Raw genomic sequence first — 144,179 nt, forward strand, 5'->3', positions numbered from 1 at the left:
TGGTACGTTTAAGGTTTAAGAAGATATTTTATATTTATATATTTTCAAAACATTCAACATTTCATATGAATCTGAGGCCAATACCAATAGTCTAAAATTTATCCAATTATGAGAATAATAATAATAATTTTAAATTTTTTATTATTATCATTAAAATCCTCAACTCCAACAAAAAAAAATTATTAGAGTTATTTTAAAATCTTCTTAAATATATTTACTTATGTTAAAAGTATATTTTAAAAATTTATTAGTCATTGATCCCCAATAACTCTAGAGAACCTCCACATTGTATACTTTTATTATAAGTCGTGACATTCTAACTCAAAAATTTTCACTTTGTCTGTACTTGGTTGATGTGGCAAGTACACAGTACCATAGATCTTTTTCTTTGGGATACATAAGGAAAATGATCTATGATTTTGTGCATTTGCCACGTTGACCAACTAAGTCTTTTTGGGTCAGATTATTATTAGTCTATTTTTATATGAATTTTTTTCATGAGTACAAGAATCCCAACCTAACAGATGAGAAAAGACATATAATTTCTTAAGTCATAACTATGTGGAATCATAAATTTTTTTTTGGACGTCAAAGGGGAGTTTGTAGATATCATACCAAACTTGGTAAGATAAAAGAGTGACTCATTTTTTTTATCATGATTTGACATACTACATAATACTTGATTTATCATGCTCAGTTTAGATAATCTGTTAGAAAACTTTCTTCATTACTGAAGAGTCTTTGATCCATAGGATTTTTTTTATTTTAAGTCTTGACTCTTGAGTTATAATTGTTGAATTGTAAATTAACTTAAAGTATCAGAGTAGAATATGTCGAAGGATCCTCATTTTTGTGTCCAGAATATCAAGATATGAAATGAAATTAATTACCCTCACATGTAAAGAGATTAACATGCACACCATTTCTAACTTATGTGTCACATTGAGCTCCTTAATCAACGTCTCTTTGAGTCAATTTTTAACACAAATACTCGAAAGAACTTCTTCTAACTTGGAGATACCTCAAGCATAGAAAAATGCACTTGTCGTTTGGGCATATTGAATCTTTGGCGAGGGCATACCCTAGATCTCAATAAAATGGGATCATATAGAATCTTTTGAATTCCCAATAACTATGACAAATGGTCAAATCAAATGAACTCATGGTCTGACACCCAAACACAACCCTTGAGAATTGATGACAACAAACAATCAAGAATAGGGAAGGCGAATGAAGGAATGATGATGAAACTTTTCTGTAATGTTGAACGATAATTGTGTTGTATTAATTTTCAATTTTAAATTTAGTCTTTAGTAACACTATATTATCTCCAAATAACAAACACTAAAAGATCATCTATATATATACTATCATGAACTTAAATCATATAAGGAGGAACATTCAAATTTCTATATACCCTTCCACTGAAAAGGTGTCTATTTAATGTTGTACACGTGCCAGGTGTAATGGCATATATATATTTATAAAAAAAGGAGGAACATTGCTACAAAGGGTTATGGCTAGCAATTCCCTCGTGGAGGGTAAATGAATGAAACGCTTTTGAGGTGCATGAATTGGAAACCATTTTACATTCATTTTGACTGCTTTTTCTTATTTCTTTCTACACTTCTCACTTTTCTTTCTATGCACCAATACCTTACGTTAGAGGGGATTGTGGCAGACAGTATGAAACCCATAATAAAAAGAAAAAAAAAAAAGTCAGTATATATGAAATCAAGAGATGACTAAGGAGACATCCGTAGTAAAGTCAATAGCTTCTGCGTTGTAGATTTTCGCACCAACGTGTCTCTAGCTTTTTCAGTCAACATTTCGAAAATTGGAAGAAAAAAAAAAGATTAAAAGATTTTTTTTTTTAAATGTAAGAAATGAAAAACTGATGTCATTGCTCATGTTATAATGTGATGCCAAACATAGGGCTAATGACATCATATAGTTTTATTTACAGAAGTAAACTTTATTATCTCTAAAACAAGTTATTGATTTCTACATTGTTTAATATTTCACTTTTTAATATATTTTTGTAAGTAAATAGTAGAGAAATTTTATGGAGATTCAGGGAAAAGACACCCTTAAAAGATCAAATTTGAAACCTAAAGAAATACAAACTCACAAATTCCAAGCAGGACGTCTAGGGATCTGGATAAATACAAAAAAAAAAAATTACTCTTAACATATGTTCATGATGGGCAATTGTATTTTTAAGTATTCTATTTCAAGAAAAAGAGCATATTATTGATAGAATTATATATACTTTAATATCATCGTCAAGCAAAAGGACTTGTCGCTGAAGAACGAACTCTAGTGCCAACGAAGGCCGTTAATTTCCAAAAGTACGAGGTTGATACGAAGAAGAAATGTTAAATATGCCCTTATCTTCAACCATTCTATAAAAAAATAAAATAAAAAGACAAAACAAAAACCTTCGATCCCTGGTAAAGGTGCCATATTGGCCCATATAATTGAATCCACTAGCAAGTTCATCTAATGTGACACCTATAAAAAAATAGTTTAATACATGAGATATATATGGTAACATTGAGATTTCCGCAAATGACTAGGAATCAATCATGAAAAATCATCAATCGAATTGTATTTTGTATATAGGTTCGACAAAATATCCGACTATAAGGTTAGTCGGCCTAAAAGTTATTCTAAGGACACTAATTTGATGTTCTTATGTCGTGTCTATCTGCCCTCCGTTTTGGGTAGCTTGTTACGTGAGGAGCTAGCATAAACTGCCCCTATAATGGCATTATAGCGAATTATTTAAGCCGTGCCATAAGCCGCTGCACTGCTTATTTCAAGTGATAAAATTATGAGTAAGCATTTCGTCAATTATCTGATTTTTATTGTAGAAGATGTGATATAAACCACAAGGGCAATAAAAATAAAATATCACACAGCAGGATGAGAGTAATTTACTTAACTATAATCTACTCATGAAATGAAACACCTGTTGTGGTTTGTGGAGCCTGATAGTACTGGTTAATAAGGAGATAGTGTAAATCAAGCCACGTGTTCACGATGGTCTATTTTTCCAAGGGTATTTTCATAATTTCACTAATATTTATGTAAAACCCTATTTAGATTTTCTGGGGTATTTATGTTTCTTGTTTTTTTGGTGGAAGGGTATAATATGGAACTGTGAGTTATCTCTTCGGAGTGGAATCGATGTAATCCGTGAACATACCTAAACCTTGAGAGAACCATGTAAAATCTTTGTATTTCTTTGTATGATTGCATCTTTTGTGTGTATTTGTTTTGATTCGTTTGCTTGGTTTGCTTGTACATGTTTTTATAAAAGCATCTCTCTTCATTCTTTAGTCTAAGCTAAGGCTGACAATGATCTGAAATATACCCAATGTCTGAATAGATCCAATCTGAAAAAATATGAAAAATTGGACTTTTGGATTGAAATCTTAGATCCGATAGAATTTCCAATCGGATTTTGATGTACTCTAATCTACTTCGAAAAAAATCCAATCCAAACATATTTTAATTATTAATTTCATATAAATAAAATGTTTTAGTTTTTTTGGTTTCCCTTTATATTTATAGTTGAAAAATATAATTTTTATTTATATATTATTTTATATTTTTAAATTTTTTTGAACATTGTCAATTAGAAAATAAGGCTTGTGTTCGGATCAATTTCTGATTAAGAATGAAATGAAACGGATCGGATTTGGTTGGCTAGTTCATTAATCCAATCGGATCGGTACATTTTAAAAAAAAACGGATCAATATTGGAGTGGTACTGATCTGGTACTAAACCGATCCATTGCCAGCCCTCGCTGAAACAGCTCCCATGACGTTGTGGGAAGGGATGTGAAGTAGGCAACACTTAAAGATAAGGCACCAAATGAGCTCGATCTTTCAGCTATTTCATTTGGTTTGCATAGACTGTTGAATCATGATCTATCTAACGAATCTTTAAAATATAAGGTAAGATCATTGAGCCAAAGCATATGAAATTAAGATCAACCACTTTGCAAGTTTCTAAACCCACTACCAAGATGGCACAACTTGAAATCAACTAAATTGAGGACTGTTACATCACAACCCAAATTATGATTACATGTAGATCAAATGAACTAGAACAAATATTCCATTAATATCATTTTTATTTGTTTTCTAAATTGAATAATGTGGGATGATAGACATATACAGTCTGGCCTTCTTCCTGAAGCTTTTGATTCACTCCACAGCCATATATGTACGCTTGTCATCAAGCTCCGGGAAACACTGTAATCTGTCCTAAGACAGTGATAAAGAAGTCCATTAGACGTAAAAGAAATAAAAGAATGAAAATAAAATACTTGAGAAAAGATAAAAATTTTATAAGAATATTAAGGTGAAATTCTGAAATGTACCAAGAGAAATTGATTAAATAATTTTTTTTTTTCTTTCGAATGTTGGGCTGTACCTATCTTTTGATTTTAATGTCAATTAGGCACTCAAAAAGAGGTGGGGATAGTTACTGACCTTGCATTGTACATTTTAAGGACTTGGATGACCTCAAGTACGAAAGTATGGTTATCTTGGGCATATGAAGCACATTACTGAAGACAATTCCTAAAGAATCGAATTCCCTGGAGCCAAAAGAAAGATAACAATTAAAATGCAAAAGTTAGAGATGGATTAAACAGAAAATATGGCATGTTAAATTCAATTTCTTGTGCACACACCTGCAAGGCGAAGATAATATCTGCTTCATCTACTTTTAATGTTACTCTCTTTAATCTATCATCTCGAGATTGACCAATTTTGAGTAGCCCCTGCACTATGGAATAGTTGGATTAGTAAGCTATAAAAGATACAACTCACTTGCTAGTATGTAAGACAGAACCATGTAATTATTTTATGAGCATTCGACCACAATTGATCTTTAGCAAAGATGATCATGTTAAAAGAAAATGAACTCAGGTAGAGGTTCGAGTATTGTTCCCAGGACCTGGTCACTGAGCACTCTACACATATTAGAAAATTCCAGGATTCCGGCTGGGGGAATTATTGCTGATTTGCAAATGTCGGAGTAAGATCTATTCAACTGCACCAAGATTACAGGTTTAAGTATCATATTTTAGTATTTTTTTAAGGCTTGTTCTCAAAGTCTAATAATGAATCTTTGAGAGACGAATACCTCTCCAACAGTGCTGTCCTTCTTTCCTTTACGGAAAAGCTTCACTGCAGAACAAAGAATTATCTGCAAGAACAAGAGGTTATATGAAATACATTCCCCGATACCCATTCAAAGTTCATGATGTGGAAGTGGAGGACAAAATGAAGGATAAAAATCGAGGCCTTTCAGACCCTAATGAAATTGTATTTGATAACAGCAATCCATAGAAGGATCAGAATATAAAGAGCATATTGCAGCTACAACATGAGTAAGAAATATATCTGAATAACAAATTATTTATCCTTCAAAATAAGAAGAAACTTGATGATTTATTTTTTCAGGAAATCAATTGTAAATCAACATTTTTTTAGGGAGGAATCTTGCAAGGTGCAATTACACGAGGCTTGGATTTCTATTCTGTTTCTACTGAATACTTGCCAGATTCCCACCAAAATCAGAGTTTGGAAACCAACAGAAATGAAGAAGTCACAACTTTAAGATTTACGTGAAAATGGACTAGCCAACATGATAAGAATCATGAGAAAATCAAGTATTTGAATAACTAAAGAAAGAAAAAAAGCAAGACTAATATAAAACCTTTTAGTTGGAATTTGGAGACCAAGTTAGGTTTTTCAAGAGAAAAAAAAAAGATCTCTGAACTAAGGCTAATGAATCTAAGAATTGAACTCGAATCAGAAAGACCTACTTGCTAGGAGGTAGAAAGAACCTACCTGTTGATGTTGTGGAAGAAATTGTATAGTGTCCACTACTGCCGACTTAAATGTCCTTGACAAAGCAATAGCCATATGATCAACTCTTACCTACAAAGGGTTTCAAACCACTAAGATAAAACAGGAGAAAGTATGTTGGGAAAAAACCAATGTGTCAAAATTGGACTACACAAAGGTGACAACAATGACGACTTACAATGTTAAGTTCTTGGTTCAGGAAGCATTCACTTTCCAAAGCAATCGACTGATCAGGTGATGAGTTCTCTACCTGTAATAAGTTCATCTTGCTACTAGATTCTCTGAGCTCTGCCTCTAGTATTTCAATTGCACTCCTAAAAAAAGCAGAAAAGGAAACAGTTCGGTAAAAAATAAGAGAAATGCATCAGGATTACATCTACGACAAAAGATACGTTTTTTTTTTACCACAATGAAATGGATTATTTTGGAAATAATTTTTAGGTGCCTTTTGAGGTTAAATGCAACCATGTAACCCTGTGACAATGGGCTACCAGTTCAGCAATTCGTGGCTAAATCATTCCATGTTGTATGATTTAGGAAAATTGAAGAATGAAGATACCAATAATAAGTCTTAGTTTACACTTGAGGGAAAGATAATCAGAGTTGTATACAAGCATGATTTGAAATAAAAATTCAAAGGCATTCTTAGACATGGAGAAGAAAAACAACATGGATGTGCTCATTCCAAAGTGCAATCAAAGAAAAAGAAAAAAAAAAAAACTAAAATAAGCGCCACACAAAATGTAACAGCAGGCTTTGGTAACCTATCTTATGCATCCATAGCCATAAAATACTGACCTGCAAACACATAGAGCCTTCCTCATATCACCAGATGCAGCTGCAACTTTCTGTAAATTTGTAAAATTATTAGAGTTTGTTCGATAAGTGCAATAATGCTAAAATGATGGGGTTTGAAGTGTGTAACTTAAAAACATAGATTTAAAGTATTGGGATGCTAAAAAAATGAGTTTCTTCCCTAGACATTGGTCAAATCTTATTTTGCCCACAAGTTAGCTCTACGTACCGAAATTACCAAGTATATTTTCAGAAATGCTAATGTAATATTGACTGGCATCAAATCAAGTTATAATATGATCTCTCGTATACAGAACAATCAGCTTTATTACACGAGGGGAAAATCAAATTACTGTCGAGCCTCTTTACTAAAACTATTTAAGAGTGTTTTGACAAAATGGGGTCCACATGCCATATTATGTAAAGATCCATATGCATCTAGCAATCAAGTAGTCAGGTATCATTTGTTAAAAAATCAATGGCATGTAAACAAAGATAAAAGGAAAAGATGAAGCAAATAACCATAAGAAAAAAGATGAAATTGGACTCACTCTGGCGCAAAGTTCCAGTGCTTGAGGATGAATGACATCGTATGGAAGACCCTGAAACACCAAAAAATTCAATTATAATAAACTTGGGAAATTTCTTTATGCTTAGAATTTAACAATTAAAAAGGACAACTCTTTGCTTGCATCCCACCCTTTCCCCCTCCCAACTGATGAACAATCCTCAGCCAAGAAATTTCAAATTCATAACAATCTAAAGGGTATCAAGAAAAAATGAGAGCTTTTTTAGGGAAACAAATCTCACCCATTCCAAAACATATGAAGACCTAATGTCAAAAGCACTCTAATTTGAGACATACATAAACTCCCAAGTTTTTCTTTTACAATGAAAATATACAAGAAAAACCTATTTCCTTAGAAATTAAGGTGCAAAGGTAAAACATGTGATCAACATGTCAACCAGCAATACACAGCTAGTATTTTGGTTTAGCGAAACTACTTGTTAACACAGTTTCATAATCTTATCTCTATAAAATTTTATAATTCCCTGAACTCAGACATTGCAATAAAATCTCTCTTTTAAAGGTCTTCATATCCCTAGATGACAGCCGATCTACCAAGCGCAAACCAATCATCATAACACCCTTGTATTTCCTCTATGTAAAGAGAGCTCACTTTTGATTTCAGTTGTAGCACTGAATGCATCAAAAAGAGAATATTACTCTTCCTTGTATCTGGGGGATATGGAAAATATTCATTTGCACCAGCTGGATGACTGTTTTTTAAGAAACATAGCACTCAGTTTGTCTTTGACCAGTTTTAGTCAACTTTTTGAAGAATTTTAGATCTATTGCAATCAATTAATGATGAATTAAGATATTTGAGTGCTGAAATAGCCATGCTTGATCTACTATGCTTAGTTTGTACTCTCTAAACTATTACTTTCCGCACCTTGGGCTTGCCTCCAAGTGTTGGAGGTAAGAGTTTTGAGATGATACCAATGCTGTTGAAGGTGTTTAGAAGCATCCGCAGTTTTTTTAGGTTAGGCAGTAACTCACTTGGGAAGATAGGTGAGATGGAAGCATTTTTACAAATGGAAGATGAGGTGGAAAGCCCAGAGGTCCCCGTGTGTTTTGATAATGCACCCTCTATCATATGGACGGTTTGGCTTGGTCACGTCATGACACCCCACCAAAAGAGGCATGGTTTCACCCACCAAGATCAAAAGCCTGAGTTGACCTAGGTGTTTTACTGTTTTTACAACACTAGTTGATGTAGTTACTTGATGAAAACAATTATCCTATAACAGTCACTGATTTGCTGTTGAAAGTGGTAAAAGCTTACAAATCATGAAATACAAATAAAAATTTATAGCTCAAATTAAAGAGGAATACAAAAATAGCTGAAAGACAAAAAAGATAAGGCACTAGGACCTACCATAAGCCTTTGTTGAAGAATCCTAAGGATCTGATCTTTAGAGTAAGCTCGAAAAGTTACAACCATAGGCTTGCCTACCACCATAATGAAGAGAGCAGAAGAACAACTCAGAATCATTCTGAGAGTGCAAAGCAATATATCTATAAATTGAAAGAATGCACAATGCAAATGTGTTATCCTATTAAAGCTCATTAATTGTCTTAAAAAACACCTGCATCAGCAGGCTTCCTGAACACCCAAAGGATGGGGGATGAAACAAAGGCAAAAAACAATTCCATTTTCAATGATCAAAGCACAAATTGCAAGAAACAGATTGTAGAATGCATTGTACCAGATTGTCAATAAATGCAATTTCATCCCAAATTGATCCAACTAGAGGATGGTGAACTCACAATTCAAAGCCTGAAGTTTTGGCAAGAACCGATCGGCTAGGTCTATTGCATTTGCTATCCCTGCAATAGGGAAAAAAACAGTCAACTTTAAATTTAGATTGGGGAGTTCAATCCTAGACATCTAAATCTAAATTATGTAAAACAAAATGCTAAATTGACGAGCGATAGATATAGATTTAGATTTTTTTTTTTTTAGACGCCATACCTATTAATATACATCTGGAGAATGGGAACGTTGTAAGCATGAAAAGATCATGAAGCACAGATCTATCTTTTGTAATTAAATAATCCAACTCATCAGCAATTATTAACCTGTCACAAGAAAAGGATAATTGAATCGATCAACCTATTAACTACTATTCAAGGTGGAAAATAAGCATTAACATAGTTCATAACTGCAAAGGAATGTTGCTAGTGTTGCTCAAATAAAACTAAATGAACAAAGAGAATACAGACACAAACGGTTTGGGTATGCTTCTTACACCATATTCTCACTAGATTTTTTCTTCTGTGAAAACAACTTTTGTAGATGCTGAACAGCTGATGAAGGGCCATTGGTCTTCTTCTGAGGTTGGTACATTTCAAGTATCTGCCAGGGAAAGCAACAGGACATCAGAACATATGATGTTTGGATATTCATAGTTCATATTGAATAACCCATTGAGTTCAATACCTTGCTGAAAATTTCAGAAGTGTTTGAAAGGGAAGTACAATTCACAGCTAATACATTTGGTTGCTGAAGTCCTACCTGCTTATGAGATCAAAGTATCAGCAATCAAATTTGACACAAACGGGAGAAGAATAATATATTGCAAGAATAAAAAAACATGTATGCAAACTCATCATGCCCAAAATTTAATGTGCCTCACTTCGGAGATGTCCAATGTTTTTAACTTGGTCCAATTGTGGTGATCCTACATGTCTTGTATGTTATTTATGGTCCTAATCTCAAGTTACTTCTGTGGAGGTATGCAGACTTGGGAAAACCTTAGGATGCTATATATATTTGTTCTCTAGAATTTTTTGTATTTTTTTGTGACTTAACTAATAAGAATCTTTCATCATCGCCCATGGATGTAGGCAATTTTTCCCAACCATGTAAATCTTGTCTCTCAAGTGATCTATCATTCTTTCATTCTCTTTTGTGTACTTGTTCGTGTGGTTAGGGTATTTGGGTGCTTCAGCACTACACCATCAATAACATTATTTTAGATTGTTGGAAAATATGGGGGGAAATCCAAAAATTTTAAATGTACTGCTACTCATATGGGTAGGATTCATTGAATGGTTGTCCCTGACTACATTGCACATTTGTAGATAGGACGAAGAATCCAACCATTGGAAAGAGAAAATAACATACAAGTAGAGATCGAAACCGAATTGAGCTCTACCACAATTTATTTCAAACAAGATCTATTAGATGAACAAAATCAAACTGTAATTCGTGTACCTCTTTTATCCATTCAAGCAAGAGCTGTATCATTTTCTCCATGGAGAGTGTTTTACCAGTCCCCGGACACCCACATAAGTATAGACTCCCAGGTATCTCTTGCTCTACGCGGGCCTTGCAGAACTCCAACACCCTTCCTTGCTCCTCCTCACGACAAACAATAGAAGACGGAGCCGTAGATACATGTAATACTTCCTTCACAGCTCTCATCTGCTCAGAATCTGGACATGGATCGAAAACTAAATCTCTATCAAGATGGATTGAACACTTACAGTAAATTAGCATGAAAACAAACAATCAAAGCATCACTCCACTCTGATAGATGGATAGGCGAACCAGTAACAAGGACAGATCAAGATCAATTACATAATTAACCTATAATGAGCATTGATTAAGATCGCAAACTTTTCCATCAAAGATAATAAAGCTTGCCTTTGAGATTCCATTTGGATTTTAGTGGAAGACTATGAGACAATCGTTTTCTTGGTGATTTTCCAAGCTGAGTGCCAGATTCATTGCGAATTTCCTGCAATTAAATTATAAAGATCCAATTTTTACGAAACTGAATTAAGAAGAGATGGATCAGCAATCAAACAGTTGGATTCTCAGATTAAACTCACATTCACACCACCATTTGGACTGCCATTGATGCATCTACGAGGCGATTTCCATTTCACTGGTGAACACTGCTTTAATGGACTAGAGATTAGACCTTGTTGCATCGTTTCGGATCTCGTTCTCCTTTTTTGAGGCTTCGATTCCTCTTTGGATCTAATCTCGACGGATTTCTCCATTTTTGTGGATTTCTTGCCCTTGTCTTCAATTTCATCGTGGATTGCAGATGAAGCGTTTCCAAGTATACTCGGCATCGAGGAGATGTAACTATCGGACAACAATGGCTACATCTAGGGTTTATAAAATGCAGATTGAGAGAGAGGAGCGGGGAGTTACAGCTGTTTTGAGCGGGAAAATAACAGAATATCTACAATTCCCGCCAATCGTCCAACGTTTTAAAAACGGGACTGTCAATAGGATCCAAAATTTTGCTCGATTGGTCCGACCGGTTTTTAACTCGACCGAACCGATTTTTGTTTATTAAATCATTTTATTTTTTAAAAAAATCTGATATTACCGCACCAACTTTTGCTAACATCCACCCCAATTGTGTGCAATTCTTTGATGATTTACATAGGAATTGGTGTGGCAGTAGCAACTCTCAAGAATAATAACATCATCAAAAAAAAAAAAAAAAAAGAGTTAATCATTCATTAACTACCAAAAATTAATAATTAAATACAAATTAACATGCTCGTCTCGACTATGTAACTTTTTTTCTTTTTTTTTTTTAAATTGTTGGACTATCCAACATTTTATGCTTGGAGGAACAAAAAACAACATTTGATAGATATAATGGAATAGATGTTAATCATAATGATCTTTGATTCTCCAATCAAATTTACAATCATCCTTTAAAACACGTCTTAAACGTAAATTTGAATGGTGAAGTAGGATTCATGTTAACAATCCCAATCTTTGGGATAGGTTGCAAAGTGATATTAACCCCATGGGTAACGAGATGACCAAGACCACACTTCAAGAAACGGAGGTCTTGAGTTCGATGTCACACTCTGATGTACAAAAAACCATAGACATTTTTCCTCGAGATACATATAGTATGCATTTGAGGACCACTAATGATTCTTTTTTATAGTATCAAATCACTGTAGCAAGGCCCTTTTTTATAATTTTTTAAAAATTACTAGCTTTTTGGTAATTAATAAAAAATGTTTTTTTAAATAATTTACGTTCTTATTAATCTTCCACAATAGACCAAGATCAAGGGGGTAACCACACTATGACACGTTGAGTCACTCCGTAAACCCTTATTTATACAACCCAATTGACCTTATTAATACACAGCCCAAGTGACGAGCACATAGCCCAGGGACACAGCCCATGAATGTTTTGGGCCACCATTTACCAGACCTAAACATCAAAAGTTTAGCCCACATAATCGATAATCTCTTCTTTTTTATCATTGTCCGGAGCCCATGCAGTCCACACCCCTACAAAAGCAAAAAATTTGAAGTTCATACATAGAAATCGCTAATCGAGCTAATTTTAGGAATCACCTGGGGTAGTGTTTCTTCCAACGGAACTTTTATGTACGGTGATTTTCTTTTTTTCTTCCTTTTATAACGGGGGGTGTCCGGCCCTACATCCAATTAGGGGGACTGAATGAGCCAAGGATGGAACCAAGGCATATGGGACCCTCCCCCGGGCACACGCAAAGCCCACACATCACATGCACCAGGTAAGTGAGGGAAAGACCTTGCAGGTGGCCCCGAGTAAATATTGCTCGTACTAGTATCGAACACACAACCTATAGACTCTCATTGCTTATTGGATTTGAAATTGCCATTGAGCCACTCCCTCGAGGGTTATTGGACGTTTGGTGATAGTAAATAGGAGTTCCTTTTACGGATCTAGAAGTTGTTGCCTGTTTGGCAAAAAAATATACCTGCATATTTAGATTATGTCTGGATGATCATATATTTCCCTTTGACTTGCAAGTGAGACATTTTTATGTTTTAGTTTTGGTCTCATAAGCTAAATGATTTGTGCTATTAGTTTTTTATTCATTCTTATTAATTGAAAAACACAAATGAAATAATTTATTATAAATTTTTACAAATAAAACAACGAAGGGATTTTTTTAATCAATATAGATAATGATGGTATCACTTGACATATACAAGCAAGAAAATGGTTATAGTAAAACCTTTCATTAATATGTTGGATTGTCCTAATCTCACTCGAGCAAGCTTACTAGGTGCCATTGCAATGATGGTGCCAGCAAGCTTACTAGGTTAAGTCTATGGATAATGATATGACAGACTTGAAAATAATAACTCCCGCCATCACCAAGTTATTGGTCTCATAAAAAATAAGTTTACTAGTAAAAACAAGGATGAATTAGGGTTGAAAACCCTAATGGGTTTGACACATTTTTCATTAGGATGAGAAATTTTGTGGTTTCTTGCTATCATGGAAAATCGAAAGATAAATTTTACAAAATTATTGTTTTGCTTCCTAAAGCCCGTTTAAGACTCTAGGAATGAGAATCTCGTCTATAGGCTATACTTATGTGAAACACTATTTTTTTCACATGGTCTAAGGTATTTGGGTCTCTTAGAGCATCCGACTAATCCCTGGGACACGTGTACTCCCCCCCCCCCCCCCCCCATACACACACACACAAGAAATTGATAATTTCTAGGATAAATCCCTAAGGGTAACTTTGAGTGAGGATACAAGGAATGGTTCATACATTCCTATTCAACTCTTTAATCAATACTTTAAATTACAAGAAAACCCTTTTGATACATGTGTATTTGCATATGTCAATTTTATTTTATTTTTTTATAATCGACTATCCCTGTAGACAACGATTTGAGCCTATTTCTAGGCTTTGCCCAATCATAGGCCATGATCTTGTCCAAAGACTAATCCGAGGACACATGTAACAGCACATGTAACGTCCGCATGTCATACACTAGATAAGTGAGAGTGCGCCAACATGAGTGGCCCTTGATGAATCAATGCTCATATTGGGTATTGAACTTACCACCTAGATCCGAAAATTGCCATCAAGACCATCCCTTGGTGTTCACATGCCACCTTCTAGTGAGATTCAATGAGATTTTAGGTAAATGTCATAAGATAATAAAACTTATGCCTTTTCAATAATTAAGGAGGATAAAATCGGGACAATACATTTAGTGTGGTTGGGCTGCCCACTCCTATGGCTTTCGCACAACATGAATTTATCATTTATTAAATGGTGGAAATAATCTGATAATTTTACATGTTGGAATAAAAGCACCCTTAGGTGGTGGGCCCATCATGTTGTACGGTCTAAGACTAAATGCTTCCTTCGATCACCTAACATGGACAGTTGGCTCAAAACTACGCATGGAATCTCACACAAACATTGAAGAGTTCGGTAATTAAAGGCCAATTCCAACAAAATCGCTTTCATTAGATAAAAAACAAATCACGCAATAGATCCGACGGTCGTTATCAACAGTTCAACTACATCTTTATCTCTATCCATTAGTGTATGAACTTAAGAAAAACATCGCCCATAGCGCATGTTAGTAGGAGGCAATGACCAGGTCGGTTGCTTCCTTGCTGGGAAACCAGGCAGCTCAATTGACTAGCTTCGAAGTCAAACCAGTTAGGCGAAGTCCAAACAGATAACCTAAATTATTCAAATCTCAGCTACTTATCCACGGAAAACCTGACACATGTCCCAACGAAGCGAGTAAGCGAACTAACCGACACGATCCAACCACCAACATAACGTGGCAGAATCCTAGCTCTTCTTCGAGAACCACCAATCGACCCAGATTCCTGTACTTAAGCCTTGATAAGTGATGCAGTTTTTCTTTCGCATTATTAGGTTGGAACACGCCACGTGTCGAAATAAAACGTTTTTTTTTTTAATGTTGGCAGGTAACATGGTGCAGTGCGTAATCAGCTGGCAAAAGCCACGCTGAATTGGATGCCACCGAGTCAAATTTCTTATGGGCGTATAGCTAAGCGAGAAGAAATGATGCTGTGCAGCAAATCGCACAATAACTAATTAACTTCATAGCACAAGGACCAAATGCCTCTTTTTTCTTTTTCTTTTAAAAACTATTAGGCCCAAATGCCTCTTTCTAAGTTTTATTGCATCTACCTCACTTTGACTAAGAATCGTGCTACTCGCTCTTTTTTATGTTTCCTTCACGTAACCATAAATTCTTTATTTTGAGATGCATAAGGACAAAGATTCATAATTCTATGAATTTTCAGGTCAAGGAACGTCAGATTATCTCGATTCCTCTGATTAATTGACACTTAACAATAATTGAAGGAGATGATAAGTCAAAGTAAATTTTTATAGGAAAAATTACATACCTTTGCCTAGATCCTTTTACAACATTTTTTCCTTTCATGCACGACCCTTCCATTCAATAGTTAAGGGAGCTAATTCGGATTTATTCTCCCATAATCTCCTTCAATTGTAGGGTGATTTGGCAATTATCCCGGTCAAAATTATTTTTATGGGCAACTAATTCTTGTTGTCATGACTATTATTCCTTTGAATACATGCTCTATTTATTATTTGTCCTAATCCAATTAACATGTCTGACTTGTATGGAAACGGTTAGGGAAGTAGTAGTTGCAGCATTTTGGCTTTAGTTTATCTTGTCTACTAACCAATTTTGTTTGTTCAAGCCATCTATGCTTTGCCACTTTTTCTTTTCATTTATTATTACATTAATTAGGTCTTCGTGATATCTATTTCTTCTTTATTTATTAGTCATACTTACATTTTTTATGTGGTGGAATTTTATAACCCCTTACATAGGTCAAGAAATTTTTTGAGTCATAATAATTTAACTCTCCCACGTTGCATATTCAATCAACTCCCCTAGTGTTGGATGTGTTAAAATTATAAATTTTCTTTCAATGGGATACACAACCACACATCCCCATAAATATGTGTAGAATGTATTTTGATGAAAGAAAATCTATGATTCTGACACACCCCATGTCAATGGAGTCGATTGAGTATGCCACGTGCGAGAGTTAATATTATCATCACTCAATTTTTGTAGAGTCTTGATAAATTGAAGTACTAAAATCAGATGTTTTTTGTACGATCCTTGATGTGATAGTACATAGATCATAAATCTTTTTTTCGAGATACACAAAGAAAAGGATCTCTGATTCTAGTAAGACATTCTTAATTCACACAAATATTTAATTAATCCTCTTAATAAAATATATATAAAATTACTCCAAATGATAATCTTTTAATCACTTTTTTCTCCCCCACATTTTAGATCCGCCCACGAAGCAAAACTGTTGTGGGGTTGGGTTCAATGAACCAAAGTGAGATTGAGTAAATCCCCCTAAAGTGATTGGTCTACGTCTCTCCGCACTTAACCTAATTTGTTGTTTTAACGGTCTTATAAATAACGTCAGCTTAGCATGGGAGTTGGCGTCATAACAGAATTTCTTTTACTTTGAAAAATAGCCGTTGTTGTTTATTTTTTAAAATTTGAGTAATGAGGATAAGTATAGAATTCTTTGGGATCAGTAATGACTCATGTCGCCGAATCCACACTTACAAAACTATAGTGGACATTTTCACTAGATCTTTCTCTTTTTCCCATTTTAACTTTAAGTCGGCTGTAGTCGTTCTCCATATAATGGAGATTCTTTTCGAGTAATCCCATGTACTACATGTTTAATAATTGAGAATGGCAAGATTGTAATTCCATTAAAAACTAAGCGTAATTTTATTTATTTGGGAGTTTTAAAGATTCAAATTTGGATAAACAAGCGTGAAATGTGGAGGAAGCACCACTAAGATCACCAACCAAGGTTTTTTGGTAAAAGTCTTCCAACAAAGACTATAGTCCATTATTGACTGATCGCTCGTCTGTAGTGAGCCTAATCTATACGAACGAAGTTGAAGGGTAGTTTCGTCCATAAAAATAATCCATTAAAACGGCATGTTCTGGGTTAGGTCAATGGATAAGCTCTCTTTTTATTTTTTGCCTTTTATTTTAAAATTCAAGTTAGTTTAATTTAATTTAATTTCCCCCACCGCCACGCCTTTGAAAATCCTCGTTCGTCTCCACACGCTTCTCTTATTCAAAATTCAGACCTCAAAACCCTTATAAATACGTCTGTCTCTCTATACTACCAATACACAAAAATCTCAACAATTGAAAATGCTCGATTTGGATTGGAAAGCAAAGATGGTATCGTCCGATATGTCCAATACTTCTCCTAAACCCAATAATAAATTGCACGTTTCGGTCCCACCTCCGTTTCGTATCGGCGATTTATCTCCTTCATCCTCCTCTGCGTGCTCCGCTTACGAGCAATACCTTCGCCTTCCAGAACTCTCGAAACTGTGGAGCTCGAAAGATTTCCCAAACTGGAAAAACGAATCGATCCTCAAACCAGCTTTACAAGCTTTGGAAATCACGTTTCGGTTTGTATCGTTTGTTCTATCTGATCCAAGACCGTACGCAAATCGTAGCGAGTGGAAACGTCGACTAGAATCATTGGCGACTCAGCAGATCGAACTCATCGCAATTCTCTGCGAGGATGATGACAAAGATGGTGAAACACGTGGAACTGCTCCTATTGTAGATCTTCGTACCTCGAATGGCGTACTAGTGAGAAATGGTAGCTCCGCGGAGGTATGGAAACTTCCGGGAGAGACACATGTCGTGAGCAGGGCAAGCGATGCGAGTTTGCTTCCACGGCTTGGCACGTGGAAGAAATCAGAAGATGTTGCATCAAAGATTATGTTCTCGATCGAGTGCGAGATGCGGAGGTGTTCTTATACGTTAGGTTTGGGTGAACCGAACCTCGCTGGAAAACCTAATCTCGATTACGATCTAGTTTGTAGACCGTCCGATCTACATTCTTTGAAGAAAAGCCACAAGCATCTCGATAATTATGAGAATCGGACTCTCTTCACCACTCATCAGATCTTGGAATCATGGATCTACGCATCTCGAGAGTTGCTTCGAAGGATCGAAGAGAGGATCGATTGTCAGGATTTCGAGAAAGCAGCGAGCGATTGCTGGTTACTTGAGAGAATCTGGAAATTATTATCCCAAATCGAAGATCTCCATCTTCTAATGGATCCAGACGATTTTCTACGCTTGAAGAACCAACTCGCAATAAAGGTTTCTTCGGAATCTGAAGTGTTCTGTTTCAGATCGAAAGGTTTGATGGAGATCACGAAATTATCGAAAGATCTGAAACACAAGGTTCCAGCGATCTTAGCCGTTGAAGTTGATCCCAAAGGAGGACCTAGGATTCAAGAAGCAGCGATGAAGCTCTATCATGGTCATCAAGAAGGAGATTTTGGGAAAATTCATCTACTTCAAGCGTTTCAAGCCATCGAATCGGCTTTGAAGAGGTTTTTCTTTTCGTATCAGCAGTTGATCATGAACGTTATGGGTAGCTTGGAAGCGAATAGGAATCGGGCTGTGGTATCTGCTGAATCGTCCGATTCTCTGTCTCAAATCTTCTCTGAACACACTTATTTTCCGAGTTTGGATGCTGCAAAGACATTTTTGGGGGATTTCTGGCATAAGGAGAGCATGAGAAAACGAATTCGAATGGATCTAACAAAAGAAGTAAAATGAAGAACCAAGAAACGTTAGGTGACTCGAACTTGACTCGGAACTCAACTGAGTTGTAGACTTTTATTCGAAAGGAATATCCAGAAAGAAATTAAGTCCCAAGAAGGTTTCAGGAAAGTATACAAAAATATTTTTTTTAATTAAGCAAGCATTTGAAAAGTAAGAGAGACAAAATTAAATTTGTATTACCCCCTCATGTAAATATCATAATTATTATTATCCACTTGAATGAAAAAAATTGTGCTTCTTTCCTTTATTTTTTGATAAAACACATTATTTGAATAGTCTAAACTCAATTTCAAATAATTCGGACAGGTCATTAATGGTGGAGGAAGAAGAATGAAAGGATGGCGAGGGAAAACAAATAAATCAGGATTGAAAAACAAAGGAGATATATGGGCAGAGGGTGATGATGCTAAAAGCCCAAAAATAATGCAATTATCCATCAATTCTTGGCCCTCTATTTTTTGTTGTATCAAGGATTAATGATTTTAGAAAAGCCCGTGAACTTGATACCCAGGCCCAATAAAAGCCTGGCCCGAATCCCCAACCCATTTTTTTGTATGGGTAAGCAGTAAGCTTGACTTGAACCCACGACCCCAAAAAGTTGTTTTTGCAAAATGGGTCTAACAAGCCCACCCCCAACCATTTTAAGGCTCACTGGCTCAAATAATAACAAAAATAAAAATAGAAAAGCATCAACGTGATTTATAACCGTTTATTTTACATCATATATATTTTTTTTAATCCATGGGCCACTGATGAGAAGTCATTAAATCCAAAGACTAGCATCACCTAGCCTTATTTCATTATTTTGACCAGTTGTTTGATTTTATTTAGACCAATAAACAACTTAAAACGATCATAATAAACTTTTGCCTTAAAAGATCTCTTATTGTGATCGTGTTTGGTGTATTCTTTATTGGGTTGGCCTAAAGCTCGACTTGATAGTGCTTCGGCCTGATCAGAACAATCCTAATTGGAAAAAAGCCCAAATACTCTAACGTGAGTCAGCCCAAAAAAAAGCCTCTAATGAACAAATCTCAAATCCAATTTCTCTACTAATCAAGCCACTATTTAGTATTTAAAACCATGAGATGGTAAGCCATATACTTGTTGTATATGAGTGGACCCAAAAAAGTGCTACACGATCATGTCGAGTAAAACTTGCATCCTGTTACCACTTGATGTTCACATCTTACATGTTCTATGACATGAGAAACAACATGAAATGAAACATCAGCCATCATACATGCAGTTTTTTTTTCGGCAAAATGTTCATTACAATTGTCTTCAAACATTCTTTTTACAAGATAATTTTCTTTTACATATAGTTTTCCCATACTTTAGTTTGTTGCTTGTGTGAAGTATGTAATTTTTCTAGCCTCTATTTAGCACATCATTAATAGTATGAAAATCTCTAAATAAAACATGAGATATTAGAGAATACCAAATAAATTGAACTCGTAGATGTTTCGTTACAATCCTCAGTTCTCAAAATCCAAACAAATGATTATACATCAATTAATGACAGTGTGAAGATACCAGTGTAAGAGGTTAGCATATCCATTATAATACAAATTTAGTATTGTTCAAGACTGCATGTAGTTAACTCTTTAAGATTACAATATGTAAATATTTTCCTTTTTGCCGATTGTCTTGCAGGGAATAGAAAACACAGGGAGAAAAAGCTAATGATGCGATGTTAACTATTTGCAACGAAGAGGTATTTCGAAGTTTGTGGTCCTGATCCAATGTGTACAATGTGTAACGAATGTTATTATACAACCAAAACACAATGGATTCCATGGTGGATTTTACGAGCCTGATTTTTATGGACTGATTTTGATGGTATATTAAGATTATCGAGAAAATTATATGTTTTGATAGTATCATTCAATATACAGACATATACACGACTCAATTTCAAAACAGAAAAAAAGACTTGCAAATGACCAAAATGAATGATATTTGTGGCATAAAAATTATTTTATCATATGGAAATGTGTCACCTTAAGCCAAAAAATTTAAATGATATATCAATGAAGAAACTGGAATTTATTGTTTTAGATAGAAAAGTTTCAGGAGATCTCATCTTCTATTCTTCTATGTTAAACATGATTTTGATTTTGAGGGTGAGTAGACAAAGACATAGGATTCTACCAATCTCTTATTTATTTTTTATGAAAAGAGTTTCTGAACCTAATTCTGATTAGCAGGAGCACACACTAAATAAACTGGAATAAATCCTAGCGGCCAACAACGGGATAGAACCTCGCCTCTATGATAACCCTGGTTGCTTAAATTCTACCAATCTTCCTTGAATTCGATCAAGTTTCATTTGTCCATTTATGTTACCTCATATTTTTATTTATCACTTCTTAGATATATGAGATAAGAAGTTGTTTTACCTTCCATAAAACATGTCTCACGTCGAGAAGGACAAAAAATCTTCTAAAATAGGAGGTTAGTACATCTCCCATTAGGGGCGGCAATGGGTCAGTCAGATTGTATTGAGGTATGGGTATTATAAAAATTTATCGAAACCAACCTATTTAATAATTGTGTCAAAAACTTAAACTCAAACCAAACCCATTTATAAATAGGTATACCTGATCCAACCCATATATAACTTACTCAATAAAATGCTAATCTCTATTGAAAATATAATTTCCATTTCCACCACCAAAAATAAAATATTATTACTAAAAATAAGGTCGTAAAATCGTAAATTAAGTTCAATGGTGAAAAACAACCTTCTCTTGAAAAAAAAAAATTCAAAATTCGGAGAATTTTGTCCTTTACTATTATATGGCATCAAATCATATTTTTTTGGATGTCATAAGGTGATGTGATCAGAAAATTTCCTTACTAACTTAATAAGGAAAGTGTTTTTCAATCTTATTATTATTATTATATCTTCAAAAAAAAAATTTATTATTGGGCAAGTAAAGTGTACTTCATTATCATATGAGACAAGATAGACTTACTTGGTAAGATCTCAAATCTTGAGGGTTATTTTGCCAATATTAAGAATCAAGCACTACATACCTCTAGATTTTAATGAAAAACAATATAAATATAAATAAATAATTTATTAAGAAAAATATTTTTTATTTGCCAAACTAAAACTTAATCATTTATTAATTTAAAATATCTTAAAATACCTTTTATATTTTATAGAATTTGATATAAAAAAATGACTTATGAATTTTTTTTAAAGAATTTCAAAATAAAAAATAGTAGTTTAAAAAATTATTAAATAATCATTAATATATTTAATAATCGTGTTAGATGGGTTGACACTGTTATATGATCCAAACCCAATTAGGCTGACCCAAACTAATTAACTTCATGTTGTTTTCAAGTCGTGTTCGGGTCGCATTGAGATTGCCACCCCTATCTCCAATGTATATTAACCTGACCATGAGAACAAATCATGATTAAATCAAATTTCGATAATTATGAAAACCTTAAGATTAAGAAAAACTAAATAAGGGTTTGAATTCTGAAATGTGATTGATGTGGATGATCTGTTGAAAGATCCATTAACGGAAAGATGCTAAGAGTAATAGAAAGGTCCTTGAAAGTCCGTGTCAACAGTCAAATGCGACTGCTCGTGGGCCCAATTATTTAAAGCTACTTAAAGAATTGTCTCAATCTCTTATGTATTGAGTCAAAATATATTCTTTTTTGTGGCATGTTTGTCCACATTTCAAGTTACTGGACACCAGAGTAGCAGTAGTTATTGGGCCTACCAAGTTTGAAAGCTCTAAGACCTGGACCTTGATCCATCCAAATTTATGGAAGCTAATACTCTGTAGAGCCCAAAATGAAATTATCCATTAATTTCCAAGAATCAAACAAGGTCGAGACTTCATCCGTTTTGAGACATATTTGATGAGTTGTGATAATCTTCTTCTTTTTTTTTTTTTTTAACCGAGGGAGTATCCCATCAACACTCTCAAGTAAGCGTGACAGACTAATCTCCCTTGGGGGCCCCACATGATCAACCCATAAGAGATTTAAGGGGACTAACCCAAACCCATTTAAGTGCCACACAAGGTGGTGGGAAGGGGATTCGAAGACAAGACCTGAGAGCACACCCAGTCTTACCATCAAGCCCAACCCATTGGCACACTCAATCAATTCTCCTGAAGTGACAAGTTTGGAAATCATCGATCTGAATGCGTCGGGATACACATTTTTATGGGAAAACGTAATTTTGTATCTCCAGACATATAGATCTATGGTTCAAGAACTTGTCACGTCGAGAGAGTCAATTGAGTTTGCCATGTGGGGTAGTCAGATTATCATGATTCTTTACTCGATATATTATATCTACTAAGCCGGGGAAGTCATAGGTTTGTGTGTCGATAAATCAATGTGCTAGATTTCAAGCTTTACATCCAACCATCAGGAACTAACACAAATATCAGCCATGGAGGACCCCTAAAATAAAACTCTCATTAAAAAGTGTACACCACACTTTTTATTAGCAAAATTATTTGACACGTAAATTCTTTTCTTTTTGATAGCTCTGGACCAATATTTTGAAAAATATGTATTGTTCATCCATGATTGAAAATCAAGCTCTTAGACAAGATTGAAAGCAAAATAAGTTTCGTATTGTTGACACCAAATAGATGCGATAGAGTACAAGACGACGATTGCAGGTGCATGATCCTGCAAATATATCTTGATACATTAAGCAAGAAACACATGCTGGAATTGACTGCAATGGCTTGGATGCCATTAACGGTGGTGTCCACCACTTGAAGGTTCAACCATTTTTCGTCCCCACATACAACAAAGACACCAAAATTGGTCTTGTCCAAATTGACCACCAACTTAGATATTTTAACTATATTTACCAAATTACCTAACTAGCTTAATTGAGAAAGCCTGTGGGTGATGATACTATAAATCGAACAGAGAGTTGTTGTTTCGAAAGTTATGTGCTAAAATTATGAACCAATGGCATGATGTTGTGCCATTGGTTCATTAGCTTAGCACATAACTTTCAAAACAACAAATCTATTTTCCTATAAATCTGGTTCAATTCCCGCTAATTTTAAGTTATTGGTTTCATTAAAAATAGGCCTATTGATTTAAAAAAAAATACTATTCAGTGATGTAGATACTTCAATTTGCACGAATCCATTAGAAAATGTTCAAAATTTTAAATCTCAAGTTTATTTTAATTAAGGTCTAAAGCACTTCAACAATCCCACGTTGCATAATAATTGCCATTTGACACATTTTTTTCATACATACATTCACACATGCATCATTCATATTAATTGGCATGCCCAAACCTTGTCCCTAGTGCAATTCCATAACCCATTTTTTTACCTAATTTCATACTCATTTCTCAATTCTATATCCATTATCCATATCCTAATTCAATACCAAACTCATTTTCAAATTTAGTTCAAATACCCAAACCTAAACCATCATAATCTTATAATCCATGTCTAAAAATCAAATCCAATCCAAACTCATTATAAGACCATAGTTTTACACCTTCCCCAAAAAAAGACACATGTTGGTATCTCATAAACCCCAGTACCCAAGTGATAGATAATTTTTTTTGCAAACATCCTCATTATGTAGTTTTATTTATTTATTTATTAATAAGTTTGTTTTTAAGGATTCAATAACTCGAGATTAGTGGTGCAATTTGGCTTGGTTTGGTTTGAGGTCAAATAGGAACCGAACCAATCTAGGTTGATTCCACTAAACAAGAATCAGAACCGAACCAAATTCCATAGAAACCAAACCTCTATTAATTATGAGTAATATTTTTTAATGAAAAAATAAATATATAATACATATAAAATTTCATACAATAATTACTAATCTATCCATAAAAAGTCATTAGTTTATCTATAAAAATCACTAATATATGTCTTAACTCTTAAAATAATTCATAATAATTATTATATATATAGCTACAACGTGTTTTGTCTTATATGGGCAAAAAGGTTTGGAATGGGCTGATTTTTTGTGAGGGTGATGTCTATGGTGAGGGAATCATTCTTGCAAAAAATCAGCCCATTCCAAAACTTCTAACCTTATCAAAAATGATTTTATAAAAATCGACGGTTCACAATCTTCAACTTGTAAACTTGAGTTAGAAGTTTCGAAATGAGCTGATTTTTTATAAGGATGATCTCTTCACCATATATATCATCCTCACAAAAAATCAACCCATTCTGAACATTTTTGCTCGTATAAGACAATCTAAAACTTCCCTTAAAAAAATCAGTTCAATCTAAAATTTCTAACCCCATCAAAAGTGATTTAGAATGTGGATTGTCGATTTTTTACTAATAATTTGTAAATCACTTTTAATAGACTTACAAGTTTCAGATTGAGTTGATTTTTTGTGAGGATGATCTTCTCATCATAGAGAACATCCTCATAAAAAATCAGTTCAATCAAGTTTGCCATTGAACGCTACCCTATATATATATTGCATAAGGGTTTGATTCTCAGTTTGGTTTGATTCCATAAAAGTTGGATCCAAGAACTGAACCAGATTGATCGATACTCCATTTTTATAACTCGAAATCGAACCACAACTAATGCCAAATCAATCCGAACCACCCTAAAGTTATCGGTTTGGTTTAGTTCTCGATTTGAACTAGACCAAGTTGCACTCGTACTTGATACTCGAGTGATTTGAATCCAAGTATATGGTATCATCGTCCAAAAACTTTACCAACTAGTTAGCTAGCACCTACAAAGAAGATAATTTTTTCACCAACATATATTTTGAACTCCATTTTTTTTTAATGCTAAGAAAGGAAGGGATTTTATAAAAGATAAATGTACAATATAAAAGGGGCATACCCACCTTGATCACATGATTCTTCAAGGAGGAATGGTTAAGGGATCAATATAATTAGTAGACTGATAGGCATATTTGACTTAAATATACATATGGGCATTCTGGCCATTCTTTGGATAAGAAGACAAAGATTGTAAAGGTTTTGGAGGGAGAGAGAAAGAGAGAGAAGACATCTGATTAAGAGTGGAAGGAATCTCTAATTCGCCACCCCCACGTGAAGCACACCCCCACCCCCATCCCCACCCGCACACTCTCCCCCTCCCCCACGCCTTCTTTGTTGGCTATTCTCTTAACACTAGCAATGGAGACACTCTCACTATTTCTCACATGAGTCCGACTGGTTTTACTATGATAGTGAGGAAAAACAGTGTTATTGTGAAAAAAATTAAAATAGCAAATATAATATAATCACACAAAACATAAGGATTTATAAGATTTAACAGTTTGTCTACATCCAAAAAACATAATAAGAATAATTACTATTTTCTCATTAATTTTATAACCTAAAAATCTCTATTAATATAACTGAGAAACCTTTAAGAAAATATTACATTATTACCTTTTTAGTACCCCTTAAAAAATTCGGCCCAGGGCATTGTTCTTTTTACCTGCACCCACTACCCCCGCAACTCTACGTAGCACAATATAATACAAGACATTTACACAACAATTTCATATCTCGATGACTTGTTTTATGCATCTTAAGGTCTTTTGATGATAAATGAGATTTAGTAACCCCTTTTTCCTTATTATCATAGTAAGGAAAGGGCTTTTGTTTCTTATATTCTTTTCACAAGATAGCAGATTTTTTTCCGTCATATCTTCCTCATTTTTTTCTTAATTATAATTCTCTGATAATTGCTATTACATTAAAAAATAAGAAGATATTTAAATGGGAAAAAAAAATTAAAATTATCAAATTCTCTATCCATGTAAGAAAAGTGATTAATGGGTCAGATAAACGTATGCCACACATCTGTAAAGGGAAAATTCCAATTTATGTATTATGGTTCGATTACCTATGAAGATAACTCTTAACTTCTCTTATTAGAAATAGGCTTATGAAACAAAAAAGAAAGATACCCCATCATATTAGAGATTGGTGGTTCAATCAAAGGAAGAATAATACAATACTGAATGTTATGTAGAGGAAAAATTAGTGGGATGAAAAAAATGCCCTATGCTTTATGAAACTAAATTCTCATAATAAAAATAACATTAATGATAATCTGATGCTCTTTCTTTAAAATGCCCCCCCCCCCCCCCCCTATGCTTTATGAAACTAAATTCTCATAATAAAAATAACATTAATGATAATCTGATGCTCTTTCTTTAAAATGCCCCCCCCCCCATTCCTTGACCTAGCAATTACAAAATCATAAATCTTTTTCTTGTGTATCCTGAAGTAAAGGATCTACAGTTCTGTGACGTGAGCATCTTAAAAAAGAGCGTCAAATTATCACGACTCCAAAAATAAAAAATATCATATTTGATGAATGAGCACAACATAGATAATAATGATGAAATTGATAGTTGAAAGCCTATAGAAAACATTACAAAGGTATATAAGCTAAGTTGGGTCCTTGCGAAGAACGCTTTAAAGTTTAAATGTTGTGTAGAAACGCAATAGGAGGAAGAATTAATTTTTCCATATTTTAGAAATAAATATATACACATAGAATACAAGGATTTACGTGGTTTAACAAGTTGCCTACCTCCACAGAAAAGAGGGAGATCAATCAACTATCAATGACAAAGATCAATTATAAGCTCTCAAACCTCTACAACTCTATCAATTGCCATAAACCTCACAGAGCATAAATAAATAATTAATTAAAAAAAAAATTACATTAAACCCTAATCCGAAAAATACATATAAATATTCAGGAATCTTCCGTCTTCGTCTCGGCGGCGTTGTCCGCAAACCCTCACATGAGCCAGTCAAATTAGGGGTGTCAATGGATAGCCGAAATCCGAATTCGAATTCGAATTCGAATTCGAAAAATCGGATATTATTCGAAAATTTCGGATATCGGATTCGGATTCGGATGTCATTTTAACATTCGAATGAATTTCGGATACGAATTCGGATATTGCGATATCCGATTCGATAATATCCGCTCCGATAACAATACATATATCATGTATTTATGTTTTATAACAAAACTTTTATATATGTATATATATGTCTTATGTATTCGTTACATACAACGAAATTTTATTTTTAAAACTTCATCTTCTCAAACCCACCTAAAGCCGTAAAGAACCAGACGCAACAGCGGGTTTCGATCGAACTTCGACCACAATCTTCTCCGGCCGGCGATCATCAGGTAAGTATTCTCTCTCTCTCTCTCTCTCTCTCTCTCTCTCTCTCCGATCTGAACCGGTCGGAGTGATTTTTTGGATAAATCTGTGGGTTTCGTCGTTTCAACTATGCGAACCCCGACAAGTCTTCTCCGGCCGGCGAGCATGCAGGTACATACTCTCTCCCTCCCTCTCTCTCTCTCTCTCTCTCTGATCCGATCTGAACTGGTCGGAGTGATTTTTCGGACAAATCTGTGGGTTTCGTCGAATTTTTTATCGAATCGGATATTATCGGATATCCGATATATTTTTCGGATTCGAATTCGAATGTATGTTAGGGATATCCGATCGGATTCGAATTCGAATTCGGATAGTAGTATTTATTTTCGGATTCGAATTCGGATATAACACTATCCGATCGGATAGCTATCCGTTGACAGCCCTAAGTCAAATAGCGTGATTTGACGTTTTCCTTCATCTATGGGCCGAGCCCCTACTACTATGGAAAAGCCCATTATATTGATCTACCCTCTTAAAAGCCTAATGTAGAATATCTTGATAGGTATTGTTATATATTTTGTTCTCAATCACAATCTTAACCTTCCTTTTATTATAAGATATGTTGACAATGATACAATGCATCTCATGTATCATAATACGATGCATCCTATTCTCTTACAGATCCCACAACCTAGGTACGAAACTCCTTGAACCACTTTCACGTGACCACTAACGTTCTTGCTGCCCTAACAAATAAATAATAAAAATTATAAAGATTAGAAGAGAAAACAATTGCGAGTCTTATTAGTTATCTTTTTCTATCTTCCTATCTATGAATCTTGCCTCATATTTATAGATTTTATAGGTGTAAATCTCAAAACAAGTTTTCACTAATTTTGCCAAAAAATTTGGGAATTTTTTTCTCCTTAGACTTCCCTATCGTCAATCTTTGCAGAGAAAACAAATGATTCTCAAGGTCGGAGTTTATCTTATATTTTTAACATATAATTTTGTCTTAATTAAATTAGAGAGGAATTCATTATTTGTTCATCACTTCGTGTGTAATGCGCATCTCAATGTGATACATGTTTATTGTGGATAAAAATAAAAATAAAAAAATTTCTTACAGATATCATAACAAGAGCTTTCAAATGATATTATCTCAATAGATATGAAAAGATTTATATATAGTATTTCAACATCATTTCAAAATTGAAGTTGATGCATCATATGTAGTTGGTGGTTCTCTGAATTTTGGATGTAGCCCATGCAATGCAGAATATATACGTACATATCGATTATTTTGAAGCATTATATCCTAAGTTATCACTCCTAGATAGTATGTGGTGAATAGAGAGTCAATTATTTGGGACCATGAACATAACATGTTACATGTGTACACGCCAAGTGAATTTCAAGAACAAAAACAAATTACATAAAAAAAATCTTATTAAACAATATCCAAGTTTTCTTACATAATTTTTTTTTTATTATCAAAAGAAGATGAAAAAATTGTTTGGTCAACTAAGCAAATAGGAATTTTTACAAAAACATGATCAACGTTTGATGAATTGATGATTTTGGCTCAATGTTCATTTTAATTACTGAAACATGAACGGTAACGAATTCGAAGGTTTTAAAGTAACTATTTCACATCATGTTCTGGTAATTAAAATGAACAATGAGACTAAATCCTAAATTCATCAAATTTAGCTCACGAAATAATTATTCACCCTAGCAAATAAATAGTATGATTGAATCCAATGGTTAGAAATCCTTTATTTTGGGCTGATTTTGTCTCTAAGTACAAAAAGAAATGAAACAAACCATGGTGACTTGATGGGTCTAGAAAGTATATTCACATGCGAAAGAGAGGGAGTTCGATGAACAAGATCGACTTAAGTGGCAGTTTTACTGGTGATGCTATTGTTTAAAGTTCTTTAAAATAAAATTATAATTTTTTTATTGAAAATGTAAGTAAATAATTTAAAAAAATTATTATTAATCTTTAATTTATTCATAATTTTAATAATTTAGATTTATGAATGTATTATAAGAATTCGTTAATCAAAGTAAATATCCATTTAAAATTAAAATATCATACTTGAAATAAGGTTTTAACTCAAAAATATTTTCTTCTATTTTTGTATTTTTCTCACTCACAAGTCAAACTTTTCTTGATCATCAAGTTGACGTGATTGGTTAAACAACCGAGTGGATTGTAGGCTTTAGAATTTTAGGCATATATTTTCTCGAATATCCCTGGGATCTAGTTAGGCTGCATGCACTTTCCCCATGGACCAAACGGCATAAAAGATTATTTTAACAAATTTTAATAATTTAACTAAAAAGTAGACCTTTTTGAGCAAATTCTATATATCTTTCTCCAAAGAAAGCCAGGATCCGTGTAATGCTCAGGTCTATGCTTTTTCATATGGAAGAGAAAATATTTTCCCCATAACCTTCTGAAAAAAATAAAAAAAAATCCATCTCCAGATGTTATTTATTTTTTGAATAATATTGAACTGATCTCAAGATTAATTGTATCTCACATCGCACATCCTGACACGAAAGTGTATGGGAACCATAGATTCTTTTCATCGAGATATAAATGAAAAAGCATATATGGTTCCTATCTTCTCTCACGTCAAGATGTGCGATATGAGATACAAGTTTGAGGTCACTCCAACACAACTCTTTTTTTTTTTTCCCCTCTGTGTATGATAAATTTAGGGGTCTAACTTAAAATTAATTGACAATGAGTGGAGAGAACTAGGAGCTTATAAGGAGAGAGATAAAACAATGAGTGTCTAATGTGGGACTAAACTTAACATGCCCCAAACATGTGTGGGCCGGATTGGACTAAAGTACGAGGAGATATGAACTAGATGATGTGGAGAAGAGAAAGGCCTGCTCGGAAAAGAGAAATACCTACTCTGATACCATAATAAATTTGAGGGTTCAATACAAAATCAATTGACAATGAGTGGAGAGTCCCAAGAACTTATAAGGAGAGAAACAAGGCAATGAGTGTCCGATGTGAGACTAAACTTAACAATGTCTTCATCTTTTTTTTTTTCCTATTTGTAAATTAAAAATCTCTCTATAATCTTATATTAGGGTATTGTTAACATTTGCCCAAAGAGGGTAAAAGTTAAAATGCATTAAATACACCTTAAAAAAATTTTACTTTCTAAAATGTCCATAAAAAAATTTCTATAAAAAATAGAGTAATGCTGAAATAATAACCTCAAGATTATATCTTATATCGCACTTTCTTGAAGTAGAAGTGTGTAGGAATCATAGATACTTTTTCATTGAGATATGATGAAAAACATCTATGACTCCTACACACTTCCACGTCAATAAAGTGCGATATGAGATAATCTTGCAATCACTCCAACACGACTCTTAAAAATATTATCAGATGCATATTTTCAAGGTGTATTTAATGCATCTTAACATATGTCAAGCTAACAAAATAGTTTGTGTTGGAGCGACCTCAATTCACAATTTCCTACCACCTCCACGTCAGCTTAGTATGAATTGAGATCACTCCATGAGCAGGAGAAAAAAAAATAGAGTTCCAATTGGTCTTACTGGTTCCTTCAGTGTTTCATTCAGCATTCTCTTTTCTACCAATCACCATCTCATGGTGGGCCAATGAAAAGAATCATGACCAAGTTGGCTTTGAGCTTCCCTCCATGCATTTATTCTGGGCCGTCAATTCTTCAGCCCATTTACACACTCACATTCTTATTATATTATATTTCGTCCGCACTCCAACTAAAAACAATTAGGCATCCAATAACACGAAAGTGACTTTTATTTGTATTTCCAACCAAACTTCCTCTCTGTTAAAATTTGCTGGAAATGAAGCGGTTCCAACGCAAAGCTAGCAAAATCAATTAACAATAGAAGCTTTAACAGAAATAAAGCACATGTCTTATATAAGTCAATTTACTAAAATGCCTCTCCTTATTGCTGTAAGTATTAGCTTGTCCTATGTTTTAACCGACTTGGACAAGCTTTGAGATTCATACGTTCCGTATGACATACCACTACGATTACATACGGTCATTAACAATCCGTAATACTCAAATACTTCTTTTTGGGGTTATTTTATACGATTAAGAAAGTTTACGTGTCTACGTCGGGCAAAGATGAAGAAGGTTAATTATGTCATTTTATGGAAAATTAATAACTGGCCTTTCGACTTCTCATGGAGGACACGACAAGGATACTCTTGGACATTTATTGATAGAATCCAAATTTCTTTTTTTCTTCAAAAGAAAAAAAAAAAATCAGGAAATATGCATGACATGGAATGCTCAAATTCATCATAAATATTGTTTTAAATTTGGATGGAGAGGAGTCGTCTTAGTATCGTGCATGAACGAGACAAATAGACATGACGTCTCACACGTGAAAAATCTCAAGAGACAAATGAGATGACTCGGACAATATTTCAAAATTTTCAGTCGAGTCAGTAAAATTGTACGATACAATCAAAATTTTGTATATTTTAATTAAAATAATTATATAAATAAAATCTGATTTTATTACTAAACATCTTATGATATTTTTGAATAAATAATTGTATACCGAATTGAATGAATTATCTCATACGAGATGAGTTGAATCATATGAGACAACTTGGTTTCGTCTATGAACGAGACGAGACGTCAAACCTAGTTTTCTGAGTGTTAAAATCATACTAATAATTTATATATATAATTTTTTTTATTACAAGAATTACAGACCTATAGGCATAACTAGTAAAGACAAGGCGATTGACCTCTTAGAGTGCTATATCGTCCAAATCCCCAAGTACATGAAATACCCCACAAACTACATAAAATAGGTAAATTGGGATAAATCTATGTGGGCGACCAACAAGGGGGCTTGAACCCAATACCTCTTTTTTTTTTTTAGGGATACATTGGTCACTGCACCCAATGCTTGTTGGTTCATGTTCATTGATATATTAATTTATGCATTAAAAGAAAAAAAAAATATTCTAGAAAAATAATAATTTCAACACTCCATTAAACAAACGTGGTAATGCATGGGATTCTCAAGAAAAAAATGAATCCCTGAAAGTATTTTACTGAATCCTAAAAGATAAAATTGATCTCTTAAGGAAGTTTCTTTTCTTCTAATCTCAATTATTTGTTTGATGAAAATCCTCAGCTATTGCTTGAGATTAAAAAAGTCTTTTTCATTCTAATTAATATGATATTTGTACAAATATAAATTAAGATCTCACGATGATTCAATCCTATTGAATTATGTCATCATGAGCATAATTATCGGGAGTTCAAGAAGTGGTCTAAAACATCAAAAGATGAAGTACATAACCCTAAAATCACAATAAAAATCAAGAGATTTAACTGTGATTGATCATGTGGTATAAATAAAATAAATTTATTAATTTAAAGATAGATTGATTTTGATAAAAATAACTATGTGAATTAGATTTTGGCTTCAGAGTTTCATTAGTAACTTCCACAATTATACTTAAAACAAGATGGTGCACGTTCAAATTTAAAGCACTGTTAACCTAAGAAGAAGATATAAGTTTTTTACGATGAGATTTTTAGTATCAGAGTCGAGATTCAACCTTCTTCATGAGTGTATAGATTTTAATTCATTAAAAAAATATTCGTAATGACTCATCAAAATTTTATTTCTATAATTTGTATAGTAGACAAACATAAGATGATCAAAATCTATAATTATCGTGAAATTTGTATATTTACAAGCGTGTTAGAGAGTCCATATATTGGCACCACAATTTTTTACTTATTACACTCCAATTTGTTAAATTATTTATCACGCCACAATAAAAGATCAAAACACACTCTTCAAACATTACCAAGGTTTGACTCAAATTATAATCTTAGCATTACAACGCTCTTTCAAATAATTTTACCAATTGTTTACAATTATGATTAGGTTCATGTAGAATCTTAATCCAAGAAATATAAATCTACCAAGAGAGAGATTCTATTTGCACCCCAATTTTTACTTGTTCTTAACCATTCTTTTATGGGTGTCACGCATTTTAATTCTTAAAATATGTATGCGGTTAGGGGTGGATTTAAAGTCTATGAATTAGTGAGTTATTGCGACAGAATTTAGTGATAGATAAACAAATTAATTACTATAGTCCTCACAAAAAAATTTACTCTTATTTATCGCTCACATGGACAAAATCCTGGCTCAGACCTTACATTTGGTGTGCTGTTCACTTTTTATCCAACTGCAAATTTATAACGAAGTCACTTTTAAATTTATGAGCTCATAAATGCACAAAATTGAAGAGTGTACTGCGTGCAGTTTTTATAAATAAAATGAACAGTGTATCAAAATCGGAATTAGAATAATGGTGGTGCATGATTTCGTAAATATCTCTTCATTTATTATTTATTTTTACTTGGAGTGTAATAAGTAAAAGTTGGGATGCCAATAGCAGCTGTCTTTTTTTCCGTAATGAATTTTAAGTTTCAATTTGATATCAATACCTTAAATATGCAACACGTATCTAGTGTAGACTGTCACGTGGTCTTGATAGTTGACACATGTGAAGGTTGAATTTCTCTTCTACACCCAAAGTACAATTTAGATTTTTTTTTCTCTTTGACGGTGCTCCTAACGACACGTGGCAAACAAAAATTGCCCCTTAAGGTCCATTTGTCCGTGACCTCAGCCGCATGGACTAAATATCTTGACCAGAGTCTAGCTGTATCACAGAAAAAATCGCGCTGGAAAATGACTTGATGCCAAAACCCTATTCCCGATGCAAGTATTCCGTATCTCAAACCGTATAAAAATAATTAAAAATACAAAAACAGTATATACGTTTTGATACTTCTACTCTTCTCTCGTTCCAAGATTTTTTCTCGGAAACCACCTCATCTCTTATTATGTATAAGAGCAGACTCTCTCACCTTAAAACTTTGAGAGATTATCAAATCCCTCAGAAGCTTATGGCCTTCTATTTTTCTTAGGTTGGTGGAGGAAATCTTTACCGGAATCAAGAGGGAATTGTTGGAATCCGGTAAAAATTTCCAGTAAGTTTGATTAATCTTCAATCTCTCTATTATTGTTCTTCGAATTTCGTTCTTTGTTTTTGAATTTCGATACTGGATTTCATCGATTTCGGTTTCCGAAACGTGGAGGTTTTTTGGTTTGCGGTTCTGGATCCGAAATTTTTGGTTGAATGATGGAAAGTTTTTTTTTTTTGGTTTGTTTTTTTAGATTTCGTCTGTTTTGAGTTTCAGTAACGAAATTAAGAAATTTAAGACGAAAATATTGGATTTTACTAACGTTTGTGGTTTACGTTGCAGGTGTGGTTGAATTGGGAGAAATTGAACTTGAGATTTGATTCGAATCAGGAGAAAAAGAGAGCAAAAACAATCTTTTTAGGGAAAAGCTTCTCTTTTTCGTCCTCATCTGGATTTCCCCTCTTTTCCATTCTTTCACTTTTCCAAGTTTTTAGAGTAATGGAAGTAAAGGTTGCTGCAACATGTTTGAATTGGTCACAGTCCCTTACTTCTCAAACTCCATGTTCTTCTCACACACTAATCCCTGTAATTTCATCTCCCTCATTGAAGAGACGAAGGCGAAACGGTCGACCTCTTGTTTGCCGCTTTGTTAATCGGTTGGATCGAACGGATTTGTTTGGAAAAACATCAACAAAGTTCTTGAGATCTCCATCTTTTGAAATTCCTAAATTAGGAAGCCAAACTCTAAGGAGAGCTATCAGCGACAGCTTCAATGGCTTCTCCGATGAAGAATTTGCAGAAACGATTCAAGAATTAGCCCAAAAGTTCCATCTTTCAGAATATGAGAACAACTTAGAATTCGATTCCATAGATAAAGAAGGCGGAAGCATCAATGAGGATATACAAATTTCTCGTCCATTTCCGCCTTCGAATTTCGATTCTGTCGAGCCTCGATGGCTAGGAATTCGACCAGAGCCACCGGACTGGCCAGAATTAGATGAAGTTCAGTCTAGTATTGAGCGAAAAGCGAATAGTGTCGATCTTCCTCTCTCACTAAGAATCATAAAGAGAAAGAAACAATGGCAAGAAGGTTTCAGAGAAGCAGGGGAATCAACCTATTGCTCAATGAAGAAGGCCTTCTCGTCAATGGTTTTTATCATTCGCGAGCTTCAAAGCTACGTGTTACAGATGAGGGAAATTCTATTCTTCGAGGATTTACAAGAGATTCTTGTTCGAGTTCAGAAAGAGATGCAAGCTTCGTTTGTTTGGCTCTTTCAACAGATCTTCTCACACACTCCAACTCTCATGGTTTATGTGATGATCCTGCTAGCCAATTTCACCGTTTATTCGATTACGAACAACACAACAATGGCAATGGCGGTCCCTCCTTCAACGACCGCTACTGTATTGGTAACCGAAAATCAGAATCAGAATCAGAATCACAAGTTTGATTCTTCGACAATTAAGACGTTTTTAGTTTCGTCTTTCGATGGAAAGACGAACTCAATTGGGGAAAACAATGGTGGTGGTGGTGGGAAGGCTAGAGCGGCGCCTAGTGGGACCGATGGTGGGGATGGACTGTCGTCTTTCAATCACCACCGTATACCGTCGTTTGGGAAACCATCAGTAATCACAGAGTCCAATTCTGGACTTGATTCCGAAGAAATGAAGCTGTGGAATTCAATTGTGGAGGAAGCTTCTAGAATGGACTACGATGCGCTTGATCATGAAACGATGCAACGGTTTGTGTCACCAATAACTGTTTTGATTGAACCAGAAGATTATTCAGATCACTTTAAGACGGAGCTTCTCTACAGGGACGCCGTGTCTCAAGAGCCCAATAACTCTCTCTTCCTCTCCAACTACGCTCAGTACCTCTATCTGGTTGCTCAGGATCATGACAGGTAAAATTGTGCTTTTTTTTTTTTCCATGGAATCTCTGATTGACCAATTATGCATATTTTTTCTTGATTTTCACATAATCTTGGATTTTGACCGAATAGTAGGATGCATAATTTTTCCTGATTTTCACATAATCGTGGACTTACCCCTCTTGTATCGAAGCTTCCTTAATGTCTCTAATTTTGTAAGGTAGAGATGTGGTCAATCTTGATTATGTGAAATCCCATATTTTTTTTTTTTCGTGGGTAAAAAATAATTAAGGTTGAAGTGACCTCAAGATTGTACCCCACATCGCACATCCTAACGGCAAAGTGCATAGGAACTGTAGATGCAAAAATCTTGAGATCTATGATGATACCTTGCGGTCTCCTCTCCTTGTGTCTTTGGATATGCCGGTAACAACACATCTCCGATGTCTAAGTTAGAATTTTAGTACAAAAATAATGTAAAATTTATAGGGGGGAGAACTCCTATATTTTAGTACATCTAATAATTTTTTTTATAGAGATGAAATTTTAAGATCTTTTAGATCTTATTATTGATTTTACGCTTATCCAATTTAAGATGAGACCTTAATTGATGATTTTGGATTGTTTCTAGTCAATATCTCATCTTCATACATTTTTTCATCTTTGAGATTTTTCCTTATTAAGATTTTAATCATTTTTGATATAATCTCTGATTTTTAAGGATTTTGACTGGTTGAACAGTTTTATCATGTGTCATTGACCCAATATTTTTTCGACCAATTGAGATCTGAATCCATGGTTGATATTTGACTGAGCCACCGAGCTTAACTTCAGGCGAGTTTGCTCAAATCTTCATGTCTAATTCGAATCCTTAGGTGTCACGTGTCATCTCTTGGTATCTAACAAAAAACATCTTCTACAGAAATCATAGATTATTTTCATGCACAACTCGTAAATAATTTCTATAGAACCATAGATGCCTTCACATTCGCAGGTGTTCTGGACACTAAGCAATCCTTCAATTTTCTACATTGTTTGGGAGTTGTTGGTTATTTGTCGTCTTGCATAAAATGGGCTTACTTTCCTTTTAAAGCAGGTGAAATGTATAATAATGGAAAGTATCTCGTTAGCTTCTTAATAATTGGTAGGATTAGTAAGCTGAATCTGAATGGTATTATTGGATTTTTTTTTTTTTAATTTTTATCATTCTTTCTTCAAAGAAAGAAGATTCCTTTTCATAGGCTGACCATGTTTTTATGTTTTGTTTTTGACATATCTGGGTACCAGAGCGGAGGTTTACTTCAAGCGCTCAATTGAGGTCAAACCAGTTGACGCAGAGGCTCTAAGCCGATATGCGAACTTCTTGTGGTTGGCACGAAAGGATTTGAATGCAGCCGAGGAGACATTTTTAGAGGCCATTGAAGCTGACCCAAGCAACACGTTCCACGCTGGAAACTACGCTAATTTCCTATGGAACACAGGAGGCGAAGACACGTGCTATCCGCTTGGTTCTTCTAACGATGAGAATTGCGAGTCACTGTAGACAAAGTAGCACACTCTCCTCCACTCCAGTTCTTTCCTCCTCTCTTCCCTTCGTCTTCGTCTTCATCTTCATCTTCATCCTTCTTTTTTTTTCACTTGAAAATTGGAATATAAATTTAAAGAAAAATAATAAGATAAGAAATTGACGAAGCTTTAATTTGCTGTGTGAGATGACTGAGTCGTTTCATTTTCTCTCTTAAACGGTTCACAATAAAAAAATCTATGGTTATGTGCATTTCCCAATGTCAACCGAGTTCTGATCGTGTGAAATTTTTTGAATTAGAATATCTTTCAAATTATATATTTCCCATTTTACTTTTTTGTAAGCACCTAGAGATAGGTTAATCTTTTATATAATAAATATTAGGGAAAATTATAAAAAAAAATCAAATATAATAATTATTTAACAAAAAAGTACAAATTTTATGAAAATTATGAAAAAGGTAACAAACCGGCCATGTAAGGGCCAGTTTTTTTCTCTTTCCATTTTTTTCTCTTTTTTTATTTTTTTAATTTAAAAAAATCAAATTTTTTACACTCTAACCGGTCATTCAATGTCCTCTACATTTCTCTCTCCTCTTTCTCTTTCTCTTGTTTTTTTAATTAAACAAATCAAAAAAATTTCATTCCAACCGGCCATTCAATATTCTCTAAATTTCTCTCTCCTCTTTCTCACTCTCTTTTTATTTTTTTAATTCAAAAAATCAAATATTTACATTGCCATTCAATGTCCTCTACATTTCTCTCTCTTCTTTCTCTCTTTTTTTGTTTTTTTAATTTAAAAAAATCAAAAAATTTTCATTCCAACCGGTCATTCAATGTCCTCTAAATTTCTCTCTCCTCTTTCTCACTCTTTTTGTTTTTTAATTAAAAAAATCAAATGTTTACATTGCCATTTAATGTCCTCTAAATTTCTCTCCTATTTTTTTTAAAAAAATTAAAAAACCATAATTTTACATTCTAACCGATTTTTTTATTTAAAAAAGTGAAGAGAAAAATTCATCGGACATTGAATAATGGTCGTTTCATTTTAAAAAAATTCCGAGAAAAATTCAATGGACATTGAATAACTGTTTAGAATGTAAAAATTCCTTTTTTTTTAATTTAAAAAATAGAGAGAAAAAGAGAAAGAGGAGAGAGAAATTCAACGGACATTGATTGGTCGTTTAAAATGTAAAAATTTGTTTTTTTAATTTAAAAAATAAAGAGAGAAATTTAGCTAGCATTGAATGCCGTTTAAAATATAAAAATTCGTTTTTTTTTTTTAAATTTAAGAGAGAGAGAGAGAGAGGACATGGAATGGCAATGAAAACATTTGAATTTTTTAATTAAAAAAACAAAAAGAGAGAGAGAAAGAGGAGATAGAAATTTAGAGGATATTGAATGACCGGTTAGAATGAATTTTTTTTATTTTTTTAATTAAAAAAACAAAAAGGAGAGAGAAAGAGGAGAGAGAAATGTAGAGGACATTGAATGAGCGGTTAGAGTATAAAAAATTCGATTTTTTTAAATTAAAAAAATAAAAAAGAAGAAAAAAATGGAGAGAGAAAAAAACCGGCCCTTACATGGCCGGTTTGTTACCTTTTTCATAATTTTCATAAAATTTGTATTTTTTTTTAAAATAATTATTATATTTGGTTTTTTTTTTATAATTTTCCCTAAATATTAAAAGTATTTTAATCTTTGAATTAAAATTTTTTTTTTAGAAAATAAATATTTTAACAATCGATGATTAACAAATATTTATCATGTAAAAGATGAAGATATTTTGTATTTTGAGTAGTATTGAAAAGTAAATATAACGGAAAGCATTGGCGTACTTATGAGATCTTGATAAAGCAAAATCAAAACCTTGGTCTGAGTACATTAGAATCAATGATCTTGGATTTGTCCAACAGTTTGTTGGGGGATTTAGGACGAGTGTAAGTTACATCAGGGCTCATCATAGCATGACTTGAATCTACATTTCACCTCTTCAATGACTTTCCTCAACTATTTTAATCACATTAACAGTCATCACTCCCAATATAAGTAATTATATAAAATTTGACTTAAACTGATCGGTGATTAAAATCTTTCATCCTAAAAAAAAAAAACCTCAATTCAATTACGAACATCGAATGTTCTGATTAAATTTTTTTTTCAAAAATGGGAGATGCATAGGATAAGAAGATGTCAGTTAGTTTAGTTGGTAAAGTCTTTGTGACGATACCAAAAACTTTGTGATCAACTCCTATCTTTGGTACATTACATCCTTCTTAAGTGTACTTCTACATGATTGCAAGTTTTATTATGGGAGAAGTAATATTTAAGCTAATCTTAACTAGACATGTATGAGTTTAAAATTGTTAATAGTCTATAAAATTCTAGGTCCGATACAATTTAAATTAAAAGAACTTTTCCACTTGAAGGTATAAATGAACCAGTGAAGACCCAAAGGAATTTGAACGGAGATAGTGAAAATAGATACGAAACTCATTTTCTATTACAAAAGATTTCGCTTCAGACAAAATAGAATGGAAGAATATGATTTATTTAGTCGATCCCAAATCTTTGGGATAATGCTTTGTAGTGGGAAAATCTAACTACGACAAACTTCTTATAGTGTTGGCTTGTTTCATGTGGATCCAAAGAGTGACGTAAGAATTAAAATTAAATTGCTAAATAATGTATAACAAGTAAATTATTTGAAGTTTGTGGTTGTTTTCTATTGGTAAAAGGAAATTTAAATTGTCGTGGTAGTTGTTGAAAAAGGGAGATTCACGATAAATTATTTGTTGACTAATTGAATAATTGGGACATTAATTCAAATCTAAACATAGGATCTACTCAATAACTCTTTTTTAGTTTATTATTAGATACCCAATAAACTTGATTTGCCAACTTTACCAGAACAACCCATGAAGTGACTCGCACTGAGAAAAGGAAATTGGAGTACTCATTTTTCCTTAAATCATTCAAAAAGTTCATCATATTAAATCATTTTGCAGAATATTATTTGTAGTAAAAGGCATTAAAAGTTGTGTAATGATTTTCTCATGCGCCTCATACAGACGCCACTCTATGCCCTCATCACAAAATCATAGATCATTCGCCCCGAGCACGTTATCATAAATTTTTTTCATGTGTATCCCGAGACAAATAATCTACGATTCTGTGATGAGGGCATACATCAGAGATAGCATCATATTATAACAACCCTTCAAAGTTCCGTGCCAACTTTAGAAGTAGACAAAAGGTCTTGCAATATCCTAAAGTTGGCATGAAACTTAACATTTGGTTAGGAAAGTAAGTTCTGAGTTGGGAGCAAATCCTTTATAGTGCGATTCTCCTATAACCCATATCAACATTTGAGGGGGTGTGATGTCATCAAGATGATGGCATCCAATCATTTAAATATGGGAGCTCAGTGACCATCCTTTTTCAAACACTTGATTAAGGCCAAAAAAGAGATTTTTTGATAATTTTTTTTGTTTTCAAATCTTAATCTAAACCATGAATCTAAGAGGGTTGTATTTAAATTTTTCTTCAAGACAAATGGGCTAGAGAGGATCCGCTCCCCTATGAATTTTTTACCACCACGTAGTCCCTAGCATTAGAACCTACACGTCTTCTACTTTTTATATAAAATGGCGATACCACTGAAATAGTACCCATCATGTGCAAAAGAATCTATACGAAGTCTATAAAAAAAGTCTTGTAACTTTATTTTAATTGATGTAACTAAGTCAAAATATGATATAATTAAAGATATTAATTTTTTTTAATTATAAAAATAAAAGTGTTTATAGGTAATAATGTCTGACTTTCATTTATAAAAATCCGACTATTTTACAAAAATTTCTATTGACTTAATTATCAAAATATAATCATAATATTCATAAAATTAAAATTTGATAAATCAAATTTGTCGTTTAATTGAGAAGATAAAGAAAAAAAATTCTTTTTTTTTTTCTTTTTGCGTGGGTGGGAGAGAGAGAGGAGGGGAGGGTGGTTTGTGAATGGGTGGGTGCTCTCTCTCTCTCTCTCTCTCTCTCTCTCTCTCTGTGATGGTCTCCTTGACTTACTTACAGATGTTATATTGTTTCTTCAACCTTTGAACTTATCTCACATTAGCTAATTACATGCTTTGACTTAAGGTTGTGCCCTCAATAATCTAAGGGCAGAAAATGCCGCCCTAGACACGTGAAGAGATGGTCATTTGATCCCTCTCCCATGCCTCAGGCCACTTCACTTTCTATTATAACAACAGCAGGATTCAATAATGTTTCACTGCTACTATTTCTACGTTATTATTTAAATATTAAATATAATTGAACAAATATGATTCCTTTAATATTGATATTAAAAAAATATCAAAACTCTTTTCTTACTAACTTAATAAGATTTTAAACCTTATTAAGAGCTTTTGCTCAAATGGATTACAACATTATAGAAATTCAACACCACACCGCTTTAAATTTCATCGAAAAATTTAAAGAAAAAAAAATTCAAAAACAAATTTATTTTGAGTTTCATCCAAGGTTTTGAAATTGATCGGCTACTCAATTTCCACCTATCTCTCAAATTTAAAATAAAAATTCAATAGTTTCTGAATTTTTTTCTTTAAAGTTCTTACACCTTTGTTTTTTACAATCCTAAAGCGTAACATCATGTTTTTGGATGTCATAAGGTGAGTCCAAAGACCTTTAATAAGGGAGAAATCCTTACTACTTAGTAAGACTAGTCAGTCTTAAAAAATAATACATTTCCAATCTACTGAATGAGGTACCTGTACCCACATCCTTATCCTAGGTTCAGAAAATGCAGAAATGTACCCCATTCCTTGTACTCATTTATCATGTCAGATGGAGAAATAAAAGAAATTTAATTTAAGGATCTTCTTGTCTTTTATAGAAATTCTTAATAAAAACAAGATCCATGTTGGGTGGTGGGTGGTGTTTCTATTGTCACTTGTCAGCATTATTAAATTATATTTGGCTAGTGATAGGAGCAGTGTATTATAACTTAAGAGAGTTGGTGGTGAAACAATCATTCATTTTATTTATTTAATAGTACTTGCAACTAGAAGAGTTCGATTAGACTTACTAAGATAGTGAGTAACAAAGACCTTATTAAGTCTCATCCACCTCAAGATTCATAAAAGAGTCCTTGAGATTCATTATAAACCTCAAGGTTTTTTTTAACGGTAGATGAGGCTTTGTAAGGCCTTTTTATAGTTATGTTAGTAAGGAAGGGGTTTCTCCACATAGAATGGGAAATTATATAGTACGACATTTGGCATAAATGTTATTGTAGTAGGGGGTGATGGGAAACCCATGATAAGAGATTAGGATCTTTAGTAATGTAAGACACCACTTGAATGGTGGTGATGTAAGTCAATTGTAACTTTAGTGAATTGGTATCAGTCTTTCAGTTAAATTAAGTTAATAGTCGTTCGAACATCATCGTAGATAAAAGAAAATAAAGTGAATTTTTTTTTTAAAGAATAAAAAAAAGAGAATGATGGAGGTAATCGAAGCATCCGATTTAAAAGGACAAGGGTGTCCTTCCCCACAAAATCTTTTGAGACATGATATAAGCCTGCAATGATCATCAAGGTTTGCTCTAATTAGTACTATCAGACAATAAATTCTTCATGGAATATACTTAAGGGAACGTATTCTCTGTCACAAACACATTTTATAGGAATACATATGATAATTTTTTTTTCTTTTACATCCTCACCATAAATTAGTGAATTGGCTTTCACTTCAACACCATCAGATTCAGAAATGATACAATTGAGCTACATATGTTCACGTTAGTTTCCCATTCAGATGACAATCTCGCATCAGTATTGTGCCAATTATTGTATGGTGCTTAGAGCTTTAGTACCAGGTGTGGCCCGATATTATTTTCATAAAGTGATTCATATGATCTACAAGCTTTTGGTGAAAGTTTTACCATGAATTCCTCTTTTAAACTTCAAATTAATATCAAATGGTTAGAGTCGTGATAAATCTTGAGGCATCAATGGCTTCCCATGTTTTTTCCTCGACAAATTAGCATCTTCCTTAAGAATCATGAAAAAGAAAAAACATGGTCTTATACCAATGTGAACTCTCCATGTTTTCCAATACAAATTTTGAGAGTTAAATAATAAAAATTCATAACTACCCATTACAACTTAATCTCCTACTAAATGAGGATTAGTTTCCCAAACGAACAATCTACCCGCATTGGACGTACTAGATACCCTTCTCTCACTTTTCACTCTTAAACTAAAACACTCAAAAAAGATCCCATACTAAATAAAATTACATCATTCTACAGGAACATGTCAAAAGAAAAATGAGAAGAGAAGAGTTGTGTTGGAGTAACATTAAAATTGATGTCAATTCACACATCATTGACGTAGAGATGAGCATAGAACCATAGATGATTTTCACTCGCATTTTGTTGAAAAGCATCTATGTCTCCATACACACATCCACATCAACAATGTGTGAATCAACGTCATTTCAATATCACTTCAGCATTTTTCAAAGAAGAAATAAGAGAGAGAGAGAGAGAGAGAGAGAGTTATGGAAAAATTGCACATTTTATCTTTAACACAAAACTACAAAACTACTATAGTGAATTGACTTTGCTTGTCTAGAGACGTAATTTGAACGATGAACCCAATAAAAATTCTTGTGTATTTTCTCTATTGTGATGTATATCTTGATGTTCATCTGATCATGTACTATTTAATCGTGATCAACAAATTATATCTTGAGATACAAAGAATTATTCAGATTTTTACCTCGGCAGATGGTTCTTGTGTATTTTCTCTATTGTGATATATTTCTTGATGTTCGTTTGATTGTGTACTATTTCATCATGATCAACAAATTATGTCTTGAGGTATAAAGAATTAATCAGATTTTTACCTCGACAGATGGTTTTTTCTGATTGATACAATTGATCAATCATTCCACCACCCTACATGTTCCCCCATAATAAGTCTATCTTCTTAAACTCCTCGTGTTATGATGGGAGGTATTTCTTTGTAGTGGGTGGTTAGTGCCAGTGGTCTCTTCCAAATAAATATCTAAGATAAACAAGCAAGTAAATCACATAGCCGCAAACGTCTGCATCAGAAATTAAAATATATTATATTAACGGATACTTTTCGTCGAATAAGATGGCTTTTGTTAATTAAATTGTTGAAATTATAAAGAAACAAACAAGGTGGTTTGATTATATCTCAGCTTATCATAATCTTAGTATTTGTAATTATTATATGTTAACTCTTCCGATTTATGATATCTATCCCTCAGGTTTTAATTATTATTATTTTTTGCCAAAAGTGCCGTCAAATTGTATTTAATAAATCTTTGTGTCTCTATCTCTCTTATCTCTTAAATAAATAAATAATTTTTCACATAAGAAACCTGTGGTCCTTGTTAAAGTAGACAAGCAAGGCTGCTGTCGACAAACCCAAAAGCGCTGTACGGCAATGGAGTCACTATCGAATGCATCTAAGGCTGAGAGTAATCTGCTTTTTACCCGATTTTAATTCTATTTTAATTTGAGAAATAGTTTTCTACCTAGTTTACTAAAGATTTGAGTCTTAGTGAGTCGTTTTGCTCAAATGGATTATCACCTCAGCAATCCAACACTATAGCACTTTCATTTGTTTCGAAAAATTTAGATAAATTGTTTTTTGAAAAAACAATATATATATATTTGATCTAAGATATTGAAATTAGATAGTTACTGAAGTAAAATATAACTCTCAAATTTAACTTTGAAATTGAAGGGTAAATTTTTTTTTTTTTTCAAAATTGATAGAATTTTATCCTTTATAACCTTGAAGCATTGGGTCATGTTTTTTAATGCCACTAATTGAGCTCCAAGACACTTAATGAGGGTGAAATTCTTACTAATCTAGTAAGGCTAGTGGAACTCTTTTAATTTCACATTTTCTTTTCGTTTTCAATTGCTAAGTGCATGTACACACATCTTAGTAAATAGTAATGGAAAATGCTGAAGTGACATTAAAGTTTATGTCGTTTTGTTCACGTTGTCTCACACATTGCTAACGTGGTGGTATGCACAGAACCATAAATACTTTTCATCGAGAAACGAGTGAGAAGCATATATGGTTTAGTGCACACCTCCATATCAATAATGTGTGAAACGCTGTCAATTTTAATGACACTCCAGCAAACTCAATAGTAATGCATGTGCATCAACACGAATAGATTCAATCATGTTGGAGTGAAAAAAATAATAACTAATAACACCAAATTAGATCAAATAGTGGGTATAAGCCTTGGTAAATAATTAATTTATTTATTTTACTAAAATAAATAATTGTAAAAAAAATAAAAAATACAAATAATTACAGGGCTGGCCAGTGATGGAATAAGCTTTGGCCTCATATGATGGCCATGATCAACCTTGATGACCCTTGTTAATTATTTTTAGCTACTCATAGGCCACTTGCATTAGGCCAAATTAGATCAAATTGTGGATATAAGCCTTCCAATCGAAGGAAGATATAATGTTCGCAAGTAGTGAGGTATTAGTGGGTCGAGATGGGCTTAAAATGCCTGGCCCGTTTAAGTTCAACCCAAACCAGCCCATTTAATTATCGGGCCAGAACAAACCTAATAAAAGGAAGTGAAGGTCCAAGGGTGACCCAAACACGGCCCACATGTATTCTAGGCTATTTGGGGTCTAACCCACATATATATCTGTTAGTAAAAGATACTTACAAAAAACTTAAACTCGTGACCTCTTTATAGACTATTGAAAAATATAAATATATCGAGTTGGGCCACTCAATAAGCCTAGTCCCAGTCCAAGCCCAGTATTAAATATAAATCAGGCCCATCATAATAACTAAATGGGCCTAGTCATCATAAATACAAGATTAATCCTGAATCTTCAAAGGAGAAGAAACTTCAAGAGTCCAACTTTGAAGTTCAAATTTTTGGAGGTACCCTCCTCGTAACATGACACGTCCCTGCTTTTTATTTAATATTTGGGATACATCCATGGAGATACCACGAGTAATCCAAAGGAAGAGGGTTCTAAATAAATTTTGAAGCAAGACGCGAGCTTCAAAGTTTTTTCCAAGCTTCAATCATGAAAACATATATCGATTAGTTAGTTAATATTAAACAATAATATTGATTATGAACTAGTTTATTACAATTAATTCGAGGTAGCAAAAAAAAATTAAATTGGAGGTAGTAAGCAGCATATTGACATTAGTGATACTAGTCAATATAAATATAATGAAAAATGCGACCAATGCAAGCCATGGAGAAATATTTCAAGGTGTGGAACTCATCAACAACCTTGTCTGTTGAGTTATATTAAAATATTGTATCGATTGAATGTTTTGGTTAATAAAAAAATGATATAATATTGACCAATACATTCTATACAAACCAATACATTTCCGAAACATTCAATATTTTGGAGTCGATGTTCTGTATAGGTTTTGGCTGATACCAATATGTATCGACCAATACATACTACAATTTTAAACCATGGTTATATGTAATATACTCAAATATCAATTTATTGTAGTCTGTTTCTTTTAGTTTTTACTTATTCTATCGCCATTTACTATCTCTCGGAAAATAACCTACACATATCCCCAAAATTCATCAACATTGTAGGTCCCCTATTGATGTGGAACCAATGGAGGCAGAGACGTCTAGTATTCTTATTGGGCTTGGGCTTCAAGAGGCAAAATAATATCATAGGGACCTTTTTTCAAGTGGAGTGGGTTAAGTCCCAGTCAGTCAAACTATATGTTTACATGTATTTTTGGGATTAGGGTTATGATGTTTTTTTTTTCTTCTCGCTTTGTGATGTTTCTTGTGACTAGTAAGTTTCATCTTTATTGTTGATGGTGAAATTATCTTCCTCTCTTCCGTTGACGTGGGTAATTTGCTGAACCACATAAATTTTGTGTCATTTGTATGATTGTCTTCCTTTGTATTTGTTGTTTGCTCTTGTTACCATGGTTTTAAAACTCGTTTGACGTAATTTTTCGATACCACATAAATCTTGTGTCATTTGTGTGATTGTCTTCGTCTGTATTTATTGTTTGCTCTTGTTACCATGGTTTTAAAACTCGTTTGACGTAATGTTTCGATACGTTTGAGTTGTCTCGTTCAACAATGAGACAAATGAGCCATGATATTAAATCTCATCTCATACGTTTGCCTTGTCCATCCATCTCATTGGTGGAGATGTATCGTATGAGTTGTCTTGGTCTAGGAAGAAATTTAAAATCATGCTTATTATGTTTTCATATAACAACTAGAAAATTAGAACAAATAGAGGATCTTGAACATCTTATGGACTTTTAAAGTTGATAAGAAGATTAAGAAGTTAGAGAGAGAGAGAGATCACAACTCACAACAGATTCATTGAAAGAAAGTTACATGGAAGTACTACAGTACGCATAACAACACTACCACCACACAACTTTGTCACTGAGAAACAAAGCATAACTTATGGAACCAAACTGTTACATTCCATGGCTAACATAATTCTCTTTTTTTTTTTTTTTTTTTTAATATTCTCTTTTATCAAATTAAAATTATATACAAAAATAACAAAAAGAAATAAAGATTTTGCCAAAAATCGCGCTCACACTCACACTCACACTCACACTCAGCCGCCGACGCTGTACACAATCACGAAACAAGGAAGCACAGCCCTCGGATTAAAGACCAAGAGCTCATCTTCTTCCAATTTGTTGTGGGTCCCACCACCATCTCTACCGATGACTGAGTCAAACATGGCGTCGTCCTTATCAACAACCCCATGATCACTACCGATCCGACCCGCTACGACCCGACAAACAAGCATCGCACGCTTCACGTTCATGAAAGCGAATTCCTCCTCCAGTTCATCAGGTAGCGCCACGTGTGCTCTCCAGCTGCTTGAGAGTGTCGATATTCCATCCATTTTTGCTGAAAACCCGCAGCGTATGATCCCACATACGCTGCAGTACTGCTGAGAACAAATACTAGAATTCCCATTCTGTCCCAAATTACAAATCAAAGTTGAACAATGGAACCTCAGAATTTCGTTACCGTCTGCGATGCACCTCTCGTCTCTTCTTCGAACACCGATTTTCGCTGCTTTCGACTTCACAGACTCTCTGTACTCTTCGAATCTCGCAAGTATTTTTGGGCTATTATGGATTTTAAGGATTCGATGTATTTTAGGGTTCTTCTTCTCTCTATCGTTCCAACCAGTTTTAAAGATGATTCGAACGATATTTTTACCTGAATCTCCATCGAAGAGCTCTGAAACTGCGTGTTTGATCGATTGATGTTGTTCAAGATGAGGAATTTTGTGGAAAATCTCTCCACATGTAGGACAAGGGAAGATATCGTTTCGGAGAGGAAACGAAGGTTGTTCGAGAGAGAAATCTAGATCTGAGATAGATCCAGGTCGTCTTTTGCGAGATGGAGTCGATTCAATTGTATCGGGTGGCGTTACGACTGATATAATCGATTGTTGGGACGATCTAGCTGAGGCCGCTAGGGTAGTTGTGATTGTGGTTGGGTTATTGTCTTTGTTTTGATTCTTCTTGTAGGAGAAGATCCGTTTGAGGTAGGAGGAGAAGGGTTTGTGGGGTTTTAGATGAGATGGAGAAGTGAGAGTAGAGAGAGGGTTTACCTTTCGTTTCTTTGTTGATGAAGGAGAATTGTTGTTGCTTGTGAAGTAAAAGCAACCAAGATGGAAGAGAAGGACAACAAAGTAAGTGAAAGTGTTGAAGAAGGATCTTAAAGTCGCCATTGTTAAGGGAATTTGAGTTGTTCTGATAAATCCATGAAAGAAAGAAAGAAAGAAAGAAGAGTTTGAGAGTAGAGTGGGAAGAGTGTTGAATAAATGATGAGAGAAGAATGTAAAAGACACGTAGGTGGGGACATGGAAGATTAAAGACTTATAAAGTTTGGGAGTCGGTGGAACGCGAGTAACTTTAGAACTTCTCCTTCGATTAATTTCTCCTTAGCTGAGATCTAAAAAATGGTAGAAAATAAAATAAAATTCTCCCATACAAAAGAGTCTGACTACCCTTACTAACTAAGTTAGTAAAAATTTCACCCTCACTATGGTCCTTTAAAAAAAAAACAAAACAAAACAAAACAAAACAAAAAAGATATATTTTTCACGGTAAAATTTTAATTTTAAGTTTGGGAGTTACGTGGAAGTTCAACAACCGTCCATTTTCAAAACCTTGCATCAAGTTAAAAAATAAAATTGTTTTTTGAAATTTTTTGTGGATCTTGAGTTTTTCGAAGCAACTTAGAGGGCCGTGGTGTTTAATTGCTGAGGTGGTAATCCATTTGAGCAAAATGACCGTTCGTAAGGTTTTAACACTTACTAAGTTAGATAGGAAAATATTTCTCTATACAAAATCTATGTTCATTATGTGATGTGATTTACCATTTTCATCGTGCCTTGAAATCAAGCTTGTTAATAAAGCCCATCATAATAATAGTTAAAATAATAAAAAAGTTGATAGTAGCCTAATGGAATTTCAAAAATTTTGGTTAAAATTAAATCAAAATTGCGTCGACTAGGATGATCAAGTTATATTTGAACCAAGTATCTCTCTTTTGATGACGGGGTTCTCGATCATAGGCCCCAACTAGCAGGGACGAGGCAATTGGCCTCTTACAGCACTATATCTCACCCAAATCCCTCCATACATGCAAATTGCAATACCCCACAAACAACACATATCATGATCAATGAGGGGGGTTTTAAAAAAAACAGATGTTTCTTTTAATTTGTAATTTCAGTGTCAATAGATGGTGGTGGTGGTTAGGGCTGTCAATGGATTGGATCAGACCCAAAATTCAATTAGGATCCAATCCAATATCTTATCGGATCAGTTTTGGATCATCGATATTATGATCTAGTCGGGATCTAATTCGCAAATTGTGTGAAAGTATATAATTTATATAATATATATTTTGTTTTGAATATATGGAATTTATTTTGATCTTATATATCACATCAGTTTTGGCTCAATCTAGACTTGATTTGATTGTTATTGGATCCCAATATTGAATTCCGGTAAAACCTGATTCAATCGGATCAGATTTTGAGTCCAATCTGATCCATATTGGATTGGTAGCAAATCGACTCTGCAATTTCAATTTGACCTAGATGCAATTAATTGACAACCCTAGCCGTGGTCGGTAGCTGCACAAGTAGACATATTAGAATTAATATTTACTAAATATTTTGGATTTAATATTTTAAATTACCTTTTAAATATAAATTGAACTCCAATCCAATAAGGAAATATAGTGCCTTTATCATCTTCTGATTTTTCAATATTGATTGCATATAGACCTAATTGTTTGTCTTTTGTTATTTCTTTTTATTTTTCCATGTTCATCAAGTGGTCACAATGTGAAAAAAGTCTATATTTGATGAATCAAGGCGTCAAAATTTTCATTGTTAAATTTTTTTTTTCGATGGATCGAAACCGTTAAATTAATGGAGGATGAGAGACATTTGATGACTCTAAGCTGTCGAATTAGAGATCATAAAAAATTTCAACACCCATATACTGTCAAAATTCACTTTTTAAAATTTGTGAGCTTTGGCCCGTCGAATTTTCTTGTCAAAATTTTTAATTTTTACATAGTGGGTTGAAGTGGTTAGAAACATATCGTGAGAAGTTTTGGCAAATTAATAATTGCAGTGTTTGTAATTTATCTAATTATTAAACTATATGTAACTTGATTATCTCAACATTTAGAACAACTCCAACGCACTCATGCTCAAGTTCTACAGCCCCTCCAAACTGCAATTTTGAAGAACCAGAGGGTTTTGAAGGAACTCTAATGCACTATGCATTTGGTTCTTCATTTTAAAATATTTTGGAAAGAAGTTTTTTTGTTAGACAAAATAAGAGAGTGAGACTCTCTCTCTCTCTCTCTTTATCTTTGGACGACAAATGAAGATGACCGTTGACTGTAAGTTTATGGAGTCATTTTGAAAATCATGATTGGAGTGCATACATCTTGAATATCAAAAATGACTTTTTATAATGAAATATCCGGTGATTATGAAGAGTCCCGTTGGAGTTACTCTTATTCATTATGCGGAGTGAGCACGATTGTTATTCAAAATTTTGGATTCTAACATTATTTATTAAAACAATCCTAAGGATTACATGTTGGAAGTCTTGAATTTCCTTTTTCTTTTCTTTTTTAATTATGGAAGGCCGGATATTGAATTTTCCTAACTAAATTTCTTGAACTTGAAAACGTTTTTGCTTCATACACCATTGATGGACTTGCATGAAGCTCTACTACTAATTGTTAGATTGAAGTATTTTAAAGAGAATTATTTAGTTATATCTTTTGAATAATTTTTAATGTAATTACATTATTGTCTAAATATCACCAATCAATATGATTTTTATTCTATAAAGTAGAAGAGTTCAGTTAACTGTGAGATCATGTCTTGCAGCATTATCGATGTCTTTGTTTGTTTGTCGAAGTTCAACTCTAAAAAAGAATAATTATTACTTCAAATTTGCACGATATATTGAAGCCAAGATTTTCCGTTCATATCGTGAGATAAATGCTTTCTTTCTGTGCGGGGCCATGCAATCTTCTATTGGCCCAAATATAATTCTATGTTTTTCTCTGCCTCTTCTTTCCTTAACTTCTTTTACTAAAACAAATTATTAAGTAAAATCCCTAATATGCCCTCCACATTCCTAAGAGTGATTGGAGGTGAAAAGATGAACAAACCATGTAAAGTAGACTCAATCACAACTACTTGTTTGACATTATGGCAAAAGCAATGACTTGTAATATATAACTCTAACTATGGTTGATAATGTTGTCCATAAAGTAATTCTCATGTCGAGTGCCCAATATAGGTACTTATATGTTTGCAAATGAATGATTCGACACCCATGTTAGCGATAATGATTATGGATGTCTGGTGTGAATGTGTTTTATTGTTGGATAATGCTCAAGTAACCTTAAGATTTTATCTCACATCGTACTTTTCTGACGTGGAAGTGTGTAGGAATCATACAATATGATTTCACCTCATATTGTTCTTACATACTTCCCCATCATGAAAGTACGATACAAGGTAAAATCTTGAGGTCACTCCAGCATGACTTTTTATTATTTCATCTTTTACATTCTCTCGTTGTCTTTGTCCTCATACCATTGCCCAACTTTTTTTCTTTTTCCAGTAATTTTTGCTATTACATACATTTTGAGATTCAAGTTAGTGAATTATCAGAAAATTGTTACACATCCCAATTTTGTAGTTTTGGGGTTGTTTAAAATCACTTTCTTCTCATGCTATTGGTGCCCACTTAAGTGGAATCTTTAAAAAAAGAAAAAAGATAAATGAAATTGCACTTATACCCCTATTGAATTACTCTATACACCTACCATCTTCTCCATCTATCTACCGAATGAGAACCCTAACCATGTCATGCCATCTTCTTTGTTTTGTTCTTCTTCTTCACATCTCTCTCTCTCTCTCTCTTTTGCATTTAGAAAGGTTGAATAGGGGTTTTAAGTTTCAACGATGGTCTTCTTCTTTTTTAATGTTACATTTTTTTTAATATCTTAACACTTCAAAAATCAATCGAGTCGAAGTCATTCATAGGAGAAAATTTGTGTCTGAAATCTTCATTTCAGTATGCTAGTACCAAATCATAATTGTAAGGTTCGGTAAGTACCTACCAAACCTATACGTAGAGATTCGATATGTACTTATCGAATTAGTTTTGTAATATTCAGTAGGTACCCACTAAACACAATTTTCTTGTGTAAATCTTTGAGTTTAGTATGTCGGTAAATATTGAATTGATTTTATAATTTTTGGTAGGTACCTATCAAATTAACTAAAACAAACTCAATTTTGAACCTATCAAAGTTTGTACGGTGACTTTTGAAAATTTTAGTAAGTAGGTGTAAAGATTAGTATGCAAAATTAGGTCACGAGTAAGTGAGCATCGAGAGCATATATGGTGGGTGCCAGTAGTACGACCCCATAGTCAATAATACTGATGAATTGTAACTATTTTCACATAAGCTCATTTTTTGCAAGTCACAAGAGGGCATTGTTTCTTGTTATGATTCGTGACATTGTGCACTGTGCACAATGTATCAAGCGAATAACTGGCTCGAGGTGTATGATTGACATGGTGGTTTGTTTCTTGTAATTTCAAATCTTATATCTAATAAAATTTTGGTAATAAAATTAGAGAAAAAAAATTGAAGGATTGCAAAATTGTGATTATTTGTTGGGAAAAAAGAGAGTTGCAACAAATTTTACTTATAACACACCATTCCATGGGTAAACTACTATTTAAATTCAAAAGAATTGGTGTTTCATACATAAAAGTTGGTGTGACCTTAATAGAATTTATTTGTGATTATTTGTGGGATCCATCAAATGATGTATCCCAACCTTCCACATGATCACTTAAGAATAATCTTTAACTAAAGTAGGATGAATGACTAATAGATTTACTTTTAAGAAAGATGGAAAGAGAAAGTATGCTTTCAACTTACTTCTAAGAACAACCTTTCTAGACAACATGGATGAGCCGTACTAGAGTGACCTCAAGATTGATATCTCGATGAAAAGCATCTATGGTTTGGTACACAATTCCTCGTCAACAAAGTGTGAATCGATGTCAATTTTGAGATCATTCCAACATTATTAGTTTTTTTTTCTTTAAAAATAAAATAAATTTTGTGAATGTGAGGGAGAAAGGGGTAATTGGGCAAACTTGACTTTGACTAAAGTTGTTGACATCTAGATTTTTACCTTTTTCTTTTGAAAAAGTTGTGTTTCATTTCTTTTACTTCATCAATCAATTCCAATGTTTGAAACATTCCCCGCTTTGATGAAAATCTCATGTCACTTGGAGTGCAATAAATTAGTTTCCCCATTTAGATTTCCTCTGGATTCGTGACATCCCAATGACTTAATTAAAAGTGAAAATTTCATCCAATCAAAACGTTAGAACTTGAAATCTGAAGACCTTGGGCTCGTGATTCGTGAAGGTATAACGATAAGATGGGAGAATAAAAAAGCTTTCCTCTTATTCATAAAGGCTACCGACACTGTTGAGCTAAAAAGAAAAAAAATAAAACAAAGACTGCCGACATTGTTTGCACTTGCAATCACTAGAGGTGATGGTGGGCTCTTCATTTTGTGCAGTGGTCTTCATAACGTATGTCTTTTCTGGGTCCAACTATGTTGGACACAAAAGTTTTTAATGAACATCTAAGGCTCTCGGCGAAATGCAAGTTTTTTTTGGGATCAATTTAGATATTTTTTATTTTTTGCTCTTTTTTTTTCTTTTACTTTGTCGGGCCACACATACCAACCACCTAGCACGTGCTCAGTAGTTAATATACCCACTTTTAAGTGAAAGGGATTATAGAGATTTGAAGTTGTGACTTGGGGAGTTAAGTAAATCCAGCTGTTCTTACCATCTTAGGATTTTTTAATCTATTAAGTAGATAAATGATAGGTACATGTAGTTAATAACATAGATATCCTATTTACATGATCTAATAATTATTAATATAAAAAATATGATTTAATGTATTTACATACACCTTAATATGATGGGTTATATCCTCCCACTATTTCTTTAACTAAGAAACGTTCCGTTGGTTATTTATAAAGAATAATGATTTTCAGACACCCCCCCACTGACATACGCCTGCATCATAGAACCGAAATCATTTGCCTCGAAAATACACAGAATCATAAATCTTTTTCTTGTGTATCCTGAGACAAATGATCTACGGTTCTGTGACGGGGGTGTATGTCAGAGAGGGCATCAGATTATCATGACTCATTTTTAAAATTAACGACACTTGATATTAGACAATTGATAAATTGACGCTCATTATAGGCTCTTTGATGTGGCATGTGAACAAAACCTTAGATCTTTTTCCTTGTGTATCCTGAAGGATAAGATCTATGGTTCTATGCCCTACCACGTCAAAGAGGGTAAACAAAACGTCATTTTATCATGATTTTTGATATTAATAAGTAAATTGTTGATTGAGAGGTTAAAATTGCCCTACCATACTTTCAAGAAGTTACCATCTGGTGAAAAATCTAATTGCCTAATTGTGTTGTTGATGAAAAGTTACAACTTTGATTGTTTGCCTCAAAGAGAAGAGGTGATATTCTCACCTCACTTTAAGAGAATGAGGAGCAACACCTTCATTTCAGATAGGCCTCAACTGGATAATCATCGGTTTTGGCTAGCTGGAAACCTGTTTTAAATTAATAAAAATGAGATCAAATATGGTCTTCAATGGATCAATTAAATAACACACTCTTTGTTGGTTCTATTGTAATTTGAATATTGGCCTTGGTTTCTATTGGACCTTTGTGGTTCGGGTTGATCATGATCATGAAATATCCTGACACTCAAATAGAGATATAGGTCAAGTAAGTCTCATTCAATTAGGAAAATGGAACCTCTTTTAGCCCACAAAAGAAACGCTTTGCGTATTTTGAGACTAATAAGTTACTAAAGATTTTCCTTCTTTTATGAAAACAAAGGTAAGGACTAGTCAGACATTTCTTTTGAGATGAGACTAGTCCATGCAATTGCACGTCTTGACCCTAAGGAAGTTTTCAAAGGTGTAACAAGATAAATCCATAGGTCACTCAATTTTGAACACATGTATAGAGGAAGCAAATCCCTGTCACTATTGCAAGGCCAATACTAGACATAACCAAATCTTTGGTTTTTAAAATAAGTTAAATTCTACGATGAATCCTCATTCATTTCTAAATTTATGAAATAGATTGAAGTTGGAGATGATGGGTTATTGATATAAAAAAAATCGAAGGGTTTTTAGCAAAAACTGAGGGTAAGGGTATTTTAATCATTTCATATTCAAAACGGCAATGGAAACCTTCGGAAAAAATGAAAAAAAAAAATGAGAAAAAAACAAGGAAAAAGATAAATATAAAAAATAAAAAATAAAAAATATATGCGAGATATTAAAAAGAAAATGTAATACAAAAATACATTAGACATTTATTCTAAGCTTTCAATATATTTTTGAGAATAAAAACACTATTGAATATCTATGCATGATAACATGTTTCTATACATAATTAGACATTCTATGATACTAAAAAAACGTTTAACCATCAACCAATCTTTTAAGCAGAATAAGACAATATTGAAAAATTAAAAAAATCATAACACCAAAAACACCATCATCAAATCTCATATTTAACAACATTTATGAATCAAATCACAAACAACCATAAGACTATACAAATAAATTACTGACGCACAAAAAATAAGATTTTATTATTTTATTATTAAGAAATGTGTTTAAAACATGAAAAAACATGTTTAAATGTTAAAAAATGAGTTTAAAACGTAAGAATGTACTCCTTTTTTTGTAAGATAAATTTTTATTATTTTAATCGTTGAAGTTTCTAAATACGTACTTTTAAAAAAAATGTAGTTATTTGTTATTATGGTACATGTTAAAGTGCAATAAACACACTTGGGAGATTGAATTTTGTATTGAAAATGCTTTAAAAATCTTTTTTTTTTTTTTATATACCAAAAATACGCCCAATGCTTACTCCCTAGGTGTATTTATTGCCCTTCAAATTATTAACAAGACCCAAAAACAATAGGGTGACTTAGGTTTTTTCCCATTATTCCTGGGCTGTCAATTGACCAGGTTTGAGCCGGGCTTTAAATGGTCTGGGCCTTTTAAGGTTAAAAAACTTGGCCCGAATCCAACCCATCTAAATATTGGATCGGGCTGGGTTGGGCTTAACAAATAAAATCTTAGTCCAAGCCCTATGCATCTATAGCCCGTCTACCTATATTCAGGCCATTTGTGGGTTGGGCCAAATCCCTTTTTAACCACTTTTTATTGTATCAAAAGCATACAATATAATAATAAATTGATCAGAATAATATTTTATTATTAGATTTGATAAAATAAATTTCATTCTATACAATAATATTTTATGACCACCATTATTAATTTATAAAAAAAATTATTATGTAATATATTTTAATATAGTATAGCAGGTCGGGCTATTAAACGGGCCTGTAATAAAAAACCCAAACCCGACCCTATAATAAAACAGAGTTGGCCCTGCCCGAAAAATAAATGGACTAAGAAATAAATCCAAACCCGATCCATCAACGGGCCTGATCGGGCCAAACTCCGGCCCATTGATAGCCCTAATTATTCTTATAAGAAAACTGAGGCCAATGGACGAATCTCATCAGCTTCAAAATACAGGGGTATCTCTAATATTTACTAAAATGTGAGGGTATATCTAAATTAAAAATAAAAAAATAAAAAAATCGTAAACAATGTAACGGTTTCCGATATTTCGTTACTGGCATATTATCCAATATCCGAATCTGTTTTCTCCTCATTACCTCCACGGTCCAACCTTTCGGATAAAATTCTGTTGCCACAACAGACACGTGTCGACGCGAAAACCAGTACTCACTAATATCTCTCCCCTCCCCCTCCATTAACGTTCTCGAAGCTTTCGAAAATTTCCTCCAAAACACTCCCACGTAACGAACCATGGACGCAGGAGTCTTTTTTCTGCCTTTCACGCCTAATATCACTTCTCTGCACAAACGCAACAACTCCAACTCCAACTCCAACTCCAACTATTCCAGATTTTCAAAGAAGATTTTCTCTGCAGATTTTAGACACCAAAAGCGAATTCGATTCCTAACTCCGAAACTTCAAAGTGAATTTCGTCTTCTTTCAAAAAATTTAGGTTTATGGGAAGGTTTTTCGCACTTACAGGAAGTTGGGAGAGTTCGAGCTGATGTGAAGTCGGAACCTTACGATATTGCGGACTCTGCACCAGATTCTCTTAAGTTTCCAGATGGTTTGCGTGAGGTTTCCATTGATGAGGATGGTTTTAAAGCTGAAGTTCCATGGTGGGAGCAGTTTCCGAAACGTTGGGTGATCGTAATTCTCTGTTTTTCGGCTTTTCTGCTTTGCAATATGGATAGAGTAAGTTTCCTTTATTCTCGAATTCTCTGTTTTATGGATTAGAGATGCTTATCATCATGTACAAATGTAGTCACAGTGATGTACTTAAGCTGAAATTGATTTTCTCCGTTAGGACTTTTACTTAATTTCAATTTCAATAGTTGAAAGGTTGAAACTAGGTTTGGAGTTTCATTCTGTTGTGCGGAAGTGTAACAGGAGCAAAAATAAAAGCGAAAACAATCACACAAAGAACACATGATTTATGTGGTTTGGCAGGGAAGGCTGAGAATACATATAGAAAAACAAGGGTCATCGAGCTCAAATGGATTACTAAATTGGCAATCCAACCCCACAGCCCTCTAGATGTCATGGAAAAACTCAGATAAAATAATAATAATAATTAAAAAAAAAAGTTTTCTGGGCTTGATCCAAGGTTTTGAAGATGGCCGGCTACTGAACCGCCACCAAACTCCCAAATTTAAAATTAAAATTTAACAGTGAAAATAACCTCTTTAAAGTTTTTTTTTAGAGTTTATGGAATTTTGTTCTCTACGTACCTGTGGCATCAGATCATGTTTTTGGTTGCCACAACGTGAGTTTGACGATCAATCTTACCAAGTAAGGCTAGCATTACTGATACACATATATACCCTACGTTTGAAAAAGGACCCTTTACTTCTCATTTGCCTCTTGAAGCCCAAGCCCAACAAGAATACTAGACATATCACAACACATTCTGTCTCGGGTTATGATTTCTGGAGGAGATTCTGGCTGTGTTTTGATGTTAGTATTTCTCTATTTGATGTTCATGGAGCCATGTTGTTTGATGATTATGTGCTTCTACTTAGGCCCTTCTTGGTGTGGAACCAAATTGTCAAAAAGGCAAATTTGCGAATGAAAATATTAATGAATAATAATGGGCTTGAGTGCTCCAAACTGGAAAAAAATACAAGAAAAGCTATTTGGAAATTGATTTAGCACCGCTCATTTGGTGCTGGAGAGATGGTGATGGTGGGCTTGAGAGACTCTACTGTCACAGAGTGATTTTTAAAAATGTTGGCTTTACTGATATGTATGATTCCCATTAGAGATGTTGTCACCAAGCAAACATAGATGCTTGATTCTCCACAAATATTTTCAGTTTACAGTGCAAGAATCCCTACAAATATATTCATTTGCATGGATTTGTGGCAATTTATGGGCATACCAAGAAGAGCCCAAATAGATGGAACATCTCTGCCAAAGAGGTCTTGTTAAAAAACAATCAAAACTTGTGGAGACACTTTAGTATGTTTTTTAATGAAGGATGCTATAAGGGTTGATTGCATAAGGTCTACAGATCCTGTGTAGCTGCAGATGGCACGTTAACAAAAGGTTGAGTGGCTTTGGCAGTTCAGATATTGTCTCAGAAACATTTATGCTATTAAGGAAAAGTTTGAGTGATTATCGATTCATTACACTTTCTGGGAGACAAACAGGGCTGCTGATTTTTGGTCTCAATTTTGTTAAAATATAAATGAAAATTTCTTTTTTTTCTTTTGTTTTTCCCATCGTGCTCTCTCAAATTATTTTAGATGATGTCAGCGGGTGCAAATATACTTCTTTGCCATTTTTTTTTCTAGGAAGTTAGCAGGGGAGGCTGGTCTGCCTAACCCCAATCTTTACTTCCAAAAAGAAAACAACAACCGTCATCATTCATGCTTTAAAAACAACAAAAACAAATAAATACTGTTATTCCTTATCAGTCTTTTCATATCAAGGTTGTAATTAGGTGGTTCTTTGGAATTCTAGATAAAAATACAGCTAAATGACAAGTATTTGCTTGTTCACGTAAAAGTTCTCGTCTTCTGGTTGTGGTTATAATGTTTATGCTTTGTTATTATTGTTTTGTAGTCTTTATTCAAATTTTATCTAGCCTAATTTTTTCGTAAGCTTAGGAGAGCATTGATATTATCGAAAACTCCATTTATATATTTGAAAGACTGTTGTGTTGACAGGTTAATATGAGCATTGCCATTCTTCCCATGTCGGCGGAGTACAATTGGTCTCCAACAACTGTTGGTTTGATCCAATCTTCTTTTTTCTGGGGTTACCTTCTCACCCAGGTGGGTTACTATTTACATTTATTAATTTCCGTCTTATTTTGCTTTGAAAGCTCTATATTCCCCTTCCTTTAACTCTGAATTCTAAAGTGATATTCATTTCCTCGCCATATTCTGATGCATTGCTGTCCAGCATGTTTTGAATGAATAAGGTCTTTTAATATTAAGTCTAGCTTTTGCAAAAAAAACAACAATTCTGCATATTCTTTTATTAATTATTATTATTTTTTCCTGAACTAAGTAATTTACTCATCAAACTCAAGAATTAGAAAATTTTAACTAAATTAAATATTAGAAAATATGTTCTAGTAAGACTTTTCTGAAACTATAGAAATAGAATGTTAATTAACCGTTATAAATAGCTTGTTATTCTAATTGCTGGTTTTTTTGGCCATTATAATGTATAAGCTGTTAGGCACCATGCCTCCAACATTGAGCATGTGAAGATGAATTCTAGGAAAATCTTTAATTGGGATTGCTTCTGACTATTTAAGATTGGGGAGTCTCTATAATTCCCTACACGATCTTGAATAGTAGCCTATTAGTAAGAGCTACTATGGCCTTGCATGGTTGCTTCTCAGTGGTAGATTTACTTGTGTATCTGACAGTAATATTAAATGGGGCATATTTGAAAGTAATTATTGGCTTCATGCAACATTTGTTTTCTTGAGTTCCAGTTGATATTCGTGCATTTTTATCTACATTAAACTATAACAAAGTATTGAGAACTAAACATGTTTCTTGTTTTCCAGTAAGCAAGCAATAGTCTTCTAGGTTTCAAATATTAAAAAAAAAATTGTTGTCTGCTTTTCAGATAAACCGGTACGGAAGTACCTTAACATCTGACTCACACTTTTCTTCAGTGATAAATCATAAATCTAAGCCAACAGCAGACCTATATTTCTGTTATTACCATGTTGGAATCACGCTTCTACTGCTTGATGTGTATGAGCCAGTTTCTTTCTGATTTACGCTAAGTTTAGAACACTTTCATATAGTATTTCTTCTAATTGTTAATTCTAAATTGTAGATTGCTGGAGGTATATGGGCAGACACAGTTGGTGGGAAAGCTGTCTTGGGATTTGGGGTTATTTGGTGGTCTATTGCCACAGTTCTCACACCTATTGCTGCTAAGCTTGGCTTGCCTTTCTTACTTGTTGTGCGAGCGTTCATGGGTATTGGTGAGGTTAGTTCCTTAATTCTCTTTTTCTTTACTAGAGATAATAAATATAATTTACATTTGGGAGAATATTGGTTACATTACTTCATGGAACTTCTGTCAGGTTGTCTTTTTTATGTTCCATGAGTCGACTATTCGTTGTTTGTTCTGTTTGACTATAAGTTAAGGTTGATTCATCTTTCAGGGTGTTGCCATGCCAGCCATGAATAATATTCTGTCCAAGTGGGTTCCTGTAGCAGAAAGAAGTAGATCTTTGGCACTGGTGTACAGTGGCATGTACCTTGGTTCGGTAACTGGTCTAGCATTCTCACCATTTTTGATACATAAATTTGGTTGGCCATCAGTCTTCTACTCCTTTGGCTCACTAGGAACTGTTTGGTTTGCAATGTGGCTGACTAAGGTAAATTCTCACCACGCTTAATTCTTGTCATTTTTATTTTTTCTTTCATCAACATGTTTCTTTGTTAAGGCCTCTAGGGAAATTAATGGACATTCCTAGTTCCTACCATATGGAAACCCACTGATTTGATATATTGATAGCTAAGAAGTTACATATGCTTCTGCTTCCTATAATTTATTTCTACTCTATATATTGGATGGATCAATGGTTATAAGTTTTTCATTGAATTCTGAAATCACTTAAATGAAAAGATGTATTGTTCTATACCAGACAAGTATGAGGTAGTTCATATTAATTTTGTAAAAGGAGGGTATATGGTAAGTTGAGTGTCCTAATATTTAAATAATTAGTGACTTGAAAATTTGTTTTTACTCTCTTAAGATTTTAAGAAAGCTGCACGTAACATATGGATCTTTTGCATTTTCTTGTTTATTGACAGCATAGTTATTTCACGTGTTGGAATATTACGATTTACATAATGCGTATTTCAAAGCATGGTGTAGGACTATATACTTCATGTTATCTTATTTCATTTATTGTTCCTATCTGAATTCGGATATGTGCCCCAGTTCTTTGGGTTCAATATATATTCAGTATCTATCAAAAAGAAAAGAAAAGGAAGAAAGCAAGTGCATTTTAGGTTCTTTTATTCATGAATAAAGAAGTTACTAATTTATTTGCATGCTTGAGGTTTGGGCATGAACAATAGATAAATATCAGCAGGTGAGGAGTGTAACTTCTTGTGTGTAAGATATATTTTGGAAGGTGTCTCCTATTGGGCTTTCCTACTACTTGACATAAGAACAATGAAGTTGCCTATTTAATTGCCACTGAATATCACGAAGACATTTTTTGTCAACATGGTGGCTCTGCCTCCTTTGAATATTTTTATGCTTAGTTTCCTGATATCACTTCTTATTTTGGTAATTGATTCTATAGGCTTACAGCTCACCTTATGACGACCCTGACCTTCGTCCCGAAGAAAAGAAGCTTATTGCTAGTAACAGTGTTTCCAGGGAACCTGTTAAGGCAATACCATGGAGATTAATCTTATCAAAGCCACCTGTTTGGGCTCTAATAGTCTCTCACTTCTGCCACAACTGGGGGACTTTCATTCTTCTCACATGGATGCCAACATACTACAACCAGGTAACACTTACCATTTAACACTGGTTTTGCGCTTGTGAAAACAATTTCGACTTTACAGTTTCTGTCATCCTGTTAGGATGGTAACAACTGTAAATATTTAGTTGTGACCTATCAGATGTTGCAAGTGGTGGTGGTAGATATTCATCAATTGAAAAAAAAAAAAATGAGGCCTCAACAACAAGAATCAATAGATTCCACCTGTTTGCAGTTCAGAAGAACGACCTAAAAGCCAGCCATTTTAGTACCACACCAATGGAAAGTTCGTTGAATTAGTAAGACCCCCCCCCCCCCCCCCCCCCCAACTACTTTGGATTACGTAACCCTTGAATTAGCTAAGTTTGGCACCTTCATCTTAGCAAAGTTGGCACCTTCATTTAAGTCTGAGTGTTCACTGTCCGTCAGGGGGCTGTGGCTGACACTAATTTAAAGTAGTATGGAGAGGTCTTACTAATTCAGCCACTTTTATGGGGTAGTACTGCTAAATGCTCCTGAACCAGAAACAACATTTCTAAATGATGTGGTACTCTATTAAAATCTAGAGGTTGGAATTTTCTAACCAGTTTTATCTGGTCCGGGTGGTAATGACCTTGAATCTAAGAGGAGCATTTGATGTTAAAATCTGATATTTCTGTCTGGAACTCTTGTTTGATGTCCATAATATTCTATACACTGCTATTTCAAAGGACTATGTGGAAACTAGTAGAAAAATAGTTATAAATACTTTCTATGATACAACACTTTGTTTTGTAATTATTCCAATAGAAGCATCAACTAATAAACTTTATTCTCTCATTTATAATGAATTTCGCTCTAGGTCTTGAAGTTCAACCTCACTGAATCTGGCCTTTTATGCGTTTTACCCTGGCTTACAATGGCAATATCCGCAAATTTGGGAGGGTGGATTGCGGACACACTTGTTAGTAAAGGATTATCTGTCACTGTTGTTCGTAAGGTATTATCAATTTCCTTTTTGTTCTTTAGCATAGAATGTGAGGGATACACTACTACTTGTATGATATCAGTATATAAAGGTTATTGTTGTCTATAGCTTTCATACATCTGGTCACATGTGCACTTGATTTCTTTTAGTATATTTTCAGATGATCATTGCTTCTATCATATTTAAATTCATCAGAAGTTGGAACCTATTTATATAAAATGGGAATATATGGACCAACAGAAGTGAGTTGAACTGTGTTCTGCTCCTCCACCATTAATCTCGTAATTTTTTGAGATCCACGCCTCAGCAGAAACGATTTCACAGATCTTGAAAAACAATGAGATTGAAGGTGGTCAAGAGTTTGGTGAACAAGTGTCAGTTCTCCTCTGGTGGTTGGTATATTTCATCTACCAAATATTGGTTTACAATTTTTGTTGGTTTTTCTTTGTTAACCAGTCTTCGGTGAACAATTAGAAGGCATCATCAGTTCATTTAATCTCAATTAATTTTGATGATACAAACTTGTTCTGCATTACAATCTTGCAGATCATGCAGACAATCGGGTTTCTAGGTCCGGCTTTCTTTTTGACTCAGTTGAGCCATATCAATTCTCCTGCAATGGCAGTTCTATGCATGGCCTGCAGTCAGGTTTGTATGTTTATTACCCATAGAAGTAAAGATATGGGAATAGATAATTTCATGTACTTTCAAGAGCTTCTGCTCAGATATCTGAATAATTAACTATGGCTAATGTTGTTGATTTGCTCACCAGAAATCATAAATGGGAAAGTTCTGGAATCTCAGTTCTCGAGTCTTTTAATTAGTTTCTATTTTATATTTTAATAGTTTGTTAAAGATTAGAAGAACTTTTGGATATTGTTATGAAAATTCTTTGTAAAATCATGTACCCTCTTTTTTTTTCCGGATAGAGTCGAATAATTTTGTTTGTGGAAGCTTTGCTACATTGTTGGGGTGTGATGTCTTCTGGGAATTGATTTCTCAACCTATTGGTGTAGCCTTTATGACGAGGCTCTATCAACTTGAAATTCATTGTACTTGTACACTTCTTTCACTTCAAGTCTGCGTTCGATCTAACTATTTATCATTTTTCTTTTGAATAGGGAACTGATGCATTTTCACAATCTGGTCTATATTCAAACCATCAGGACATTGGCCCTCGATATGCTGTAAGTTCTAAATCCTTTGAATATCATTGATGTTCTACAATTCGTTTAGTGGTGCCGCATTAAAAAATTGGGTTTGAATGGTGAGCTCTACACTCGAGATTGTCTCAATTATCCTGGCCATGATTTGGACACCATATATATGATTTAAGAGATTTTTTTATCCCACACAGTTATGGGTGGCATGACAAGTACTTGCATTCCCTTTTAGGAATTAACATGTTTCTTCTTTCCGTAACTTTATACAGGGAGTACTGCTTGGTCTATCAAACACTGCCGGGGTACTGGCAGGAGTACTGGGGACTGCAGCAACTGGTTACATCCTGCAGCACGGTTTGATCATAACCCTCGCATTTAATTAATGGCCATAAAGTATAAATATGGATAAACAGTATGATATTAGAAAATATATTAATATCTAAATACAAAGGTGCCACCTTCATGAGTAGGTAAGAGTGTTGACATCAAAGTTTTGGTTTCAAGACCTACCTTCACTTTTGAATTACTGATCTCGTTAAAAAACAGACTTATCCGGTGGTAACACCTAACAGTTCTTAAGATGCCAACTTGGTGAAGTCTGTTGAGTGGTTATACCGGACTTGGGATTAAAAAATCCACCTTCATCAGCTTGCCCGTATTAATATCATGTTGGACAATCCAATCATATATGATGAACTGTCCTCACTGAGGTGAACATTATTGCTGAAAATAAATTTTTTCCAAGATCGTAAACTATACGAAGAGTTTGACTTGAATTAACAGTTCAATTTAGAAGTCCAAAATTTTCAATTACAGGTTAATTTTTCAGGTTGGAATGTCAGACTAAATTGATATTTTTTTCCGAGAAAGGTCTCCACAGTAGGGTGAACTCACGATATGGTTGGGTAGTCCAATATGATATTCATGTAGGTCCTACAACCAGGAATTCTGACCCATATACATGTGGGCAATCCAGTATTTTTATGGGTGTTTAATACTAGTTACTTAGGATTCCTAATTTGCAATGTCTTATAACTTTCTCCACCTAATGATTTTCAGGTTCTTGGGATGATGTCTTCAAGGTTTCAGTTGGTCTATATCTGGTTGGAACTGTGGTCTGGAACTTATTCTCAACTGGTGAAAAAATTCTGGATTGATCATCTGACATCCTGATTTTTAGGCACCACCTAAGTCACGATACACCGGACTGAATTGAGAAGCGAAATAAAGAAAACACAAATACCCAAGAGGAGGAAAGCAATAGTCCGGAGGGGTTTTGAAGTATTCGTGATATTTTGGAAACCAGAGAAGGAAAGAACAAAGTAACCTATACAACACATGATATAGGATTCATTCAGTAAAATACCATTTATGCCAAAAGCTAAGAAGCCCCCTTGCACTCCAACCTTTGCCAGTTTAATAAATGGCAGATCATTAGCTGTCGTCTGAAGTGACAATTTCATCTCTTACAGGCCTTTATATACTCGAATGGGTTCGATGGAGCGAAGACAACTTTTATGTAAAATAGCTTTGGCATCTCGATTTGTATATGTACCATGGACACGTCATCAATTTTGAGATTATGTAATTTATCTTAATCTTTGTGTATGATTTTGGTTGCCATATCTTATTTCCCTTTGATGAAGCATAATTTGTTTAGGAGGCAAAGTTGTCATCTTGCCAAATCATGATCTTCAAAGATTTTTCGTGATTTTAGAATATTTTGTTGTCACGGATGTGACACAACAACAAAACCTTATCCAAAGATTTGAGGTTGGTTAAATGAGTCTTTTTTTCTTTCTTTCTTTCTACCACCTAAAGTCAAGCTTAATGTTATTGAGAGTGAGTTTATATCTACTTTCACTATCTCCATCAAAATTCTTTTGAGTGTTCCTCTTGTTCGGTTAGGATTTTTGAATGAAATATTTCTTGTAACTAGAAATGTAATTGGCCTTCATAGATGACTCTTTCTTAGTTAATTGACCTAGTATTGGCATTCTTATGCTATAGGAGTGTCATGTTATTTCTTTTATGCCAAATTGTTTTAAGGTGTTTTTAAAGCAATGTTAGATGTAGTTGTCTAGTTGAGGATTCTTTCATTGTTGGAGACAAGAAAAGATATAATGCAACATGTCTTGATTGAAAATATAATTTGTAGGGACAAATTTATTTAAAGATCAAAATTGTACATGCATCACCTTGAGAAATATACCTTTTGATTGTGTATTCAGCCAAATATACAAGATGTTGGTAATAATAACGGGTTGTCAACTAGAGTCAGGATCTAGAACAGTCCCGTTCCTACAGAATAAGAATGGTGTCTACATGGTAAGATTTCATTAGTGTTTAAAACACATAGGTCTCTTAAACAAGTTGTACACGTAGCCCTATGTATTTTAAATCCAAACAAAACATGCCATGTAGACACTGTTTGATGGTATAGGAATGAGACATCGTTCTAGATTGCGACTCAAGATGAAAATGGACACCAAATTCTCTGATCTATGAAGAGCGCCATGTGTCATTCAAAAATAGTGAAATTTATTATTATATTTTCTTTGACCATACCTGATTAGACACTCGGAATTTCTACGAGAATATATGACTCAGGAGAACGGAATTTCGTGAACAAAAAGGAATCTACTCCTTCAAATCTCAAGATTTGAGCTACAAATTGAAAGGGACTCTTGGAGAGAAGATCATATATGATTCTACTTCAATTCGCATAAATCGTAGACAAGAGATATCTTTAATGACTGTAATATCCTCACATTTGAGAAAGAATGACGACAAGGTCTCTTTATATACCACACACAATGCTTTATTATCTCTTCAAACGACAAACACATTTTACTATTAAATTAAAAATATAAAAAAAGCAAATATATGATCAACATATACCCTCAAACAACTGTGCAGGAGACGACCGAGTCCATTCTTCTGTGACGTAGGTTGAATGACTAAATTGCCCTAGTATGTGGTATGGAGGAACGAATAAACGAGTTGTGAAAATGACAATCATACCCTTTTCGTAAGAAGGAAATAACGAACGTACGAGATCTAGAATTCTAGATTTTGGAGGTGACCCCTGTGAGTGTCCTTGGATGTAAATTCACACGAAGTCCATTCTTCATAAAAAGCGTCAACGACATCTTCTGCTCAACTCGGTGACCTGGAGCCAGAGACAACCGGTAACGTAACAGTACGGCCGCAGCTACTGATTTCATTTGCAAGTAAGCCAAATCCTTCCCAAGACACGTTCTTGGACCAGCGTTAAACGCTACAAACTTGTAACTGTCTTTCGGCGTTTCGAAACGGTCTCCACCTGGTGACAACCACCTTTCGGGCCGAAACTCCAAACAATCTTCCCCCCAAATCGTTTTCATCCTCCCAACCGAATAAATAGAGTACGTAACGGAAGAACCGGCCGGTACATGCGTACCATCTGGTAAAATATCGTCCGATACGACGTACTTGAAGTCCTCTGGAACAGATGGATACAAGCGTAGCGTTTCGGCTAAAGCTGCTTTCAGGTAAATCAAACGATCTGCCTCATCAAACACCAAAGGCTCTTCCACCCACTTCGCTGGATCTTCGCCACGTGTCTCTTTGAGAACCTTTGATATCTCATTAACGATTTTTTCTTCAATTCGTGGATGACTCATAACGAGCCAGAAAAACCAACTTAGTGCCACAGACGAGGTGTCTCGGCCTGCGAGGACGAAATTGAGAGCGATACGAAGGAGAACAGAACTTGGGAAGAAGTTACCGTCAACGTCCCTCTTCTTCATGAATCGAGATAACAGATCATCAGACGGACTTTCCTTACGCGCCGCTATGGCATCCGTCATGTAATTTTCCACAACTTGGAGGCTTTTTTTCAACCTTTTTTCCGCTCCGTATCCGAAAATTTTCTTCAACCTCCACAAGAAACCAGGGTACAGCAATCTTTGAAGAGTCGCTTCTGTAGCAGAATCAAAAGCATTGGCAAATGGGTTATCGGGTAAACCGGGTGAGAGCGTTTCCGGATCTTTTCCGAATGTTAACCCGCATATGTTATCGAACGTTAAACGAAGTAAAATATCTTGCAAGTCTACTGGGGAGTTTTCTGTAGCAGCTTTTGTTAAAATGCACCATAAGCGCAGTTTAATAGTCCGGTTCACCCACCGAGCCATGGCTTGTCTTAAAGTCCGAGTCGTGAATTCAAGAGCAGCTGTCTTCCGTTGGATGAGCCACGTGTCTCCATCGCTGTTGAAGATACCTTGGCCTAAGAGATCATGAAAGGCCGCTTGCCAAGTAGGCCCTTTCGGGTAATTATCGAACCGGTTTCGAAGTATGTGTTCGATGTTTTTAGGGTGACACGTGACAGTGAAGAAACCTTGTTTACTAGCTACGAAAGGTAGAGCAAGAGTGCAAGTCTGATAAGTGGATGAACCACCGGTTTCTCTAAGGTTCCCAGATATCCAGTCGTGAATACGAGCCCGGTTCGCAAATAAACTCGGGAGACTGCCAATAAAAGGCCAGACCTTTGGACCGGTTAGATTTCGGGCGAAATGATAGAACCAGATGAGATATGCTGACGTGGCAATTGCTGCCGCTAAGATGACAGATAGGGTTTCCATTAGTGAAGATAGATTTAGAGAGGAGGGAAGTCAGTACTGAAGAGAAAGAGAGGAGATTGGTGAGTATATATGTGAAGAAGAGAGAGAGATATTGGAAGGGTTGTTAGGAAATTGGAGTCTCTGTTGGGTTGATGAGAAAGGTCTTAGACACGAAAACGATTGAAAAATTTTAAGGACTTTTTTCTTTTCTTTTCTTGCTGACTTGGTGAAACTGTGGGTGTGTTATGAGACAGAGAGAGAGGGGGGTAGTTAGAAATAGTTTACCCAAACAGAGAAAATAGGCTGGTTTGGAAAATAAATGGAAAACCCGGAGAATTCTGGGAAATCTCAGAAGTTTAAGAAAGAACAAGTATGAGTAATTGGTGCAAGTTTGCATGGCTAACGTTTCGAAGAAGAAAGGACTTCTCTACAGTCCAACATCGTTGTATATTAAGAATACAACGAACGGATGACATACTCACACCTAATTAGAGTAAGATGGAATATTAATCATAATTAATCTATTAATTTCAAAGGTACGAAGACCTTCAATCATTACACATCATTTATAATCTGATTACCCCCACGTGCCACACTCAATCCATTCTGGCGACGTGACCAGTCCGAAATCGTAGACCTATACGGCTTGGGAAACAAAATTATACTTTCTCATAAAAATGTGTATCCCGAGACATATAGATCTATGGTATCTAAACTTATCACGTCAAAAGAGTCGATTGAGTGTGCCACGTGCGATAGTCACAACTCTTTATAATATGAAAAAATGGTAAAAGTAAATCGATTCCTAACATGCACAAATAGCTAGTGGAACTTTTGATTCCTTTTAGACATAATTTTTATCAGGTATTGAAAATAAGCAATCAAAACTGATTGGTTCTACTCCATGGGTGCCCATGTGTACACAAAATCTACTTATTTTACAAAAAATTTCAAATTATAAATGGTGAAGATTTTGGTATCTTTTAAAATTAATAATTATTACATAAAATTTTCATGTTTTCATAAAAATTATGCATGCTAATTTAAATATCCATATTTCCGTATAAGTTTATTACTTGTATAGAAGATATGTTGTGTCTTTGAAAGAAATTTTTTTGCAGTAATTTGTACATGATATTGGTTCATTCTTCAATAGAGTTAATTTGTACGATGAAATTTGTTTACGGTTAAAGTGCTTAGGTCTTACTTAATTTGATCTTTGTACAAGTGACATCATGCCTTTAAATCGTCCGCTTAGCACATACTTTTGTTAACATCAAATCTTGATAGAAGGATCAACATATCTCACTTGTCCATAATAAACATTTTTTTATCCCTCTAATACTCTCAATGAATGTTTTGATAGAAGGATCAACTTATCTCACTCGTTTTAATCCATGGGCATGCATGGTTCCATTTTTTCCTCTATAAAAGCAAACAATCACCTTGAATGATGATTTTCAGTTACTAGATTTGATAATTTTCATGATTAATTAGCCATTTTCAACAATCAATTTGGTTGGTCACCTTGGCCGGCCTTGCTTTTTCTATTAATGAAATATTTCTTATAAAAAAACACAAAACACAAAACAAAAAAACCTCTTACAAATGTCTTGGGCACATTCAACGTAAATGTCGTATGTATCAGTGATCAATTAATTGGATGTACAAAGAAAGGGCGTAGATCCTCTGTAACCTGTTATTTATTTATTTATTTATCTCTATGTACCTGTTATAAACGGGTGAGGGTGTGCCACATCATCAAGACTGTTACATGCGGTCATTTAAAATTTAAGGGTTCCCTGACTATCCATTTAAAAAACTCTTGATTAGGTAAAAAAAAAAAAAGTTTTTTTTAACCTATGATCTAAACTATAAGTACAGAGGACTGAGTTGTGGTTTTTATTCAATATAATATTCTATGGACGTACTGTAGAACAAGAGCTACAGAGAATCCATTCCCACAAAGAAATGATACAAAATATTATTTGATTATTTTGTGAGATGATGCTTCAATGCAATTTTTTTTAGGGAGAATATCAAACTTTTGATGTAGAGAAAAGTAGCAAGTTAATTAAAGTTTATGAAATTTCAATTTGGAGACGCCATGATATTTAATTAAGGAATAATGCTGCAGTGACCTTAGACTGAAACCTCATATCATACTTCTTGACATGAAAGTGTATGAGAACCATAGATGTATTTTATTGAGATACGAATGAAAAAGCATTTATGATTCCTATTAACTTTCCCGTCAAGAAGTGTAATATGAGATTCCAACTTGAGGTCATTCCAGCATGAGTCTTTAATGAGTCCTGATAATATGACTCACCAAGTGGCATACTCAATCAACTCTCAAACCTGGACAAGTTTGGGAACTGTAGATCTGTTTACCTCAGGATACATTTTTTTATGGGGAAGTGCAATCATGTATCCCAAGGCATATAGGTCTATGATTCTTGAACTTGTAACGTCAGGGAGTCGATTGAGTATGCCATCTTATGAGTCATATTAGCACGACTCTATTTTATTTATTCATTGGTAAGTGAAAATGAAAGCATCTTTATTGGACCCCAACCTAGTTTCCTAGACTACAAAAATGCCTGCTAACACATCCAAATAACAAATCTTATGGATTATTACCCGTTAAGGGGATTGTTTTCCAAATTTTTCCCTAAGATATTTCTTATTTGAATTTACACAATACATTCTTTCACCAGCTGTTATGATTTGTGGAGCCCAATGGTACTAGTCACGAAGGAGTACTTAAACATAGTGATTGTAATTTGTTATTGCAAATTTTCTCTTTATAATAAAATATATATCTATTTTTAGTGAAAGAGTATAATTTGTAATTGCAAATTTTCTCTTCATAGTAGAATCGGTATGAGCCATGTAAAAATTTCTTTATTTTATTTGTAATTGTATCTTGTTTTATTTTTTTCTTTATTTATTGTTTTGGGATTGGTTTCTTTACAAGAAGTGCATCGCATGGCATCTATAATATGACATTTGTATGTGCACAAGTGTGCAATTAATCCTAATCAGACATCTATTACATTGACATCCATGTTAAGCAAAGTAACACCACATGGATTAAATAAATAAGGGATATATCGAACATGATATATATGATAAAATAAGGAACATTTCCTTGCTCTGATTAAGAACTTTTAATTACATCCACTAATGGAATCATCGGATATTTAGAATATGTTAAGAATTACTTGTTTGAACAAGGACGAAAAAAAAAGACAATGATCTTAGAACTTAATTGACGACAAAAAAAAACCCAAAGACAAATTGATAGGAATCTATGATCATAAGAAAAGAGTAACCAATGACTACTACTAAATTTAAGTTTTGAGGAAAGTGACTATAGATAAATAAAAAATGACCATATAATATTGATCTCTAAACAAAAAGAAAATTGAGACTTAACCATTGATAATCTTGAGACGTTAAATGTTGAAGCGAAAAATTATTCCCTCATCATCACATGGATAACTCGTGTGGCGATTTCCATATTCTCTTTATACTTTAATTGCACGATATGACTATAGTCACAAAGTTGGTGTGCGGGTTTAAACGGCAAGGAAAAGCGTCGAAAACAGGAAAAAACGAGAAAGAAAAAGGAAAAAAATGATGAAATATAAAACATAAAAAATATTTTAGAAATTATGAAAAATGTATATATCTAATAATACATAAGATATTTACTTTAATTTATTCTATATTTCCAATACAACATGTTATCAAACTAATTATAAATTTTATGATGCCAAAAAAAGTTTACTCATCAATATATCTTTTGTTCAAAATAAAAAATTATTGAAAAAAATAAAAAATCATAACATCAAGATATTATCATCAAATCCCATATTTCTACATTTATAATCACCAAATTCTAATATGTATCAAATCCCACATTAAAAAAAAGAAAGTGTTTAGTGTTTTTTTTCCCTTTTGAAAAAAAAAACTTGTTTAAAATGTAAAAAAATGCGTTTAAAACAACAACAACAACAACAAAATACAAATAAAAATAAAAATAAAAATAAAATAAAATAAAAAACACGTGAAAAAACCGTCATCTTTTTTACAATAGATTTGACTATTAAGATTGAACATAATTTGTTGCATCCATAACCATGGTTGTTCAATCAACTAGGGTCATTTTCTTTTGGAGACATAATAGTGGTCATCTACCTGTGACTTTTTACGGTAGAAAAGCCAATTCAATAGTTGTTAGTGACAAGTCTTCAGTTTTCAGATTTTTAATGTGATTTGCTTTATCGATCATAGTTAAAAAGTATTGCGAATGTTGCTTTAATTTGGTTTCTTGTCTTTCCTATAAATTCCACATCTTTTGCTTTCTTAGTTCATCTATTCACACTTCACACTTAGCCATTGTTACCTGGACCAAGGAAGCACAGTGTCCTACTCCTGCATTTAGCTGATCTGTCAATAATCATTAATTTGTCATAATAAGTAATATATATATATATATATATATATATATAGATATATATAAGGTATCCTCCGGATAATTCAAATCGAAGCAATTGGATGTCCGACTCGGGCCTATATGACATGACCGATCGATAGAAATACTCCACCTTTGTCATGTCATATATTCCATACATCACACTAGATAGATATCATATTCATGGAATACGATTCACTTTCAAGATGTCCTAAATGGCTTTTGCACAAATTATATATATTTTTTTTCATGAGAAAAATACTTTCTTGATTAAGTTAGTCGCAAAAACTTGTTAATGGCACCCCCTTCACTGCATGAAAAAACGGGTAAATTCGATGCCAAGATCTGTCGAATTGAACCCCTTTTCACAATGTTTAAAAGAATCGCGTCAAATCTGCCCTTTTTTCCATGAAGTGCTTGTGGCATCCAAAAAATGATTGGATGCTACAGGGATATAGATCACAAAATTTTATGAACTTTCACCCAACAACAACCAAAAAAAAAAAAAAATTTATTTTGTGCCGTTGAGTTTTAATTTTAAATTTAAGAGTTCACTAGTCGTCCATTTTCAAAACCTTGGACCAAGCCCAAAAAAAGCTTTTAAAATTTTCTTAAGTCTGATTTATACAATGAAATCCGGAGGGCTGTGGTATTGGAGGCAATCCATGTGGGCTCAGATGCCCTTGGTAAGGTTTGAAATCTTACTAAGTTAGCCATACGACCTCACTCTCCCCACTATGATCCTGATATAAATCTCAGTCTAATCTTCAAATATTCTGTCTTGTAATTGATTACGATTCCTTGATAATATACATAGTTGTCTAGTTGTCTATGTGACTATACCTCAATGACCAAGTTAATAGAAATTTTACTTCTTTCGCTTATATACTTTTCTAAAGATCCTGATTGTATAACATTTATTTATTTATTTATTTGTATCCATATAGAGATTACAATGTGTTAGTTTTTTCTTTCCTTCATACACATGTTGGTCAGGTGTTGGCATTCCAACACTAGTGCACGCCATTACCATTTTGTATGTGAATCCGAAGGAAGATTTGTCAAGAACTTCAGATTATAGCTCCTATAGTGTCTAGACTCAAAGATATTCTCTCTGGGTTTTGGGGTTAAAGCTTTCGATTGAGTTCCCCCCTAGATGATCAGCTATTGCAATTTTACATTAAGTCGGCTTGGCTCAATTGGATTTTGTAGGTGGTTTGATTTTAAAATTACTTGAATCAATTGAGGAAACTTGAGAAGATTGTACAACTTGGCCAAGTCCCATCCATAACATTCAAACCAATGTTTCAAAAACCAAACAATGATCAGACATAATGTTTGTCAAATTTGTTGGACCACAAACCGACGTTGGTTCAATTCGGTAGGACACATGTACGTATGTATTGACATTTTCCCTAAATTATGAAAAATGGACAATACTTGCAGAACTCATGATTCATTAATAGAATTGATTTAATTACAAAATCCAGTTGAACCCCCCGTTTGGTTTGATTTTTAAAACACTGATTAGACAAGAATAACAAAAATAAAAACACACACATAAGAGAAACCAAAGGTGCCGGAACTATCTTCTTATTTCATTGTCGTCGAAGATGAGCACGTAAATGGATCCTGCTATGCCAGCCCCAACAATGGGGCCAAGGCACACTAAGGAGAATGTTAGCAGCTACACTCAGGCCGATGGCCAGTGGTGCCATGGTTCTAAGGTTCTCGTTCTTCTCGTCAATAGCAGTGGTGCATTCAGTATACACGAGGCCAAATGTCATCATCACTATCATCAACCTTGGGTTTGACGCTCGTCACAAATTATAATGTAAGACTTCTATAGTCTAAATTGACGTTTGAGGTGGAGTGATCAACTTGTTAGAGTATATGATGCAATATATAGTATGATACATGAGATACACTAAGCCACATTTTGATGTATATCAGTGGCAAGTTTGAAACTAGCATTTTCCAATGGGATTTTGAATATGAAAATCAAAGATTTTCGATAAAGAGTTTGAAGATGAGGTCAAATAGATTAAAACTAATTTACCCTAGAGATTGAAGAGACTTAAGAGAAAAATCAAGTGTCTTGATTGGAGGGTGAAGATAGAGTTAGAAACAGATCGATTTGATACTGGATCAATACCACTTAAATATTAATTTGAATTTTTTTAAACATGTACATGATCCATTTCATTTCGTGTAACGAATTTGATCCGTTCTTGAGTGTGAATGTGAGAACCGAATTTGATCCGTTTCATTTCATCCTTAATCCAAAATCAATCTGATCCATTTCATTTCATCCTTATTTTCAAATTTTCAATGTTCAAAAAAATTTAAAATATATAATTTAAAAAAAAAAAACTTTTTTTCAATTACGAATATTGAGGGAAGCCAAAAAAAGCTAAAATATTTTATCCATATATATATTTATATAAAATTAAAATAATAATAAAATATATTCGAATCAAATTTTTTTCGAAACTGATTGGGGTACATCTGAATCCAATCCGAAATTGTATCAGATCTAAGATTTCAATCTGAATCCGATTTTTCATATTTTTCGGATGGAATCGAGTCGGACATCTGGTTTATTTGGGATCATTGCCAGCCCTATATTATATTATTTTTTTTATTTGCAGCTCAAAGCTTAAGAAAAAGAAAAAAAAAAAAAAAGTGCGGCAGCTATAAATATAAAGCAACACTAAAGTAAATACTACCTTTCGTGTCTTGGGGTTTTTCTTGCTTCCTTGTATCTACAAACACATCTTAGTATCGAAGTCTTGGAACTCAAGAAAGAAAAATTAGAAGAAGAAGCACGAACTCGGCAAATCTCAGCCGTTGATTACTGTTCGCGATGGATGTGATAAAGACACAGCAGATCTCATCAAGGCCGATCGAGAAGGTGATAGTTCATCCTCTTGTTCTTCTCAGTATCGTTGATAATTACAACAGAGTAGCGAGAGATACTCGGAAACGAGTGGTTGGTGTTCTACTTGGGAGTTCTTTCAAGGGAACTGTTGATGTAACCAACAGCTATGCAGGTTCGATCCTTCAATCTTCTCTAATAACCCTCAAGATTTCATTTTTTTTTTCTCTCTTTTAAGGTTGATTAGATCTTAACTCTAGCAATTTTTCTATGGATTCTTCGATTTCCGACTCAATTTTATGCAATTTTATCCAGATTATTAGCTGTACATTTGTATATTTCATACCCTGATCAGGAAAACGGATGTAATTTGAATTTGGGGAAGAAAGCTAGGGTTTTGGGTTTTGACATTGTTAGATAAAATTGGCTTTACTTTATATATTGGAATTGTGTGAGATTATGGGTTAAGGTTGCATTTTAAATAAAATTAGGGTCTAGAGCTTTGCATTTAGGGTTTGACTGTAACTTTCCGTTAGGATTGTTGCGAAAACGTACAAAAGAATATATGAAAAGAGAGAAGAAAATGATTCGAGGTAGCCTAGCTTATTGATCTACCCATGAAAATAGGAGGAATGTTTATAGAATAATTCTTAATCAACTAATCCTCTCTTAATTCAAATTCGTCACAATTTGAAGCTAAATCAAATCCTTAAATTGATAAAGTAGCTTTAATAATATTTAAGTACTTAACATTGAGATTGTCAAGGAGATGACAAGTTCAAATTTGGTCTCCAACTCCCTAAATTGATAAAGTAGCTCTTCATTATTCTCTCTTTACACTTCAAGGTTTCATCATTAGACAATCACTAATTGTTGATTGTTATTGCACTAATCATTGTTAGTTATCGAATCTCACAATTATCGATCAACAATTAGTTTTTTCACTCCTTTTACATATCTTTTCTCTCCTCTTGGATTTTTTGAACGTGAGTCTTGGCAACTTAATTAATTCAGATAGTATGTGCTTTGCATTATGAATATTTGTGTTAATAGTATGATTAATCATAAGGAAAAAATTTATGTTCTTGTTTTTAAATTTTTTCTATATATGCTATTTTAGAATAAATATTAAAATGGAATATGTGTAAAGGTATCCAAGTGTTATTGATTTGTAATAAGGCTCAAGTGTTTGATATACATGCATAAAAATATCATATGTTCTTAATTTACTAAGGATTAGTTCAAAGATGAAGGGTATTGATGGTGATTTTGAAAAATAAGATATAAAAATAATAAATCTTAAAAATACAGGAGTTTTCTAAATATTTGGATGTGAGTACTATGAAAATTTTAGTATGTATACACACGAATTTTTGAAAGTTTTTTAGAGTATTGAAGTTGAATTATACCCAAACCATTCTCATGTCACATTTTTTGCCATTCTTCAAATTTTTGACCAGATTTTTAAATGAACTACTAAATGTATATTCCAAATTGTACTCGAGACTAATTTTTGCCGTACACCGAATTGCTAACTATGGGTGGAATCTCAGATTTTAGAACTGGTAGCTGAGCAACGGTTTTTTTTTTTTGTATCATTTTTGCGTAAATGGAAAGACTCATATTTAGGATTTAGGGTGATAATGATTCTGTGTTAGTGTTTAACCATAAGACATGTTCTAGATGTGTTTTGGAGACCAAAAAAGATGGAGCCAGTCCTCAAATAAGGTGGTGATTGAAATCTGGGCAGTAGGGTATATTGATTTGATGAGGGTTTAAAGTTGGGGAAAAAGGCAAGTTAAGTGGGTTAAAGGACAAGATCAAGGATTGTTTTCAATAACATTTTTTTTTTTTGGCTAAGCAAGCAAGATTAATGATTAGAAGGTAGATTTTGAACCTAGGTTGTGATATCAACACTCACATACTTCAACCAACTTAGCAAGTTGGCAACTTAAATGATGTCATAGTCAGAAAAGAAGGGTAGAATTGAAGTGTTTCAGATCTCAAACTAAAGAATGGGTCAAAACCAATGTGGTAATTGTTTTGCCCAGTTGGGACCCCAAGTGTCTAAAATAGGACTTAGGTGGGTGCTAGTAGCTAGTACAAACACAGTCACTTGGTACTAGGCTCTTAAGCATTCTCCGAGGCAAGACATGTAAGATTAAAGTTACATGTGCTTTGCAAATTAGAGAGGAAAAAAACTACTACTTACGAGTCTGTACGTACAAACCTTTAAATTCCCATCTTACAACAATCCTTAGAACTTATAAATTCCATATTGTCCTATTTCAGTTGAAACCATGTATCAGACCTTTGTCATGGCTTTTCTTCTAATCCACATTTAACTAGATATTTAAAAAATATAACCATTTGCTATCAGTTATGCTTATAATTGAAATGATTTCTATCAAGTATCAAGTTCTTAACAATTTAATTAAGGGAGACTTTCTTGTCACGTTTTGCTTATAATTGAAATGATTTCTAACAATTATCAAGTTCTTAACAATCTAACTAAGGGAGACTTTCTTGTGACCCCATTGATGGGTGGTTATTAAGTTTAAATTTTCTTATTGCCTCGAAATTTCTTGATGTATTTTTTTTTTTTTTTTGGTTGATAAGAAAAAGAAAAACAGAAACAAACAAAAGGGAAAGTCGAGATGACTCTCCCAAAAAAGCGAACAAAAACAAAACAACAAACAACATCCCCTAAGGCATTACAATGCTACAAAATTTTGGGTTTGTCTCTAATTGATGCAATATATCTTGTAATGGCTTGCAACCATGGTTATATACTTGTGTATACTTCATTTGGTTCCTAAATTTGTTACCTTTCAAGATTTGCCTGAGACAAGAACAACAAACCCTCATCTCAAGATTTGGGTTCGGCTAAATGAATCTTGTTCCTCCGTTCCACTCTGCAAGATTTTCATGATGAGTAGGATCAAGTACCATTTTTGATAAATTCTGAAAATTTTGCAGTGCCTTTTGAAGAAGATGACAAGGATCCTAGCATATGGTTTCTTGACCATAACTACCATGAATCAATGTTTTCCATGTTCAAGAGAATCAATGGTATTTATTATGATCTTCATCAATAATGAGGGTTTTACATCTTGTATGGATTACCTGGTATCACCTCTCCTTATATGTGATCAAATTGACTAATATTTGTTTCAGCCAAGGAGCATGTCGTAGGTTGGTACAGCACAGGTCCGAAGCTACGAGAAAATGACCTAGATGTTCACGCATTATTCCATGAGTAAGATGACTGATTTTATTTTATTTTAATTATTATTTTTGGAAAAAAATTAAAGTTATTTTTTCTTTGATGTGGTTGAAGAGATAAGTTACTGTGAAGGGGTTAAAGGGTCTTCATCATGCAATGTCTTGATTTATGATATTTTACTCTTTTTTTCCCTTATAATTTCTCCTCTACCCTACCTGCTTTCTCACTGCCTATTCATTTTATATTTTCTATTGCTAGGCAAGCTAGAGTTGTGGTCAGTAATTAGTAGGTGAAAGTTGGTTTTAAACTCAGGCTGTGGTATCAACACTCACAGGCTTTAACCAACTTAGCAAGCTGGCACCTTTGAATAAATTGAAACTGAATTCACTGGCAAGGGATTGTTTCTACTCTTCAGCAGATCAATCTAAATATTTTGGGCCTTTTATTTTTTTGGTGCAAGTTATCTCCTGAATTTAAGGGAGTCTTCTTTGAAGACTTTGTTTTCCACTGGGAGACTTTATTTTCTTGGTTGGTCATCTCGACCGCCTTGTAAGCTTTCCTTATATGTTGTTCCGCATCAATAAATTTGTACTTATCAAAAAATAAAAATAAAATGGATGACCTATTGCCAGAGAACGTTATATAAATAAACCCTACTTGTATGCACAAAACCTGTGTTCCCCAATTTTCTCTGCTTTTCTTCTTCACTTTCAATCACCATCATCATCGAAGCCTTATCTCAACATGACCTGAACTGACTATTTTCTGGATTAAAGTTGTCCTTTACTAACACCCAATTGAAAGCTTAGATGGTTGGTGTGTTTCCTCTCAAGTGGGAAGTAGTGAGTTCAATCCAACCACAGGCAGGTTTCTTCAGTGGAGTTGAAATCACCTTATGCCTAAGGGTTAGCAACATTAGTTATCCTTATACAACCATCGATCTAGTGGAGCAACCACTGTACCTCACAAAAAGGAAAAATATTCTCCTTGACTATTTCGAACATCTCTTGCAATTTAAGAAATATGCCACAAATTGTGCCAAACAAAAGCTGGAGACACTTAAAAAATCGTACACATGATGATTTAAAAAAAAAATTGTCAAATTTTGCTTGAAATTGTAAAACCATAACCATTGAAAAGCACATTATAGATGTGTTGTTTGTTGAATAGATATAAACCTGATCAGTAGTTAGGGCAATGTGGATTTGAACTCCAAATAGTTCTTTCTGTGTTAGTTTTTTATATTAACTCAATTGTGATATGCAGTTATGTTCCAAATCCTGTCTTGGTCATTATCGATGTCCAGCCAAAAGAGCTAGGTATTCCTACGAAAGCTTACTATGCTGTCGAAGAGGTCAAAGAGGTAAGGAAATCAAGTTCTCCTGAATAATTTTTAATGTGAGTTTTTGACCATTCATATACTTAATCTTGAGTTCTGATGTACGAAACACAACTGTTTAGGACTATTGTACTGATGTTGAGAGTAGACTAATATAAACTAAAAGTATCATTATTTTTTTCTAGCTCTTAAGCTAATCTTTGCAATTGTTACAGAACGCTACTCAGAAAAGCCAGAAGGTCTTCGTACATGTGCCTTCGGAAATTGCTGCTCATGAAGTTGAGGAAATCGGTATGTTCTATGGGGAGAAATACAGTAGTCTCAAAATTTTATTGTCCTTGTGGGATCCAAAGCAATAAAAATTCTGGTGACTTGCTATTTCTTTTTTTGTATTAGTTTGATCCCCTCCATTTCCAATACCTAATGCATTTCCCTTGTTACCCATCAATAGGAGTGGAGCACTTGCTCAGGGATGTGAAGGATACAACCATTAGCACCCTTGCAACAGAGGTGTCACTTCATTTTTCATCATTTTTTTTTTCCATTTAAAATTTTAATGCATCTCTTTCATGTTTCTTTCTTTCTTTCTTTTTGTTTTTTGGTGGATCACCTCTTTAATATTTCCATAATAGATAAAAAAATTAGGGAAAAGTTTATGTTTTCAATTTCTTAATTTTACCTGAAAAAAGAGAAGGAATATGTAGTTCTCTGTTGCCCTGTACAGGTTACTGGCAAACTTGCAGCCTTGAAAGGGTTGGATGCACGACTCCGAGAGATACGCGGTTATCTTGATCTTGTAATTGAGGGAAAGCTCCCATTAAATCATGAGATTATGTACCATTTACAGGTATTTTTTCCTTCTCATTTAAGTTCTATTTTGGATTTTCAGTATCATGGTTGTAATATTGGCTACCTTGGGCTTAAGACCCATAGCTCAGTTGGTTTGACACATCGCAAAGCAACTTTGAGTTCGTGGGTTCAAGTCCAGCTTACCCGTAGAAGTTTCAGAATGGGCTGATTTTTTGTGAGGATGATCTCTATGAAACTTCTAACCCCGTCAAAAGTGGATTACAAAAATCGAACGGTCCACAATTCTTCAACTTCTAAACTAGCCCATTTCGAAACTTCTAACCCCTATACATATATAAATGATTTCTTTTATTTTTATAGATGTCCTAGTGTGTTCAATATTTATTGCTTTCTTGGGTGAGGTGGTGATGTTCACTGTAACTGTTACTTATTCCAGATTTATTCTTGGATTCATATGAAAATTATTCTCTGCAGGATGTGTTCAACCTACTTCCAAATCTCAATGTGACTGAGTTAGTCAAGGCTTTCGCTGGTAAGGAAAGCTGAATCCCTAAATATTTCCTCACTTTGTTGTTTTTATGACTAATCAATCTGCCAACTTTTTGGATCTTTGATATATTTTTGCCTTAATTCATGCACAGTGAAAACAAATGACATGATGTTGGTTATTTATCTTTCTTCACTCATCCGGAGTGTAATTGCTCTTCACAACCTGATCAACAACAAGGTAACGTGTTTTCTCCTGAAATTAATTGGTCTTTTTTCAATTAATGCTACTTCAAGATTTGGTTTTGTCCGACAAGTTCTTGGGATCATGACATTCAACCGTTGTAGCTTTTTACAATTATAGCTTTATTGTAAAATATAGTCTGAAGATTTCAAATTTTGGGGGTTTCTTTATATAGATGCTCAACAAAGAACATGAGAAAGCTGAAGATGCGAAACCAGCAGCTATACCTACTGCAGCTGGAAGCTAGAAATCAGGTTTTTATTAGGGTCTCAGGTTTTCTGCCATTTGAGAGAGCACAAGCTTCCCGGAAACAGAGCGAGAGCCAAAAATACATGTTTTATGTTTTTGTATCTGGGCCTTAAGCCTTGACAATTTTGTATTCTGCTAATGGGACTACTGTGCTCCATCGCCCTTTTGATTTGTTCTGGCAGTTATAGACATTATTTCAGTCAGCAGTGTATTATCCTGAATACCAACACGGATTAAACCCATTTGATTAATGTTCTGAATTCTGCTGCCTTGTTAATTTCATGCATTTTCTTTTTTTTCTTTTTAAGTTTCTGAAATTTTTTATTTACCATGCATGCATGTGATGCCTATATGACCAGCGTGGATTTACAGTTGCTTCACAATAATTTTTGAAGTCCATGGACTAGTGAGTTATTGCGACAAATTTTCACTCTTAGATCCCCCTTGAAAAAAACAAATTTTAATTTCTACTCTTGGATTGCGAAAATCTTGGCTCAGCCCCTGTATCATGATTGATGACTGGTCTTTATGCACGTGGACATTGACCCATTCATTTTCAGAGGTGGTGATGATCTCCTTTACCATGATTATCCAAGAGGAATTGAAGCGCTATCAAGTAAGAAAACTAGGCTGGTTCAGTGAACCCTTCGGTAAGGAATGTTAGTCTTCTGATATTTGGTAGCCTTTCCAACATTCATGAACCTGTCAAAAGACAAACCAGAGACAAGGTCTCTTTTCTCGTGAAGCTGAAGGCTACATTCTTTGTTTATTGGATTTGCTTTGAAAGTCTATGATTTTATTCTACAAGCCATCGCTATAATGGATAATAGCCTTTTTAGGCTCCTAGTATTTTAGTAAGAGTAGGGGTCCAGAATGGTGTCCCATTTTCCTAACCAAGGTCAAGTGGCATTTCATTTTTATGCCACATGACATTTTTGAGACCCATTGACCGTATGGATATGTAGTCCATCTCTTGTATGAACTTACATACCAAGAATCACCAATCAAACTGATCTTTTGTGTATAGATTCACCTAGGGATGGATCACATTTCCATATTAGTTAGGAACGGGACACTGTTCTAAATCCTTACTCTTTGAGTAATGAGAAAAAAATGGGGATACCTTGTCGTGATGGTGTGTGCATGCCTATAGATGTGTTTTCTTTGTGTCTTTGGGCATGTGTGTGCCATCACATCAAGTTGTCCCTCATTGAACTCACTCCAGCATTAATTGAACTCTATTTAGCGAGGAAAAGAAAAAATTTGTTCCAATGATCGCTAAGTCTTTCTTGTCATAATTTTTCCCATTTTTAATCCAAATTTCATCATATAATCTTGTCACTTCACATATTTATATTATATCTGTCATTGATCTCATTAATGTCACTGCAAGTCTTTTTAAATCTCAATATATTACTATCTTGTCGCTCCACTTTAAAATATAAAAAAATTTCACCCAAATAGCATTTTTTTTTTTTTTTGATAGAATTTTATCTCTACTAATCTGTTGTTGCTAGCTGCAAAACACTAAAATACTTTTTCAGGGGGAAATTTTACAGAGAAAATATTTTTAATGAGACAAAATTTCATAAAACAATTTCTTTGCCAACTATAACAACGCAGTTGAATATCTGTAAGTGAGAAATATCTTAGAGGTTAGTACATGTTTTCGAGGGATCTTTTCTTTTTATATCTCTAGGAAATTTCATTCCATTTCAAACTTTGGTTTGATGGAGATCCTCAAACCTCATTTGAGGTTGGAATCTTCCCAGTGATCCTTGGGGTCTTTGTTGCTCAAGCTAGAAAGTTATGTGGTCCTCGAGATTACCCATTTATAAATTGTGATGACCATCCAATGATCTAGACCCTCAAGAGGACATCCTCCTCAGGACAATCCAATGATATAGGGTCAATAGATCAAAAGGGTTGTCTATTAGAAATTCAAATTTTGAGGTATTAAGTAGAGAGCTTCTATTGCCGCGCCCACTTTTACTAATGCCACACCAATTCTTATGTAAATTCCGGCCAGTTGGTGTGGGAATAGTAACTCTCATTAAGTATACTATAATTGAAAATAACAACAACAATCGTTACAATAATAACGTTATGATCATCTCTCATTCACTATCCTTCCATTTACATTGCTACAAAATCCATCAAATAATTGCAGAAGCAGAATTTGATCTCCGTAAAGAAGAAGAAGAGTTGATGAATTCTATACAGTCTTTGATTGCTTCCGTCTGATGAGAATCAACAGGAGCAACGTACGACCTTGATCTTCCTAAATTCGAAGAAGAAACCTTAGGTGAAGACCTCCTCCTCCTCATTGTAGCCAAACTTACACCTCTTGCAACTTTAGCACTCAAACGCTTTAGTAATTTCATCGGTGAGAATCCCGAGCTTTTCGGTAGCTGAAAACTGCAAATTCCTCCAAATCTTTTCTTGTTTCCACCAACTCTCCTACTGTAATTGTGTTTGAGAGAGATGGTTGGCTCGTCGTTGATGTCAGGACTAAAACTCACTCTCGCTTTCCTCGACATGTTTCGAATGTTTATGAGAGAGAGATGGTTGAATGGAGGAGTGAATGAGGCTGTTAATTTATTGAAAGAATTGGAAAAATGGACAAATAAATAAAGGAAAAGAGAGAGAAAAAGAAAAAGAAGCCTAGACCAAGGAGGGAAGAAAAAAAGATAAAGCAGATGAGAGAAATTTTCAATGCCTTTCAGAATATATTACTTTGATGTCCCACCTCTTAGGCAATTCTCCTCTGTGGGATTCGATACTTTTCTCAGTAGGGCCCATGAATGGATGATAAACCATGACTTAAAAAACTGATTTAATTTATTATATAGAAATTACAAATCAAGATGCTTTTTTAAGGCAAAAGATGCTCTAAACATTCAAGAGTTATTGGGCCTAACAGGTAAGACTTCAAGAAAAATATGTGGTACGGAGATAACGAAAACTAATGGGAAGAAAATTTTCTGATTCAGTAAGTTTGACTAAAGATTAGAAGGGCATTTGTTTCACGCACAATTCCAAGTGCACGAGGTTAGTGTCGTGTGTCACATGTTTCTTCAGGAAAGACTTGTAAGTCTCCTTTGAGAGAAATTTGATATCGTGCAACACTACAACCCAATTGTATGTAATTTCGATGAACATGGGTTTTTTGACCATTTAATATGTGGATGATCTACGATATGAGTATTTTTTTTTTTTAATAAATATAATATATTTCAAAGAGGAAAACAGAATACAAGGAGATCGAGAAGGCCTCACAAAGAACAAGAAAAAGAAACAACCAATATCACTGGTTACATAAAGAGTCCCATCTAAAAATAAAATCATCAAAAGAAATTCCTGCGAACTCTATGTTTTACTTAGACCATAGGTATAATAAGTCCAAGATCTCTAAAAATTTGCATGAGAGCTTCTAATCTTGTCATTGAACATCCTGTTATTTCTCTCAATCCAAATCCCTCAAGCAATAGCTGAAGGAAGCATAGCCCACAATTAACGTTTACTGGTGTGAAAAACATTATTGGTCCACTCATCAACAATGAAGAAAACTTACGAGGAAGAACCCAATTAATACGAAATAAACCAAGGAAATTTGACCAAATTTTATAGGAAAATGAACAATGAATTAAAATATGATCAACCGATTCTCCTTCCATCAAGCAAAGGGTGCAATAGTTGGGAGTGATCCAACCTCGAACAATCAAGTTATCCATCATAAGAATCCTTCCAAGAGATGCCAACCAAACAAAGAAGGAGGTTTTTTAGGGCACTGACCTGGACCAAATGATAGAACCCGGGATGACTTGCTCAGCAAGAGGAGTGACGATATGAGTATTATTGATTATTATGATTCTTGATGAGTTACATCCAACAATGAGGGACCACACATGCCTTTGATATTGTGCTTATTAGATGGTCAAGCCCTTGTATATCATATGTAGATTCCTTGTTCATAGAACAACAGTAATAAGGGTGAATTGACATATTTTAATTATTGTTCGAGATACCTAATGTGTTTTTAGTTTATATAAAGTCAGTCCAAGGTTATGATACCTAAGCGATGTGAGACTATCACTCACACTCCCCGCTCACGTGTAATGTGTTTCCTACATCCTTGTGGTTACCCGCTCTAATACTATGTAGAAGACCATGAGGCCTAACACATCCTCACAAAACCGACTTGTAAGGTGAGGATTGCCCTAGGTTTACATATAGCCCAAGGTTATGATACCTAAGCGATATGGGACTATCACTCACAATGTCAAAACCCCCTGACCTCCATCTTCTCTGAGCTAATAGAAAATGGTCTGAATGCCCTTGTCTTCAACTTCTAGCAAAACCCACTTGATTTTTTGGATTGAAATATCAAGGGTTTTTGGATTATTTTTATTTTTATTTTTATAAATAATTTTTTCTTGGTTGTTGTGGAATTTAAGGGTAGGTGGGTGGGACTAACTGTATTCAAGGATTCAAATGTGTAGGTGGTGGTTGGAGAAAGTGTTAAAGTGTGGTGGAGCCATTGAAAGAGAGGGATGAGTGATGAAAGCTATAATAGGGGGGAGAGAAGAATAAGGAGAAGGGACAAGGTTCTAACACCTTCCACCAGCGTTTCTTTTAAGGTGCTTCCTTTCCCCTGCCCTACCCACTATGCTTTTCAGCTGTTTTTTATTCTATTAGGATTCCAGCGATGGACCCATTTGTATGTGAGAGAATCCTGATTTTAATGAGTGAGGCCTCCTATGTTCCCCAATCAACACAATTCCCACCCCCACCTACCAGTTGATGCTAATAGGCAGCTCTTTCGACAGACGACCGACAAAAGCTAAAAGGATAGGAGAGAGGTACCCTAATATTCACGCCAACCACCCGACCCCCACCAACAGATTCCTTCTTCTACCATATCGGATCATCTTTATTATCATAGGACCTTTGGAAGATTTTTCAAAAATCCTCAAACCGCAATATCCATGCCACGAGTTACTCGTCTCCTTTGTTCTTTGACTACAGGCACTAGTGTAGCACCTTATAAAGACTCTTAATGCTTGAGTTAGATTCAAGGTATGACTAATTGGAATCCAATTATCCAAAAGAAAACATCTTAACCCTACAAATAAATTGGTTGTCCTTTCTTTTAGACTTTCCTTTTATCAATTTTTCGTGATCGTGCCTTTAAACATCCCAGATTTTAGGTATAATGCTTCTGTCTTGGTGAGTCATGCCTTTCTGCAAGGTCCTCCTAACTCATAACAACAACAAAAAAGTCTTACCTCAAAGATTTAAGCTGGCCTAAAGCATCTTATGCCTCCATTACACATTGTCCAACACCAAGTCTTCAATTATTGAGAGAGAGTTCCTATCTACTTTCACCATCTTCTTCTTGATGATGATGGGGTTCCAGACCCGTAAGCCTGAGACTAGCAAGGCCAAGACAATTAGTCTTTTAGAGCACCATATCTCGTCCAAATCCCTTGAATTCATGCAATACCCTCACAAATCACACATACCAGGTAAGCAGGGATAAATCCTTGTGGATGACCAACGAGAGGGATTGAACTCAAGACCTCTCTACCTTTTCGGAGGGATGCCTTGGCCACTGCACGTAACATAGTGTCCAACGCCAAGTCTTCAATTATTTCCTATTTGCTTTCACCATCTTCATCTATGTTCTTTTGGATCTCCCACCCACTCTTTAGGACCTTCAACTTTAATATTTCTTCTAAATGAGATTATAATCAACCTTCATTGAATATACTCCAATAATCTCAACTGACTTTTTCTTAGTTTATCACCTATTGGAGTGACTCCATTTTTCAAACACGTTCATTTCTAAAAATATGTTTCCCAGTCTTTACTCATCCATCTCATCAGCATTACACCTATTGAAGTGATTCCATTTTTAAAATGCGTGCATTTCTAAGGATACCTTTCCTAGTCTTTACTCATCCATCTCATCAGCACTTCTGTTACGCTCAATTTACTAACATTATGTATCTTGCCTGTACAACATTCAACTACATAAAGCATAAATCTAATTTTACGTTGATTCCCTCTCGAATCTCGCCAACTAATACATCACCAGCAAATAACATACACCGGGATACATGTACTTCAATATGAGCAGTTATTTCACCCATGACTAAACCAAACAAATATGAACTCATGGTTGATCTTCATATTTCTACCAACAATAAGATATCTTGTCTTTGTTAATGGGCAAATCATGTGCATACATGGCTGGCTATGAAACCACTTGATACATGTCTTGAGTGCACCTTTACAAGTATGCCAATAAAAGAACATTATGAAAACTTCATTGTGTTGAAAAAAGAAGAAGAATATTTTTAAAGTTTATAGGTCGACAATAAGATGAATCATTTGTGACCAGCTTCCACAATAAGATGAGTCAATGGCTGATTTTACATTATATGTTTAACAAGTTTCCAAATATTTTCATTATCTTTCAAAAGATTTTCGTATCTTTTGTATCTGCAAAAACAAACTCTTTCTGAAATTTTTTTTACAAAAATACCTATAAAAAAAGGTGAAAAAAACTCTTTACATCATATTTTAAACCTGTTTTCGATCGTTTGGGTTCACTGTTGTGTTGTTCCTCTGGACTAATTGTCATTCCATTTCAATTTGATCTGACACCACAAAAATTGGGCCCAAATTTGACCCTTGTCCGAATATATTTTTAAGATTACTCAGAATTTATAAAACTTGAATCTCGAACATCTACCGTATTGGACTCCTGGATGGCCCTGCACAGGTGATGGTTGATTAAAAGTATGTTAACGCATTTTGGGGTTCCAGCCCTGCAATTGAATAACAAATAGGATGTTTATTGAGCTGGTTATGAAGTACTTGTTTCAAACCTGATACTGAACCCATTGAGTAGTTTACATTCTGGATATACTGGTCTAGAACCAGAATCTACCTTGTTAACACCCCAAGTTAAGTAATATTATAACCTTAAAAAGGAACAAGACGATATCTAGTCCTAAATGTATGTTACTGAGCGGCCAACATCGACAAAAGTTCATAATGCCAGTCCTGTGTCATCTCAATCTATATGAAGCTAAGACAGACTGTTGTGTGCCCTAGATTACTGGCTTGTGCTGAAGAGCTCTATATATCATTCTAATCCATGTTCCTCATCCTTTTTTGCTCAATTTGATCCCTGTTCATGAGTAAGAGACCCAAAAAAAAAAAAAACTTCCATAACATACCTTTGATTCTTGTCAATGGACATGTATCTTTGTCAAACAACCTCAAAAGTAGATCAACTTAAGAATGCCTTTACAGGAAAAAAACTTGTGAGATGTCAAAGAAAGAAGGGGTTCCTTCTTCCTTGTACAAATAGATTCTGTTTGCATTTGTCAAATGGAAAAGGATTAAACCTGTAAAATTAGAAAAGGAGCCATCTTACACAAACAGATGATTAGACTACAGGTCTCATATGATACTGAACAATGAGATTTTTTTTATTTTATTTTTTAACTTGCAGCCGAACAAAAGTATGAAGGTTCGAAGAAAATCATCAATCTCACGGTAACAAGGACCTATGGTGGTGATTGAAAGGTTGTTCCCAAGATCAGTGATTGTGTCCTCAACTTCCACTGAGACCCAGAAAAGAGGTAAATTGGGCTCGCGTGTGATCTTTCCAACACATTTTCAACCTTACAACATGAGCAAAAGATGGTGGTAACTAGGATTTGAGATTGAAAGTTATGATGCAGGAGGGAGGGATGACAAATAGAAGGAGGTGAGAATGAAGTGCAAAGACGACTTAGCATCACGATGCGAACATGGCAATGATCTATCATGACTACGACAGTTACCGCTCACCGATAACAGAACATATCTATGAGATATAGAGTGAATTTAAAATAATAAAAAATAATACCAATTATGTGCAGTGCCGTTACCATCAAAATTATGAGAGAGGATGCATTACAGAGGTGGACTGGGGAAGAACACCCAAGGTATCTTGGCGTAGATTGATGATCAGCCACACTGGAACTGAGACACGGGCCAGACGCCTACAAGGGGCAGAAACATGGAATTTTCCACAATGGGCACAAGCCTAATGGAGCAAGGCCAAGAATTCCTTAGAATTTTCTTGATTCTTCAAAGCTTCTCTAGAATATTCAATAATTTTTCTAGCACTTTCTAGAATTATCTAGCTTCCAAGACATGTCACTAGCTTCTCTATGTAACATAGCGGAAGCGTGTGAATTAATAGATTCGATAGGAATTAAGAAATTGTGTTTGGTGAAACACACAAAATCAATTTAAATCAATAGATTCAATTGATAAACAAGCAATACCTTGAAAGAAAATAAAGCATAAAGTTAAAAAGTAATTAAAAGAGAATAGATACGCTTAGAATTCATTGAATTTCCTTTTTGAAGCTCCTTATATAGATAATTCCATCATAACAACTTAGAAACTTCTAAAATATTAAAAGGTAAATTTCTAATCTATCTAATATCTCTAATGTAACTTTCTAAACCTACTATAACTCAATTTGAACACTTCTAAGCCCTTCTAATAATAATCTAAAGAATAAAAACGAATTTTAAAATAAATTAAAAATTAACAAGGAGTTGTACTCCTAAAATAACTATAAAATATAAATCCTATTAGACCTAGAAAATATAACTCTTACTAAAATTAGAAAATAGAAACACAACTTATAAGAATTAGGAAACTACTTAAGATTCTAACTAGAACTGCAGATATCCTACATCAGCATGATTCAGTGAAGAGAAAATTCCAAAGTACGCCACAGGACCGTGACATACTACCAAGATTAACGTACAATATGAAGAGCAATCTTTCCTTTTTCTTCTCCCTTTTTTTCTGATAGATAGTAGGAAGAGAAATCTTGGGAAATGACTTCAAACTAAAGACGGATGCCACCTTAAAACTTACGTTTGTAGCCAGGAAAGTTTCAAATCAAGAATGAACAGTTGAAATAACCTACTTGGACTAATTTCAGACTATAATGGTTATTAATGCCCATCTTAAGGCAGTTCATTTTGATGCTTGGGTTAAGTTACAATAAACTAGTGTACAAGATCTAGTATGAAGAATCATTAATTTGAACATTCTACAAGCAGTGATGATCATAAAATCAACGTAAACAGTAATACATGAAAGAATGTACTCACACTGCCATGACACGAGATATTCAGACAAGAACTTTCGTGTGTTACAACAGGGGGTTAGAGCAATGCGAGAATCATTAAGCAGAAAGGTTTACAAATAGGAGATATGAGGTACTTTGAAATGTGCCAAGGATGTTACTTAGACTTCATCTTCATAATCAGGCTGTACTGACTGCTCGAACTCGGCATCCATGATCACCCCACTCATGATATGAACAACAATCTCCTTTTTTCTGAGATCAACTTGTTCTGAGCGTACTCTATTAACTACCACAACTCCATCTGACTTCCTTGAAACATATAATCTGAATCCAGATATAGAATCAAAAGTGACTTCCTTCCCTATAGGTATCTCACCTGAAAGCAGACTCTGAGGGACAGCTGAGAAACCCAATATGCGGGAGAGTGTCGCATAGGTATTATCATCCACCGAACTTCCATTAGCCCACAGTTTTAGATCACGTTGGAAAGCTTTATCCGAAGGAACAAAGACTGTAAAAGCAAGATCATCCGGTAACATCCCAATCATCATCTCCCCAAGTTGACCCAGCCGTTCCTCCTCCTTGGACACCTTCCTGAATTTCAAAGCCCTATTAAACCCTATTGTTTCCCGTGACACTTCAGGAAGCCTAAGCATTGTAATAAGCACAATTAACAGACATGAAACAGAGACAACTACACAGACGAACCCAATTGAATTGTTCAAGAAACAACCTCTTCTAAACTTCTTTGAGATTTCCATAACCTCAAATAGTACAGTAACAATTACAATCTAAATCACAAAAATCACTGTTCTTCATGAAAGACGAGCAAAACCTCCCCACCACCACTGAGATTATAATCCAAGAAATCTTTCACTTCTTCTGTGTCTTTGAAAGCAAGAGGAGCAATAAGATCACTATCCAAGTTATACCAAATCCCCTCGATTCTTCGCAACGCAACCCAATGCCGACTTTTCCAAATCCCACCAAACCTCCTAACAGGGACATTAAGAACAATACCCATTAAAATATCTTCAGACGCATTAAGTTCAATCGAAGAAGCTCCATTACGACGATCGTGCCAAACAACTCTTTTACCTTTCCCTTCCAAGGCTGCAATTAGAACATTTATATCGTAGTTTCCTGTGATTGAGTTATGGTGTGGCTTGAAGATTACAGATATTGGATTCCAATTCGAATTTTCTTTATTTGGATCGATGAGAACGATTTCTTCTGCGATGGTGTTCAAATCATTTCGAGTGAAAAAGTCTTTTTCCTGAACTACAACGTGTTTGTCAAAATTAATACATGAACACATCGATAATCATCTATAAAAAAATCACAGAATCGATATTGATAACTAGAATTTTAAATGTTTGATGAAATTGAACAATAAGATTTGAATCGAAAGAAGAGATACCTGAAAGAGATTGTTGAGAGCGTGCAAAAGGCAGAACTGCAATCTCTGCTTCTCGTGATAGATCTGAGTCCTCTCCATTGTTGGATACCTTATGAAATCAGAGATCTACATAAAGATCACGAAATTTAGAACTATAATAACTTCTGATTTTGATTTCAGAGAAGCTAAAGTTAGGGTTTGAGAGTGTTTTTCATGTTTGGGGGAGGAGTGGGGGATAGAGATGGTCTTGAAGAGGTTCGAAGGAACTACTAGTGTTTACGAATAAAATAACAATCTTCATTAGAAGTTTTGCTGTTAACCAATAAAACTGCCAAGTGTCCTCTAACTGTGTAAATCTAGACAAACTCGCGCTGTCGAGTCAAACTCAGCCGAGTTTGATGCATCGAGTCGAAACCTGAAAATGCATTTCTAAAAACCTTGATTTTGGAGATTTTCCCCCAAAAATCTATATAAAAATTCTAATTTTTCTTCAAAAAAATTTAATTACCTTTGAATTCTCTAATTAATTCAACTTCATCTTTAATCCATTAATTTCAAATTTTTGAAAAAAAATCTTTGATTTTTCAACTCAAGAATCCACCTTCTTTTTCAATGAAAAATTCATCATCTTCAAATTCTTCAACTCAATCAATTGTCTTCGATCACTTGAAAATATTATTTTAATCCCAAAAAATTATCTTATCCTACTTTATCATAGAATCTCATCTTGTTTGTGAGTTAAAAAAGTTGCACAAGATATATCTTAAACTTGAAGAAAAGAGAGAGATTTAAGATGATTGATCTTGGAATAATGATTTTTTCGATTCCCCCCTCTGACATACTTCCTTCTATTCTCTTGACGTGGTATGTCTCCTAATAATCTATTTTCTTTCTCGAGATACACAACTACACAAATTTTATGGGAATGTACATCTCAAGGAAAAAATATCTACGATTCTATCACATGTCACGTCGAAAGACTAGACAGGGAGTCAAAAAATCACGACTCGTGATTTTAAAGATAAAAATGAAGGACACCTCTCCAAAATTGTGAAGATGAGGATAGTTTAAGTCATTAAATATTATAATTTGATTCAGCCAAGCCAACTTCCAAGATTTGACTTGAGTTGACTCGTTAAGTATTTGAGTCGAGTTGAGTTTTAAAATTATAGGTCAAGTATCATTTTATTTGACTTTCTATCCTCAAACCACGTTGGATGAAATTAGCATCAAACACGGGAATGGGACGGGAGGAAAAACGTTTGATCTCGTACGGATCAGTACAAGACTCCTAGAAATCCATTCCACGTATGGACAACCTACAGAACAGCCTCCCAACTCAACCGTTGGTTTGATGGTGAGCCTCAACCGGGGTTTGAGGCTAGTGTTATCCTTTAGTAGTACCTGTTGGACGCACAATTTCAATTGTTAAATAGCAAACTAGGAATGATATTGGCAGTAGTATCTACATTGCATGGTGGATCCCATAGATGGGCCTCTCCAATTTTATGGGTAATCAAGCCCAACCAATTAATAAAGGCCTATGGTCCATGTTTAACTTTAACATTATGAAAAGTAAAGATTCTTCTTTATAATATTATCTCGATCATTATGTCTAAAGGATACTTATCAATTTCACTCTCATGCTTAAATCAATAATAAAATCAGTTAATAAATTATCTAATTTATCTTTCTTTTTTTCTTACTCATATTTTTTTTCTCATTTAATCTTTTATGGAGTGTTCCTTCTTTCCAATCTTAAAAATTATGAATATTTGTATTCATTTTGATTATCGATTATCGATTATCTTCTCATGATAAATTTGGGGGTCGAACACAAAACTAATTGGCAGTGAGTGGAGAGACCCAAGATCTTATAAGGAGAGAGACAAATAATTAAACTCAACACATCCCCACATGTGTGGGTCGAATTGCCAAAGAACGTGAAGATATGAATTGAGTGACGTGGAGGAGAGAAAGGCCCGCTCTGATGCCATAATAAATTTGAGGGTCCAACTCAAAATTTATTGACAATGAGTGGAGAGGCCCATGATCTTATAAGGAGGGAGACAAGACAATGAATGTCCGATGTGAGACTAAACTCAACATCTTAAGATTTATGAGATCTGATTATAACATTTCAATCATCATATGGCTAAATTAGTATTCCTTAATCATTTGATGTGTCCATTGCTAATTTTGTAGATCATCAAAACTTCTATTTCTTAGGATCATCCCAAACTACCACTTGGGGAAAATTCTTGGCCATCTTATTATGGCTATCTAACATTTATTTGGAGATGACATGTGATACATGGGGAAGAGAATCAAATATTTACGACCACAACCTTTAACGAGTAACAAAAAGTAGAGGTCCACTAAAGAGATATTTAATATGCTCAGCTATCCATTGATTGTCATCCCATGAGGATTATGGGCGATGTTAGTGCTTTTCATACATCAAAATTATGCATTTTTCAGGGAATTTCATTTTTTGGATATTATTCACTAATCAGAATGTATTTTGGAGTGTATGACTACCAATTGAATAGTGGGTTGAAATAGTTATTAATGATTCGTTGGGTTTGAAAGTCATTTGGAATTTTATTAGTGGATCAAAAGCTCACTTCAAAACTAAGTAGGTGCATGTTTGGATTCCTTTAAAGAGATCTTTCTACTGTTGGGGGGGGGGGGGGGGGGGGGCATGTTTTGATATGGGTTTTCAGCTCCCAATTGGAGTTGGAACCTCGTTTTACGAATCACCAATGAGCTTTTGCTTCGATGAGGAGCCAATTTAATTTCCTCTCGTATGAGGGAGGGGTGAAAAGAACTCTCATCAAGGTGGTTTTTAAACTTGTTTTGACATCTCATCTTATCCATGAATGAGATCGAGTCGTCTCGAATGAGATGTCTAATTTATTTGAGTAATCTCAGAAGAGATTTAAAAAATTGCTTCAGAATTAGAACAAATCATGTCTTTGTGATCACTTGTCTCATTGGTGGACGATACCGAGACAACTCGAACGAGATTTAAAATCATGTTGAGGAGTGAAATAGAATATGAAATCATAAGCTCTCGAGCAGTGGGAGGAGACTAAAGCTTTGATAGCATGCTTGTTGAGTAATGATACAACAATTCATTGGTAGTGGCTTGGTTAAGAGAAATTCGAAACTAATCCAAACACCCCATTATATATAAAGAGAGTTGCGATCCGTTAACTCATGAACAAACACATGATCTTGATTGTGTAAACACAAAATCCAATCACTAAGATATATACATAACTCCATAACACACATCTTAGATATACTAATCTCAAGGATTACTCTCAAATGTTGTAATTTTAATTTAAACTATTAGGATCATGTGCTGTGTCTATGAGTCATTCTAAATTAGTCACCGATCGGTAGACATGTTGAAAGGAAACTCATATATTCATTCAAAATCTTGACCGTATACATGTAAAATCTATATCTTGAGAATATAGCACAAATCTCTAAGATAAATCCCAATAGTTTGATTTAGTATTTTATCTGATTGGGATTATCTGTGAACATTCACATTCATGAGACTTGTAATCCAATTAGCATTTTCAAAAGAATAATGATGAATGCACACGGCTGACATGTTAAGGATACAAAATTACACTTATTTTTCTTATGTATCCCAATGAAAATGATCTATGATTCTATGCCCTTGCTATGTCATCCGTGTATCGAAACCTAGTGCAGTCATCACGACTCTTCACAAAAGAGTCATGATAATATGATGTCCCTACGGCCCATCACATAATCAGAGATCATTTGCCTCGGACAGACAAGAAATAGTTTTGTGGTTATGCATACCCCCCCCTCGCGCGCCCCCCAAATGCAAATGATCCACGGTTCTCCGATATGAGGGCATAGGAGGGCGTGTGTATTGTGAAAGGGGTGGTAAGGAAAAAAAAAATTCATTACTCTTTTCAAAATCCTCATTTGACAATCATTCCAAAACTTGTAACGCACCAAAAGTGCCAATCTTCACCGTTAGCTTGTAAAAATCAGACCCAACCGATAATATCATTAAGTTTGACTAGATTTTTTAAAATAAAATCGACTTGACTAATAAACAGTTTTTTCTTATAAAACCGTTTATTACGAGTATAAACAAACGTAATTAAGGATAATTTAATAAACATAAACCGTTCAAATGCATCGCTGCTTATCCTTCGAAAACAAATGAAAAACCATACAAACTAGTAGCCTGAGACTAGGAATTAAACTTTACGAACTTGGATTCAAACACAACAAAGCTTTCTACTCTCCTATCTTTGATACAAACTGCATAAACTCCAAATCATTCTCTACACCTACCATCGTATCCGGTGCCAAGCACACCTCCAATTCGACATTCCCTGCACCTTCTCTACCTGGAAACGCTGATATCTTACCATCGAACTTGTTCGCTCTTCCGCTTCGAATCGCCAAAGGTCGACCCCACCCGAAATCGTTATCGTACATTGGGAATCTCGGAGAACTCCCCATCGTGATTGATCCACCGTCCAAGTTTCCTAGAGGGAAGCATCGTGGATTCTTCTCCCAATCCTCCACACTTCGGCGTATCGTAGTATCGTCGTAAGAAAGCACGTTTTGGTGCAATAAACTTGCACACCAACACAGATCCCGAGATAAAATCTCACCTGCAGAAGCAAAGGTTGGGATGCTTTGAATTGCGTTCCCGAAATAATACGGATCGAGTCGTGGTTCAAGTCTTTGACGACAGTTAACAGCCATTCGAAACGTTGTCATCTTGAACGGTGCGAGTTTTCTCGCACGTGTGACGGAGCGCCAAAGGAGAGCACATAGTGACTGAAACGATGAAATTTCTACCGTAATATTTCCGTTACGGTCGTTATTCTTCCAAGTGTCGTTACTTAGTTTTCCCATAATTTCAGCGTCGTTAGAAAATCCATCATCCATCCGTTTAGATAACGGAGCATTCGCTCTTGATTTCAGATTAAGAATCGCTTCTCTGCTAAAATGAAAGATCCTCTCCCGTAACGGCGAGTCAACGTCAAACGTCACTTTCGGAACGCCATCAGTAAATCGAATCACAGCCGTAGAATCCTTAAAGAAATTCCTTCGAAAATCCGGCGGTCTGGAGATCGTCTCAACTCCTCTAAACACCTCCGAAAGCGTATTAAAGAAATTCCAAAACGACGTACCGTCAGCAACGGCGTGATTCACACTGCAACCGATGAAAACGCCGTCAGCAAGCTCCGTCACTTGTACAGCCATAATTGGATTAAAATGACCTTCGTAACTAACTTTACCGTTAAAAGCGAAGAACTCTTTAACGGAATCTGGAACATCGATAGGGGAAAGAATGTCGTGGATCGACAAGTGGCAAGCATTAGCATGGATGAAATCAACACCAGCATCGTTGCAGATTACATGAACGAATCCATGAGAATCTGTATTCAAACGACCAGAAAGCGCGGGAAAATGTGAAAGAGTCTGAGAGAGAGAAAACTTAAGAAGAGATAGGAGAAGATCGAAAGAAAATGGAGGGAGAGTCAACAAAACGCCCTTTTGTATGTAGTGGCAAGAAAGCATGGGAAGATCAGACACAGAGAGCTTGAGATCAACAATGGTGGATTTGTTTTCTGGATGAATTGTGGATTTGGAGATGAGTGTAAGAGAAGGAGTATAAGACATCTTGTCTTGTTTATGTTCTTCTTCACCTTTTCTCTCACTCACTCACACACCCCCACAGAGACACACAAGCGAGTGCGAATGAGAAGTGAGAGAAGTGATGTGGGCTTTATATAGGATAGGGTTGCAGTTGGATTCATGCATTTAGGGTGCTGTCGTATATTTCCATATTTTTTTATTTTTGTTTGTTTAAAAAAATAAAAGGGGGGGGTGGGGCTGTAATTAATATTTATTAAATTAATTAAGAGTATTAGAGAGTGAGCAGAGTACAGATAGTTACGGCCAATTACAGAAATACCATTACTTTATGACAGTGTTTTAATGGATTTTTCTAGGGATTCGTTTTTTTTTTCAGAATTTTTAGCATCTTAACGCGGTTAAGTGAATCTGTTAAACTTCTATCCAAATTTAAGATTTTCACATTAATTTGAATTAATTTGACGATCAACCAAATATGTTCCAATAAGATCAAATCAAATCAGGAATATATACACATTAATTCAACGTTGATGCATTATAAGGCATAAAAGAACTTTATGTCACTCATAATATGTATGATCAGATTTGTTCTTATTAGAGCACTGAGAACCCCCCCCCCCCCCTAAAAAAAAAAAAAAAAAACGAACGAATTAATTGACCGTTGAAGAACCCATAATAAGGCAAAAAAATACAAATTCTATGTCACTTCTATATAACTGGTCGTGTCGATGGATATTATTCTAACCAAATATAGATAATCCAACAAAATCAAAAAAATTGGTGTTGGAATTCCAGGATGTTATAAATAATTATTAAATACATCTAATAATATCGATAAGTAAATTGGATTTAAATAATGTTCAAAATTATAACTAATGACAGGTCTGCCTTGAACTCAGTCTTCTATTATAGACTAATAAAAAAATTGATATAAAACAAATTCGTTTTTGATCCGTAATAAAAAAAATCCTTGATTTTTTTGTAATTTTTTTTTTAATTCTCAAATCATGAATTGGTGTGAAACAAATATAGTATGGTTCATGGAAAGCAACGAATCATGTCCAAAACAGTTTGTGAACCTAATTCAGGAGTTTGGCAAACCAAATATTTGAGAAACATTTTTCTTTTTTTTTTTGAAAAATTCAGTTATGCTATTTTATCTTCCTTCTTCATTTATAGCAATAAAAAGGCATAGATTTTATGTATAAAAAAAAATAAAAATTTTAATTTTTTACTCTTATAATTTATCATTATAATTATACTTAAATCTTGCATGCTTAAATTATATATATGTTCATATAGGTCGAACTAACGAATCAAAAAGTGAATTTTATCTGCCCTTTCTTAAGAATTGGGTTCATTCTAGAGTGCCGAACCATACACTTAAAAGATAATGAGTTGGCTCGATCAAGTGAATCTATAATAAAATCATATCAAGCCAAATATTTGAGTCGACTCGAGAACTTAGCTGAGTCAATGCCTTGATCATCTTTAGGTTTTGAGCTTGTTTTTATTTTTTATTTTTTATTTTTTATTTTTTTAAGATGAGGCTAGGCTATATATTTTGGTTAAAACATAGTTGGTGATCACCATATCCTGAATTATATGCTCACAAACTCATTTTCTTAGGGCAACACCCCTTTAAATGGTGAAGAAATTGTACTTCTTGGGGAGAAAACCCTAATTTCATGACCTATTAACATGAGAAATGACATTAAATGCCCTTTTCTTCAATCTTTAACAAAAATCTCTTGAATTTTCTTCTCAAAAACACTTCTATTCATGTTCTTCAACCTTATCAAGCAATTATAGGTAGCCCCCTCTATAAGAAAATCCTGGCTCCGCCCCTTTGTGTGTGTGTGTGTGTTTATATATATTATGAAGTACCAAAAGAAATAATTAATATGGTGGGTATTAAGAAAAAAAGAACAAAAACAAAGAGCTCTCAATAGATATATTAACATAATTAAGGAAGCGTACGAGAGGGCTATGACTAGTGTGGGAACAAATTGGCTGAAGATAAATGAATTTGTAGTTATGACTTTTTTTTATCGGTAATTTTCAATTATAACTAGTTTATATCAGAGATCAAATTTTAGTCCGTATTGATTTGCAGTAGTTGTAGATTAAGTAGGTACTCACATTCAAGAAGTGCACATACTTTGATGTATATTATTTATGGATGATACAACATTAGTTGATGTGACTAGATGAGTCCACATAAATAATAATTATGAAGATATGTATTAGACGCCAAGGACTTTGGAATAAGTAAAATCAAGATAATAATTTATCTCTAATGTAAATTTAGAATTTACACATAGAAGGAAGAATGTTTTATAAAACTTCATGATATTGCCAAAAACTGTAAAATCATTATCAAATTAACCAATTTTACTACATATTTTATTAATGAGTAGATTCCACAAAAAATTTCATTAGAGAATTAAATAGAATGTTTCCAAAGTAACTTTTGAAGGTTGAACTTTATGCTTTCTTACTACTCTTTAAGTAAAACAGAATAAAAGAGAGGGAGAGACTAGGAAATTATGAATTACTCTTAGGCGTCCTTACTTGTGGCCGAGTAGGGGCATCGATTTTGGGTGGACTAGCCTCTTTTTCTTATATAACCCAATACATATCCCTAGAATAAATTCAAACCATTAATCAAAAAACACCTTTTTAAGCTTTTGATCAAAGCAATAATATGTGGCCCACTTGCAAGATCAAAAAGCCAGAGCTTAGACCCATAGCTCAGTTGGTTGACATATTTCAGCCACAACTTTCATATTTTAAAATAAATATAAATATATTTATTTAATGGATAATGATGAATGCACAAGGATTCGTACACGGTTGACAAGGCAAAGACACAGAATCACACATCTTTTTCCTATGCATCCCGCTGAAAAATATCTATGATTCTGTGCCTTTGTCATGTCAGCCACATACGCAATCGTGTGCGTTCATCACCACTTTTATTTAATTTGTTTGAAATTGTGATTCCATCAAGTTTTGGAGTCGAGTCACCTTGAAGTCCAATCGAGTTCATTGGGTTTTGAGTCCCTTTCATGAGTTATAAGACTCTCAAATTTACTGTTAACCTGCATTAAAAATATGTAGCTAGGTTGGAAGTTAAATGGCATATAAGAAAACGTGGGAAAACGTGGATGGGGTGTGGGTAAAGTAGTTTTTTAATTTATTATTTACAGGTAGACATTGTATTTTCCTTGCATTTAACAGCTTAACATCCTCATTTATTTATAGTAAGTCTCGGTCAAACACTAATGTGAATCTGTTCACAGCTGGTCTTTATACAGCACACTTGCATGTCACCACGTGTTACATTGTGTTTGCCTTTCGAGACCTAATTCTATTATGTTACGTGAAGTGATTTTACAGCTTCATGTGATTTCTATGGGTTTCAATGGTCGGTTCTTGGCTTCTTGCTTGTGTGCCATTGTATCTGAAACTAGAACCTATCGTGGTTGAATTTGACATTAATATTGAAGTATTCATGAATTATATAAAGATTTCACATTTAAGTTTCAGTTCAGACTTCAGCCTATGTGATAGGATTCGTTTTTTTAGGAATTTTTTCAAAACGTAATCAACTTTTGATGAAAGTCCCATATCGGCCAAAACGTGAACTATAATTTTGCAGGTTATTAAATGACGATATCATAGGTTTCAAATGACAATTTCGGAGGTTTCAAATGACTATCTCGGAGGTTCATTACTTTTAACAAGATCATCACTTATAAATTGGCGAGATTGTCACTTGAAAAATTGACAAGATTGTGATTCACGTTTAGGAATTAAAATGAATAGTGAGTCAAAATCAGAATTTCAATTTTCAGCACTTTACCTTTTCTTTTAAGAAAGGGAATTAGTGGTAAATAATTAATAGATGAAGGTGGATTTTAAACCCAGGTTGTAATATTAACAATGACAGACTTTAACGAGTTTTGTGATACAAAGATATCTAATGATATCTATAGAGGATATTTTTCAGGCACTGACACGTGGCAGTTATGAGATGATTTTGTTGAACATCCAACCGAACAAAGAAGAACGGAAGAAGGGAGATTGGTTGTTACGGGTGGAGAATATTAAACCAAGATTTCGAGGATCGAGAATATAGTTCGAAAACATATTATCCTTGAATATTAGAAATTTAACCATATTCGTGAGAATCAAGGGAAGTCTCAAAAAGATTGGAAACGATTAAAACGAAAAGAACAAAAATCATGGAGAAAAATCAGGGAAAAAATCCTTATAAGTAGATGGGTACAGGGCATTGCGAGGCATGCAATTTTCTCCCTTAAAGTCCTAAATTCTATTTTCTTGTACTAAGGATCTGACTTGGACGTCGAAGGGGTATTGTTACATGCATACCCAAGTGTACAGGAAATGAAAGAATTTAAATTCAATGGGAATCTCAAGATAATGCAAGTTTTTTGCATCTACAATATCCAAATTAATAACTATAATTTTTTATGAAAATGGTGAAGTGTACTATAAAATTTTTGAATCAACCGAAGTTTTTTTTTAAACTTTTATGGAAGTAGTTATTAATCTATTCTAAAATTATTTTACACTATAATGACTTTAGAATTTCTTGTAAATATGATAATAATTTCCACAAATGCATAAAATTTCTTCACAATCGAACTCAACCTATCTCAATTACAATGATAACAAATAAGAGCTATTTTAAATAGCAAACAAGTTAAGGATATTTATTTACAAATTGTAAGTGGATTTTTGAACCTAATTAAGATGTGATATCAACATTCGCAGATTTAAATCAACTTAGCAAGTTGACATTTTCATTTTATTTCTTCTAAAAAATTTTATTCACTAGAGTTTGCTCATGTGTACAACACATGCCTCCTCTTTTGGGTTAAGGGCAAAGAGAGGAAAAATCATAAAATTATAGGGGTATTATCGAAAAAAGTGATAAAAAAAGGAAGATGATAAAATTGGAGGGATATTATTGAAAGTGAGATGAGGAGAGAGAAAAAATAATAAAGTTGAAGGGGGGAGAAGAGGAAATGTGGGAGAATGTGGAGCCCACTTCACTGTAGTTAGAGGGGATGTTTCTCCCTCATAAAATTATAACAAAGTGGGACTTATCATTGTACTTTATTATATAGATATTTACCTGAATTCTTTAAAGTCTAATTTTTTGAGTTTAGTCCTCTAAAGTCCAAATTTGTATTGTAGGAGGTATATCATGAGTTATTGTATTTTATATTTTTCTTTAATCCATCATTTTTCTTGCTTAGTAGAAAATAACAATAACAATAATAATAATATGTTAATCCTATTCTTATAAATATATGCTTCAATCGTTTAGCATTAGAGAAATATGTTTCAATTTCTTGCTTTAGAGTGATTTTTTATCTTGAAGTAACATGCATACAAAAGGTATTTATTTCCTGTACACTAATGCTAGGGTGACATTGGATTTTTTACGATTCTCACATTTCTGATGTGGAGATGCACACATGCATAACTATATATGCTTTTACTCATATCCCGAGAATACACATCTACGGTTATGTGAGCACCCCACGTCAGAAATGAGAGAATCACAATAAATCCCAATGTCATGCTCCTGTAACACCCTATAGTACTTTTTAGATGATTTAGAGTGTGCCACAACTACAAAATAGAGAAAACTAACCATTTAAATTTCCAAGGTCAATGACTACCCATTTTCAAAGCTTTTGATGATCAAGTCTAATCTTTTTTTTTTTTTTTTTTCAAATTAGATCTAAACCATGAATCCCAAAATCGTTATTTGTTTAGGACCATAACCTTGGCGGATTGGAAAGTTGACCTAGGCTTAACTCAAGTGGCAAAGCCCTTGACCCGAGCTCAACAAACCGATCATTTAACCTAAGCTCATTAACCCAAGTGTAACCAAGTTTGAACTTCTAAGCTCAAGTTGAGATCAAGTTTACCCAAGTTAAATAGTTTTGGGGAGAGTGGACAGATTGGCCCCGTTGAACAATCCTAATTTTATTTTTGTTAGCAAGGAATTTTTAACTCTTAGACAAGAAATACAATTAATATAATAAAAGATTACATACTTCAAAAATAAAGAAAAAAATTATGTTATTAATATAAAATATTTTTTATATTATTTTATAGTCTAAGATTTCGATTCGAACCCTCAACCCAAGTCTAATCAGAATTATAGTCAGGTTGAGTGATTCTAGCTGAAGCTCAGCTCATATTGTACATAACTTGGTACAACCTAGCCGAAGCTCAACCTGACCAAGTTGAGTCCGACTTTGAAACGGACAGCCCCACTCCAAAATTTGAAGGAACCCTCCCTGTTACAAGACACATGGCATTTTAAATTTATTTCATACCTAAACATTTCTGCGAAAATTTGAAATATCTTCTTACAAACGCCACGTGTAATATAACGGGGAGTGTTCTTTCAAAACTTTGAAGTGGGGTGCAACGTGCAAAGTCTTTCAAAACTTCGCGCTTCAAAGTCTTACCCCACCCCAGTTGCAGCCCCAGATCTGCATCCAAATCATTGGGTTGATTGTATTCGTTTCGGATCTGGAACCCAATCATTGAGCTGAGTACTGAAAATTTGAAAGTTCGTTAGTTACGTAAGAGAGTCGCGCAGGAAAGTCAGTTTGGCATTTTTCCCCTCTAAAATCCCGTCATATCGCGAGAAATTAATTGTATATGAATATTACGCCGACAAATTACTATGCATGGCTGTCTTTCCTTAAATCCCTAGAAAAGTCGGTCTTAATTACAAGACTCAATCTCGTTTTAAAACTCGACAATAATGAACAGTACCACGAGAAATTAAAAACGGCTGAATGGAACGGATTACGATATTTTATTGATTTATGTTTGGAATTTGGTAATAACGAGAAAAGTCGGTTATGAGGCCCAAGAGAATCTCCCAAAACCCAACTCCCTTTCTGGTGTGTCGGTGTATACAACTAACTATTTTATTACGTTTCGCATTGTGAATTGTTATTTGTTTGACTTTAACTTTTGATTGGTATGTAAGAGGTATGCAAGATTAATAATCTTTGATGTTGTACACCAAGGAGTAAGGAACAAATCTAACTCAAGTCTTATTTTTGGCCATGTTGCATGCTCTCGAGCCCAAGGCCCGCTAAATTGGGTCGGTAATCCTGATCTTAATTAGGTCCATAATTTGATGCTAGTGAGAGATGTACCCCATGTCCATGGAGTGATCACCCAAAACAAATTACCAACTAAGCTAGTTGATATTTGAAGAAAAATAATGATAAAGAAGTAAATAAAAGTGAGAAAGAGATTAATTACATGTACAAATATGTTTGTGGTGAAGCATAAATGAGTTTTCTACTATTTGAGAAAGGGTTGTGCTGAAGTGACATCAATAAAAGCATCTATGCTTCTCATACACTTTCAACATTATTCTTTGAGAACTGATTTTTTAAGAGAAATGAGCAATGACTCTTTCATGAATCAACTTATTTAGAGGAAGATTTTTTTTTTTTTTTTTATAGTTATGGTTAAAAAAAAAGAACTTAAATGTTAATATAAATAATAATTTTTATTTTTTTGACAAATTGACAGAAGATGAGTCACATTCATATTAATGTAAGAGTCGTGTTGGAGTGACCTCAAGATTGGACCTGATATCGCACATCTGATGATCGTGAATAGTCGCGTGAAAGTGAATCATAGGTGTTCACTCATGCTATTTTGAATCAAGATATAAGCTCCCATAGACCGCGCGCTCCCATAGACTTTCGCGTGAGGGTGTGCAATGTGAGATCCAATAGTGGGGTCACTTCAGCATTATTCTTAATGTAAAGAGCTAGCCATGCTACACTGACATCCTACAACACTATTTGTGAAAAGAATCGTCAATTTTCTTCTGATGTATATCATGTGTATCTTGAGGAAAGAACCTATGGTTCTATGCACACCACCCCATCAACATAGTGCCGGGTAGTATTGTAAGAAGTCAGTGTAGCATACCTACATTAAGAGAATGTTAGGTCAAAAACCATTAAGCCTAAGTTGGAGATAGAGCCTAAGCCTAGGATGAACTCATCCAAAGCGGATAAGAGTCTAATGTAAATAACACTTTTAGTTGTGATAAAGGTGAGAAGAGAAAAGAGATTGGTGTGGCACACACACACATAAGTAGGACTTAAAATGGGTTGGATCGGGTTAGATCCGGCTTAAGGCTAATTTGAATATACCTATATTCAAATCCAAATTTCTTTATCCAGGTCTGAATTCTAATCCCTATACAAATCCGACTTTAATCCTACTAGATAAATCATATATGAATTATTTTGATTTCACTTAATCTAACTTGACTGAATTGTTTGATTCGATTTAGATCATTCCGGATAGTTCAACATTTTTCTTTTATACTTGTTTGTTAATTGTTAAACTATTTTATTTTACCTTTATATTCATTTTATTTGATAAGAATATATGTTATAATAAAGTAGTAGAAAAAGATATTTTAAAAAATTTAAAACTATAATTTTCAAAGTATATTAGTTAGATATAGGTAGATGTATGGAAGGAATTGTATTTGACCCAGAATTGACTCAGATCATGGGACATCAAATTATATTCGACCCATTTTTTTTATTTGGATCTATCCTAAAGATCCAAATTGGTTATATTCAAATTTCAAATCACCCAAATTTGGAATAAAATCCGACCCATCTTATGCCCTAGTCATAAGTACTTTCTTAGATAGTAGAAACCCACCGCACTCTGGTGCCTTTTAAACCTTCACACCAGCAAAGTTGAGATTTGGGATTTGAGTGTTTTCAAGTATTACAAGACAGGTGTATATAAATGGATTTTGGTCATGTGTGCCCTTAGGACACACGTTAACAAGACCCTATATAAATATATAAATACATGAGAATAGTGAATCATATCGGGTGTCTCATCGAACTATCTAGACAAATAAAATGGATAAAAGATATAGGTTAATCCAATTGGACCCCAAAGATCCATTTGAAAGTGGAAGATCAATTTAATTATTTAAATATCCTTAATTTCCATAGAAAATCATAGATTTGCCACTGTATGAGAAGACAGGGCAAGGGGCATAGTTTTAAAACTCGTCCAAGATCGAGATGTATCACCCGAATTAATTTAGTATCAGAGCTGAATAAAATCAACTCACAAGTCATTTTTTTTATCGAGATTTTATACCCGATGTTTAATTTTTTGATTTTTTGAATGAGACGTGTCAACGTATCAAAAACAACTCAGTATTGAACTTGTATGAGACGAGAAGCGAAAGCAAGTTTTGGGACTAATTAAACTGCCCCAACAGTACCATATTCTTTACTACCAACGGGGATTCGGGATAGGGATGACCATATTCCCCACATGGTGTAGTGTGACTGCGTACATAAGTCAAAGGTCACTGTTTTTGTTTTATTTTGTTTTGTTTTTAGTTGTGTGTTCATGCATCTAAAAGAGTGGATTACCGTGCGTTGACGTTCCTCCATCATAAGATGGGCCATCCAAGCCCACTCACGCAAGCACCAAATTATACAATTAATTCCCCCCAAAATTCAATCAAAATTACTAGTAAAACCCCACAATAACCATTCGATCAATCACTATTTTTGGAACAGGGTTTCTTTTCTTTATAATAATAATAAAAAAGTAATAAATATTTAGAATGGTTGCATGGGGGAAAAAGTAAAATAAAATAAAAATCCAATCCCTGTTGTACACCTTTCGTCAATAATATTTTCGATATGATAAATATTGCATATTAAAGATATAGAACACCAATCACACTTTCTATGAGCCGAGGGTCCCACATGCAGGTCAGACTAGGCTAAAACATGAGAAGACATGAACTAGGTGACGTGGAGGAGAGAAATGTCTGCTTTAATACCTTGATAAATTTAGGGGTCCAACTCAAAACAATTGACAATGAGTGGAGAGGCCCAAGAACTTATAAGAAGAGATGCAAGACAAAGAGTGTCTAGTGTGGGACTAAACTCAACAAAACCTTGAGCTCACCAAAATGAGATTTTAAAACATTGAATATGATGATTGGTCACTAAAATCATATGACCACCCGACAAATAAATTGTGTATCTTAGACCTGAGTTATTGAAAAGAGGTAACGATGGATCCAAATTTCCTGTAACTTTAATCTCTTCGAATCTAGTCAGATGACAAATTTTGGTCATCAAGTTTAACTCCCACGACATTGAAACTTCAATGTAAGCTTTCATTAATGATCAAAGGAATCAAAATTTTGGCAGAGTAATTGAGTTATTTCAAATCCAATTGTGATCATAATTCACCTTTATAAATATTCCAAATGTTTATCTTTTTATCATGTTTTATTCTACTTACATCAATCCTGATCAAGAATTGATGCACGTTATCCTTTCTAGACCTTGTGATAGCTTCTTTACACATGGCATGCATGTGTCAATACTTGGCTATGAAGCTAGTATGTCTAGTAATGTCAAGGGACTAGAGCAACCTCTCGATAATCATCTTTTGAATAAGGACGACCTCCCTAACTAGAGTTATCTTCATATTAAGGAACACCTCCTCTGAGTGCTCTTGAGTCTCGATGAAGGACTCTCTCACTAAAGTTATCTTTGAACTAAGGACTACCTTCCTTGAGCTCTTTGGACTAGAAATCGCTTCCTTACAATTAACTTTCAACTAGGTATTTAGTTGATTTTTGTATTATAGAATTCAATATTTTCAATATAAAGATCTAGAGATTTATAAAATTGACTCGAACGTCCTTGTCGATATTATGGTAAAATTGAGCTTCTTTGTTACGAGCAACCCACTAAAATTATTGACGATTCGATTGCCAAGCTCGAAAAGATTTAATTACCAATTTACCACTTATGATGGGGACTATAAAACCCAATGTTCCCAATACATGATTGTGGTGATATAATTTCTTATTTAGAATGGTTAAGTAGTTTGGACTTTGGAGAGGATTATCTTCAATGAATCTCCAACTGCTCCAACTGATAAAATAATGGTCAATGGAATTTTGTTAGGTTCATAATATTTTAATTTTTAAAATTTTATATATTAATAGCCCAATTATTTAGAAACCACTTGTCAGAACAACATAGGCTCCCTGGAAAATATAAAGAAATAGAGATAATCTGAACTTAGCCGTTTCTCGTCCCCTCAAACCTGGTGTCATCAAAGGTGACGAGAGAGAGAGAGAGAGAGAGAGAGAGAGGACAAATGATGGGTAGTTTTCGTATTATTATAACTAACGACAAATGGGATGATCGATTTGATGAATCGGCTCTTGATTTGACTTTTCCGTGCTTGTGTCGTTTATTATCGAGATTCCATTTTTTTTTTCCGAATCTACTCAAATTAAAACTTCTCGATATATCTTTGAAGTGCGCCCTTCAACACTCGAAACATAATTCTATTTAATAATGAAAGATAACCAGTATTATCTATCTCGATCTCTATTGTACAGTTCATAAAGTAATCTAGGCTGGTTGATATTTCGGATTCATTTTAGAAAATTACTTTTAAAAATAAGAATCTTAACATTTTAAAATGTAAAATAAAATTATTTTTTAATTTTTAAATGTTATTTTCTCTCAAAACTACTTTTTATTAAAGTATTAATCATATGATGTAGTCATATTATTTAGAATAAGATCATGTAGATAGATAGTTATGTAATTACATAACTTCTTTAATATAATCCTACTGAAAAATGAAGATTTAATCAATTATTCAAAAGTAAATAAACCCATTCTCAAGCTAGGTTTTTTTTTTTTTTTTCCTTTTCATTTATCATTTATTTTTGGTTGTGCCGCGCGTAAATCAACATCGATAAAATAGCTTTTGTACTAGGAGTGAAAGCAAGTAACTTTATTTTAAGTGGAAGAGCAGTAATGGACAAGATATCTCAACATCAATCGAATACAATAAGCACAATAAAAGATACATAAGGGCATTTACCATGCTTTTTCGTAAATAAGGTAGCTTTCATTTTTTCACGTAAAGCCTTAGATCTTGGAGTTTTGTCGGAATTAATTAGCAAAACGAATGGTTACAATGATCCTTAGGGTCAAATGATCAATCTCCAAGATAAAACCCACCACCTACTAAGATTTTTGTTGAAAGATATGTTGATTATCAAGCACAAACATAAGATGTTTACTTATGAATAGGTTTTAAGATTTTAATTATTAGTAAATGTTAAATTATGGTCTTGTTCGTATGTTGTCATAAAATACGAAGCTTTGCAATTAAGATGTTTTATGGTGTTTTCCTTTGTGAGTAATTGGTGGTAACACTAAAAAAATTCCGCAAAACTTTACTAGTGCTTGGTTTATGTTAAAAATGTAAAAAAGAAAAGAAATAAAACCTTCAAGATTTCAACAGGATAGATAAACCTTTCTCGATGATTATCTAATTCCCTAAAACCTTTGAGATCTCACCAAATAAATCATTCTCATTGATTATCTATTTCTCTTAATTTAGCATGGGCAGAGCCAAGATTTTCTTGTAGGGGGGAGACTATAGTTAGGTTGAAAAGCTTGACGTGATTAGTTTTGGAGATAAAATTCAAGGGTTTAAAACCTTTGAGATGACACCAAATTAAGAGATCTCACCAAATAAATCATTCTCTTGATTATCTATTTCTCTTAATTTAGCATGGGCAGAGCCAAGATTTTCTTGTAGGGGGGAGACTATAGTTAGGTTGAAGAGCTTGACGTGATTAGTTTTGGAGATAAAATTCAAGGGTTTTTGGTTAGAGATTGAAACAAAAGGGAATTTAGGCCAATCAATTTAAAAACATTGGGCATCTCAAATGTTCACCAAGATGCCTACACTCCCCTCGACTAATGGAAATGATCTCAATATTCTTGTCTTCGAACTTGAAACAAAAACCCCTTTGATTTCACATCCCAAAGTCAATCATCTTCAATCTCTTGATTAATTTTTTTTCACTAGTCTAAAAAGTAAGACATAAATTTTTTTAAGATGAGATATTTTAGTATAAAATTCAAGCATTTTCTACAAAGGATCAAGGGCGAAGTTCAAAACATGGATTGAAAACGAGTTTAAATAGATTAAAATTAATTTAATATAGAGGTTGGAAAACTTGAAAACATAGGGATATCTCAAATATTCACCAAAATATACAAGGATGAAGGGGGAAGGTGGGTGTATCAACATTATGAAAACACATCGGTATCTCAAATATTCACCAAAAGTATTGGGTTTTTTGAATCATTCATGTTTTTTTTTTTTTTTCATGTGTTTCAGCTTTCTAATAAGAATCAAATGTGATAACCTAAAGTTCTATAATCTATAAACGTGAACAAATGGGAGGAAATAATCAACAAAGAACTACCCTCAACCAATCAAAAGGGAGGAAACAAATAAATTCAAAAATAAAATTTCATAGCCCAGAGAGAGTCTTTTATGGTTTTTTGCAAAGCCTTTTTTCCCCCAAAAATTTTAATTTGATCTTTTTATAGTTTGACTCATATGGGCCATTAGTATGTAGGACTTTAAGGCTGAAAACCCAACTCAAAACTAGGTTTTGGGCTAGCCTAGCAAGCAATCCATAGCGACCGGGTTTAAGCCCAACTTTGATGGACACCAGACTCTTAACAAAATCGTAAAGATATAGGTTTCCCTAATATCTATCTCTAGAGACAAGTTAACTCACGTTTCTTAGAATTCAGTACGGTTCTTTTTTTTCTTAAAAAGTAGGGCATACAATCAAATCAAACTATTGGCCTTTGGGCCCAAGGTTGAATTACCCAGCGCAGATCCATATGAATCTTGGATTGGCATTGAAGGATCTGAATCCAACCCATGTTATACAGTAGGTATATCGATACGATTAATCAACAAGAACAAAGCACATAATAATACCCAGTATGAGCAGTATTTCCTTAGGGTACCATCACTTACCCGGTGCGTGTGATGTGCCAGCATTGCACGTGCCCGGGGGAGGGACGGGCACCATATGCCTTAGCTCTTCCGCCCACTCCCTACCAAAAAAAAAAAAGAGGTATCATCACTTACCCAGTGCGAGTGATGTGCCAGCATTGCACGTGCCCGGGGGAGGGATGGGCACCATATGCCTTAGCTCTTCCCCTCCCACCCCACCAAAAAAAACAAAGAGGTACTATCAATTACCCGGTGCGTGTGATGTGCCAGCATTGCACGTGCCCGGGGGAGGGACGGGCACCATATACCTTGGCTCTTCCGGGCCCCCTCAATTCTTTTTTTTTTTTTTTTTTTGGGGGGGGGGGGCGTAAGTCTTTCCACCTAGAACTATAACACCTACTTCAATTAATCATGACTCCTTTGTTGTAAATTTTGTTTTTTTCATGAGATCGCTAGCCTTGAGATAATGTATTGTTTGGTTGGAGCAATCAGTATAGCCTAGTTTTGGTTTACTCTTTCAAAATCAAACTTCTCATGCACCAAAACAAAGCTACACAGATAAGTAAACCAAATCACCCACCCATCCGAATTGGAGCAATTTTAGCTTTATCATCAAACAGAGCCTCATTAATTAATGCCATGGTTCAGACTGAAAAACAAACTCCTGTCTCATAGATCTAACAACCCAAAAACAAAAATAAAAACAAAGAACTTCTTAGAAAATCAAAAAACATAAAAAAGATAAATTAACCATCCAACATGATACCTTACCTTAAATCACCTCCCTCACTTCAGTACTAATCCTAATCGATCCTTCTAACTTGCACGTCGACCCAACACATCGCACTAGGGGAATATCCCATTCCTTAAAACTTGATAGAACTTTACGCAATGGAAGTCGAACCCTACCCACCACAACATCTCGATTTGAGGTTCCAATCTCATCCAAAGAAGAAACCCTAACCACTTCAATCTTCAAGAACCCAACAGACGTGAAATCCTCTAATGGGAATCTGAATAATCCAACCCACATAGGGCTCCTATAAGAAGTCACAGCGCATGGAGTGGTGACTATATATCCTGTTGGCTCCACTGATGCTATAGCGTAGTAAACTCTTGGTCTTCCCATTAATGGACCATCGATGCTCGACGTATCAATGTTAATGGCTTCCTTGATACAAACATCTAATACAAATTCGCTCTTTCGGTACTTAACCATGTTTGTTCAAACGGTGATTCGATCTAAACTCTTCTACCTATATAAAAAAAAAAAAAAAGGTAAAATAAAGAACATGTTAGTGCTCTCAATGATACTAATTTACTTTCGTAATCAACAATAACGATCCAGAAGGGTGTTACGTTCCTATAACAAGGCACGTTTGTGTAGTTTTTTATTGGAGTTTAAACACATCGGCCTAAGAGTCCCAGGTGTTTTAAACTCCAGCAAAAACATACCATATAGGCACCTATATTATAGGAACGTGAACGATCTTGATTCTTTCTATTTTGAGCCCGACTAGCCCTACTAACTTAGTAAGATTTCAACTCTTACTCAGTTTCGTTGATAGCCATCAACCTTCAAAACCTAGGATCAAGCCCCCAAAAAATTGCTTTTTTTTTCTTTTGTGTGTGTGTTTTTCCGTGAAATCCAGGGGGCTGTGGTGTTGGATTGCCAATGTGGTAATCCATTTGAGCTCAAGGACCCCTGATAGGAGTTAAAATCTTACTAAGTAAGGAAAGTGTTTTTCTTTATTTTGAACATTTTTGTTAGTCTCTTATGAAAGACTAAGGTCAATACAGCATGTCATCATATTCAACAAAACCCTAGAGGATCCCTGATCTCATAAAAACCATCTAACCCTGCTATTAAAACATGAAATCCAAGAATCAGGATAACATAGGTTATGAGGCTAGGATAAATCTTGACCCTTGGATTTTCGAGTTTTAAATCGAGGGCATAGATCCCATCCCTTAAGAATTAGTTTAGGGCATCATGAAAAGAGGTCACAAGTGCCTCATCTTCCCCCTTCATACCTTGTCGAAGAGTTCGACTTCCTTTTCAAAGCTTGTGATGGCCTCTAAGTCTGATTCCATTAAATTGAACCATTTGATTTAGTAATTTTAGAGTAATGATAAAATGACTCCATCGTGTGGCATGCTCAATCGATTCCCCTGACATGATATGTGTGAGAATCGTACATCTGTACTCACCGGGATACACAGCTGCACATCCCCATAAAAATACAGTTGTGCATCCCTAGGAGTACAAATCTACGATTCTAATACATGTCACGTCAAAGGGAATCGATTGAGTATGCCACGTGAGGCAGTCATTCTATCATGATTCTAATTTTTAAGTACTAGGGCATTCACTATTTTCCATTAAATTGTAACATCAACCAGTCCATGAGCCTTAATCATGACTTTAAATCTCGATTTTCGTGTCTCATTTCATTCATTAATGACATCGAGGTTCCCACGGATTTTAGTTTTTTCCTAGATTTGTGAATTGGAAAGAAAAAAAAGAAGAAATACTATCTCGATTGGGGCATCTTGTCTCATTCACAAACGATGCAGTCATCTACGTCTGAGACAATTTTTAAAACCATGGTTTCAATCTAGGAGATGTTTGGCCCAAAATACATAACAAACTCACCATAATAGAATTTTGAATAAATAGTTATTTTGAGATCTTTTCAAAATTGGTATGTAAATAAATTGAAGACCAAATGTCTGATTAAATTAATCAGTCTTTCTACTTTTAAAATACCTTGCCACCCCCCCCCCCCCGGCGAGTTTAAAAGAAAAGAAAATCTAGTACAAAGAGGAGAAAAAAACTTACAAGCAACGAACGCCAAACTCCTGCAACTAAGAAACGTCGTAGATAAGTAAGGAAGTTACAACTACAACAAGGTTTATATATATACTTAAATGGTTGAAAAGGAAAAAAAAAAGGGAAAACAAAACGACAAACTGCTCATTTAATTACTATAAGAGTTGTTCTATATTGACTTCCTAGGACACTGCATTGGACATTGAGCTAACATGGACATGTGCAATGAACCATTGATGCTTTCCGAGCGCATCCCAAGGAAAAGCATCTATGGTTCTTTTCATACATCCACGTCAGTTCATTGTGGAACGACATGTCCTAAGAAGTCAATTTAACATTTTCTTATAATAACTCTTTTCAAGAGGGTTTTTATTATTATTTTTCCATATTAGGTGGTAGGTGAACATATTTTGTTCGCTGTGTTTTAATTTTTTTTATTTCCTTACTAAAAGTAGCAGAAAATAGAGATATGATTCTTGAAATTTTCGCTAAATCTTTTCATAATTTTATTTATAAAATCTTTTTCTTTAAATAATAATTATTATACATTTGAGCACCATATGCATCACACGTGCCCCTCCCCTACTAAAGCCCCACTAGGTACACTGCAAATAATTCACAAATTTAAAAGAAAAAATGAATTACACATTTATAGATTATTACTAACGCAATGGAAAAGATATGCATTGCAGTGAATGGTGTAGCACCATGAATCCTCAAGTGGTGGGCTTGGGATCCTTTCCCCTTTCTTTTTTTCTTTTGAGAGAGAGAAAGGGACCATCATCATCATTTTTCCCCTATTTTCCTTTTTAGGGAGATTAGGGGAGGTTGGAATAAGAGGTTTCAAAGCTATGCGATTTAAATGCGTCGCCATTGTTCAGGTTTGAGGAGTTGAACAATTCCCCTTTGATTGGAACGATTCTCATTTGGTCTTGCTTGATCAGAGATTCAAGGTAAGTGGTTCGGTTGAGAAATGTGAAGGTGTTAGATACCTCAATTCTTCATCTTGATGGACATGTGTTTGTTATTGCTGCTTTCGTGAGTACGTGATCTTTGCTTGATTGCTAATTTGATATTTGAAGTGATAAGCTATTGTGAGCTTGAGCAGGGTTTAACTGATGTACAACGTTACTGGGAAAGTGAATCGGATTATCTAAAGGGCTTGAGGTGGGCTAAGGTTTTGAGAGTGATTTTGAGATTTTGAGAGCAAGGTGACGTCTGAACGTTTCGTCTAGTCTTTTCGAGTGCGTACTACACAAAGAAGTGTTCCAAATTACTTTGTCATAATGGAGGGCTAGAACTGGTAACACTCCCAAAAACTTGCCAAGAGCTTAAAGGAAATTAACTTTTAATTTTATTTATAAATTATACTTGTAAGCTTGGCAAAAAATGAGCAATGCTTCAGTGGCACAATAATTTTTCAAGCGGTAATGCAAACAGAATTTCTGCTATGTTGAAGAAAATGGGACAATATTTAGGAAAAATTAGGCTTAGGTTCGGCATTGCAGGTGATGGCTCCATGGTTTAAAAATAAGGAAAATGGGCAAGATTTTGGGTTTAATCAAGCAAGGGGTCCGACAGGTCTTTGGGAAAGAGTAAGGATTCTGGACAGAGCAATGGAAGAGTAAGAGGGCAAGGGAGTAGGTGAAACCAAAAATGGGGAGAGGATTGAGCTAAAGGTGTGTTCAATGAGGAGGGGAGTACCCTTATTTATAGTGTTGGCCAGACTGATCTTGAAGTTTGGTATGCTTATGCCCTAAAGTTGAAGAGTACACACAAGAATATGCAAAGGGTAGTTTGGGCTATTGGGTTGTTATTCAGTACTAACCAGGTCGGTCAAGACATTTTCTAGTCAAATTTGATTGATTTGATTAGATTGGTTTTGGGGTGATTGAAATGGGTCTAGACTCAAAAAGTTTTGAAAAGATTTGGAGGGGCTTGGGAGAGTTTAAGAAATTCCCAGGATTTTCGAAAAGTTAGGGGATTTAGAAAGGGTTTTGTGGGAAGGATCTTCATGACTTGGGAAGGCTTAGGGATGGTTCGAGAAGGTTATTAGACTTCTGGGAAAGTGTTTGGGAAATGATTAGGTTATTTGGTTTAACTAGATTCTAAGTTTCGAGAAATTTTGGGAGATGGTTCGGTAACTACAAGATAGGGATTTTCAAAGGGATTTGGGGTAAGGCTAGGAGCTAGGGCATTATGGGGACTTTGCTTCTTCTCTGTCTTTGGACCTTTCGGGAATTGGATACGCTGCTAGAATGTTGCACCCCTTGTACCTAAAAAAAGTGTGTGCAATTTTGAGATGTTTACAAATAATTTATAGCATAAAAGTGTCATAAATAATTTGCAAATGTATTAAACTCCAATCACTCATCTCTCTCATTTGTTCCAAATGATTAAGTTTTAATTAAATGTGTACAACTATTTGACAACAACAACAACAAATTTTGATATAAAAAATTATTATATAAAGTCATCATAATTTTTTGGGTATAATTTTGACATAACCATTTACAGTCAAACTAACAACAAATAACCTAATTGTCCTCATCTTCAACCTCTTTCCAAGAAATCTTCGATTTTTTTTCTCCCAAATAACGGCCAACTTCAATCTCTAGGATACATATTATATACTTATATTTTCAACTTCAAGATTATCTCCAACAAAATAACATAAGTTGAAGGAGATGCATTTTTTGCAGGAGATTGAAGATGAGGTTGAATTATGAGTTTTTATTTATTTATTTGAAAAAACATATTTTATCTTTAATAAGAAATCACTTCAGAAAATTTTGCTTTGCAAAAATCAACCAAACAAAGGAAATGATTTTATAGGAGATTTATTGTGACCACCATGCCAAAGTAAAACTTATACTCTAAATGGTTTGAAGTGCAAATCACTTGCAAATGCAAATGATTACTTTGTTGCCTACCGAGCGAGGCCAAAATATTTTATGGGAGAGTGTGGTTGAGGGGAGTTGAAATCTTTATCCCAACCAATTAAATGATTATATTAGGATTAAAATAAATTTAGGTGATGAATTATTTTTTATGAGAATATATGAAGATAAAAAACAAAAAAAAAACACAAATCATTGAATTATGGAACATTTAATCCAACGATGAATTACAAGTTGTTACTATTTATTTGGTTGGAAATATTTGTCGTTACAAAGTCATTTATCACTTTTTATATAGGTACATAGTGTGGGTGGAGGGATCTTTTCTTATATTAGAAATACATAAAGCGTTACAACCCTTGAAACATAGAATGAATATCACTACTAAGTAAAGCTACGAGATCAAATGAAGTAGGGATGAATGCCATTGAACCACATATGACTTATCAAGACATGCTTAGACAAAAAATTAGCACTCTCCAACAGTTAATAAGTGATATTTTATGGAATCTTTGACAAAGAAGATCAATATCTCGAAGAAGTAAAGAATCCACTAATTAGAATGTACTTCCTTACTGATGTGTTTTATCGAAATAAGATAATATAATGCTAGTTGAATGTCAAGGAAATCATTTAAAAAAAAAAAAGTAATTGCATTTTTAATGGCCTCTTGCTTGCCATGTGAAATGATCCCCTCATTGCTAAGCAGTCAATAAAATATCATGGCTCAATTTTAAGAATAAGCATGAAACTCACTCAATTTGATAAAGATCATATTAAATATGATCATGATTGATCCATGTTTTGATCCTGTCTAAGAAAATAGTGATGTTGCAATATGATTTATATATTTGCACAATCCAAGTTGGTGCAAGCATTTTGAATATTGTGATTTTGGAGTTAGAAAATAGTATACAACATCTTCTTTTGTATGATAGATAACTTGAAAATGTTACCACTTCTTAATATTTTGAGTATAGGTTCAAAACAACAAGGGAAAACTTCGGAAAAAAATATAGAAAATAGAAAAAAAGCGTGAGAAAGAAATGAGAAAAAAATGATGAACCATAAAAGATTAAAAAAAATATTGAAAATTATGAAAAATGTAAATATATCCAATTATACATAAGAAATTTATTTTAATTTATTCTATGTTTCCAATATAATATGTTCTCAAACATAATTAAATATGTTATGATGCCAAGAAAAAGTTTACTTGTCAACATATCTTTTGTTCAAAATAATATACTATTGAAAAAAAAAAATGAAAAATCAAGATGTTATCATCAAATCCCATATTTTTACAATTATGAATCACCAAATTCTAGTACGTTTCAACTCTACCATAAAAAAAAGAAAATGTTTAGTTTTTTTTTTTTTTGTTGAAAAAAACTTGTTTAAAAAGTGATTTTTTTTATTATTATAAAAATTCGTGACTTTTTCAAAAAGTCAAGCTTTTTTTTTTTTTTTTTTTTTAAATTGTCAGAGGTACAAGACATATTTTTTGTTTTTATAAAAACAATGTCGTTTTTTTGTTGTACGTTTATAACCCATGATGGAAATGAGCATCTAAAGAATAAATGGTCTTTTGTTTTACAATCATCAAGCCAACATAAAATATTTTTTATCGATAAGTCTATTTTTAAAGAGTTTAGTAACTCGGTGTTGACGGCGTATGAACAACATAAAGCTCATCTTAATGTAATAACTTAATGTTTTTCTTTAATAGATTTTCCATTGTTCCCAAGTTTATAGTCTAAGCGTTTTTTATTTTAATGAATCAAGATGTGTCTTGTTCCTTTAGAATAAGAATGGTGCCTACGTGTCAGGTTTGTGATTGGAGTTTAAAATGCATCAACTCCTAGTCAAGTTATTTTTCTAATTGCATCTAGCTCGATGTGTTTAACCTCAAATAAAATCATGCCATGTAGAATGCATAGGTTGCTATAGGAATGGGGCACCGTTTTGAATCGCTACTATTTATATATAGGGGAATATTAACGTCTAAGATCTCATGGGGATATTAGCATTGTCTAACACTTTTTTTTTTCAATAATACCCCTCATTGTTTTATTTTTTAATACGAAAACAAAGATTTTAATTTAAAATACCTAAATGCTCATAGCATGTATTATCTAAACAAACATTTATTGTGTAAAATGTTAATATATCATTGTCTTTTTCACTAAAAGATAAATTGAGGAGAGGTATTATTATAATTTTTTTTTAAACAAGACATTTAATTCTAAAGATTAAATACCCTTAGCATTTATTATGTAAAAAGATTAATATATCCTTATCATTTTCACTAAATAACAAAATTGATAAGAGTATTATTGGAAAAAAGTGTTGGAGAATACTAATGTCCCCATGAGATTTTGAAGGATAACATTCCCCATATATATATATATATATATGGGTCCTGTTCACCACCATACGCTTTACCAAACGTGTTTTGTCCTACATAGGTTAGAAGTTTTGGAATGGGCTGATTTTTGGTGAGGATGATCTCTATGGTGAGGAGATCATCCTCACCAAAAATCAGCCCATTCCAAAACTTCTGACCCCATAAAAATTGGTTTACAAAAAATGGACGGTCAACAATTTTTCAATTTGTAAACATGGGGTTAAAAATTTCGAAATGGGTTGAATTTTGGTGAGGAGGATCTTCTAATCGTAGAGATCATCCTCACAAAAAAGCCCCTTCCAAAACTCTAACCCATGTAGGACAAAACACGTTTGGTAAAGTATAGGGTGTTGAACATTTCCCTATATATATATATATATATATATATATATATATATATAGGGAAATGTTCAGCAACAAACATTTTGACAAACATTTTGGCAAAACATTTTTCAAAACATGGGTTAGAGGTTTTGGAATGGGCTGATTTTTTGTGAGGATGATCTCTACGGTGAGGAGATCATCATCACCAAAAATCAGCCCATTCCAAAACTTCTAACCCTGTCAAAAATGGTTTACAAAAAATGGACGGTCCACAATTTTTCAAGTTGTAAACTGGGGCTAGAAGTTTTGGAATGGGCTGATTTTTGGTGAGGATGATCTCCTCACCGTAGAGATCATCCTCACCAAAAATCAGCTCATTCCAAAACCTCTAACCCATGTTTTGAAAAATGTTTTGCCAAAATGTTTGTTGCTGAATGGGACCCATATATATATATACGGTAGCGTTCAATGGCTAACTTTTTGGCAAAACATGAGTTAGAAGTTTTGGAATTGGCTAATTTTTGGTGAGGATGATTTCTACGGTTAGGAGATCATCCTCACTAAAAATCAGTCCATTCCAAAACTTCTAACCCATGTTTACAAGTTGAAAAATTGTGGACTGTCTATTTTTTGTAAACTATTTTTGATGGGGTTAGAAGTTTTTGAATGGGCTGATTTTTGGTGATGATGATCTCCTCACCGTAGAGATCATCCTCACCAAAAATTAGCCCATTCCAAAACCTTTAACTCATGTTTTGATAAATGTTTTGCCAAAATGTTTGTTGCTGAACGGGAACCATATATATATATATATATGGTTCCCATTCAGCAACAAAAATTTTTCAAAACATGGGTTAGAGGTTTTGGAATGGGCTGATTTTTGGTGAGGATGATATCTACGGTGAGGAGATCATCCTCACCAAAAATTAGTTCATTCCAAAACTTCTAGCCCCATGTTTACAAGTTGAAAAATCGTGGACCGTCCATTTTTTGTAAACCATTTTTGATGGGGTTAGAAGTTTTGGAATGGGCTGATTTTTGGTGATGATGATCTCCTCATTGTAGAGATCATTCTCACCAAACATCAGCCCATTCCAAAACCTCTAACCCGTGTTTTGAAAAATGTTTTGCCAAAATGTTTGTTGCTGAACATTTCTCACATATATATAGGTTAGGATCCGTAGACACATAAAACTACTCATCAAGTTATACCGTGTTTTGCCTTATATGGGCAAAAAGGTTCTGAATGGGCTGATTTTATATATATATATATATATAGGGAAATGTTCAGCACCCTAAGTTTTACCACACACTTTAACAAACGTTTTTTGTCCTACATGGGTTAGAAGTTTTGGAATGGGCTGATTTTTGGTGAGGATGATCTCTATGATTAGAAGATCATCCTCCCCAAAAATCAGCCCATTCCGAAATGTTTAGCCCCATGTTTACACGTTGAAAAATCGTGGACCGTCCATTTTTTGTAAATCAATTTTGATGGGGTTAGAAGTTTTGGAATGAGCTGATTTTTGGTGAGGAGACCTCCTCACCAAAAATCAGCTCATTCCAAAACTTCTAACCCCATCAAAATTGATTTACAAAAAATGGACGGTCCACGATTTTTCAACGTGTAAACATGGGGCTAAACATTTCGGAATGGGCTGATTTTTGGGGAGGATGATCTTCTAATCATAGAGATCATCCTCACCAAAAATCAGCCCATTCCAAAACTTCTAACCCATGTAGGACAAAAAACGTTTGTTAAAGTGTGTGGTAAAACTTAGGGTGCTGAACATTTCCCTATATATATATATATATGGGAAATGTTTAGCAACAAACATTTTGGCAAAACATTTTTCAAAACATGGGTTAGAGGTTTTGGAATGAGCTGATTTTTGGTGAGGATGATCTCTACGGTGAGGAGATCATCATCACCAAAAATCAGCCCATTCCAAAACTTCTAACCCATCAAAAATGGTTTACAAAAAATGAACGGTCCACGATTTTTCAACTTGTAAACATGGGGCTAGAAGTTTTGGAATGGGCTGATTTTTGGTGAGGATGATCTCCTCACCGTAGAGATCATCCTCACAAAAAATCAGCCCATTCCAAAACCTTTAACCCATGTTTTGAAAAATGTTTTGCCAAAATGTTTGTCAAAATGTTTGTTGCTGAAAGGGACCCTATATATATATATATATATATATATATATGTATGGGTTAGGATCCGTAGACACATAAAACTACTTATCAAGTTGCACCGTGTTTTGTCTTATACAGGTAAAAAGGTTCGGAATGGGCTGATTTTTTGTGAGGATGTGGAGATCATCCTCACAAAAAATCAGCTCATTCTGAAACTTATATCCCCATGTTTACAAGTTGAAGAATTCTAGACTGTCTATTTTTTGTAAACCACTTTTGATGGGGTTAGAAGTTTTGGAATGGACTGATTTTTTGAAAAGATTATCCCCACAATAGAGATCATCCTCACAAAAAATCAGCTCATTCCAAACCTTTTTGCCTATAAGACAAAACACGTTGTAACTTTATGTGTGTATATATATATGGGTTGGGTTCCATAGACACATAAAACTACAACGTTTTTGTCTTATATGGTTAAAAAGGTTTGGAATGGGCTGATTTTTTGTGAGGATGATCTCTGTGGTGAAGGGATCATCTTTGCAAAAAATCATTCCATTCCAAAACTTCTAACCCCATCAAAAGTGATTTACAAAAATTGGACGATTTAAAAATTTTCAATTTGTAAACATGGGGTTAGAAATTTTATAATGGACTGATTTTTGGCAAGGATGATCTTCTTACCATAGAGATCATTCTCACAAAAAATCAGCCCATTCCAAATATTTTTACCCATATAAGACAAAACACGTTATAGCTTTATGAGTAGCTTTATGTGTATACGGATCTTAATCCTATATATATATATTTTTTTTTTTTGATATCACATGATTTGCTCATATCTTTTTAGCATGGCACTAGTATAATACTCCCTATAATCATAGATATAAGTTTTTCAATGTGCAACAAAATAAATCAATAGGCTATTGAGTTTCAAACACACGATCAGACGTAACAAACCCTTGTCACTAGTTTTAGTGAAAAATAATGATTTTATGACGTTTGGCATGTGCTACAACCATATTTTCTCGAGATACACAATTAGATATATATGGGTCCCGTTCAGCACCAACATTTTGGCCAACCATTTTTGTCCTACATGGTTAGAAGTTTTGGAATGGGCTGATTTTTGGTGATGATGATCTCTACATCCTCACCAAAAATCAGTCTATTCCAAAACTTCTAGCCCCATGTTTACAAGTTGTAGAGATCATCCTCACCAAAAATCAGTCTATTCCAAAACTTCTAGCCCCATGTTTACAAGTTGAAAAATCGTGGATCGTCCATTTTTTATAAATCATTTTTGATGGGGTTAGAAATTTTGGAATGGGCTGATTTTTGGTGATGATGATCTTCTCACCGTAGAGATCATCTTCACCAAAAATCAGTCCATTCTAAAACTTCTTACCCATGTTTTGAAAAATGTTTTGCCAAAATGTTTGGTATTGAACATTTCCCGGCATATATATGTGGTGGTACAATTGTGTGTCCCAAGAAAAAAAATCTATGATTCTAACCCATGCCACGTTGGGGTGGCAGAAATCACGATTCTTTAGTGAATCTAGAGGTCGTGCAACTCATTGCTCACGTGGATGATGAAAAGTACTTAATTACGATGGTTACAAGCATCAATCAGGTATAAGTAGTGGGTCCAAAAATTTATGCCACGTGGCTCTTTCGTGGTAGCTTCGACTATTCGACCTTTCAACATCAGTAGTACCACCTGGGGACAATTTAGTCATTAAAATTAATGATAGAGAGAGAGATCCCAACTCCATCAACCTTATTTTGGTTTCTTGAACTAAACAACTTGACCAAACCAAGACATGGAACCCTGATAGCGAACCACATCCATTTGGTCTGCGCTACGGCCAAACTTTAACTCCTCTCTCTCTCTTTCTCACAATTTCTCTGTTTTTTTCTTCGAATGTGAGGCCAAATTTCAGACTTTAAAATTTAGATACTTAAAGTTTTTTCTTCGATTTAAAGATGTCAGACGCTTTGATCAATGGATTGGCGGGAGCTGGAGGAGGAATCATCGCTCAGCTCATCACATATCCCCTTCAAACTGTAAAATTTGGGGGTTTTTTTGGATCAATCTTCAATTAATTTCCAAATGATCTTCTTCTTCTTCTTTTTATTAATGAATTTGGGTTTAATTTTCACTCCCCCCTCTTTCTGGCGGGTTTTTTATTATTATTATTATTTTTTTTTTGAATTTTAGGTCAATACGCGTCAACAAACAGACAGAGATCCAAAGAAGACGAGAAGGAGACTTGGCACCATAGAACAAATGTGTCAGGTTTTTCTATTTGATGTTTTCTAAGCACAAAATCGTTTATTTATTTATTTATGGAATACTTGGAATTTTTTAAACGAGGTCAAGTTTCGCAGGTTGTCAAGCAAGAAGGATGGGAACGTTTGTACGGAGGCCTAGCGCCATCGTTGGTGGGCACCGCTGTATCGCAGGTAAGCGCGCATTTTAGCACTTTTTTTGTATTTTGTGGAGCATTTTGGGTTGCTTTGGAGAAATTAATCAAACCCAGGATTTTTTTTTACAAATTTTATTTACTTTGGCAAATAGGGTTTAAAGATTTAAAAAAAAAAATCTTCCATACGAAATACACTCCTTTCATGTCGAACAATCAAAAGGGTTTTTTTTCTTTTTATAGAAACCTGTGGTTTGTTAATTTGAGAAAAGATACAAAGCCACTTTAGTGGGAATTTGACTCCCCAACTCAACTCTGAAGGACTAGGTGGCATTTGGATCCATGGATCTGGTTGTCCCATAATTAGGCTTGAAGATGTGTTGATAGTGGTGATCTGGCCATGCGACAACAGCCCTCTACTAGGATTTTGGTTCCAAGGAGTGTAGGGCAACCATCAATGTTGTCCACTGGCCATGTAAATCTGTTCCCTGTGCTGACCTAGTACTAAGTGTGAAACATACTGATCATCACGAACCCATTAAATTCCGTAAGCGAAAAAATATTTTGGTTCATGTTAAGTCATATAACTTGGAATTTCATTACTTCTAACTCACAAGGAAAAGTTGACTTGCAATGGTAAATTCTTAACTTATAATTGACATTGTTATTGTACAAAAGAACTTTGTTGCTCATTGAGCATACTTGTGGCAAATACTTTTTTTCTTTTTTATTTCATATTTTCTTGTTTTGATTACCCATCTTTTAATACAGGGTGTATACTACTATTTCTATCAAGTATTTAGGAACAAGGCAGAAGCTGCGGCCCTTGATCGATTGAGGAAGGGTAGTGGCGATGGATCGGTTGGGATGTTCTCGTCACTTGTAGTGGCTGCATTGTCCGGGTGATTTACTTTTTGTAGAATTTTCATGGATTTAGTTTGTGATCTATTATTGTATTGGAAATAATCTAGTGTTATTTTAGTCCTAGTTTTTTAGTAATAGTTTTTTATTTTTTTATTTCATATAAGGGTTTTTTTTTTTTTATCTTTTAAATATTTTATTATTATAAATTCCTGCCAAACTCTCAGATTGAGATTTGACAATTATTCTCTTCAATTCTTCTTAGTATCAGAGCTAAGGAATTTCGCCCCCTCTCCTTGGTTCCCCTCCTTCTTCCTTGTTTTTCATCTCCCCTTTATTCCCTAGACCTTTATACCTTACCGAGAGTAACTTTGTTAGATCTTCTCACCTTTGGGGGGGCTTTTTTTTGTTTCTTTTTGTTTATTATTCCCTTTATCGCATGTTATGATAGCGATTTGACCACATGTTGCGTTTCTACGCCGTTTCCCTTATCCTACGATAGTGCTTTTGTCTTTTTAAACACACGTGTACTTTTTATATTTTTCGTATGCATCGATTTAATGCAATATTTGATTTAGTTCATTTTGATATGTGGGGGCCTTCTCTTGTTATTGCTTTTAATGGTTATAAATAGTATGTTACATTTATTAATGACTTCTCGCTGGACTTGGGTTATCTGATGTTTTCTCGTTCTGAGGTGCTTCCTATTTTTATCAATTTTCTTAAAATGATTCAAACTCAGTATAATATTTCTGTTAAATCTCTTCGGTTTGATAATGGGTGGGAATATATATATATCTGATGAGATTCGTTCCCATCTACATGAGCATGGTATGCTTCACTAGTTGACTTGTCCTTATACTCCTGAACAGAATAAGGTGGTGGAAAGTAAGAATCTTCACCTCATGAATATTGTTTAGTGTCTTCTTTGAGGAATGCATATTTCTAAGACATATTGGAATATGGCAGTCTTCACTGCGATTTTTCTTATTAACCGCGTCCTGAGTCACACCTTAGAAGGACAAGTGTCTCTTCATGTCCTTCAACCTGACAGTATACTTTTTCCCATTACACCTTGAGTCTTTAGGTGCATATGCTTTGTTCAGGACAGAACTCCTAACCGCACCAAATTGGATAACAAAGCTATTCAGTGTGTTTTCTTGGATTACTCTTCTATGTCAAAAGGGTATCATTGTTATGATCCAATTTCTCACCGTGTAGTACTTTCTTGATGTTATTTTGTTTGAAAATGTTTTCTACTTTAGTACCACATTTATTTTACAGGACTCGTTTTCTATAGTATTACTTTCTCTAGTTTTTTCTTTATCTTTGTCGACACTTCAAGTCTACACTCGTCGCCCTTGCCTTCTTCTACCTTTTCCATCCTCTTCCTTTGGTTTAGGTATATCCTTTCCTACCTCTACACATATACCTGACCTTATCCTTTCTATTTCTGACTCTCACTTGCCTATTGTCATTCGCAAAGATAAACGGGTGTGTGTGATTGATCATCTTATTACTCAGTTTGTTTCTTATTAGGGTATTTTTTCCTCTTATCAGATTACCTTGTAACCACTGATTCTATTCCTGTTTCTTGGTCTGTATCAGAAGCTTTGCAAGACCCTCAGTGGATTAGAGCTATGACTACGGAGATAGATGTTTTGTAGAAAAATAATACCAGGATCTTATTACCCTTCCATTCGCGGAGCAATTGTTGGTTGTAAATGGGTTTTCACTGTGAAATATCTCACTGATGGGACCATTGATCAGTATAAGGCACGCTCCGTTACTAAGAGGTTTACACAGACTCTTAGAAAAGATTTTGGTGTCACGTTTGCTCCAGTTGCCAAACTTTCCACTTTTCGATTTCTTATCTCTTTAACATGTCACTCCTGGTCACTTTACCAAATTGATGTGAATAGCGCCTTTCTGAATGGTGATTTGACTGAGATAATTTATATGGACTCTCTTCTGGATTTCGTCTTCAGGAGGAGTATTCTAGGAAGGTATTTCACATTCTTAAATCTCTGTATGGCCTGAAACAGTCCCTGCGAGCCTAGTTTTAGTCTTTTTCTAAGATTATTTTATCTATGAAGTATTTTAGATGCTACTCAGATCATACCTGCTTTATTCGTCGAGGAGTGAATGATCATTGTACCATTGTCTTGGTTTATGTGGATGATATTATTGTGATTAGTGATGATGCACAATGGATTGACAAAGTTAAGATGCTATTGAGTCGTGTTTTTGTGGTTAAGAACTTGGGTCCTCTCAAGTACTTCTTGGGATAAAAGTGGTCCGCTCTCGCCGTGATATTTCGCTATCTCAGTATAAATACACATTGGATCTTCTTCAGGACTCGGAGATGTTTGGTTGTTGTCCTGTTTTCTCCCCTATAGATCATAATTATCGTTTTCATGCTGACGCTGATAATCTTTTATCGGATCCTTTCTTATCAGAGACTTGTAGGTCGTCTGATTTATCTGACTAACACTAGAACGGACTTGTCCTTTGCAGTTAGTTTGGTCAGTCAGTTCACGCATACTCTGCATACTTCTCACCTTGATGCAGTTTATTGTATTCTTCGCTACCTGAAATCGTGTCCTGGTTTCGAGCTTTTCTACTCTTCCACTGCTCAATCGTATTTGTCATGTTTTACAGATGCTGATTATGCCGGTTCTTTTATAAATAGGAGATTTACCTCTAGCTGTTGTACTTTTTATGGTGATAACCTTATCTCGTGGAAAAGGAAAAAAAAATTTTGGTTTCTCGTTCTTCTATTGAAGCTAGATATCGTGTTATGGCCCTTGGCACATGTGAGTTGATTTGGCTTCGGTCTTTGGGATTTTCTATTTTCGGTTCTTCTACTTTGTTCTGTGACAAGTCTGCTATTATGCTTGCTTCTGACTCAGTTCTTCACGAAAGATCTAAGCATATTGAGGTTGATGTTCACTTTCTCAGGGAGAAAGTTCGATTTGATGATCTTTAGACAGTTTTCATACCATCTTCAGATCAGCTTGTCGACGTGCTTACGAAGTCTGTTGGTCTTTCTATCACTAATTCTCACATTGTTAAATTGAGTTTAGTTGATATATTTGCCCCAGCTTGAGGGGGAGTATTAAAAATAATTTAGTGTTATTTTAGTCCTACTTGTTTATTTATAGTTTTTTATTCTTTTATTTTTTGTAAGGGATTTTTTTATTTTTTAACTCTTTTATTATTATAAATTCTTGCCAAGCTCTCAAATTGAGACTTGACAATTCTTCTTCTCAATTCTTTTCATCGGACCCACTGTTTACTGCATTCCACCTAAACATCTCGTTTGTCGATCAATAAGTTGGATGATCGTATTTTTAAGAATCCAACCTGAAGACTTCTCCCAAACTATTCAAAAAGTTATCCTCAGCTATTGAGAAGAATGTGATAGATCAAATAGTTATGGTCATCCTGTTAGATTGATGTTTGGCCCAAGAGCCCCCTTGATGGGATCCATCAGTAGTTTTCTCTTTTATAAACTATAATTGTACTCTTGAACTATAGATTTGATTTCCCTTAATGACATTCATTTTGAAGGCTTGATTGCCTCAAATATCTCTCTCTTAAGAGTAAAAATGGTTATAAGGCTTCTTTCTTGCTTGATTATCTTGAATGAAGTGAATTAATGTTGTATGTATGATTGACATTTTTCTTTATGTAGGTGTGTGAATGTGCTGTTGACTAATCCTATATGGGTGGTTGTTACACGTATGCAGGTAAGGAACTGGTTGAGATTCACTACTATTAATGGTCTAAAACTCCAGCCATTCAATTATGAGTTGAACATCCACGAAGTAATGAGAAAGCAAGCTGGTTTATAGATTATTGTACTCAAAACTTCAGATTCACGGATTTTTAGAATTTCATAGAGACTTTGTAATGGGAGTCGTGACAAACTTAGTTGTTGCAGAGCTCCAAGTTAATTAATGAGTTTTAAATATGGTTGGTGATTTAATAACTGCTTTACTGCCATGGTAATCAAATATGATTGGAATCCAAGCTAGGAGCTTGGTTTCTTCCGAGCAGAATTACGTCATTCTTCTTAATTTGAGATTGCCTCTTGGGTTGGGCCATATTTAGTGGTAATTACCAATGTTGTCTTGGGTTACAAAGTAGTAACTTTGCAAGGCAAATTGATTTAATTCCAGAGTATCCACCCAGAGGAAAAAGGTTTTACGAAGTAATCACTTTATCTTTCTGTGTCAGCTTAGCAATAAACGAAAAGATGGGATTTTTGTTTTTTGTTTTATCTTTTATTTATTTATTTATTAATCTGAGGCATTGGTTTTCTTCTTTGACTTAGTTTCCATTCTTGATGCATGTTTCTACTATCCAGACGCATTCAAAGGCATCTAAAAAATCTACTACTAGTGATAGTCCATCAATTACTCCAGATGAAGCAATTCAGATTACTGCAATTGAGCCACCTCCCTTTGGAACTAACCATGCGGTACGTACCAACTTATGCCTTTTTGTTGGTTTCTATATAACCGGTCATGTCATGAGGAGTTCATGGCCTTCCATGGAATCCTTAGAACATTCTTTTTTCAAGCATTTATTAGGATAAATGAGCTTCAGAGAATTAGATGCCAACATTTGGTTTGCTTCTACCAGGAGATTGTGTGTGTGCCTATAATTAGTGAAATATGTACAATTTTTAGTTGTTAATTTGTGATCTCCATATCATATTAGTTTGCTTTCAGACATTTCTCCTGCTCAATAGAGAGATTGTGGAGAGCTACTCAAGTTTTATCCGAAATCCTTGCCAGATGACCTATGTTGGAACTAAATTCGTATGGGTATGACTCAAAACAAGATATTTGAGCGGAAGCATGCACGATCCTTTCTGTTATGCTGATTTCTGATTTATTCAGATGGTTTTTGAGCATACAGATTCAATTCCCAATTTTTGATTGTTTTAATAAGCAGTGAGTTGAATCAACTAAGAAGCCTGAAAGACAAAGTAATAATATTTGCCACATTTCTATGATGATCTTGAAAGATATGTTATCTATATAATCTGTTTTTATTTTTATTTTTATGATAGGTATATCTATATAATCTTATTTCACGTAGGTATACATTAAAGAATGAATCTGAACAATATTTAATTTATTTGGTTGGATATATTTCTAGAAAATGGAAATGATATAAACGTGTTTTGCTGACATTGCACTCAGAAACGTAGCCTTCATAGACTGGTATATGTCATCATCAATGTCAAATCCTTATCTAAAACATTTGGTGTCAGCTGAATGAATCCTGTTAATGTTTGTCTAAAGGCTGTTGACAAATGCACCAATTAATATTAGTAAAATGCATGATTCTCTGCTTCTCCGAATGTGTATCTATTTATAGTTGAAATCTTCACTTTCCAATGGTTCCCTTCAAATTTCTGCTGTATGGGTTATCAATTACCTGGATCTTTGAACCAGGAACCTTTACTGTGTACAGGTCCAAGAAGTCTACGGCGAAGCTGGAGTCTGGGGTTTCTGGAAGGGAGTATTCCCGACACTTATCATGGTCAGTGACAATTAACTTTTACAGGCCCTAAGTAAGTGAGATTTACTGAATTACTCTTCTTGCTCACAGGTTAGCAATCCTTCTATACAATTCATGCTTTATGAGACCTTGTTGAAGAAGCTGAAGGCGAGACGTGCCTTGAGTAATAAAGGAAACAATGGGGTCACTGCTTTGGAGGTAGGCTTTTCTCTAATCTAATATCCTTACTATATCACCTATTTAAACAGTTTTACTGCCCGACATAACATTTCAATGTTCTCACATTGCCGTGATAGGTTTTTCTTCTTGGAGCTGTGGCCAAACTTGGAGCTACCATTGTGACTTATCCCCTTCTTGTTGTTAAGGTAACTAACATCAACTTGTAAAACTATGGTTCAATAGTTTGTCATATCAATGCAAAACTTGAGAGTAGGTTGACTAGATCAAACTTTCGATTCATCTCTCCTGAAGCTTGATTTGAATTTAAGATACGAGGCTTCAAACACACTTGAGTCAAATCTGGTGTATTGCAATTCCAAGTCTAACTGCCATGAAGCTAAATTTGAATTGACAATTGATGCTCCATTGACCCGTCAAGTTGACTTAAAAGTTCGACATACATGATACTACTCAAGTTACTTGATTTTCTTTTACTAAAGTTAATGGGTAGATTGAAGGTTAGACACAAGTGCACAACATTTTTTGTCTCTAAACTTTTACATGACTTGAAGATTGAAGAAATCTCTTGTTCAACCTCCCTTTCAATAACTCTTTTTAACTTCTCTTGATTTTAAATATTCAGAAGTTTTCTTGTTTTTGAAGACTTCAAAGTTCAAACCACTGATATCTTGGTTACAACTATTTCTATTCCATCTGACAGCACACTGAAATCCTGATTTAATTGTAAATTGTCCATTCCAAGTTGTTTTGTTTGTGGGCATGTGCTTCTGTTTGTTTTTTGTGCTTGGGTTTTCTTTTATCCAGTTTGTTAGTGTATCTTTTTTGGTTTCTTAATCATTCATTCTATTGCTTCTGCAGTCAAGGCTTCAAGCAAAACAAGCAAGTGGTGGAGACAAAAGGCTTCTCTATAAAGGTTTGAAAAGCTTAGTGATCCTTATCATGTAAAAACCTGTGCTAAATGCTCTTAACTTGGTCAAACTAAATTTATCTAAGAATAATGATTTTCTGACTCCCCTCCCTGACATATGCTCCCTGATATGGCATGGGCTAGAACCATAGATGTTTTTCCTCGGGATACACAACTGCACATATTCATGGGGATATACAGTTGTGCATCCTGAAGAAAAGTCTATGGTTCTAGCCCATGCCACGTCAGAGAGCGTATGGGGGTGTATGTCAGAGGAGCGTCAGAAAATCATGACTCTTTATGTAAATATGTGGTGAAAACTATCATCACAAGTTTACCCCCAACTGTTAAAAAGTCTGCTTGACCCTCAATCTTAATACACCACTAGATACATTGATATTGTTTGGTGTTGTGTTGTATTGTGATGAAAGATTGATCTGATGCAGGTACACATGATGCGATCATGAAGATGATCCGCTACGAAGGGCTCTCTGGATTTTACAAAGGAATGAGCACAAAAATCGTGCAGAGCGTGCTTGCTGCGGCTGTCTTGTTTATGGTCAAGGAAGAACTTGTCAAGGGGGTTCGCTCACTGGTGACTAAGGATGTTGGCCTGATAAAAAAGGCAAGAAAGCCACCTTGACATAAGCTCCATTCTTTTTTCCTCTTATCCTTTGATTTGAATCATAAATTTTCTTTGACAATTTAAGTAAGCCATTGTCTGGCCAAAGTGGTGGTATGTTTGAAATAAAATACCCATGAAGACAAGGTGGTGTTTCAGAAATTAAAGGGAACAAAGACAATGTGATCTGCTTCGAAATAACATATTGAAGATTGTACTCTTACACTGACTCGAATATTGTGTTTGATTTGATTAGTTTTTGTTGATTGTCCACTCAGATTTGAATTGTAAAATGTCTAATTGATTGTAAATCATGGCTTGGGGTATTGCTTCTGTTCCAAAGTTTCTCACAGGTGCTATGAAATTGGTTGATCTCCAAGTCTGTCAGGAAGAATTTTACTTGATCCACCATGTTAATCATGTTTTTTTCCCCTTAAAGAGGTCGGCAAATAAATTGATATTTGAGTAAGATTAGCAATGCTATACTTCATTTTTATGTGAACTTGATGCGCTTTGAACACATATTTCAAAACCCTGGGCATCTCTAATTCTCACCCAGAGTAAGAGATTTTAAGATGTTCAAAATCAATTTATTTTGATCGTTATAGTTCATAAGTTTTATTTGAAAAATGGCTTAAAGAAGCCTTAATCCTAAACGTTAAGATTTGAGTCCCTTTTTATTTTCTCAGTGATCACTGAGATGTCTTTTTTGGACAACTATTGCTACACCCTTGACAAATAAATATAAATGAAACCTAAATATTTTTCTCTCTTTAATCTTTTTCTTCTTGTGTTTTCTATGAACAAGAAGAAATATTTTTGCAAGATAGTCAATCCAAGATTTCATATAATCCTTGATCGATTAATTGAATGACACCTAGTGTGTGTTTAGTAACACTTTTGAAGTCAAAATGGAAGTGGTTCACCTTTAAAATTCAGATTTTAGAAGTTTTATTTCTGTTTGTTTTACTTCAACTTTTAGACTCAAGAATCAAAATTTAGAAGTTTTGAACTAATGATGGAGAGATGCAGGATGAAACTTCTGAAATCTGAATTTTTTTATTTTTAAAATATCCTCCTCAAAATCCTAATTTCTATCACTTATCATTTTTTTACACGAACCTTAAATCCTTATTTTTAACTTTTCTACTTCTCATTCTTCTACAATTGTGTTGTCAAAGTCTCTTCCCTTTCTCTCGTTTCATATTTAAAAACCTTATATTTATATACGAACTCTAAAATCCTATATTTTTCAACTAAAAAATAAATGATTATTTATTGTTGGAGTGTTATCTTGTTGGATATAATTTCTCAAGTATGAATTCAAATTAAAAACAATACTTTTGGGATGTTTGATGTATTAGAAATCGAAATTAAATATGTGGATGGTTTTATTATACATAACATGTTATGTTTTTCGATTAACAATTTATTAGAATTATAAACGGGTATTATTGTCAAAATGACCATTATGTTTTAAAATTCTATTTGTAATCAAAAGCTTTTAAAAATGATAAATAAACAATTTTTCTAAAATAAGATTTTAGATTTCAGATTCCAAATTTCAGAAAATAGACTTCAAACTCCAAACTTCAGAAGTGTTACCAAACATACCCCTAATGTAAAAAAATCATCTTGGAAGTGAATATTTTTTAGAGAGAAAGAAAGGTAATTATTACTAGATTAATGATAAAATGATGAGCTAAGACACGGTCTGTACGTGGCAAGTGCACAAAGTCGTAGATCTTTTTTCTTGTGTATCTTGATGTAAAAGATCTATGGTTATGTGCACTTTCCACGTCAATCACATACATATCATGTACATTTTAGCACATCATTTTATCATGATTTTTATCATTAGAAAAAATTACTAAAAGAAGGTTAAATATTTTAAAAAAAGAAAAAATCAAATTTTTTCAAAAATGACATAAAACGAATTAAGTCGTTGAACAGTCCATTGTTTTAATAACTCGTAGTCGTACGACTGTCTAACGACTTAATTCATTTTTTGATAAATTTTGAAAAAATAAATTCTTTTTCATAAATATTTTACCCTCTTTTAATAAGTTACCCTTACTATTATTACCATTATTCAAAAAAACCATCTTGAATCCCTTTCTTTCATCTTATTATTATTATTATTAGCATTAGCGCGGGAATATAATAATTTGTTAATTTAATATAAACAATTGGACCCCTCAAGTGGCAAAACTTGTATCAGATTTCAAAACATTAACAAGAGCATATAATGCGCACAAATGCTAAGATGCGCAGTGATTGCGTGAACACCTACTCTATTTGGATTTTTTGGAGTTGAATGCGCACTTCGCGCACTTTAGTAAATCGTATCCTTTCTTCTAAAATCACTCTCCTTCTGGATAACGCTGCGGACCTCTTCGTCTGTGCTACAACTTCAAAAACAAAACTTCAACAATGGCGATTTTCGCAACCTCTCCTTCAATCTCCTTCTTCTCCTCCTCCATTTTCATCTGTTCTCCTCACCAAAACCCCAAACTCATCTCATCCTTGAAATCCAATTCTCTCAAAACCCTAAAACCCTTCTCACATTCTCGAACCCTAAACCCTAATTCCCCTAAAATCTTCATACGTTCAGAGCTCGCAACTCTCCCAATCCTCTCCTTCGATGGAGAGAAAATCGGCGAAACGTATCTCGACCTCAAATCAGCTCCACCAGAAACAGCACGAGCAGTCGTCCATAGAGGGATCATAACAGACCAACAAAACAAGAGAAGAGGAACAGCTTCAACCCTAACGAGAGGAGAAGTTCGAGGAGGGGGTAGGAAACCCTACCCTCAGAAGAAAACTGGTCGAGCGAGGCGTGGATCGCAACGAACGCCGCTTCGACCCGGTGGAGGAGTAATTTTTGGTCCAAAACCGAAAGATTGGAGCATAAAGATCAATAAGAAGGAGAAGAGATTGGCGATTTCGACGGCATTGTCGAGTGCTGCTGTGAATACGATCGTTGTGGAGGATTTCTCTGAAAAATTCGATAAACCGAAGACGAGTGAGTTCATCGAAGTGATGAAGAGGTGGGGTATCGATCCGAAGGAGAAATCGATGTTTTTGTTGACAGAGGTTCCGGATAATGTTAGGTTGTCGAGTAGGAATATTGGAACCCTAAGAATGTTGACACCGAGGACTTTGAATTTGTTCGATATATTGAATTCGGATAAGGTGGTGATGACTCAGCCAGCCGTAGATTATCTGAACAGAATGTATGGGATTGATTATGAAGGAGAAACAGAAGATGAAGAGGAGGAACAAGAAGAGGAAGTAGTGGATGAAGGTTAGTTCATTAGTTTCTTGTCAAATATATCTGTTTATTTTCCTTTAAATTGTAGTATTTTTTATTTTATTTTATTTATATATATTTGGTTAATGATTTGTTAGGGATTTTGGTATTTCTTTCTGGTTACTTGAGAATTGAGATTCAATCATTCTTCCGAGTTGCATAATATTTAGTCATATTATCATATCTTTGTGTTTATGCAAAATTGATCGTTATTGTCGTCATCTTGGGCCTTGTGCGAAGTATTTTGAGGTTGGTAATATGAATCCTATTTTTCTATTCAATGCTATTTGTTCTGTCTCGGCATGGGTCATCGAATATTTTCTTAATGCCTCAATCCACTTTGTTTATGGCCTTATTCCCGTATTTCATAACCCTCAACTTGCACACGAGTAACCCTCACAAATAGTGTCATTGGTTTTCATTGTGCATGGCCAAACCTTCTCAATTGATTTTTGATTCGTTTATCTCATAACAGTACCATTTATAAGGAATCTTTCTATATGTAAATTTGTAAAATACATGCTTTGGTTTGCGAGTGGCTAGTGAAAAACGTCTTGCTCACCGTGTTAGGGTTTAAAAACACTGAGCTGTAAATAGTAAAATCTGCGTATTAAACTTCGCTATTGCGGCAAATTTTTAAGTAAGGGTAGGGGAGGTGAAGGAGTTCCTTTTTCTGTCTTTTTTTTAAGGAGATATTTGACCACTCGGACTCCCCTCACCTCCGCCGTGCCCAGGCAGTTGTGTTAGGGATCATGCTCTACCTCTGCCCGGGCTTCCCTTTTAAAAAAAAAAAAAAAGTGTAAAAGATTTTATTAATTGAAAGAAAAGGAGGCTGAGGAGGTTTCATACTAGGAAAAGAGAAGAAAGAAAAAAAACAACAATACAATAAGCAGAACAACCCCCCCACAAATACTAAGTATCACATGGAATCCCATCTGAAAACAAAGTCCTGGAATGAAACTCCCACAAAGTCCTTTTGCTCAATTTCGACCAAAAATTCAGAAGGCCCAAAATCTCCATAATCACTGATTGGGATGTACTTTCTTTGCTTTGGAACACCATGTTGTTTCTCTTTTATATTTAATAAATATTTATCTTTTGTTATTGAAATCCTTTTTTACTTAAAAATAAACTAGTGCTGTAAATGAGATGATTTGGGCATATTTTCTAGGTACTATACCTTTAACCCCCCCCCCCCCTAAAAAAAATAAAAATAAAATAAAATAAAATAATAATAAAATAATATAATATAATAAAATAAAATGTAAATTCATGTATTAAATTCGAATGATGCATACATTTGCTAACTTGGGTCAGTCATCAAATAGTGGCTTTCCTGATCCCATCAATGTAAGGTTTATGTTGATTTTACACAAGTGAAAGAAGCCTGCCTTTTAAAGGGGATGCTGAAAATATGATGGTTTGGGCATGTGCAATTGGACCAATAGTTGGACTGTTTAGACTTGCTCCTTGAGGCAAGTTGGAGCCTTTACTAAGGTGATAGGAGTGCTGAAAATGATGTGGATGAATAATAGGCTGATATTCACTTTGACGGGAAAGTTTGGCACCTTCGATGTCTGCTCTTTGCCACATTGGGCATAGTAATAATAGATATGAAGTCAAGCCTTGACTGAAGATATGGCTTAAAGATAAGAGTCGTGATATTCTGACGCCCCCTCTGACATATGCCCCCATCACAGAACCATAGATCATTTGCCTCGGGATACACAAGAAAAAGATTTATGGTTCTGCATATTCCGATGCAAATGATCTACCATTCTGCGATGGGGGCGTATGTCAGAAAATCATTATTCTTAAAGATAATCCAAATTTTACACTAATCAGATCATCCTCACCAACTAAGGAATGCAATTTTACGCTCTTCTCTCCTCCATCTGTGTTATGTAAGCATGCCATATCAGTAGACTTAGTGTATCTCTCTAGATTAGATTAGAAAAATGTTTTATGCTGAAAGTCATAAATCTGTGAATCTGATAGATTTTTCTTGTCTCTCGTTTTCTGGCTGATTGCAGATGTAGTAGCCGAGGCCGACGATGGTTCTGACACAGTGGAGTGATGATGTCAGCTCCACAAGACCCTTTATCCCAAAAATGTTGTTGTATCCATCCCACCCAGTTAATCTGACCTTCAATGGAGTGAGTCCTGGCCTGGCCCAATCAGCAGCCATTTTATATTATGGTCGGCATTTGTATCAGATTGCAAGAAATTTTTTGTAATTTCTCTGTACAATTTTTGGGGCATTCTCTTCTTGTATCGTTTAAAAGAATTCTTCTTATAAAAATGTGTTTCTGTGTATCATTTGCCAACCTATGTAAACTGGTTCCAATGAGACATAAATCATACCTAATTGTATCCATATAAACACATGGGACGTAGGTAAGATAGGGAATAAGAACATTATGCGAGCTTAGGGTAGCTCGTTAAAAAGTATATTTAATATTTTTAGCCAAACCATTACTCAAGTAGAATTCTAATTTGAAGGTTGTAACTTAAGTTGGTAGGACCTGATCTGAGATGAATATTGGATCGAAGCTTGTTGGATTGGATTTTTATCTTATCTCAATATTAAGATACAAATTTGATCCAACAATTGGATCTTATCTGGATTGGAACAAATCCAATTTGATATATAAAATCTAAATAAATTTCATATATTTAAATAATATATTGTATAATTTATATACTTTCTAATATTTTATTGGATCTGGACATGATTGATCTAGATCTAATCCAATAAAATATCATTTTACAATATTGAGGGCTGACTCTATTTGCACACACCAAAATGGCTAATTGTACCCACTTGCTTGCGATACCCATTTTAACTTTAAAATACCTATTGCTTATTTCACATGAATGATTTCCTCTTCTTCTTCCTCCTCCTCCTTCTTTTCTTTGTATCTAGAAAAGTTCTAATGAGAGTTTTAAGTTTTGATCTTTTTTTTTTTTTTTTCCTTACACTTTCAATCAAGTCAAAGACGTTTCGATGAGAAAATTATGTTCGATAGGTACCTACCAAATTGATTTTACAATGTTCGGTAAGTACCTACTGACTTTGTTTTGTAAGATTCAGAAGGTACTTTCTGAATTAGTTATACAATGTTCGGTAGAAAGATTTTTATTATAGATGCCTATTGCTAATATTTGATAGGTATATATATCGAATTTGTTAAAACAAATTCGATTTGAACCTATCAAACATAATTATCAAAAAATCTTTGAATTCTTTGATGGAAATTATCGTTTTGGATGTGTTAATAGTGATTTTTTTCGTTTTTCTTAGGAATTAATTTAAAATAAATAAATAATATTTTTTTTTAAAATAAAAAATAAAAATAAAAAATCTTAAAATAAAAAAAAAATCTTAAAACTTAATCTTCATTGATTCAAATTATTACAAAATTCAAATGAGAATATGAAGAGAGAGAGAGAGAGAGAAGAAAAGGAAGGAAGGAAGAAGAAATGGGTTTTCTATTGAGTAGGTTGTGACGTGTGCAATAACTAAAACATGAAAGGATAAAATGATAATTTTTTGTTTTTAATACAAAAATCACTTAATGAGTGCAATTGGCCATTTTGGTATGTGTGCAATAGAGCGACCTAATTAGAGCGCGAAACACGCGCATGATAAGAAGCCTCAAGCAAGTGGCGCAGGATAAGAAAATCCTTGGTAATAGTAGAGTATTAAACAGAGGAAACGTGAGAGTGGTCTCCGAAGCATCCTATATTTTCAGACACGCGAAACACTGGTCTCTGAAATGCAAGAGAAGAAAGGAGAAATGGCGAGCACCAACAACAGTAATAATTCTGCCACCAAAAGCCCTAAAAAGGTGAATTTGTTGGATCCTCATTCCATCAAACATCTTCTAGACGAATCCGTCACAGAGGTTACAAACTACTCAACAATCTCACCTTCTTCTTCTTCTTCTTTTTCAATTCTGATTCTTTAAAACCTTAGATCTTTCCCTCTCTCTCACACACATATTTCTAGGTTTTTGAATTTGGTAATTTTTTTTTCTTAATTCGCACAGATCGTTACGAGTCGTGGATACACGGAGAATGTGAGCTTGAGCAATATAAAATTGTTCATGGGAACCATCATCATAATCATTGCTCTCGTTGCTCAGTTCTACCCGAAGAAATTCCCCGAAAACAGAGATTTCTTGATTGGATGCATCGTATCATATCCTCTGTTTGATTAACAATATGTTTTTTTTTATTTTTTATTTTATAGATTTGTTGTTATTCAAAGAAGTAGAATTCGTGATCTTGTGATGTTGATTTTGAATAATTGTTTGATCTTTGACTCTGGCAAGTATGTTCTCTTCAACGTATTGTTGCAGTTGATCATATACACCAAGGAGAAGAACGCCATCTTGTTTACTTATCCTCTCACAGTGAGTTTTTCTTAGAATTTTTCTACTATTATTTGCCATGTTAGCAGATTTCTTTTTATAAACTGTAATCTATTATCAATTGTTTAGACCTTTACGTTGTTCTTTAAGGATGTGAGGATTACACTTACTTCGTTGAGTGGTTTAGATCTGAAATTCTGTATGATTTTGTTTGATGCGTGAAGCCTTAGCAATGAAATATGTGAATATTAGGGCTTAATAATTTTGAAGTGTTATACTGGGATTTTGAATATGTTTGCAGTTTCCAACTCTTTGTATGGGGTTTTCTTAGGATGTATGAAACTTTAGAAAATGAAGTGTTTTTTTTTTTTTTTTTTCCCTCTTTCTGATAAGTGTAAAAATTATATTCATGAAAGGAGAATACAGGAAAGGAGGCTGAAGTAGCCCCCAAGCAGAAAAATAAAGAAGAGACAAAAACGAAAAAAGCAAAGCATTAACACAAACACAAAGAAGAAACTTCACATCACAAAAAGAATCTCATTTAAACACAAAATCCTCGAA

At 34.2% G+C, this 144,179-nt stretch overlaps 13 protein-coding genes across 16 annotated transcripts in view; 7 read left to right on the forward strand and 6 right to left on the reverse strand.

Moving 5' to 3' along the window:
* Nucleotides 1-3,710: 3,710 nt before the first annotated feature.
* LOC147399546 (DNA replication factor CDC6B-like) lies at nucleotides 3,711-11,433 on the reverse strand. Of its 2 annotated transcripts, none has more exons than XM_086444947.1 (17): nucleotides 11,093-11,433; nucleotides 10,905-10,998; nucleotides 10,473-10,693; nucleotides 9,696-9,770; nucleotides 9,505-9,611; nucleotides 9,228-9,334; nucleotides 9,023-9,082; nucleotides 8,631-8,704; nucleotides 7,239-7,289; nucleotides 6,691-6,740; nucleotides 6,071-6,206; nucleotides 5,875-5,964; nucleotides 5,165-5,227; nucleotides 4,976-5,071; nucleotides 4,710-4,799; nucleotides 4,507-4,613; nucleotides 3,711-4,278 (listed from the first exon to the last, which is right to left on the reverse strand). In XM_086444947.1, the coding sequence occupies exons 1-16, from the start codon at nucleotides 11,339-11,341 to the stop codon at nucleotides 4,581-4,583; spliced, it is 1,596 nt and encodes a 531-aa protein (XP_086301073.1). In that variant the 5' UTR covers nucleotides 11,342-11,433; the 3' UTR covers nucleotides 3,711-4,278; nucleotides 4,507-4,580. The 2 variants fall into 2 exon arrangements, with proteins under 2 accessions (XP_086301073.1, XP_086301072.1); XM_086444946.1 differs by having other exon boundaries at nucleotides 3,712-4,273.
* Nucleotides 11,434-17,171: 5,738 nt separating this feature from the next.
* LOC147399547 (nematode resistance protein-like HSPRO2) lies at nucleotides 17,172-18,956 on the forward strand. Its single transcript, XM_086444948.1, has one exon. The coding sequence runs from the start codon at nucleotides 17,267-17,269 to the stop codon at nucleotides 18,701-18,703; it is 1,437 nt and encodes a 478-aa protein (XP_086301074.1). The 5' UTR covers nucleotides 17,172-17,266; the 3' UTR covers nucleotides 18,704-18,956.
* Nucleotides 18,957-34,769: 15,813 nt separating this feature from the next.
* On the forward strand, nucleotides 34,770-38,452 carry LOC147399548 (Tetratricopeptide repeat (TPR)-like superfamily protein). 2 transcript variants are annotated; one of them, XM_086444950.1, is made up of 3 exons: nucleotides 34,770-34,936; nucleotides 35,213-36,774; nucleotides 38,029-38,452. In XM_086444950.1, the coding sequence occupies exons 2-3, from the start codon at nucleotides 35,369-35,371 to the stop codon at nucleotides 38,282-38,284; spliced, it is 1,662 nt and encodes a 553-aa protein (XP_086301076.1). In that variant the 5' UTR covers nucleotides 34,770-34,936; nucleotides 35,213-35,368; the 3' UTR covers nucleotides 38,285-38,452. The 2 variants fall into 2 exon arrangements, with proteins under 2 accessions (XP_086301076.1, XP_086301077.1); XM_086444951.1 differs by having other exon boundaries at nucleotides 34,770-34,923.
* Nucleotides 38,453-48,681: 10,229 nt separating this feature from the next.
* On the reverse strand, nucleotides 48,682-50,191 carry LOC147399549 (zinc finger (C2H2 type) family protein). Its single transcript, XM_086444952.1, has one exon. It carries the CDS (start codon nucleotides 50,086-50,088, stop codon nucleotides 48,952-48,954), a length of 1,137 nt encoding a protein of 378 aa, XP_086301078.1. The 5' UTR covers nucleotides 50,089-50,191; the 3' UTR covers nucleotides 48,682-48,951.
* Nucleotides 50,192-58,785: 8,594 nt separating this feature from the next.
* PHT4;1 (phosphate transporter 4;1) lies at nucleotides 58,786-67,878 on the forward strand. Its single transcript, XM_086444953.1, has 10 exons — nucleotides 58,786-59,357; nucleotides 61,334-61,441; nucleotides 62,469-62,624; nucleotides 62,803-63,018; nucleotides 63,958-64,167; nucleotides 64,982-65,119; nucleotides 65,654-65,755; nucleotides 66,229-66,294; nucleotides 66,540-66,624; nucleotides 67,330-67,878. The coding sequence occupies exons 1-10, from the start codon at nucleotides 58,914-58,916 to the stop codon at nucleotides 67,425-67,427; spliced, it is 1,623 nt and encodes a 540-aa protein (XP_086301079.1). The 5' UTR covers nucleotides 58,786-58,913; the 3' UTR covers nucleotides 67,428-67,878.
* A 1,191-nt stretch (nucleotides 67,879-69,069) lies between these two features.
* CYP86A1 (cytochrome P450, family 86, subfamily A, polypeptide 1) lies at nucleotides 69,070-71,111 on the reverse strand. Its single transcript, XM_086444954.1, has one exon. It carries the CDS (start codon nucleotides 70,890-70,892, stop codon nucleotides 69,339-69,341), a length of 1,554 nt encoding a protein of 517 aa, XP_086301080.1. The 5' UTR covers nucleotides 70,893-71,111; the 3' UTR covers nucleotides 69,070-69,338.
* Nucleotides 71,112-78,072: 6,961 nt separating this feature from the next.
* On the forward strand, nucleotides 78,073-84,863 carry LOC147399552 (26S proteasome non-ATPase regulatory subunit 7 homolog A). The gene is made up of 10 exons (XM_086444955.1): nucleotides 78,073-78,407; nucleotides 81,212-81,304; nucleotides 81,410-81,491; nucleotides 82,725-82,821; nucleotides 83,013-83,088; nucleotides 83,249-83,307; nucleotides 83,522-83,644; nucleotides 84,082-84,139; nucleotides 84,249-84,334; nucleotides 84,513-84,863. Exons 1-10 carry the CDS (start codon nucleotides 78,221-78,223, stop codon nucleotides 84,582-84,584), a joined length of 933 nt encoding a protein of 310 aa, XP_086301081.1. The 5' UTR covers nucleotides 78,073-78,220; the 3' UTR covers nucleotides 84,585-84,863.
* Nucleotides 84,864-86,710: 1,847 nt separating this feature from the next.
* JOSL (JOSEPHIN-like protein) lies at nucleotides 86,711-95,446 on the reverse strand. Its single transcript, XM_086446538.1, has 4 exons — nucleotides 95,182-95,446; nucleotides 94,569-95,037; nucleotides 90,112-90,200; nucleotides 86,711-87,315 (listed from the first exon to the last, which is right to left on the reverse strand). Exons 1-4 carry the CDS (start codon nucleotides 95,257-95,259, stop codon nucleotides 86,743-86,745), a joined length of 1,209 nt encoding a protein of 402 aa, XP_086302664.1. The 5' UTR covers nucleotides 95,260-95,446; the 3' UTR covers nucleotides 86,711-86,742.
* On the reverse strand, nucleotides 93,694-94,573 carry LOC147399554 (Fasciclin-like arabinogalactan family protein). Its single transcript, XM_086444956.1, has one exon. The coding sequence runs from the start codon at nucleotides 94,520-94,522 to the stop codon at nucleotides 93,920-93,922; it is 603 nt and encodes a 200-aa protein (XP_086301082.1). The 5' UTR covers nucleotides 94,523-94,573; the 3' UTR covers nucleotides 93,694-93,919.
* Nucleotides 95,447-99,323: 3,877 nt separating the features above from the next.
* On the reverse strand, nucleotides 99,324-100,937 carry LOC147399555 (putative acetyltransferase At3g50280). Its single transcript, XM_086446604.1, has one exon. It carries the CDS (start codon nucleotides 100,855-100,857, stop codon nucleotides 99,457-99,459), a length of 1,401 nt encoding a protein of 466 aa, XP_086302730.1. The 5' UTR covers nucleotides 100,858-100,937; the 3' UTR covers nucleotides 99,324-99,456.
* Nucleotides 100,938-127,183: 26,246 nt separating this feature from the next.
* Nucleotides 127,184-136,184, forward strand: PXN (Mitochondrial substrate carrier family protein). The gene is made up of 11 exons (XM_086444957.1): nucleotides 127,184-127,462; nucleotides 127,617-127,694; nucleotides 127,787-127,861; nucleotides 128,593-128,723; nucleotides 132,380-132,434; nucleotides 133,055-133,168; nucleotides 134,173-134,241; nucleotides 134,311-134,418; nucleotides 134,517-134,585; nucleotides 135,259-135,313; nucleotides 135,754-136,184. Exons 1-11 carry the CDS (start codon nucleotides 127,382-127,384, stop codon nucleotides 135,948-135,950), a joined length of 1,032 nt encoding a protein of 343 aa, XP_086301083.1. The 5' UTR covers nucleotides 127,184-127,381; the 3' UTR covers nucleotides 135,951-136,184.
* A 2,074-nt stretch (nucleotides 136,185-138,258) lies between these two features.
* RPL4 (ribosomal protein L4) lies at nucleotides 138,259-141,558 on the forward strand. Its single transcript, XM_086444958.1, has 2 exons — nucleotides 138,259-139,236; nucleotides 141,276-141,558. Exons 1-2 carry the CDS (start codon nucleotides 138,363-138,365, stop codon nucleotides 141,317-141,319), a joined length of 918 nt encoding a protein of 305 aa, XP_086301084.1. The 5' UTR covers nucleotides 138,259-138,362; the 3' UTR covers nucleotides 141,320-141,558.
* Nucleotides 141,559-142,834: 1,276 nt separating this feature from the next.
* Nucleotides 142,835-144,179, forward strand: part of LOC147399558 (signal peptidase complex subunit 2-like) — a 4,411-nt gene continuing 3,066 nt past the window's right edge. The window contains exons 1-3 of one of the 2 annotated variants that reach the window (XM_086444962.1): nucleotides 142,835-143,150; nucleotides 143,295-143,446; nucleotides 143,579-143,660. In XM_086444962.1, coding sequence (XP_086301088.1) covers nucleotides 143,022-143,150; nucleotides 143,295-143,446; nucleotides 143,579-143,660 — 363 coding nt within the window. In that variant the 5' untranslated portion in view covers nucleotides 142,835-143,021. The remainder of the gene's footprint in view (nucleotides 143,151-143,294; nucleotides 143,447-143,578; nucleotides 143,661-144,179) is intronic. The other variant, XM_086444963.1, reaches the window with a different exon arrangement.

Source organism: Akebia trifoliata, chromosome 6, assembly GCF_017979445.1.
Source record: "Akebia trifoliata isolate Shusen 1 chromosome 6, ASM1797944v1, whole genome shotgun sequence".
In the NCBI taxonomy this organism is placed as follows: domain Eukaryota; kingdom Viridiplantae; phylum Streptophyta; class Magnoliopsida; order Ranunculales; family Lardizabalaceae; genus Akebia; species Akebia trifoliata.

Coding starts and splice junctions, on each gene's coding strand:
- LOC147399546 (XM_086444947.1), bottom strand. CDS start 11,341: ATGCCGAGTATACTTGGAAACGCTTCATCTGCAATCCACGATGAAATT. Junction 5,965..6,070: donor TGAACCAAGAACTTAACATT/GTAAGTCGTCAT, acceptor AACCCTTTGTAG/GTAAGAGTTGATCATATGGC. Junction 5,228..5,874: donor TTCTTCCACAACATCAACAG/GTAGGTTCTTTC, acceptor TTGTTCTTGCAG/ATAATTCTTTGTTCTGCAGT.
- LOC147399547 (XM_086444948.1), top strand. CDS start 17,267: ATGCTCGATTTGGATTGGAAAGCAAAGATGGTATCGTCCGATATGTCC.
- LOC147399548 (XM_086444950.1), top strand. CDS start 35,369: ATGGAAGTAAAGGTTGCTGCAACATGTTTGAATTGGTCACAGTCCCTT. Junction 36,775..38,028: donor GTTGCTCAGGATCATGACAG/GTAAAATTGTGC, acceptor TCTGGGTACCAG/AGCGGAGGTTTACTTCAAGC.
- LOC147399549 (XM_086444952.1), bottom strand. CDS start 50,088: ATGGCGACTTTAAGATCCTTCTTCAACACTTTCACTTACTTTGTTGTC.
- CYP86A1 (XM_086444954.1), bottom strand. CDS start 70,892: ATGGAAACCCTATCTGTCATCTTAGCGGCAGCAATTGCCACGTCAGCA.
- LOC147399552 (XM_086444955.1), top strand. CDS start 78,221: ATGGATGTGATAAAGACACAGCAGATCTCATCAAGGCCGATCGAGAAG. Junction 78,408..81,211: donor TGTAACCAACAGCTATGCAG/GTTCGATCCTTC, acceptor AAAATTTTGCAG/TGCCTTTTGAAGAAGATGAC. Junction 84,140..84,248: donor GTTAGTCAAGGCTTTCGCTG/GTAAGGAAAGCT, acceptor ATTCATGCACAG/TGAAAACAAATGACATGATG.
- LOC147399554 (XM_086444956.1), bottom strand. CDS start 94,522: ATGGAAATCTCAAAGAAGTTTAGAAGAGGTTGTTTCTTGAACAATTCA.
- JOSL (XM_086446538.1), bottom strand. CDS start 95,259: ATGGAGAGGACTCAGATCTATCACGAGAAGCAGAGATTGCAGTTCTGC. Junction 95,038..95,181: donor CTCTCAACAATCTCTTTCAG/GTATCTCTTCTT, acceptor GTTGTAGTTCAG/GAAAAAGACTTTTTCACTCG. Junction 90,201..94,568: donor CGTCTTTCATGAAGAACAGT/GATTTTTGTGAT, acceptor TGTTACGTGCAG/TGGCCAAGGCATCCCTCCGA.
- LOC147399555 (XM_086446604.1), bottom strand. CDS start 100,857: ATGTCTTATACTCCTTCTCTTACACTCATCTCCAAATCCACAATTCAT.
- PXN (XM_086444957.1), top strand. CDS start 127,382: ATGTCAGACGCTTTGATCAATGGATTGGCGGGAGCTGGAGGAGGAATC. Junction 132,435..133,054: donor TGGTTGTTACACGTATGCAG/GTAAGGAACTGG, acceptor TCTACTATCCAG/ACGCATTCAAAGGCATCTAA. Junction 133,169..134,172: donor CCTTTGGAACTAACCATGCG/GTACGTACCAAC, acceptor TACTGTGTACAG/GTCCAAGAAGTCTACGGCGA.
- RPL4 (XM_086444958.1), top strand. CDS start 138,363: ATGGCGATTTTCGCAACCTCTCCTTCAATCTCCTTCTTCTCCTCCTCC. Junction 139,237..141,275: donor AGAGGAAGTAGTGGATGAAG/GTTAGTTCATTA, acceptor GGCTGATTGCAG/ATGTAGTAGCCGAGGCCGAC.